The 121,896-nt window shown below is 57.7% G+C and overlaps 6 protein-coding genes across 6 annotated transcripts; 5 read left to right on the top strand and 1 right to left on the bottom strand.

Moving 5' to 3' along the window:
* The first annotated feature begins 2,013 nt into the window (after positions 1-2,013).
* Positions 2,014-12,647, top strand: IHH (Indian hedgehog signaling molecule). Its single transcript, XM_086465533.1, has 3 exons — positions 2,014-2,316; positions 8,563-8,824; positions 11,986-12,647. Exons 1-3 carry the CDS (start codon positions 2,014-2,016, stop codon positions 12,645-12,647), a joined length of 1,227 nt encoding a protein of 408 aa, XP_086321659.1.
* A 14,614-nt stretch (positions 12,648-27,261) lies between these two features.
* LOC104353986 (uncharacterized) lies at positions 27,262-36,312 on the top strand. The gene is made up of 3 exons (XM_086465920.1): positions 27,262-27,697; positions 35,308-35,468; positions 35,995-36,312. The coding sequence occupies exons 1-3, from the start codon at positions 27,262-27,264 to the stop codon at positions 36,310-36,312; spliced, it is 915 nt and encodes a 304-aa protein (XP_086322046.1).
* A 4,196-nt stretch (positions 36,313-40,508) lies between these two features.
* On the top strand, positions 40,509-72,832 carry CFAP65 (cilia and flagella associated protein 65). The gene is made up of 32 exons (XM_086465650.1): positions 40,509-40,583; positions 40,904-41,058; positions 41,749-41,851; positions 43,282-43,448; positions 44,904-45,103; positions 45,758-45,903; positions 46,999-47,221; positions 47,567-47,832; positions 49,005-49,205; positions 49,644-50,006; positions 51,015-51,152; positions 52,067-52,312; positions 52,735-52,959; positions 53,623-53,775; positions 54,689-54,854; positions 55,439-55,567; positions 56,453-56,678; positions 57,487-57,615; positions 57,901-58,077; positions 58,732-58,798; positions 62,702-62,812; positions 63,616-63,807; positions 64,561-64,719; positions 66,048-66,191; positions 66,646-66,762; positions 67,374-67,511; positions 68,021-68,086; positions 69,772-69,986; positions 70,346-70,495; positions 71,035-71,307; positions 71,983-72,120; positions 72,796-72,832. Exons 1-32 carry the CDS (start codon positions 40,509-40,511, stop codon positions 72,830-72,832), a joined length of 5,295 nt encoding a protein of 1,764 aa, XP_086321776.1.
* A 16,594-nt stretch (positions 72,833-89,426) lies between these two features.
* Positions 89,427-91,748, top strand: CRYBA2 (crystallin beta A2). The gene is made up of 4 exons (XM_009957824.2): positions 89,427-89,587; positions 90,012-90,153; positions 91,201-91,343; positions 91,601-91,748. Exons 1-4 carry the CDS (start codon positions 89,427-89,429, stop codon positions 91,746-91,748), a joined length of 594 nt encoding a protein of 197 aa, XP_009956126.1.
* Positions 91,749-96,080: 4,332 nt separating this feature from the next.
* FEV (FEV transcription factor, ETS family member) lies at positions 96,081-100,207 on the top strand. Its single transcript, XM_086465934.1, has 3 exons — positions 96,081-96,132; positions 97,149-97,223; positions 99,696-100,207. Exons 1-3 carry the CDS (start codon positions 96,081-96,083, stop codon positions 100,205-100,207), a joined length of 639 nt encoding a protein of 212 aa, XP_086322060.1.
* Positions 100,208-109,149: 8,942 nt separating this feature from the next.
* Positions 109,150-110,109, bottom strand: CDK5R2 (cyclin dependent kinase 5 regulatory subunit 2). Its single transcript, XM_086465796.1, has one exon. It carries the CDS (start codon positions 110,107-110,109, stop codon positions 109,150-109,152), a length of 960 nt encoding a protein of 319 aa, XP_086321922.1.
* Positions 110,110-121,896: the final 11,787 nt, after the last annotated feature.

Here is a 121,896-nt window from a genome sequence, read left to right as displayed (position 1 = left end):
ACTGCACGCTGGAAGGCTGCAGAGGTTATTTGGAGGTTTGGGTTTGGGTCATTGGCAGCCATAGGGCACTTCTCCCTGGGGGTGTGCTGCACCCCATGGACCCAGTGCCATCCCAGACGGTCCTGTTCCCCACTCCTTTGCAGTGATGAGCAAAGTGGGAAGCTGGGCGCGTTCCTTTGGTGGGAGCATGAACCAGCTTGGAGGATGCTGTGGACCTAGCCCAGGCTCTGATTTTCCTGTGCCAGTGATGCACAGAAATCTGTGCACCTTCTGCAGCCCTGAAAAGCCAGGGGCAAGGGTGGGGAGAGGTGCTCTGACACGTTCCCTCTGGTCTCTCTGCCGATGCCCTTAGGATGCTCCACTGGAAGGATCAGCTGAAGAGATGTAGAAGTGGGGTGGCCTGAGGCTGCTGGCCAGACTCTCTTGCTCCATCATGTGCAGGAGCAGTGGGACAGCCTCACCATCCTGCACAGTGGCAGGACTTCACAGAGGCTCTGCACTCTGGGTTTTGAGTACCCAAAATCAGTACAAAAACCTGATGGAGTGTGGCTACTGAGTACAAAAACCTGACAGAGAGACCTCTGGCCAGCGGCCCTTTGCCTGCAGCTCCTGCAAAGGAAATGGTCCACTGAGGCCACAGGATAGCAGCATCCCAAGCCTGTGGGTGCTGCTGGCTTCCCAGCCTGCATCCGTCTTGCCCAGGTTGCTTGGTCCTGCTGAGGCCAGCCCAGCCCTGCAGCCAGAGATGGACTTCTGGGCAGGCTATTCCAGTCTGGCCTCTCTGTGTATCCCTAGGAGTGACCCATGCCCTGCGCCCCCCGAAGAGCTGGCGAGGGGACATCCCTGAGAAACTTGTGTGCGCAGGGGCACCCCAAGGCACTGCCTCACCTGGGAAGGTCCTAGGCAGCCAGAGGGGGTGCAAGCAGAGCCGCACCAGAACCCTCCTGAGCACACAGCTGGGGGAGAACCAGGGGGGCCCTGCAAGCCCTCGCTCCTGAAATCAGGGTGTTGTATTTACTTTCCCCTTTTGGCAGCTAGAAGGGGAAGCCCATCCCAGCCCCTCATTGTTGTCTCAGCGAGTTAATCAGATGCCATAATCCTGTTGTGGAAATATCGGGCCTCCCTGGAAACAATGGGGAGCGAGAATATTGTGGTTAAATTTCAACCAGCTGCCTCCCTGCTCTGTTTGATCCCCGCCCGCAGTCCCGGGCCCCTGGCAAGCAGGCGGCGCGGCGGGGGCCGGAGCCCCGGGGGTGCCACCCCGCGCCCACGCCGCCGCGGGGGAGCCCCCGCGGGACTCCCCGGGGAAGCGGGAGAGCGGGGTACAGGGTGTGCGGCGGGCCGGGCGCGCCTCGGGGCGGTGGCTGGGCTGCCCCGGGGGGCAGGTGGCGGCGGGCACCCCCGGCGGGGTGGGCTGCGGGCCGCGGGGCTCAGCCGGGGGGAGGAGGCTGCGGGCGGCCCGGGGCAGGTTCCGCGGGGAGGAGGCGAGAGAGGGAGGGCGCTGGGAGGCTGGGACACGGGCAGGGTGCGGTCCTGGCGGTTCCCGGTCCCGGATCTCTTCAATTTCCCCTCTCACTCCTGCCCGGGGAGCGGAGGCAGCGGCGGCTCCGGCTCCGGCTCCAGCCCCGCCGCGCTGACCGCCGGGGCGCAAACCGCGGGGGGCTCCGGCAGCACCGAGCCCCTCGCCCCGCAAGCGGCCGCTCGCCTGCCAAAACAAACGGCCCTTCGCTATTTATTGCCGCCGCCGGGCCACGGCAGCTCAGAGCGGGCCGACGCCAGCCCGCCGCACCGGGCAGCCGGAGCGCACCCGCGCCGGGCAGCCGCCGCGCCCCGCCGCCACCGCCGCCGCCACCACCGCCGCCACCGCCGCCGCCACCGGCACCGGCACCTGCCCGCCGGCTGCGCGCCGCATGGGGAGCCCCGGGGCGGGCGGCGGCGGGAGCGGCGGCCGAGCCTAGCGGGGCCCCCGGAGCCGCCGGTCCCCCGGGCCGCCCCGGGGCCGCCGGGCGCGCCATGAAGCCGGCGCGGCTGCTGCTGCTGCTGAGCGGGTGCGCGCTGCTGCTGGCGCCGGCGGTGCGCGGCTGCGGGCCGGGCAGGGTGGTGGGCAGCCGCCGCCGCCCGCCCCGCAAGCTCATCCCGCTCGCCTACAAGCAGTTCAGTCCCAACGTCCCCGAGAAGACGCTGGGGGCCAGCGGCCGCTACGAGGGCAAGATCGCGCGTAACTCGGAGCGCTTCAAGGAGCTCACGCCCAACTACAACCCCGACATCATCTTCAAGGACGAGGAGAACACCGGCGCCGACAGGCTCATGACCCAGGTACGGCCCCGCCGCCGCCCGCTTCTACCCCCGCGCCGGGCACCTGCGGGCACCGGGGCTGCCCGGGAGCGCCCAGCGCCCCGCTCTGCGGGTCACCAGTAGAGCCCGTTGCTGCGGCTTCCCCGTCCTGCCCCGGGCATCCCGGTGCCCGGCCCGGGCTGCCGGCTGTGCAGCGCGGGCAGCTCCCTTCGCCGCCGGGCGCTGCGAAGCTCTGTTCCTTCGGCTGGGCTGGGCGCGTCGGACCCGGAGCCGGCAGCATGCTGCGCCTCGGCATGGCAGCACCCTGTCCCCAGAGATGGCAGCACCCTGCCCCGCTGCCTCTCGGAGCCTGTGGCACTCATGCCTGCTGCACCCCGAGGTGTGCCCTTGTGCCTCGGCATGGCAGCACCCTGCCCTGCTGTCCCCCAACCTATGTCCTGCTGTCCCCCGAGCTGGCAGCACCCGGCCCTGCTGTCCCCCAACCTATGTCCTGCTGCCCCGTGAGCTGGCAGCACCCTGCCCTCCAAGCTGGCAGCAGCCTGCCTTGGTGCCCTCGGAGCCGTGCCACACTGCCCCTGATCTGGCAGCATCCTGCCAAACCACCCCTGAGTTGGCAGTGCCGTGCTGCGCTGTTCCCCGATCGGGCAGCACCCCATCCCGCTGCACCCACCCTGCCCTTGCCCCTCTGCTCTGCCTACTAGCTGGCAGAGCAGGCAGCCTGCCTGTTGGAGCCGAGGGACAGAGCAGAGCCCGGTGTGCTGGCAGGGAGGGGAGTAGGCAGAGCTGCAAGCTGGGCTCCAGGAGTGCCCTTGCTGACCTTGTCCGCACTGTTGCCAAAACCCTGTGCCATGCCTCAGTGCCCCCTCTTCCTGCGTGTCTTGTGTGGGATGGTGAAGGGTGCCCAGTGGGGGCTGCCCTCAGCTTGCTGCACTCGGGGACGAGGACAACCTGTTATTGAAAATGCCCTGTTGCATTCAGCTTACAAGTGCCCTGGGCCAGCAGGAAGGAGGGGTAGAGGGGGACAGGGGACAGCAGCGGAGGAGGGGGTGATGCTGGACGAAGGTTACTCTGTGTTTTAATATTGCCAGGAGAATGCCTGAGGGTTTCAGGAATGCAGATAAGGAGCTGCACGGCCTTGCTAAGAAACCTGGCCACCAGCCTCAGCACTGAGTTACAGCCTGAGCGAGCTCCTGGGGGAGGCGAGGGGGAGCCAGGGCTGCCCCGTTGACCACTGCACCCCACAGTCCATGGCTGGTGGGTGGGTGTGCGTGGGTGGCCATGGTGGTAGGCACTGAGTGGGGCTCAGGCCATGGTACTGACCAAAGTGTTGGTAAGAGTGGGAGGAGAAGCTGCTCGGGTGCTGGATAGACAGCTCTGCAACCTCGTGTGCCCCTGGGGCAGGTCCCCGAGCGCAAGGGGCATGGCCCAGGGCAGTTCTCGGGCTACGTACTGCAGCAGAGGGACCGAGACCCCTTGTAAGGCAGCACCAAGCTTGGGGAGCTGCACGAGTCATGGTTGCTGGTAAAGAGCCCTGGGGCTGGGCTGGAGCCTGCATCCCCTGGGGAACAGCTTCAGGGATACTTGAGGAGGGGATGAGCTCTGCTGGTCCATGTGTCAGGGAAGTGGGGAAGTGGGTGACATCGTATTGCTTGAGTTGGAGGCAGGAGAGTGCTTCTGGCTGTGTTTGCTCTTGAGAGTGCTCCCACCACCTGCCGTAAACTAGCCAGTTCCCCTCGGCACCCCTGGGAGAGGGAGGGCTCTGTGTCCCACCCGCCAGCCCCAGGCTTTCCATGTCCCGCTGCCTCATTGGCAGGTACCTGGAAGTTCCCTGGTCTTCTTAAGGTGCCCAAATGAGGGCTCTTACCCCAGCAGGGTCCCTGGCCACCACATGTCCCTGCACAGATGGGTACCATGGTGCCTTGGGCAGCTCTGCAGGGAATTGTCCCCATTGCTATGGAGGTGACATGACTTCTGGTAGCTTGCTGCCACCCCACAGCTCTCTGTGCTTGTCCTGTGTTCCCTTGGCTGTGGGAGTTGCCCCCAGACATGGGAGCTCTGGCTCTGGCACCATACTCTGTGTTGCTGTGAGTTGGGAAAGGCCATTGACCCAACTCCTTGTCCCTTCCCCCAGTGCACTGGCTTTTACTGCTGTTGACTCACTTCAAACCTGTTTTCTTTCCCCAAGTCCAAGGGTCTGGGTGTCCCAGGCAGCCGGAAGATGCCGCCTGCTTGGGGGGGTGGGTAGTGCTGCTCTCTGCCTGCCTTTCCTTTATCGTTTCATCTTCCTCAAGAATTCCAGTGTGTTTGCTCTCGCTGGTCCCACTCGGAGGTGCTGAGATAAGGCTGGAGGCAGAGCCCGCCTCACCTCTCCCCGGCAGCCTGGCCCAGGAATGTCCTGGGCCCCCTGCCCTCATGGAGACCCAACCCCAAGCCTCTCCCTACCCCAGCCATCACCCCTTGCAGCCACTGTTGGCCCAACTGGCATGGAGACCATCCTTGCAATGGTGAGGAAATTCTCATGGAGACCTTGGGATAGGACTCTTGGCTTCCTTTGGGAGAAACCTCACCTCGGGGGGAGGTACTAGTGGAACCCCTCTTCTCCTGGCCAGGCTCTGGACATGGGGGTAGCTGTGGCCACACGTATTCCATCAACAACCCCTCTGCTGAGACTGTCATCACACCTGAGTGTCCTGCGTACCTCTCCTTAGATGGTCCTGGTGTCCCTGCTGACTGTGCCCTGTCTTGGAGCTGTGCCCTTCCTTCGAGACCTACTGCTTTCCCTAAAGGGGTTTGGCTTCCCCCACAGGACATGGTCCTGTTCTCAGTCTGGACACAAGAAGGGAGATGCTGATGTTGGTCAGTGAGGAGAACATCTCTGCTCAGCCTAGCCCAACACCCCCAGGGTCTCTATCATGATGTGCATGGACAGCACAGAGCCACTCAGCTCAGCGTGGTGGCATGGGGCCCCGTCCTGCATGTGGCCTGGGGGTGCCCAGTTACCTGTGCCACTACAGGGACAAACTGTGCCCCCTGTCACACAGTGTCACCACCTGCCTTCCTCCCAAACTCTGCTATATGCCTTTTGTATGCGTTTCAGCCCCCTGGCTGGGCACCAGAACAGCGCTGGGGCTGGTGAGCCATGACCAGGGCTCAGTGCCACATGGTTGAGCTTGGACATCCCACTCCAGCCTGGACCCCACAGGGCCCATGGGCCACGGTGGCATTTCCACATCTTTGCCATCGCCTTGTGAGACTCTGTATTCACCCCCAGGCAGGAGGGGGACCATGCCACACAGGTAGGCATGGTGACCCTGTTCCCTGAGGGTGCTGCAGCCCCTCTGGGCTGTGTGTGGGGAGGAGGTGGGCTCTCCCTGCAGCCCCTGGCAAGCACAGAGCTGACAGACAGCCGATGCCCATGGGTTTCTTGGTCCCTGCCTACCTGTCTTTGCACGCAGCAGAGCCCCTGGGCAGGCAGTGCCCATCCCTACCTGCTCCCTGCCCATCTGTGCCTGTTCCCTGCTGCCCATGCCTGCTCTCTGACCGTTGCTGCCTGCTCCTTGCCTATCCCTGGCCATCCCTACCCGTTGTTGTCTTCTCCCTGACTCCTGTGCCTGCTCCCTGCCCATCCCCACCTGCTTGCACTTGCCTATCACCGCCTGCTCCCTGCTTGTCATTGCCTATCCCTCCCTGCTCCCTCCTCATCGTTGCCTGTTCCCTGCCCATCCATGCCTGCTCCTTGCCTGCTGCCGTGCTGTCCTGCCCGCCGGTGCCTGCTCCCCACCCGTTAGTACCTGCTCCCTCCCCAACCCTCCCAGCCTGTCCCTGCCTGCTCCCTGTGCATTGGTACCCGCTCCCTGCCCATCGCTCCCGCTCCCTGCCTGTCCCTGCCTGCTCCCTGTGCATTGGTACCCGCTCCCTGCCCATCGCTCCCGCTCCCTGCCTGTCCCTGCCTGCTCCCTGTGCATTGGTACCCGCTCCCTGCCCATCGCTCCCGCTCCCTGCCTGTCCCTGCCTGCTCCCTGTGCATTGGTACCCGCTCCCTGCCCATCGCTCCCGCTCCCTGCCGGTCCCTGCCCGCTCCCTGCCCGTGCTCTGACACCTGCTGGCCACCAAAGGCACAGGCAGAGCCGCCCGTCTCGGCAGCCCGGGGGCAGGGTGCTCCGGGGCCCTGCCTGCTGCCCTGGGCCCAGCCGGGCAGGCAGGCAGGCAGCCGGGTGCTGCCCCGGGCAGGGTGGGGGACTTGGGACCCTTGGGCTGTGGCTGCGCTGGGAGAGGCATATGCAGGGGACAAGGAAGCCCAGATGGGTCCTGCTGGTGGCAGGTGGGGTCCCTGCCTGGGGGACAGGGGTTGGAGGGTCTCTGGTGTTTGTGCCCCTGGAGGGCAGAAAGGCTGGCAGTGAGAGCAGGAGGGGTGCCCAGAGCTGGGTGCTGGCATGGGAGCAGCAAGGGGACTCCTGGAGTGACGGCTGGGGGGGCATCAGGGATTCCCTGCCTGCCTCCAGCCCTGAACCCTCTTGCTGCCCTTCTCTGCAGGGTCCCCATGGGGCTGGGGACCTTGGGAGCTGCTTGTGCCATGTGCCAAGTGGCACCACGGTGGTGTTGGACTGGGACAAAAGTCGCTCCCCTCCCTCCTCCTCCCCTCACCTGGCAACTGTTTGTCCAACACCTTCCTGGCTTATCTCCCCACACCCAGGGAGCTGTGGGAGGAGGGCAGAGGTGCTCCCCCACCCCACGCGGGGCAAAGGCCTGCCTGGCACTGCCCTTCCCGGGGCCCAGACCCTGCCAAGTGCAAGTGGATTTTCCCGAGAGCAGCAGCACCCACCCCCTAAGGATGGGAGCAGGTGCTTGAGGATAAGGTGAAGGCCCATGTTTTGGGGGGGGGGGGGGGGGGGGGGGCAGCTCCTTGTGGAAGCAGTGCTGGAGCATTTCCGAGCCTGGGGGTGGGTGTAGCCAGCATTGGGTTTTATAGCCCTGGGTCGTGCTTGCCATGACTGTGTCTCACGACCCACGACAGCCCGCAGTGGTGAGTTCCAGCGCTGAGCTGGGCATCACACAAAAATGTCCCTTGCAGTGGCTGGTTTTTAGGCTGCTGCCCAGTCGTTTCGTTTAATGCTTCCCAGAACTGGCCTCATGCATGACCATGAATGCTCTGTCCTTCGCCCTGATTTTATAGCACTCTCTGGGACCCCCCAGCATCTCCTTTCCAAGCTGCACAGTCCTAGTCCGTTCACCTGGTTTTGTGTAGAAGCTCCCATGTTGCTTTTCCTACACCTTTTCTAGTTCTCCTCCATCCCTTTTGCAGTAAGGGAAGGGACCAGAAATGCGGACTGTACTTTTGGGAGACAAAAGCGCAGGGGCTTGGTCCCTCCCTGAGGTGTGGCTGGGGGTAGCGGGCAGCGCAGGGTGAGGCTGAGAGGGCTGCGGCATGGGCATTCGGGGCTGGCATCCCTCTGCTTGCTGGGGAGGGCTGCAGGAGGGAGGGATGAGGCAGGGCAGTTGCCTTGCTCGTGTGAACTCTGTGGCCACCAGGCCTGGGGCTTTTGGGATCTGCTGCTCTTCCTCAGCCCTGGCTTTTCAGCCCTTGTGGCTGGGAGAAGTGGAGGGGGCTTTACCCCATGTCTTTTCTGCTCCAGCACAACAGAGCTCTTGGGCAGGTTTGGCACTTTCCACATGAGTGGAGGCTGGATGAAGCTATGAGGCTGCCCAGCGCTGTGTCCTTGTGCCTCAGGACTTGAGGAGTGATACCAAGCAGAGCTGTGCTGAGGATGGGGCAGGTTGTTTCATTTATGCCTGGGGACAGTGCTGCGGACCCTGGGGGAATCCTCCCAGCCAGGAGGCAGCAGGGTCTCAGCTCCTGCATCCTCCTCCTGTCAGCTGCGAGCCCCTGAGGCAGTGCTAGCACAGGGCAGGTCTCCTGTGGGCAGAGAGGGTGTTTCAGCCCAGCCCAGGCTGTGCTGCCCAGCAGGCTCCCCAGTGAGCCAGGAATAGGGGGAGAGATGGAGGAGGAGACAGGTACCGTGTTGGGGTGCACACCCTTGTGAGTTGCTGTGTCAAACAGTGAGGTATCAGGCACTGTTGAGAGTCTGGAGGGCATGGGATGGACATGGCACCTCATGTTCTCAGATCTTCTTCTGCTGGACCAGTCCCAAAAGGGTCTGAGGACCTAGAGAGCCTGCGTGGAAGCATGGTGGGATACAACCTACCAAGCAGGCAGCTAACCGCCCCCCTCCAAAAAGCTTTTACTGACTCTTCCCCTCTGCCCTGCAGCGCTGTAAAGACCGTTTGAACTCCCTGGCCATCTCCGTCATGAATCAGTGGCCGGGGGTGAAGCTGCGGGTGACAGAGGGCTGGGATGAAGACGGGCACCACTCGGAGGAGTCGCTGCATTATGAGGGCCGAGCCGTCGACATCACAACCTCTGACCGGGACCGCAACAAGTACGGCATGCTGGCTCGCCTGGCCGTGGAGGCTGGCTTCGACTGGGTCTACTACGAGTCCAAGGCGCACATCCACTGCTCCGTCAAGTCAGGTAAGGCCGGCGGGGGGCAGTGAGCAGGGCCAGGGGCCGGCCCCCCTGTTGTGGTATGCCCGGGGAGCCTGGCTGGCTGGGTGGGCTGCTCCCGGGGGGGGGGGTGCTCGCTCTGGCAGCCTGATTTCCCTACCTGGGGCAGACGGTCAGGTGAGGAGTGAGTCAGACACCTGTGGCCAGCGGTGCTATGGGACAAATTCCCCATCTAGCTCCTGACCCCACTCTGCTCTACCCCGCTCCTTTTCCCACCCCATGTACCCTTCTTCACCAGTCTGCCCACCACATCTGTCTCCCCTGCTTCTGCCCTTGCAGTCCCTTGGTGCCCAGCTGCCCACGCTCAGCCCTGTCCACCACTGGCTGCTCTTGAGCTCCTGCTGTCACAGCAACATCTGTCCAGCCCGGACTGGCCAGGGCCGGGGACAGGGACACCCAGGCAGGGAAGGGCCCTGGGGTCAGATTTCTGCTGTGCAGGGTCTTCTGCAGAGGGGAGCAGAGCTGGGGGGTGCTGGGGACAGAGGCAGCTGGACTGGAGTGAGGGGTGCTGGTGGTGTTTGCTCCCCCCCCGTGCGGTGCAGTGATGGGTGGGGGACGACGGGACACCGCTGCTTTCAGGCCCTGTCCGTGGCCGGGACGGGATCGCGTGGGGTGCGAACCTCCCCCAACCCCCTCCCCATCCCGGGGAGAAGCTTCCCTGCCCGGGGGGCGGCAGCCCGGAGCGGCGGCGCTGGCTGCGGGCGGCAGAGGGCAGCAGCGGCTCACGCACGGCACCGGCCACCGGCTCAGCCCGCCTGCGTGCCCGTGTCGCGACAGGCTGGGGAAGGCTCTGCCCGTGGCGGGGGGGGGGGGGGGGGGGGGGCTTGCGTGGACACAGAGGCAGCCTCGGCGGCTGCACGGACACACGCACCGGCGCCGTGCCGGAGGACCGTGGAGCGCTCGCCCACGCACGCCCACGGAGCGCTCGCCCACGCACGCCCAGGGAGCGCTTGCACACGCACGCACAGGGAGAGGGCTGCGGCTGCACACACGTGCCCGCAGACATGCCCGCACGCCCGTGGGCCGCGGTGGTGCCGCGGACGGCGCTGTCCCGCACCTCTTGTGTCCCCCGTCCCCCCCCGCCCCCCGGGGCTTGGCTCCCACCGCACTCTGCCTGTCCTACCGCCCTAGCCCGTGGCCAACGGCCTGACACCCCCAGACGCCAGCCTGGCCCCCCGCGCTGACCCGCTCCCCCGTGCCGATGCCAGGACTGGCGCGACGGCGGCCGGCGATGGAGGTGGGGCGACCGCGCCGCAGAGAGGGAGCGACGCGCCCCCGAAGAAGAGGGACAAAGCGTGGGCGAAGGACCAGGGCTCCCATGCCCCGGGGCACCCTGTGGGGCTGGCCAGAGCAGTGAGGCCAAGCTCCGAAGCAAGGACCTTGACCCCAGAGCCTTGGGGCTGGCCAGAGGAGTGGGGCTGTGCCCCTGGAGAAGGATGGAGGCTCATGAATCCTGGGATGCTCCCCTGGACCAACTGAAGAGGGATGCTGTGACCTAGGCAGCAGACTGCCGCCCTCAGACCCTGGAGGGCTTCTGGAGGCTGGCCACAGCTGCCTCGCTCCACAACGGCTCCTCAGGGCTCTGGGTCTCTCGTACTTATCCCCGAGGCCACGGGGAGCCCAAGGGTGCATGGTGGAGGCTGTGGGGTGCCTATCTTGACCCCTACAGAGCTGTGTACAGAGGGCAGCCGGGCTGTCCCTGACTCTTAGTAAATGGCTTTTATTTTTGTACGGATGGCCACATGGCCTGTTGTATGTATTGCATCTCCTCGGGTCCCTCCCTGCATCCGCACACCCCTCCATGCCCAGCGCCTGTGTCCCCTGCTTCTGCCAGGTGTCCCTCTCTCCCTCCAGCCAGCCCTTCCCCACAGCTCTGCCACCTGCCCAGGGATGCGGGGTGCAGGATTTGGGACCTGGCCTCTGGGGCAGGCACGGGGCGGACACTGCACCTCATCTGAGCAATAAAAGGATTCTGTCCCAGAGATGGATGCCTCTCTTCATGGGCCTGGGGGCTGGGATTTGGCTCTACCCAAAGCTGGGGATTGATGGGGGGCAGTGCCATCAGGATGGGGACACTCAGCAATTAGAGATGAAGCTGGGAGAGGGCCCTGAGTGGGGCTGGGAGCTCAAGGCTGGGACCATGCAGGGCCAGTAGCAGGACCCTAGATGAGATGCCCCTGGCAGATGGTGGGAGGGCATCATATAAACACTAAGAGGGACTTTGGGGGACCAGGGCTGCTGTGGGAGCAGAGCACTGCTCCTTCAGAAGCCAGGGTTCCCCTGCTAAGTGCCAGGATGGGCCCCTGGAGACACTTGGTGACTTATTGCATCTTTTCATCTGGGGAGAGGTAGGACCACTGTGCCACCATCCCAGGGGACAAGCTCCAGAGAGTTTGAGTGCTTTACCCTGTGACAACTGCTAGCAAAGCCCTGCCCAGGAGTCTGGTGGCTTTTGCCTGGTGATGGCCGCAGGCTGTGACATCTATCTGCAGCTCAGTGAGAGGGTCGGCTGGCATCAGTGGTGCAGGGGTGAGCAGGTGGGAGAAGGGAACAGGGCTGCAGCGCAGGGTGAAGCGGTGCTGCAGTGCTGGGGCAGGGCACTGCACCCTGCACCATTCCTTGTGACATTCTCCCCAGTGGTACCCAGGCCCAGCACTGCAGGGGATGGGGATGCTGTGGGCATGCAGACTGTGACTGGGCATTCTGCTCCTCAGCCTGCCACTGGCTCAGGGCTCTGCCTCCCCTCTTGTGAGCTTTGGGTGCCCCCCAGCACTGCTTTGGGGCTGTGGTTGTGCCCTGCTCCCACTGCCAGACAGGTTTTGGGACCTGGCTCTGCAGAGCAGTCCCAGCACCCTGGCACCACAGTGAGGAGCAGGTGCTGCCATGTGTGGCTCGAGCCCCCAAGTGCCACCCCCAGTGACATGGTGGCTGGGGGAGCAGGCTCTCAGGGAGGGTGTATTGGTGGCTGGGGGTGTGCAGGCAACATGTGCACATTGGTGATGCCAGAGTAGGGTTATCCCTGGGTGGGCAAAGCTGGGCAGCCTGGGAGGGTCTCTGTGCATCACGTAAGGGTGATGCTGGGTGTCTGGCAGACAGGTAACCCTCCTGTCCTCTCTCTCCCCATGCAGAGCACTCAGCCGCTGCGAAGACGGGGGGCTGCTTCCCTGGGCGGGCGCTGGCGACGCTGGAGGATGGTGCCCGGATGCCGCTGTGGGCTCTGCGCCCAGGCCAGCGGGTGCTGGCGATGGACGGGGCAGGCAGACCCACTTACAGTGACTTCTTGGCTTTCCTGGACAAGGAGCCCCGTGCTCTCACCTCCTTCCACGTCATCGAGACACGGGAGCCGCCCCGGCGCCTGGCCCTGACGCCCACCCACCTGCTCTTCGTGGCTGAGAATGCCTCGGCACCCGCTGCCCGCTTCCGCCCCACCTTCGCCAGCCATGTGCGCCCCGGACATTTCGTGCTGGTGGCAGTGGCAGAGGGTGGCTGGCAGCCCGCTGAGGTGGTGGGGGTGCGGGACCGGAGGGACATGGGAGCCTATGCCCCGCTGACACGCCACGGGACACTGGTGGTGGACGGTGTGGTGGCCTCATGCTTCGCCCTGGTGCAGGAGCAACATCTGGCGCAGCTGGCCTTCTGGCCGCTCCGGCTCTACCACAGCCTGGTGGGGTGGCCAGGGGTGCAGGGGGATGGTGTGCACTGGTACTCGGGGCTGCTCTACCGCCTAGGCCAGCTGCTTCTGCCCCCTGACAGCTTCCACCCGCTGGGGGTACCCCGGGCAGAGAGCTGAGGGTGCGCCTCGGCCATGGCCGGCGCTGCTGGCAGAGGTGGTGGCTGCGGGGCAGCTCACCGGGGGCCAGCACCCCCTCCCAAAGCTGGATGCCCGTGGGGAGCTGCCTCCAGTCCTGCCTGCTTGGGGCACAGCCACCTCCTGTTTGGGGGGCACCGGGGCTCCTTGGTGTACCTCCTCCATGCCCACTGCCCCCTCCTCGCCCCCTGGGGGCAGGGGAGAGGCATGAAAGGTCCCCCCCGGACATGGGGGTGCCCCCGGCTGGATCCACATGCTGCTATTTGTGTGTGTGCGTGTGATGTGCGTGTGCGTGTGCAGAATTAGCTAATGACAGAGGTCTGATAGATGAGAGGGAGCGGGAAGAGGAGAGAGCCCGTGGCTACAGACTGCTCCATGGGGCTCCCAGCCTGCCTGCACCCACTGGGGGCCCTTTAGGAGAGGGGCCCCAGAGCCCTTTGCTGGGCAGGAGGGCAGGTAATGCCATTCCCACCCCTGGGACATGGCAGCTGGGAGGAGGGTGACCCAGGTACTGGGACAGTGCCTTGCCTTTAGCCCTGACTGCGGGTGCAGGGTGGCACCCAAAACCAGCCCCTGTATGCCTTGGATGCCCAAGCACGGGCAGGGCTGGAGGGGCTGGCGTGGCTCTGGCATGAGACCCCTGACTTGGTGACACGACTGCTGCTGGAGTGAGAGACTGGGGAGCAGGACCCCGAGCTCTTCCCAAAGCCAGCACTGTGGCCACCCAGCCGGTCATGCCTGTGGGGAGGCTGTGACATAAAGGGGGGGCTCTGGCTGGCAAGAGGGGGCTGTGGAGGCAGGTGTGCGGGCAGGAGGATGCAAATGCCAGCCAGGCATGGGCAGGCACTGGTGGGAGCAGGGGTGGGGAGAGCCAGGGCTGCAGCCGCAGCCTGCCGCAGCCAGGGGAAGGAAAGCGGCTGGGGAGAAAGCACTCCCTCCCTTGCCTTCCTGGCATCCCACCCAAAGCCATGCCTTTCCCATCCCAAAGCTTAAAAACTCCCCAAGCTCCAGACCCTGCCTGGCTTGACCTTCCTGACCCCCCAGCACCCCAAACCCTCAGGGTAACTCATTGCTGCTCACCCACTCCTGGACCTGGGGAGAGTCCCATCAGAGCTGCAGCCCTGGTCCCCTCCCCAAAATCCTAGCTAGAGCCTCAGCCTCCCCTGGCTCCACGTTAGTGGAGGTGAGGGGGCTGGGGGGAGGGCTGTGACCTGTGTCTCCCTGCAGCATCACGCGTCTTTATTTATTTATCTGCTCTTTGTATGTACCATAGTTGGGAGGCAGCATGGGCACGTGCAGGGTGAGACGGGACTGAGGGGGGGTGGAAAGCCGTTTGGTTGGGGGGGCAATTTTTTTTTTTAACAAAAAGCAGGAATTATTTAAAGATTATTTTAAAGCACAGTTTTTATGGTGATTGTTGTCCAGGGTGAAGTGAGAGAGCGTGAGCGCGGCCGATGGCAGGTGTATTTTTGTCTCTTCACTGGATGTACCTTTCCTGGTCGGGGACACAGCCCAATAAATCCATCATCTCCCAGGAGGGCGCTTCAAGCTCTGGTATGGGGAGGGTAGGCAGGGATCAGGGACACTTACTGCCCATCATAAACAGGGCAGGCAGGGCTAGACGGCATCTTGTGCTTCTGTAGGAGCAAGATTCGGCCACCTCAGTGCCCCCCACGGGTAAGGGCGAGCTCTCCCTCCCCACTCCCCTGTACCCGGGGGAGGTGGGCAGCTGGAGGCGGCAGGAGTGACCAAGCCTAAATGGGACCAAGCTGCCTTTGGGCCACCTGGAAACTAGGATAAGCGGGAGGCAGGAGGGACAGGCACTGTCAGACTGCCGGGGACACCTCTCCATCCCAGTCTGGGCCCATCACCCCAGTGCCTGGCTGTGCCAGGACACCCTTCCCCACCACCTCCATCACAACACCCACTAACCCAGTGCTCCTGGAGAAGACGGACCCCCTATCCTGTGCACTGGGTTTCCAATGTCACTAGCGCTAGTCACTGCTGGCTCTGTCCCCTCGCCCTTTGGTGGCCTTGCCCCCCCCTCCACTCCATCCTGTGCCAGCAGAAGGAAAGACCACCAGCCAGCACCCCACGCAGCCTCCCCATACCTGTCCCACCTGTGCACCCCTCTGTGCATCCCCTGCCCCATCTCCAAGCTGTCCTGCCCTGGTCTCCCCAGGGGGGGCTGTGAGTGAGATCCCCCCCAGGGCTTTCCCTGGACCCCACAGCATGGTGAGTGCGGAGCAATTCGGCAGCAGGCTGTCAGCGAGGGCCCTCATCACCACGGCTAATTTAAGGGCTCCGCGAGGCGGCTGAGCTAATTTAATTAGGTTCTTATTACAGAGAAGGACAAATTGGTCCCTGGGGTGGGCACGGGGTCAGGCTTTTGAGAGACGCATTATGGAGTGAAATTTCAATCAGGCTGCCGTTGCAGGCACAGTGGGGGGAGACGGAGGCAGGGGATGCATGGGGAGAGGATGTGCCCTTTGTGGTGTCCCGTGGCACGGTGGGCAGCCCGTCACCAGGCCCAAGTTCTTGGGGTACCAGTGAGTATGGGGGAACAGCTCCCTGACCCATTAGGACAAAGCTGCAGGGTATTCGGGGGCTGCTTCAGAGTGGAAGAAGGGAAAGTGGGGGTGGTCCTGGCTCTGGGCTTGCTCCAGGGCAGCAAGAGGAAGGAGAAACACTCACAAATAAGATTCTGGGGTCTTTCTGAAGCCCCATTAACTCCCCCCAAGCCCCATAAAGCCCCATATTGAGGATGGTGAGGACAAAATGATGTGCAGCTGACAGACAGGATTTAGGGGGAGGCTCTTCCTTCCCTGGATGTCCCCCCCTCTCTTGTCACTCAGCCCCAGGAGAGCCAGGGCAGCCTGCAGGCTGCCGGCTGCTCATAGGCACCTGAAGCAGCTTCATGCCCCAGGTTGCCAGTCCCGGGGAAGGGGGTCCCACCAGGGTCCCGGCTGGGTGGTGATGGATGGGGATGCTGGTGGGTGGCCGGCAGAAGGGCTGGGCTGGAGGGTACCACAATGGATGTCTCTCCATCAATTTGTCCTCATTACCATGTGAATGGTGGGCGGGAGGGAGAGGAAGGGCATGTGGCGGCAGGAGAAACCCCCCACATGCTCCCATCTGGGGCAGCGTGTCCCCTCCCCATCCCTCCAGCCCTGTCTGAGTGTGTTAAACCAGTGCCAACAACCCCCGGGCCCCAAATTCAGGGGAGGAGAGGTACCACCCCCTATTCAGAGCCTTGAAAAGGCTACAGGGTCCTGTGCTGTTAACAAGGGGGGACCCTGTCCCCGTCCCCGCCTCTCCCGTCTGTCCCTTGGCCCATGGCCTTCTGCTATGGCAGCACCAGCCAACCCTGCTCCCAGCACCAGGCTAGCACGCTGGGTGCTGGGGTCCCAGCAAGGGGTGCTGGAGGGCATTGGGGCTCAGGGAGTGGGAGTGAAGCACCCCAAAAGCATCTGTTTGTGGGGACCTGCGCCTTTGAGTGGCATGGACAGGAGACAAGAGCAGGTTGGGGATCCTGTGGGACTCCAAGACCAAGCCTTCCCTGCAGAGGCGGGAATATCTCCGGGCAAAGAGGTGGTTTGTCCCCATCATCCGGGAGCTCTGGGTCCAATCAGGCTCTGATGGTGATTGAGGGGGTCATCCCGAAACATCTGGGCCTGTGGGCACTGGTACAGCAGGTTGTGGGGATCCTCCTCCCAGTGAGGGCAGGCTGACCCATAGCTGCCTGCCCAAAAAAAGGCCCAGGAGAGGCTGCCCAGCCCTGCTCAGCCCCACACGCTGCCAGCCGGCAGGTGCCCGCAGAGGGAGCCCGTACCAGCCTCCCGCTCTCACTTGCATTAGCTTAATTTAGCTTAATGGCTTTTTGCAGTGCTGCTGCTCGGGGGCCAGGGGCAGGACCCTGCTCTCTTCAGTACTGTTAGGAGGGGGTCTCAGGACCCTGGCCCCCAGCCCACGGGAGCCCCAGTAGGGTGCATGATGTGGGCTACGGAGCCCATCCTGTGCCCCAAATGCCTCCAATGTCTCTTACTCTGCCCCGAGCCCCCCCATCTACTGCCCCTTTCTCAGCCGTGGCACCCGTCGAGGGACAGCATTGGGAGCCCCCCACTCCATTGCAGGCGCTGCCTGCCCCTGCCCAGAGCCCCCCTGCCTGCTCTTGGCAGCTTCCCCTGGGCAGGGATGGAGGTGTTTTAGCAGGCAGCAGCCTCTGGGAGTCACACCACAGCCCGCTGTGCCTGTGCAGACATGGACGGACAGACGCACACATCCACCCCCTACACGTACCGTTATCCCCTGGACAGACACATGCCGGCCACCTACCTCATCACCCGTTGGGCTTGGACACCCCCCCGGCTCTCAGCATCACCGCCCAATCCCACAAATTAGTCTCTTTCCAGCCCGGATACTTTACATCCCAGGCAGTGTCTGGAGCACCCAGGTGTCCCTGTGAACCTGGTCACTGTCCCCTCCCGGGACAGGCCAGGGGGCATGCACACAACCCATGGTGACACTATGGGTACTGTGAGGACCACAGGACAGAGACACCCTGGGGCAGTGCCCACCTCTGCAACCATGCCCACCCCCCCATCTCCCCAGTGCTGAGAGCACCCTGAACCCACCGAGGGGGCTGACACCCTCTCCCCCAATGCGGGGTGAGCCATACCAACCCTCCCACTGGAGGGACACCCTCTAGCTCCCTCTCACACAGCACAAGGTACAGAGTTAACACACCAAAGCCCACCTTTCCCTTCTCATATCCCCTCCCTAGTCAGCAGGACCCACCCAGCACCCACGGTGTGTCCCCATTGCAGGGCAGGCAGACCTGGGAGATGATGTTGGTGGACCCCCAACCTCCATACAAGGGAGGGGCAGGCAGAGGTGGCTGGGCACCATGCGGGGGGTCTGGCAGCAGGCATCGGCCATTACCTCATACACTGTCCCAGTACAAAGCAGAGGCTCCCAGCACTGGGGGAGCAGACAGCAGGATACAGCCCTGGGGAAAACCCCACAGCCATCTGGCACCGACCTTCCGTGAGTGACTCTGGGGTGCCCTGGGCGTCGGGACGGGGGTGTGTGAGTATGCACCCACGTGCAGGGGACGAGTAAGAATCTAATCAGGGTCCTTTTCCTTAATAAATCATTCGTCTTAATCCAACGCCCTCCTTCCTGCTCTAATAACTCCCGGTGCTGGGCCCCACAGCCACAACAATGCGGCTAATGGAACAATTTATTTTCATAATGGTGCTGGTGGGGAGAAGGGGCGGCTGGGGTGGGGGCAGCATGCTCTGGGGCAGGAGTTTCTAATTAGTGAATGAAATTTGATGTAAGGCTGGAGGAAGATGGATTCACTGCCTGACAAGGGGCCTTTCAGCTCATCAAAGCACCCGAACAGGGAGGTAAATTAAATTATTTCTAATTCTTCACTAACCTCCAGGGAGTCACCCTTCGACCAGCAAAAGGTGGGTCCGTTCCTGAAATGAAGAGGCACTTGAAGGACTGAGGTTGAGTGCAAGGGACTGGGCTACGTGAAGGGATGGGGATGACAAGATAGGATGGGGTGGGGTGGGACAGTGGAGCAGGACAGGCTGCCACTGACTTTGCTGGAAGAATAGGGAGGGAGAAGGTGGAGACGGAAGGAAGGGTTGCAAATTGTCAATAAATAAATGACTCCAGGGACTAATGTCTAATTTGCAGCAAGCTTTCCATCCATGCCTGTCACCTAACCAGACCCAGAGCAGGGCTGAAATGCAGCCAGTGCTGGTGTGGAGCAGAGCAGCCCATGAGCAAGGAAACGGCACCCCAGCCCTCAGGGGGTCTGAGCAGGGACAGCGCTCGGTTTTGAAGGGGTGACTGGTGATGAAGCAGGCAAAGGATCCGGTGCAAGGGAATGCTTCAGCAAAGACTCTTGTTCTCATGGCTCTGTACATTTTGAGGCAAACGCCAGTCACATTAATGTTCATGGTGTGAAAAACATTCTTGGGATATACAGAGTTTTTTCTAAATCCCCAGCTCCTGGAGTCCTGTGATGGAGACCCAACTTTTACAGCGAATGAGTACACTCCCTCCTAGCACTCCTGCTTGCAGAGGGACCTTGCAGTGCCAGCCTGCCACTAGCCCAGATGTCCCCAGTACCAGAGTGCAAAGAAAAAGGCTTAGTGCTATGGCTGAAACCAGCCCCTGGCTCTCCCTGGAGCAGGGGGCATTACAACCTGCCCCAAAAGCACCCAAGGCTGCCCCATAACTCCCCTCCCTGTGGGGCCGTGGAAGCCCATTCAGGGACAGCAGGCAGGTTCCTGAGAGACCTTCCATATGAAATCATGGTCTGCATTTCCCACAAGATCTCCCGCCACGCTCAGCACCTCTGAGCAGCCGCAGTTGCAGCACAGCCCAGGGAGGGAAATAAGGGGAAAAGGGGGGCTGTGTCTTATTGCAAAGGGCTGGGGAGGCACAGGGGGGCCCTGCAGCGGTGCTGGAGGCTTGCTGCAGGCTGGGGAGCACAGTCCCCTCCCCACAGCTGAGCTAGGTGGAGCTGGGACAGGCGCAGAGCTGGCTGTGCTGACCCAACACTCCAGGAATTTAATTTGTTTAATATATTCCCTGGGAAAGAAGAAAATAAATAAGTGGCACCTTGCGTGCCCCCATGTCTCATTCTCGCAACGGAGGTGTCAGCTTAACGAGCCGAAGCCCTCAGCCTGATTAACCAGACACTTCTCCCACTAATAGGGAGCCGCCGAGCAGCGTGATTGATGTACAGAGAGCATGAGCCCCCGCTGCCTGGCGCTGGACTGCGGGGCAGGGGCACCATGACCACCCCAGCTCCCTTGCTCCTGCCCTCTGTACCCGGGTCCAGGACAAGGGCAAGCCAAAGGCTCCCTCTTGCCCCAGGGCGGATCATCCTGCCCCACCGCTCTGTGGCACAGGCAGTGCTTGGGGAGATGGATCTGGGGCTGCTTTTGCTTCTAAAGGCAAGGACATGTTGGTGGCTTCCCACCAGCTGTGAGACTGGGTGGCAGCTCCTCAAACTGGGGGCTGAGGGTCAGAGTTGTACAGAGGTTTTGTGCTGAGCTCTAGGTCTTGGCCACACTCTCTCCCATGGGTTGGGGTAGGGACACTTGGGGATGCTGAGGCACAGCAATGTGCTGGAGGCCACGGTGACGATCTCGGGGGAGAGACCATGAGTTTGGCAACTCCTTCAAGGCTTTAATCCACCGAGACCTTACCATACTACTAGGAAGAAAACCCAAGTGACGTGACTCCCCCTTGTCCCATCCGTCCCTCACTAAGGCTCTTCTGCAGACCTCCTTGCCTGTTCCTCCATCTGTCCCCCCTTCACGGATGTGTCCCTGGGTCTCACTGCAGAGACATCACCTGCTCCCACCATCCCTGTCCCACAGCATCACCACCCCCTGCCCCCACCTTGGGAAAGAGTTAATCAGCAGCCAGGGAGACAGGGTAATAAATGGCCGTTATCTCGTTAATGAGCTGACATTAATTAGAGCCCAAGGTCCTGGGAGGAGCAGCTGATTTATCCGCTCACCCTGGGAGCAGGTTAGGAGCTGACTCCATGGAAAGGCCATTAACAGGGAAGAGGTGAGGCTGTGCTGCTGCAGGGGGCGGGGGTGTGTGTGTGTGTGTGTGCGTGCCACCCCACACTCATCCCTGTACTGCACCCCCCACCCTGGAGCCCAGTCCCCCTGGCTCCCCTCCCTCCCAGGGAGCAGCTCTGGCTTTGGGACAAGACCCCATGAAGCAAAACAAGAAAATCCTGGAGGTGATGGGGGAAAAAACAGGGCTGGGGCATCTCCCAGTGTGCCCAGCAGTGGGGATGCCGGGGGAGGAGAGCCTGGCTGTGCCAGGGACATGTGGCACTGGACACAATGTGCTGGGGCAGTGTGCTGGGCAAGGGCTGTGGGAGCAGGGGTATAGGGAAGCAGCAGGAGGGGTGCTGTGCATTTGGTCACTTCTCTGCTTTCCTGGATGATGGCTGGGCTATGGGACATGCTGGCTATTTAGCCTCTACCCCCAAAAGCCAAGGCTTAGGGTGAAGACAAACATTGAGGATGAGCCCAGGTGCTGCCAGAGCACGTTTTGGACAGCAGTTGGATGGAGGAGATCTCTGGGTGGGTGTTGTGGGCTCACGGTGTTCCAGGATCTAAGAGGAAAGGGGTCAGGAGATAATGGGACTGGAATTGTAGCAGTCAGACCCTGGGTTCCTGCAAGAAACAGATCTGAGCTGACCACGCATCCCTGTCTCTCCAAGCCATGCACTTGCAACGGGACAAGCCACCTGTCCTCAAGCCTGAGTGTCTCTGTAGTGCACCACTGCATTCCACGAAGCTGAGCCAACAGCTGATAGAGGTGAGCCCTAGGGCATCTCCTGCAGCTGTATGGCCTGATCCTGCAGGGTACTGGTGCCCCAGCCCTTGGCAGTGGCTGTGTCCTGCGATCAGGTGTGGTGCTTCAGAATTGCCCTGGTTGTTTCTGCTGGGGGCAGGCACCCTCCCTGCCCTGCAAGCCTTCCCGTGCTGGTTTGCCATCCCCCTGCTCCAGGATGGGAGCTGCTAACACGTTTTCCTGCTCAGCCTTGCCATGGCACATCAGAGATGAGGCTGCTTATTTGAGGAATTGCTTGGCTAAATAAACAGCTGCTCAGAAATCCCTGCAGGAGGCCTGTCTAGGAGGGACTGAGCTGTGTTTGCTTTGCCTGTTAACCCCTTCGCTCGGGGCAGATACCTGGGGCTAGATGTGGAGGGAGGTGTGAAGGCTAGGTAAGGTGGGCAGGGGGAGCTGTGTACCCCACCATGCCCGTGCCGTGGCAGGGGGGTGGAGGCATGGGGATTTCTGCCTTCCAGGACAGATCCCTGCCTCTCAGACCAAGCAGCTCGTGTGTGAGGATGAGAAGCCCTCGGGAGCCTGTGGCTGGCTTGGAAGTCCCTGGGGTGGGCAGGAGCAGGCAGACCTATGCAGGAGGGGATGCAGGCAGAGACAGGGCATGACAATGACTGAGCACAGCTCCCCTGGAAGTAGGCAGGGAGGTGGCTTCAGCGACTTGCCTGGCACTTCTCCTGCCATCACCAGAACAGGGGGAGACCCCTAAAGACAGATGAGGAGCCCTGTGAGGATTTCTGTGGGGCTCTGCAGATGGCCGCTCTGCTCCCACAACAGCGGTGTGGATGTCTCTGCCAGTGTTTCTGCAGAGGGGATGGCCACCAAGCAGCCTGGGACCCTGGGGCTGGCTGTGCCAGGTCTGACGCAGGCTGGGCTCAGCTCCCACCGCTGTGGCGCTGATTAAGACCCATTATCCGGTTGGTTAACGGGGCCACTTGCAGGTGACTTCAACTGTTCATTTAGCCACAAATCACCACAGGGCTGGCAGTTTATTTACCTTCCCCACCAGCCTCTTGTGGCTTCCCAGACTCCAGAGATAGTGGGTGGCCCTGCTGCAAGAGGCAGGTGAAGGGCAGCATCCCACTGCAGGCAGCAGTCAGGGCTCCCACAAAATTTGGGACAACCCAGACTGGAGCAGACTGGGGCTCTTACACCCAGCACTTCTCACCAGGGGCTCAGCCTGCTCTGGGATGGAGACTGCAGAGCATGGATGAGAGTGAGACACATCTACAGTCCCTCTCATGGGGGAATGGCTGGGAAAACACCTGCGAGCAGGCTTCCAGCATGTGTCTCCAGCATTGGCGATGCTTCTGGGCTGTATTTCTCCACTAGCTGGCTTGGGACTTCAGAGTGCTGCAAGATGACCTGAGGCACCGGGGCCAGAGCAGCAAGATCCACTGCTTCCTGAGAGCTGCTTTAAACAAGGTTGTTGCACTGTAGGTCTCTTACAGGGAACTAATTTCTAAAGATGGAAAGCTCTGGGGGCTGTGACCTGGGGAGTAGTTAATGCTTAGCAAGCAGGTAGAGCCATCCTGGGGACAGGGAGCTCTTTCAAGGCTTAAAAGCTATAGCCCAAGCAGAGATCAGGGTGCCTGCCACCTCTTTGGGGTGGGCTAAGCACACTGGTTCCTCCACTGGTCCCTGTCTCAAAGGTAAATTCTGTTGACTGAAGGCAGGAGGTGACCCAAACCCACCAGAAAGACCTGGTGCTAAACTGTGCATCTAGGAAGAGCCAAAATACAGGTTAGGTGGAAATCAAGACACAGCCCCAGCATGGGTCATGTCTTCATCTGATGTCTGGGTTAAGGACTCAAACCTGGGAAAATGAAAATCTGGTCCCAGTCAGTAATTATTTTATCAGGGTATGGATTTTCTTCGGCACCCTTGGCTTTGATCTTGGGGCAGTTGGGTTTCCTGAGGGACATTACGTTGCTTTCCAAGGTGACACTGAGGAAGTGGCGGGGCTGTAAAACTGAACTGTGCTCCCAAATACTACCTGTGACCCCCACGGCTTGCTTCTGAGAGCTCAGGCATTGCTGGCAACAGCCTGGGGAAGTATGTGAACTGCTGTAGGTAGCGTTGTGGGTCTCTACAGATGCCAAAAACTTGAGTGTACGAGAGCTGGGTGTCTTTGGTGGCCATGTGGTTGTTTGCTCTTCTAGTTTTATTCCTGCTGCTTGACCTTGCATGGATAGAAGTTACATGGAGACAATCCATTTGAGGCTATGGACACAGCAAAGAGTTCCATTTGTCTAGCTGGGCACCTTCAGGTTAGCAATAAAAGGCTTTGCAGGGCTTAGGTACACCCACATAGATGCTGCTGTGACTGGTTTCAGGTGGCTGAAGAAAGACTGGGCTCTGAACATCCGGCTGAGGCACATCCAGAAAAACCTCTGGAAAATGCCTGGGCAAATGAAAGAGTCCCAGGAAGCCCTGGGCTGTGTGAACACTCCTGGTGCTGCCTGTTGCCCAGCAAGTGATGTTGTGATCAGGGCCCTCACAGAGAGGTGAGGAAGCTGAGGAATCTAGCTGCTGCCTGGGCAGCGTGGACCTCCCACTGGTCTGCACCTGCTGGACTGGACTAGACTAAGTGGGTAAGTGTGGAGGCGCCTTTAGGGCACAGTCAACATGAGGTGCATCAGGCAGGGGACAAATGGAGATGCTGATAGGGCGGGCTTGAGCCAGCAAGGGATATGGAGATTGGAGAAGCACCCTGGCTGGTTCAGGGCTTTGAGCTGGTCCATCTAGCTCTGTATGGGCCTCAGGAGATCTGTCCCGGATACACCCAAGATCTTCCACAGCAGCAAGGTGGTGTTTGCTGGCCTGTTTCACAGAGCTCGTCACCTTGGGAGGGCTCTGCTACCACTGGGTGAGCAGAGGAGGCCTTGGGGTAAAGCACAAGGTGACCTGTGGGGGGACTGGAAGCAGTATGGTGCCATCTGGGAACATCACCCCTTAAACTCTACCTCTTCCTGAACTGGGGTGGCTTCCTGGGGCAGCTCCTGTTCCATAGTTCCCTGTACCCCCAGGCCATGGGAATAAGCTGTCACTCTGGCTGATATCCTGGGGTCTGCTACCCGTGGCTGATGTCCAGGGTTGCCTTAGATCCTTTGTGGAGATCTTTCTGTGGAGGGAGGATGCTGGGCAGAGGTGAGGGGCCAGGCCACAGTCACATTCACTTATTGCAGTCCTCAGATCTAGTTAGCAACCAGGTGAGTTGTCATCAGAGGACCTGATGGATGGGGAAGAGAGTTCCCTCCTTCCTGAGGTGGGAAATGAAGCTAATCAGACCTCGGACACCTTAATCCAGCTCTGATCTGATTAATGACCTTGAAGACTGTGAACTCATCAGCACCCTGGCATCTATCACTGCCTGCATCCCGCCCCTTCTACTGGTCACCACCCGGCACAGCTCTCCTGTGCACAGCCCTGGGCTCCAGCTCTCTGCCCTGCATGGTGTGGGCTGCGTGCTGTCTGCTCCAGCCTTGGACAACCCAGGGTCCCAGTGTCTGTGTTCGATGCACCTGGACTCCACGATTTTCCTAGATTTCTTTATTGGGATGTTTCCACACAGGTTTTATGGCTGGTGTCTGCAAATATTTCAGTTCAACCACTGTAGCTTGGCTGCTTGTACTCACGTCACCCTGGGGACAGTGAATTGGGCACCAGCCTGGGCTGCTGATCCTTGGAGGAGTTGCTTGTCTTTGAAGAGCCTCCTTGGGTAGTGCAGGGGACTTCCATGAGGACAGCAAGGTTGTGACTCGGTGCTCTGACCCCGGCCCCAAATGAGCCTCACTCAAGCCCTGCTCCCACTGTCTGATCTACAGCAGGTACAGCCACAAACGGTCTTGGGCTTGGCAGGGGTTACCCAGGCTCTCCTGGGCTGGACACCTGCCTGTCTGCCACCCTATGGTGGTCACTGTGGTGGTGACTTCTCTGTTGTGCCCTGGTGCAGCAGCCCCAACCTCTGCCCTGGGTCTCAAGGCACATTCCCTGTGCAAAGCTAACAAGCTCTGGAGCCAGTCCTGGGGACTCAGATAAGGAAGTGGTGGCTCCTCCCTTGCTGCTGTCACTGTTGCAGGCTGTTGACCTGCAGCAGAAGAGTTGTCCTACCTCTGCTGTGACCTCTATTCCCTGGATACTTGTTGTATATTTCCCCTGTGCTTGGGAGCCAGGCTGCTCCTTTCCTCCCCAAATCTTGTCCTGCCCATGCCGGCTGCTTGGCAGGACTGATCGCTCATATGGGAGGAGAAGGAAAGGGTTTTGGTGTCCTCTTGCTTGGCAGGGACATTGTCTTCTGTCCTGGGACAGCAGAGGTGGATGGATTGCAGGGGGTGGAGGGGGAGCCCTGCAGCCTCTCTGATGGTGGAAAGAGTGTGTAGCAGCAGGCACAGGAGTGTTGGGGGTGGGAAGGGACACTGTTCCACCTTCAGTACCCCCTGTCCAAGTAGCATTACTGTGGTGTGACATCCACCACGAATTCCCTTCTAAGCAAATCCAGCTTTGGGCTGCCCATGGGGCTGATTCCTGCTCTCCTCCCTCCCAGGGAGGCAGCTGGAAAAGGACTGTTGTGTGTCTGTTCCCACACAAGGATTTGGGGCCACCCAGTGAAGCTTGTGGGTGCTGGGCTTAGGCAATGGAAGGAGGAAGTTGTCCCACACGTGGGACCTTTGAAACTCCCTGCAGCGGGGTGACATGTGTGCAGGGAGCTCAGCAGGCTCCAGGCGAGAGTGGATGGGCACAGGGAAGGGAAGTCCCTGGGGTTACTGAGCAGAGAAAGCACAGGAGGCTGAGGAAGGCCCCATATGCCCTGCCTTTCTGTTCCCTGGACATCTGCTTGCAGCCTCTGCGGGACACAGGGTACAGGGGGGTGGACCCATCTCTTGCTCAGGGAATACGGCAGTGCTGGAAATGTGAAGAGGGAGGAAATACGGGGATGAGACCTCCCTTTAATTGTTATAATTATTTAGGCAGGGCAATAGCAGCTGCCTCACTTGCCTTCCAAAAAGAGGGACCCATCATTGGACACAAACAAGCAGAAGCTTGTCTTGCTGTGTTAGCATGACACAAAAAGGTGGGACCCAGAGACAGACAGACACAGACCCTCTATGGCAGAGACCGCAGGTGCACTCACACACGCTCTGCCTCTCCCTGAATGCCAGTGCCAGGGAGCCTGGGCCAGCTCTGCTCTTGCTCACCCACATCTCTCAGATCAGCCAAGGCTTTCCTCTCTGCCCTTCCCTGGTGCCTCTCTCCAAGCTGTGTCTTGTCTGGGGAACAGAAGACTGGGAAAATGACTAACACTCTTCCTGTAGGCAGCTGCTCTGTTGGCATCTTGGATAAAGACGGGTGATGGAGGATGGTGGCCCCTGGGTGTGTCCAGCTCAGCTCCACTGATCCCCCTGGCCCAGAGCAGTGCGATGGGAAATGGCACAGCCAGGCGTTGGTGGTGACCCCCAGTGCACGGGGTGCGGAGGAGCCTGCCGGTGAGTGAGCACCTCTCCTGCCCTCGCAGCCAGGCACTCAGCCCCCCGAGGGCCTGGGGGCTCTGCAGAACCAGGGCAGCACTGGAGCCCCGCAGGGCTTTGCCTACATGTGCCGAAGTCCATCCAGTCTCTCCAGATCTCCTCTAACTGCTGCGACTGCAGACCTGCTTCCCCACCCAGGGGCACTAGGAAAGCAGGATCGGCTCTGGATGAGGACGATGGGTGCAGCACCCTGGGCAGCGGGTCCTGCGGGCTGGGAGGGACCCCTTGGGTGCGGACCAGGGCTGGGCTGCGCGGCTGGGGAAGGAGCAGAGCGGTCCAGCTCGGGCCCCGGAGTGTCCCCGCCGCTGTGGCCGGGGAATGAGGAAGCCGGCGGAGGGAGGCCGGCGGGGAGCCCGGCCGGGGCCCGCGGGGAGGCAGGCCGGACCGGCGGGGCGGGGGGCCGGCGCGGAGCCAATGGGGAGCTGGGGCAGGTGGAGGGGGGGTTAAAACCCCCCCCGGTGCCGGCGGGCGAGCGAGTGCCCGGGAGGAGGAGCGGAGAGGAGGGCTGCCCCCGAGGGCAGCCCCGCGGAGCGCGGCGCGGCGGGGCCCCGCGGGTGGATGCCCGCCGGTGCCGGGGCTGGCCCGCGGCTGCCCGGCCGGGCTGTGCCCTGGCAGGGGAGCGGCGGAGTGCCGGGGGGCCCGGCGGCTCCACACGGGGCCGGACCATGCACAAGCCCATGGAGAAGTCCCAAAACTTCCGCATCGAGGCGCTCCTGGCTGAAGAGCCGGCGCGGAGCGCCTCCCCGCCGGGGCTGAGCCCCGGGAGCCCCGCGGCGAGTCCTGGCCTCGCCGGGCGCTCCGACACCCCCTCGCCACGGGCGCCCCCGGCCGCCGCACCCCTCGCCCCGACCGGCTTCGTCCCCAAGCCCGGCTTGCTGCACCTCCCCGGCCCCGGGCTCGGCGCCCTGCCAGCCCTCTACCCGCCCGCCGTGTACCCGCTCCCGGCCCTGGGGGGCCAGCACCCCGCTTTCGCCTACACCGGCATCCCCCACCTGCCGCCGCCCGGCGCGGAGCATCTGAAGGCGGCCGTGGCCGGCTCCTTCCCGCTGGAGCACTGGATCCGAGCTGGGATGCTGGTGCCGAGACTCTCCGACTTCCACGGTGAGTGACCCGGGGACCGACCCTGCCGTCGGGCGGGACGCGGCTCTCGCCCCCTTTCAGCCCCCAGGGGCTCCCACCGGCACAACGGGGTGCAGGTCCCCTCGGGAACAGGGGGTGAAGCTGAGGCCTCCTCTTCGCAGCTCCGCGACGGTTTGGGTTGGGAGCTCGGCGGGGACGGTGAGCCCTCGGGGCTGACCCCAATGCGGGGCTCTTGCTGCACCCAGACCCACTCCCCAGCCAGGGCAGGTTTGGGGGTCCCATTGGCGAGGGGGTGGGGGCCAAGACTCGGGCCCCGGGAACCCCATCCGAAGGGCGAGGTCTAGCCCTACGCCAGCCCGGTGCTGCGGGACGGCCCCCGAGGGACACCGCCCGCCCCGGTGCCGCCAGAGCAAAACCGCCCCCGGGCCGGAGCAGCCGAACCGGCCCCACCTGCCGGCTCCGCACGGCCCCCGCGGGCTCGTTGGGCTCCGCCGTGGAGGGAAGGAAACGAAAATAAAGAAGCGGCGGTCCGAACCGGCACCGGGAAACGAATAAATCCGTCCCAGTGAGGTTGGGAACGAAACCGCTCGGGTCCCTGCGGAGAGAGCACGGAGGGATGCGAGGAGCCGGCTCCGCGGGGCCGGTGAGCCCGGTGCCGGCGAGAGCTCGGGGAACGGGGCAGCCCGGCAGCGTGCTGGGCTCCAGGGCAGCCCCGATCCCTCCTGGCGTACAAGGAGGGTGCCGGCTCCGTGCGCAGCCCCTTACACGGTGGGCACGGCCAGGGCTGCGGGCAGGCACTGGATCGTGCACGGCAATGCTGGACCAAGGGTGGGGAGGGTCCTGCAGGGCATGGAGGGCACAAGGACCGGCTTCAGGCCCTCGTCCCACCGGGGACTGTCACTGGCAACCCTGGTAGTGTGACCCGGCCCCTGCCCTGTGCTTCGGCTGAGCGGAGGTCTGGTCACCACAAAGATGGGGCCAGTGGGCAAAACAAGAGTGGCTTGTTAATAAACCCCTGGCAGAGTATCTGGATTTATTAGCTGAGTTTAGTGTCTTAATAACCTGGGAGCCCATTTACAAAAAAAAAAAACCAATAAAAAAAAACCCAACCCAAAACTAAAAGGCTGGATGAGTCAGCTAGCAATAATAATGCAAAAATGGAGAAATAAGATGAAACATCTCATTCATTGCTCCCTCCTCAAATTATACCTGGGCAGGTTGAAGGGAAAGAGGCTGTTGCCTTCCCCGGGCTGTCTCCCTTTCCCTGGTTCATCTTGGACTGTAGGATGGGTCCAGCTGTGGTGGTGGCACCTAAGGGTGTACAATAAGCTTCCAGTGCTACAGGCTGTGTGCATTCTTAAGAACAGGAAAAAAAAAATATCTGTTTTTGGGATGGTGAAACACCTTCCTGATCCTCTGCAGAGGCCACATTGTCCTCACAGGCTCTGGGTCCGTCAGTGTATCTCAGCATCCCTGTAGCTTCAGACAGGGTTGTGTTTCATGTCTGCCCCTGTGGCCCTGAAGAGCAGCTTCTGGCTGGGATAATGTAGAGATATTTGTGCATCAAAGCTGCATTTGTGCATCAGCTTCATCCCTCTCAAGTGCAGGATCCGCTCCAGAGCTAGTTGTCTCCAAAACCCTGCTGAAAGGAGACAAATCCCAAATCATGGGCATGAGAACAGCTTGTGGAGGGAGCTTTTGGGCTGTGCTAGGATGCACAGGAACACTATGTCAATGGGTCTTGTAGGAAGTGCTGAGCTGGGCTCCTATGGTAGCTTGGGGTGGGGGAAAAGCAGTCTCTGACCCAAGTATTGGACCCTGCAAAGCCCAAAGCAGGGTAGGGCCAAGGGACACGAGTGGAGATGTAACAATGATGCAGCAAAAGCTGCCAAAGCTGTAGATTTTTAAAGCAGAGTGACCGCTGCCTCAGTCCATATCCTTTCCTTAAGGCATTTGTTCCCAGTTCTGGGGAGCCCTTTGCAGTGGGGATTCTTTCTCCCCAGACTGTCCTGTTTAATTCTTCAGCAATTCTCCTGCTGTGAAGCTTTTCTTGCTCCAGATTGCTTCCAAGATTTGTCATGCCAAACACAGCAAATCACTGTCCATTCTCTTTGCTTGCCTGGTCTGCACACGAGGAGGATCTGTTAGGTCCCTTTCAGCCTTCTCCTTCCCCCACTACACAGCCCAGCTGTTTCCATCTCCTCTGGGCCGGATTTCCATCCTCAGTGCTTTCAGGGTTTTCTTCCAAATGTCCCCTGTCTCAAAGCACAGGGACCAAGCTGGGTGCAGAGCTTGAGCTGATGCCTCCATGAAGGAGAAGAATGAAGCTTTGTGTGTTTGCAGCTGCTCTACCTGTCTGTACCTACCCATGAACATCACTTCGGACTTGGCGGACTTAAGCTTAGCTTGGGGTCTATTCTCTTCTCTACACTTTCTCTCCCAGGGATCCTGCTCCCCTGGTCTTTGTTTCATGTTATTCTCAGTGCCATGTAGACTGTGTCACCAGACCCTGCTCCTTGTCCATCTTCAGATCCATTTGGAACATTTGGTTCTCAAGTGTTTCCTCCACCTTTCCTTCCCGCAAGCTCCGAAAGCAGGTTCCTTTGCAGCCTGCTTTGCCCTTGTAGACACCCGGACTGGACCCAGCTGCATGTTATGACTGTGTCGGGGCTCACTTTGCCCCAGTGTGCTGGCCATGGTGTGGGGTCAGGGACAGTGGTGCGGGTATGCCTAGGATATGCTTCCTGCACAGCCCTTCCTCATTTCTCTGAGGGTGGTGGTGGGCTGGACAGGAGCCTCCCACCATGCACGGTGGTTTCTGAGCTGCCTGTGGTTCCTGGGTGCTCTGTCCTGACACCCAGCCCAGACAGATGGACAGACCTGCCTGGCTGAGCTCTCCAGCGTGACTGAGCACAAGTGTCCATGCTGCTGGTGCCGGTCATGTTTAGCTCTCCAGGTAGCAGTGGACAGATACCTGGAAGAGATGAATCTGAAAGCCTCCTAGGATGTGTTCTGGGCCATCCCAGAGGGAGGTCACCCTTGTGATTTATTTGTGGGGGATTCTGGGATTAAATCCTAGAATAATTCCTTCTTTAGCTGCATGTGTAGAGATGTTTTGCAGGTACGGTCTAGTTTGCTCTCCTGGGGACAGCCAGAGTGGGGGAAGGAGCGGGACAGCCCCTGAACTGAAGCCGCAAGCTCTGCAGGGATGCATTGCACACAGTCGCCCTGCTCTCACCTGCATGTGGGGGAGGTTGGATGCTGGGGAGGTGGTCTGAGACCGGGTACCATTAGGAACTTGACCGGGGCTTGGGTGCTGGAATTGCTCGAGGAAGTGCTCCTGCCACGGTGCAAGCAGGTGCCGTGCCTTCCTCACTAGCTGCCTCTGCGGAGCCGCAGGCAGTGCCTGGCTGCCTCTGCTGCAATGCGGAGCGCGAGGGCTGGGTGGGAAGGCCTGCGTGCAGGAGCGGGCATGCCCTTGCTGCAGCCGGCAGGGAAGCTGCCTGCCCAGGCTCCGCTGCTCCCAGCCGGGGTCCCTGTCCTAGGGCTTTGAGCACCTCCTGAACTGCACTCGGGGAGCATTTGGCACCAGGGCGCCGTGCCTATTAGTATTTCTGGGAGCTGTGATTTATTTGCCCTGGCTATCAGTGTGGAAATGCAGAACAGCAGTGGGAGCCAAGTGCAGAGACCCACCTTGGAGGAGAGCTGTGGGAGCGAGGAGCAGTGACACACAGCTGCAGATTCTCAGGAAGAGTGAAGGATTTCCCATGGGGGAACCTGGTGCTCAGACAGCTTTCCTGGGACACTACTTCTCTGCATCACCCTCTCACCAACTTGATGGCTTGGACTCCAGGCCTGATCCTGCCCACAGCAGCGGAGAGCTGGCTGATGGGCTGTGCTGGGCTATGGGAGCAGGCAAGACAATCATATCAACCTGCTTCAAAATGCAACGCCCTCCAAGGCTCACCAGCTGCACAGTGCTCTGGCATCAGCAGGAACCACGGGCTGGAAAGCAGCTGGCAAGCAGCAATCAGAGGTCAATGGCGCCACAAGCAAGAGGCTAGCAGAGGTAGCAAGTGCCCTTACACATGCTGCCCCACGGACAATAGTCAGGGCTGTCAGCAGGCCAAGAGAAGCCTCCGGTGATGGCCCTGATGTGGTGAGACCACCTCTCCTGCTCCCACCCCTGACATCTGGAGAAACACCTCCAAAGCAGACAGGGTGCTAATTTCCTCTCCTTTATCTGCCAGCCCACAAAGTGAAGTGAACTATAGCTAAACAAACCAAATTAAAACCAAGTGGGTTAATATCAACCTGGGATTACCTTGTTATCAAGTAGACGGAACTATATCAAATAAACCAACAATTCTTTATAAGCTTTATCTAATTATCCAGGAGGCAGCTGCCTTGCAGAGCTCCTGGCCTCAGACTCAGACTCAGAGGGCATTCCCGGCTCCAGGCCAAGCAATTTATTTACCACAGTCAAATGCCCGGCACCCATCAGGGGGTCCAAGACCAGCCAGGCTGAAGGGGTATTGAGAAAAGCTCTGATCCTCAATGTAGTACTGGAGGACATGGCTGGGCAGAGAGGAAATCCTTTGGCAAGCAAAAGTGTGATGCTGAGGCAGTCACTGGTCTTTTGGCAGGAGCTGGATAAGGGAGAGAACCTTCCCAAAGGGTTGCTCTTTCTATGGGATGCTGGTTGTGATGGGGATGGGTTCATAGCTCAACTGACATGGACTAGGGGAGGTGATCCCTGGGGGAATGCTTGCTCTGCATCCCTTGGGAGGATGCTGTCCATGTTCGTATGACAGCCTGCCACGGGACAGCAGGGGACAGGACTCTATGAAGCACACTGGTGGGACAGGCTGGAGCTACCGGCAGCCATAAGGCATCATTTCCTCTTTGCATGGGAAACTGGAACCTACTACATACCCTCAGATGCCACTTTCTCCTCCTCCCTTTGCTACTTCCCCACTGAGAAACTACAGATCCTCTTCCTCCATACTGTCTCCATGCAAAGGATCCAGGGCCCTTCAGGGAAGCTAACAACAGGTCTGTGGTCAGATGTTGGTCATTCAGGTCCCCATTGACCTGCTGCTGTGTGTGGCTGGAGGTCAGGTGGGCCTTAAAGCTGTGTTGGTTTGGGCTCACCCCATCTCACCTGAAGGCCAAATTGTGAACAAATCATGGTGGAGAGCAGTGGTGATAGACAATAGCAACTTCTGAAGGGTGTATTGTCAGAGGAGGACGTGTGTAGGCAGGGCTTTGGACTGGTGGCAGCTTGAACTGTATGACAGCACCACCGAGGGGGTTGAGGGCTGTTTTTTTTTGTCAGCAGTGGGGCAGGAAGCAGGGTGGGTTTCCAGAGAAGTCAGGTCTGTGCAGGGTTTGTAACGGACAGAACTACACTGATCCCAAATTTGAGACATTGGGATGGAGAAGCTGGGGCTGGCAGAGGGACTGTGCCCCAGTGGACGGTCCCCTGCATTGGTAGTCATTTGGGATATATCCCATTTGGATTTATTTGGCTTTGGGGCAAACTTTCTTCTTTTCACTGCTAGACCAAGCAGTCCTCAGCACCTTACCTGGGGAAGAGCGAGTCCCTTGTGGGGGTGTTGTTAAAGCAAGCTGCCTTCCAGCCTCCTCGGAAGCTGCACATACTGAACTCCGGCCACTTTTGGGGTCAAGATTCAGTTCTGTGCCTCCACTCTTCCCACATCTGTTTTTAGTCTGACCACATCTGACCCTACAGGAGGAGGTACAGAGGAGCCTTTTGGGGTGGTCTGAAGGATTTCTGTGCTCCCCAGAGCCAGGATGCAGCATCCTAGGAGCTGAGTCCTGAGATCTCTGCTTTGGGGTGGGAAATTCAGGCTGGGAATACGATATTTCTCCCTCCTGGCGAAACAGCCTGCAGCTCCAGAAAGCACAGAAGTCCCAGATTACTGGATGCTGGGGTGTGGGCACGCCCTCTTGCCTTCTCTTTCTCTGAAGCATCCTTTGCAGATCATGCCCAGAAAGAGAACCTGCTCAGAGGGACCCTTCCCTGAGCTGGTACAGCCAGCCTGTGCAGTGCAGCCGCTGCTTCAGGGAGGCACTGAGGCACCACGTGCCCCAGTGCACCCTTCCGTCCCTGGCAGCAAAGGGGGCTTGCTGGGTGCCAGAGCCCTCAGGCTGCTGGATGCTGCCTGGGGCTGCTTTGTGTTGTGCTCCCCACCAATGTTGACTGAATGCTTTTCCCCTGCGGTTCTTTCTGATACATCTCTGGCCTTCCCCCCTACGAGGAGCTGCAAGGGGTGTTAGCTTGGGCTGCCCCACCCCTGCAGATGCTGATCCCCATGGCACATCCTTTATTTAGGCAAGGGGAGCTTTCTCAGGTCTATTTGGTCCCACGTCTCCACCGACGATTTGTACAGTGAGAGCATCCGCTGCCAGCCAAAGCCCAGACGGCAGCTGAGCTCTGCAGAGCTGAGCCATCTTTCATCTGACATTTGTATTTGTCCCGGAAATCCTTTGAGCCTCTCATTTGATTTTTTCCTTGAATGTGTGTTGTGTGCAAAATAACACACGGTGTGTGTGTCAGAGCCATCGGCACAGCATGCCTTTATTCGGTCCCTAGTTTAACCGGCCAGTGGCTGCAGGGTGGGTCCCACGGGTTCTCTCTCCTGGCACTGTGGGGCTGCAGGTGCAGGAGGGGTCGTGTCCATCCCCACTCCCATGAGGAGTTTGTAAAGCCCTGGCCCAGCCTGGGCTCTGCCTGTTTGACCCGTCCCACCCAGCATCCCAGTACTTGGGATCAAAACCAGATCGTGATCGGTTAATGCACCCTTCATAAATTCCTGCCTCATGCGTCACCGCTGTGTTTGTGAAGGGCTTGGTGGACACCTCGGGAGATGGGCAGGTTGGGATCAAAGCTGGAATCTGGGGGAGATAATGTGGATGGTGGCCCATGCCCTGCAAAGTGAGCGAGCTGGAGCAACCCTTGCCAAGCAGGGCATGTCTCTCAGGCCACGATGCTCCGTCTCGGCCCCCGAGACACAGCAGCAGGGATGTGCCAAGGACCTTTCCCATTAATGCCCCCACCCCCCTCGCCCCCCGCCGCTCCTGCACTTTACTCCCAGCTGCAAACCTCTGGGTTTGATTGCCGCTGTGGTGCTGGGGGAAGCAGTAAAAGCTGAACCTGGGGGGGGGACACACACCAATAAAGCCAGCGGAGAGGAGATAAGCGAGGATCAAACACAGTGCGGCAGTCACCCCACGTTGGACTCTCAAAGGTTCTTTTGTTCGTGCTGTCTCCTGATTCAGTGCTGCGCTGCCTTCAAGGGCTGCGGGCAAGATAGCGGCGCTCACGGGCAGCCCTGCCGCCGCAGTCCCTGGCAGTTGGACAGCCACCTGCGCGGCCCGGCAATAAAAAAGGAGGATTAATTTCAGTCACAGGACTGATCCCAGTTGCACACCGAGGCCTGATAACATATCTCACTGGTTCCTATCAGCCAGGCAATAAAGCCATTATTGGGGCGGGAGATGATGGAAGAGACTCTCGCCTTCCTCCTCATCCTGGGCTTGTCAAGGGGATGTCCCTCCCCCAAGCCCCACCGTCCCCTGACCCCTGCCCACTGTCTGCTCCGCAGCCACCCCACAATCTGGCTTGATGGGGAAGTGTCGTCGGCCTCGTACAGCCTTCACCAGCCAGCAGCTCTTGGAGCTGGAGAACCAGTTCAAGCTCAACAAGTACCTGTCCAGACCCAAGCGGTTTGAGGTGGCCACGTCGCTGATGCTCACCGAGACACAGGTACCTTGGTCCTGGGGGGATGGAGCATAGCACCAGGCGGCTGCCAGGGAGGGAAGTCAAGGTCATGGGCAATGCTGATGTCTTTCACTTGGCTGCCATCAGCCCCACACTCCATTGCCCCCATCAGCACCCCTCTCCTGCAGAGACCTGCCTGGTGGGCTCCAGGCTCTTCTCTTGCGAAGGGCACCCCAGAAACACTGCTTCTCTTTTTACTCCCCAAGTTGAGTTTCAGAGCCTTCCCATCACTCACCACACTGTGGGAGGGGGCTTTTTGTGGGGCTAAAATGAAAACATTCCAGTGCACATCCTTGGGCATCCTGCGGATGCAGCCCCCCAGGTACTCCTCTCCCCATGACAACCTCAGCATCTTTGCACAGACCCCCAGCACCATCAGATGTCCCGCAACAAAGAGGCTTTGCGGGGGGGTGGGAGTGGGGGTGTCCTCCATATAGGGAAGGTGAGGGGGTGAGTGGGGACAGGATGGGGCAGGGGAACACACTCTCCCCTGGGGGCTCTCCCTCGGCAGGTGAAGATCTGGTTCCAGAACCGCCGCATGAAGTGGAAGCGGAGCCGCAAAGCCAAGGAGCAGGGGGCTCAGGTGGAGGCTCAGAAGCAACGAGGGCTCAGCAAAGCCTGCGAGAAGTTGCTGCCTGGCGAAACCCGGGGACAAGCTGCCGAAAGCCCTGAGTTCATGGGGTGCAGCCCCAGCTCAGGCTTCCTGCACCACAGCACCACCGAGCTGGGCTATGGCCCGGACTCCTCCTGCTCGGGTGGTGAGGAGGAAGAAGAAGAGGAGGATGACGAGATGGGTGCCACAGAGAGGAAGATCGGCTCTGTGTTGTGAAAGGCGGATGGAGCCAGCCTGGGAGAGGGGCCAGGCTGCAGTGTTGGGGGTCTCTTTGCTGGCAGACACAGACTGTGCCTGGGCAGAGCGGGGGGGGGGGGGGGGGGGGGCTGCAGGGCACCTGCCCCCCTTTAACTTATGTGTGTTTGGATCCTATTTAACTCGTAATTATTCCTCTGTGTGTATCTGGGAGAGTCCCCACATCCCTCCCCTATAAAGCTGTTATCTGGATGCCTGTGCTTTTCTTTAGGGGACAGGAGGCTCTGCCCTGCTCCTGCTACCATGCTGCCTTACCAGGATCCCTGGGGAACCGGGTGGGGACAGCTGACTTGCACAGCTGGCAGCTCGCCGGCACAGCTGGAGGGGAGAAACCCCCAGACCCTCCTTCGACTGTACACTGCCCTTTCTCTGCAGGTACAACAGTGCCTGGAGCAGCGCATCCCTGCGTGGTGCCAGCTGTCTTTCCCCTTGGCACCACGAAGGGCTGTGAAGGAGGATGCCCAGAGGGTGTGCCAACCTGCCCTGCCTCCTCCTGCACCCATAGTGTCCCTGCTGGGGTCTGTGCTTTGCAAGGCAAAACTAATCTGCCCTGCAAAGCAGAGCTGGTTAATTGGCTAATGCACCAGTGCTGTTTTCCATGCTGCAATTAGCTTGGTTGCATTGGTGTGGCATTGCCCCAAAGTAAGGTAAGGATGGGGCCCTCCTGGGTTTAGGGAGGTGCTCAGGCTGTTTGTGAGGGCTCAACACTGCAGTGAGTACCCCTTTTCCCATGGCAGTGTCTGAACCCCTCTCAGACCATTTCTGGGCTCATTTCATTATCCTTTTGCGACCTTGCTTGCTCTGGCTGGGCTCAAATCAACCCCTGGTAGCAGGATGACAACAGACACCCTCTGTCACCTCCCTAGAAGCAGTAGGGTTAAGTGCTAACTTAACCCCCCTGAGTGAGCAGGCTGCCTTTGTCCTCAGGATGCTGGAGGGTCCTGGCAAACCCTACAGACCTCCCATGCCTCCTGCACACTTTCTGGGCCTCCCCTTGGGCATGCTGAGATGGCCGTGGAGGGAGAGGGACCAGCCCCACAACGTCCAGCCTCCCCACCCCCCCAGCCCAAGGGGTCAGCCCTGCTTCACCACCCCAGTGCACGTAGGGCTGCAGGAGCGGGACAGATGTGATGTCTCACTCCTGCCTCGTGTCCTGCTGTCCCCTCCTCTCTTCTCCTTGCCCCTGCCTGGGGGTTGCAGGGAGGGCTGCCTGCCCCTGAGACCTGCTGTGGGGTGGGAGCTGCTGAGGGGCAGCAGCCCCCGGGGAGCCCTGGGTCACCTCCGGGGCAGCCGGTGAGCAAGGAATGGGACAGGTAAGTGTTGATGTGGGGCTGTCACACCTCACAGCTGGGTAATGCCTGGCAGTGGCTGATGTTGCCGTGGGGCTTGGGGGCAGCGCCATGGGGCTGGGGGGCAGATGCGATGCTTTTGGGACAGTGGGCTGGACCGGGGGAGCAGATGATGGGAGAGAGGAGCATAGGAACGGATGGATAGATGGATGGGTGGATGGATGGATGAACGGACGGACGAACAACGGTCCTGTGTGTGTGGTGATAGTGACCCGCAGTGGCTGGTGACAGGTCAGCAGCTTCCCCTTTGGGTGTGTGGCATCCTCAGCGCTCAGGTCCTCTGCGCCCAGGCAACCCAGCCCAGGGCACAGCAGTGCCCCACTGCCCGCGTAGGAGGTGTCCAGACCCCTGGCACTGCCCGGGGAGGAGGTCTGCTCCTGGGGACAGTGAAAGGGCAGCCCTTGCTCCAAGAGGGGAGATGTGAGTCAGGGCAGGGACCAGGTGTCAGGAGCCTGCAACGGTTGGTGTAACAGGGAGCAGGAGAGGAATAAATGTGGGGAAAGAGGTGGGGGGGAAGACAAGGAAGGAAAAGAGGAGTGGGAAAGTAAGAATGGACAGTACCCAGTTCCCTGCCATTGCCCTGAGGGGAGAGACCCATCGCCCCAGGGTAGCAGTGCCCCCCCCCCCCCCCCCCCAGCAGACACACAGGACTGGGCACTGATGTGCTGGAGCCTCGGGGCCAAAGACATCCACCACCCGATGTACAACCTGGTCCTTCAGCAGTGGGGGAGCACGGAGAGGATCACAGACTGGGGCTGGGCACACTGGGGTGGAGGTGAAGTGGGGGGGACAGGGATGACAGGGGCAGAGAGGAAAAGGAGAGAAGGAAAGCAACAAAAAAGAGGGTGCCAGGAAGGAGGGGGGAAGCTGAAGAGTTGTCACAGACTTAGAACATTCACCTTGATGGGCCGTGACAGGTTTAATTTCCAGAGTACAACCATTAAAGTGATGGATGTGAGGCGTTCATCTCGCGCCTGGCGCACACAGGCCCACCATGGCTGCAAGAGGGTTTGTTTTGTTGCTGTTATTTATGAGGTTGTTTCTGCAGGAGCCAGGCACTCATCCAGTGCTGGGGGGGCAGAGGAGGGGACACGATTGATGCCGGAGGAGTTGGGGTGCTGATTTACGGCTGCTTAGCCAGATGACTCATGTTGTAAACATCGACAAATGCCATTAAAGCTGCATCTCCTTCCTGCCTCTGCCCTGGCACCCTCCCTGTGCTGCGGGATGCGGCCAGCCCTGCTCTGCACCGTGCTGCTGCCTGCACACACCAGAGAGGCTGTCTGGCCCTCCACACCACGGACATGAGAGTCCCCCCACTCCCTGAGGGACATCCAAGGTACCGGGAAGATGTAGGAGTGACCCACGGTGGTGGTGGTGCCCCATGGGAATGATACCCGGGATACCCTGTGGGCTTGTGCAGCCAGGGCTCCTCAGCCTGTGTCCCTCTGTCCCTTTGTCTCTCTCGGCCCCATAACTTCTTTCGGCAACGATCACAACTTGTTGTTTGTGCCACCAGTGCTCCAAGGTTCTCGGGGTGACCCAGCCCCATGAAGTGCCACCCCACCCCTATGCCAGCGCTCTCCAGCCTGCTGCACCCCTCACCCCCGCAGCATCCCCACCTCTTTGCCCTGCAGAACTCCTGACCCACCCATCCCGCACACCCACGTACTTCATGGCACCCCCTTTGCCGACGCAGCTTGGCACCTGTCCCCCGGCACCCATCCTCATCACCCCTGAGCTCTCCCCTGGACACCTCCACCTGCACCCCTCGGGCTGCCACCCTCCTGAAGTCCCCCACCTCCACCTGCTCCCCATCTACCCCTGCACTGCTCTCTCTCCCGCCATCTGCCCGCTCCACACCTCCATCTTGCCACTGCCCCCACCGAGCCCCCCACCTGCCCCCCGCACCCCCGAAAACTCCCCGCTTGCCTCCCGCACCCCTCCACCTGCCCCTGCACCCCGTCACCTGCCCTCTGCACCCCGTCACCTGCCCCCTGCACCCCGTCACCTGCCCCCTCCCCTCTGCCCGCCCTCCCCCTGCCGCCTGCCCCGCTCCGCGCGTCCCGCTGCTGCCCCCTGGCGGCCATTGACGCGCGGATTGACCCGCGGCGGCCGCCGTCGTTGCTCCGGGAGATTCCGCCGCCGCCGCCGCGTCCGGTCTCCATAGCAACAGGGGCCGCGGCCTGGTGGCGCTAAGCGGCCGGGACCGGACCGGGCTGGAGCCGGCCGGGACCCGAGGTGGCCCCGGCTCTGGGGGGTCGGGCTGTGCTGTGCTAAGGAGTCAGGCTGGGCTTGAGGGAGCCGGGCCGGCCGTACGGGCCCGGGGGGCGGCGGTGGCATGGGGCCCAGGCCCTGCTCCGGGGCCAGGCAGGGTTATGAAGGACTGGGCCGTGCCCTGGGGAGCTGGGCAGGCTCTTGCTATGGGGAACAGCGCCGTGCCATAGCCTTCTATATAGGGGTTTAGGGCCCCAGGCAAGGCTATAGGGCTGGGCTTTGCTCTATGGGACTCTGCGGGGCTATAGCGGGCTGCGCAGGGCTGCGCTGTCAAGGCCCAAGGAGGGCTCTGCCACAGGGGTTTAGCTGTGAGTGAGGTGGGGGGTCACGGTCTGTGCCAAGGAGGCTGCTGAGCACACGGCTGTGGCAACCTGGTCTGTGGAGAGGGCGGGACTCAGCTGGCAAAATGGGGACACCTGCAGGGAGGTGTGCCACCCTGTTGGGTCTCTGGGAGCGCCCAGGTCTTGGCAGCAAGGACTGTCTGGTTGCAGGAGCAGGACGCGTGAGGACCTTTTCCTCTTCTTTTTGCAGATGCTTGCTCAGGTGCATGGCGAGCCCCAAAACTCTGACTCTTTTCGGAAGCTGTGCTGTGGCTGCGTCAGGAAGGTGACTGGAGGGGCAAAGGGTGCTGTTGTCGTGAGTGGATTTGCTGGCAGGGCAGGAAGAGGAGAAAAACAAGAAACCCTTTAGCCTTTGCTTCCCGTATTCATGACATCCTTTAGTATCTGTTGTTTGGGCTGTGGCCAGGAGGTGTCCCCTCTGGACTCCTGGAGCAGGGCTTTTGGTGACTCCGGGAGCTTGGCCGCGCGGTGGCTCCTCCCGTCCTTTGCCAGAGTCAGAGACTTTTAGCATAGAGGAACAGCTGTTTGAGTGATTTCTCCTCTCTCCCTCCCAAACTTCTAATGTCCCTGTTGCAACTCCCTAAGCTGTCCGCAAGAAAGGCAAAGAAGAAGAAAGGTGTATTCTGGGGCATTGAGGTGGCCGAAACACTCAGGTGGCGTGGCTGGGAACTTGGAAAAGAGATGATCAAACATCTGACCTTGAAAAATGTTCATGAGAAAACCCAGAAGCTGAGCTACAGGTGCGTGGGAAGTTTCTTTCTCCTTCATACTCCTCACGCTCTCACTGCATCTTCATCTTTCCTGCTGTGTCAGTCACATTAGTGCCTTTTCTGGGATTCAGTTGCCCCCTCACCCCTTGGGCTGTGCACTGGAGACAGCACATGCACACTTATGTAGCAGGACAGAAACCTGCTAATTCAGATGCACAGCCCTTTTTCCTGGCAGAAGTATTTTAAATGAAATGCCTTTTTTTAAATTCTGTTTTGCTGATACTTCTGTCTGTGAGGCATTTCCAGTCTAGTGAGATTTTAATTGTGGATGTATGCCAGCCAGTCGCTAGTGTGTCCTAAAACCATTGCTCCCGGGAGTCCCGCTGATGCTGAGCCACTCCAGCACTCCCTGTGACCCTCCCTGCTCTGAAATGCAAATGTTTCTGCCAAATGTGTTTTGCTCATGCTGCATGGCCTGGGAATGTAAAATATTGGTCAAGGAAGGGGTAGGTACTTAGAGCTGGGAATAGGTTTCCAGGACACCTGAGTTCTGCCCCTATTTCTGCTGATTTGCTACCAAGGTACCCTTGGGGTCGGGTGTGTAAAGTTCTTCAGATTGGGGGATCTGGAGGTTTTGATCCTTTATTCTCTTTTCTGCTGTCTAACCTAACAGCTGTGTGCTCTCAGACAAAAATCTCTTGTTTTGATTTCATTATCTAGGTGTCCTTCCACGCGATTCTTCTTCACTGTTTTTCCACAGCCAATCACTCTGAGCCCTGGTATGTCCTTAGCTCTGCCCATCGTTTTCCGGCCCACTGAAAAGGTAAAGTGGCAACACCAAAACTGCTCTCAGTGCTTAGGCTGGCTTCCAGGGAGGGGGCAGTGGACCTCTGCCTCTCTTATCCTTTCTGATTTGCTTTCACTTGGATGAATCTTTCCTTAGGAAAGGTTCTAGCATAGAAAGACTGGGCAGTGTGACCTTCCTGCTCTCCCCACATCTTCATCACCTGAGGGAGCCCTAACCCCTGATGTCTCTGCAGAGTTTGGCAGCGGTTGTGAGAGGAATCTTCACAAAAAGCATTCCCAGTTTTCCACGTGCTCCGTCTGACCATGAAATCAGTACGATAAAGCGCTTGAACTGTCCACACATGATCTCCGGAAACCTCAGCTGGGTGGTTTTAGTGCAGAACCTTGGGTTGAGGGACTCACTCTCTGCTTTCTTACAGGAGACCCCAAAGCCTGTACATTGAAGGGCTACCGATTTTCTATAAGGCATATGCCAAGGGCCTTCCTTCTTTTGGATGGGGTGGGTTTCTTTAAGCTTTATTTTTAGTAGTAATTATTCTTTTTACCCACCCTTTTTTCTTGATTTTCAGCTTCTTCCTGGTGTTGGTCTTGGCTCTGAATGTTGATCTCTGGCTCTTGTCCACAGTTGTACGTCTTTGATATGAATCTCAGTCCTATCCATAGAGCGTGATTATTGGGCAGATCCCCAGTACCCTGCTCTCTCATTATCACGATTTTCTGATGACTGTTCAGTGTTCCCTTTATGGAATAAGCTGCTGGCCTTGTTCCATTTTCAGCAAATAGTTTGTCTGCACCACATCAATCGCCAGAGCAGGAAGCTCCCTTTCTTAGAGAGAGCAAGGACTGTGTGTGCTGCAGTGCCCAAGGTCCCTCTTTACCTCTGTAAGTGGTGATCAGGAGAGGTGACAACTGGGGAGCATGGAAGACGCATATCTTGCAATTCCTTCTGTCCCAGCTGGTTAGCACATGTCTTGGGGCTGTTCGTACACACTGCTGTCAATGCTGCATCTCTGAAGTTGTGTGTTACCCACCGAGCTCTCTAGCTGACAAGGCACTTAATCAAAGACTAATATTTCTGTGCTCATGAAGCTCAAAGAAAGGTTGTACATGCTTCAGTTTAGCTGAATTGGGATCTTGAAAACACTGAAAGAAATCCAACTGCATTGAAACAAATCAGGTGAAATAAATGTGGTCTTCAACTGCGCTCTCTGAAGGTGTTTGTGTGTTCTCTGATAGAGTGAGGGTATGTCTGAGTACCTTACTCACTGCCTGCATTTACTGAGTGCCTCATATGCCTGCACTGAGGCCTCCCCGGTGCCTCTGTTGCCGATTTTTTTTTTGCAACACTCTCGCAGAGGTGAAAGTGATGGGTGTTCATGGGTGGAGCTGCAGTACCTGCAAGGTGGAGCCCATCTAAATGCTGTCTCCCTTTGCTTTGCTGCGCAGAGGGAGTATGAAGACAGCATCTGCTTTCAGAAGGCTGAGGGTGAGTTCTCCATCACCCTGCGTGCTACGCTCCCACGCCCCTGTCTGTCCTTCCCAGCTGCTGTCCAGTTGCCTATTTGTGCTGTCCACAATGTCACGGAGACCACGTTCCCTGTGCGCAACACTGGGTGAGTAGAGATGTGGCTGGGCAGACCCTCTTTCTGTTTTGTCAGGTATTTTGCCACCTTCTTGAACTCTCCAATGAATGCAGCTCATTCCAGTTGTTATTAGATCTGCTGGCTGCCTTAACAGGCAGCAGACCTCTGCCTCCTCTGAGGTCATCGCAGAAAAGGCGGAGGAAATGGTAGGACAGGTCAGGTGTCACTGTGGGCACATCTTGGCACCTCACATCTGTCTGTTACCGGCATACGCTGAGAACCATTCACGCACAGGAACGAGTTGGGGACCAACATGGTGTCCTACTGAGAACATCCCACATTCATAGGAGAGGCCTGGGCTCCTAGTTAGTCAAAGGCAGCCTGCCCAGTGTGAGTAGGGAGAGATGAGCTACCAGCTGGAGACATTTTAGTCTTTCTGTGACTTGACCTCTCTTCTCTCAGTACAGGAATGTTGTAGGGATGGCAATGGAGTTGCTGGTGCTTGAGACAACCTCTTTTGTTTGGAGGCAGGCAACACAGAAGTTGGAGAGTCTCTCCAGTGCCTGCTCTTAGGTTCATGGAGCTGCCCGAAGTAGTGACAGTATTCTGTGACTTGAAGTCATCACTTAGTAGGAAAGATACTCACAGTTGCCAAGGACTGTCTTATTTTAATGAAGGAAGGAGAGTAATTCAGGCAGTATTGTAGAAAGGAATGCAGTGAAGAAGTTCCCAGGCAAGTAGGAGGTGTACTTCCAACTGTTTACAATAAGAGCAAAATAACTTTTACTAGTTGGAAAATGGCCTGTGTTCCCGAGAGCAGTCAGCTGATGCAGAAAGAGGGTGGAAAGGACAGAGGGCACATGTACCTTCAGCAGAGCAAGGTATCAGCCAGAAACCATTTCAAGTGATTCATTCTCCCCTTAGAGAAATCATTTGTGCTGACTGAGAGGTCCAGAGTGGTGGAGGATATGGATGGTAAGTAACACACAGCTTGGAATCAATAAAATATAAAAAGCTGATGGTATGTCATGTTCTTTGCACAAATCAAACAAGCAAAGGGAGTTCTGGAGAGTTGAATGAAGTATTAGGAAAACAGCTCAGTCCTCTCTTCTCACCTGGGCATATAACAGAGGAACAAACGTTCATTTGGAATTAAATAGTAGTGAATTTAGATACAGGAAAAGCAAATACTTCATTCTGGAGCTGATTTGTTTGCTATCACATTACAAAGCTGAGAAATTTTATGGCCATTAATAAAGTTCTTAGATGTAATAGCTAAGATTCATTAAAGTGTGAACAGAGTGTTTGCAGAGACTAGAGACAAATTTCTTCCCAACATCACCTATTTGGCCAGATGCATTAGGGATTCTGCCATTCGACACTGGTTGCTTCACATTCTAACTGAATAACCCGTTGAGTTATTGCGTGCTTGCACAGGCAGCAAAGGATCTGCTCGTCTACTTAAAACCTATCTCCATTTCCTAGTGATCTCGCTACTGGGTTTGCCTGGGAGTCACCAAGCCCTTTCCACATGATTCCTGCCTGTGGCACGCTGAACCCGGGTGCTGAGTGCGTAGTCAAGGTGGTCTTCCAACCCAAGGTGGCTGTGATGTATGATGTGGCAGCAACATGCTGGTTTGGAGGTGAAGAGAAACAAAAGAGGACTATCCAGCTAAAAGCCCTGGGTAAGTCTTTCTTGCATTTAACACTCAAAGAAGTGTGTATCCTCTCTAACTGTGGAATAGCATTCCACAGGGATGCATGGAGGTGCTGTGCTCTGAGGCCGTGCTGCTGTTGGCTCAATCCAGATGAAAGTAAAGCCCATGGTTTGAAAGTGGCCTGTGAAATTCTCTAATGTTCTTTGCCAGTTTGGAAGTGTGATCTCAAAAGACACAGGGTCCAATATGCCCTGTGGCATCCTTTGGCTAAAACATCATTTCTGGAGCCTGCTTAAGTTGACAGCGAGGAAGAATTGAGAAGAGTTTGTTGGCTCAATGCAAAAACCTTCAGAAACTCCTGGTCTTGTCTGCATGCAGTCTCTCCTGTCTGTCCCTGCTAGACAGACAGCCAGAGGGAAATTTCTAAAGCTTTCTGGATGCAAGCTAGAATAAGCAATGGTTTCATTAGCAAGTCCTTGCCTGAAGTGCCTTGTATGGCCATTGACGACTCTGGGTTAGTAAATCAGAGCTGGAATGGAGCTTATTTGGTTCAAAGCAGGGCCAACTTTGAAGCTAGATCCAACTTCAGAGTCACCTGAGGTTGTCCAGTTGAGCGTTGAATATCCAAGGATGGAGATTCCACCTCCCCTTCTTAACCAAGTATATTATTCACTTTAACAGCCAAATACCCCTACCTACGGGTGAGCGTGACAGGGGAAGAGTACAAAGGTGTACAGCCTGGAAAGTTTCAGGATGTGCTGTGCTTTGGATCAGTGCCAGTGGGGACAACTGTGGAGAAGTGTGTACACATCTTCAACATGTCTGTGGTAGGTGGAGAGGGAGACTGCTTCTTGTGGAGAAGTTGGCATGCTGACATGTTTCCCTGGGATATGCGGTTTTGAGTATCTCTCTTAATGCTATGAAAATAACCCAAGTGGGAATGTGAATAAAACAGAGATGATGAGCCTTCCCCTGACAGCCAGACCATTCGCTCTTGCCTTCCAGCTGCAGTGCTAGGAACTTGTCCATTTGCAGCATGGTATGGCAGTTCCCGCCTGCTTCCCGCTGTGCTTGGTGCAGATCAGGCAGCCACTGCTGTCCTTCACATCCCGCAGCTCTCCTGCTCGCCCTGGACAAGCCCGTCAGTCCCGTGTGGAAGCTGTGGCAGTCTCAAATTGGCGAGCATGTGTCCCAGGCAACTGACAGATCTTCTGCTCTCCTCAGTGGACCTGCATTTGAACACCTCATTCTCTGTGCCAGCCCAACCCAGCCCAGCCTGTTAAAAGATGGGTGTACTCAGAGGCTGCTGACGTGGCTGGCAGCAGTGCTGACTCCTCCACAGGCTCTGCAACTTGGGAGTGGCAGAGAGATACTGATTTGTTGTACTTTTCTTATTCACCCTGCAATGGTGCTCAGCATCCCCGGGCAAGGATCAGGACCTTTTTTAAGAGGCTTGAGAAAGGTGTCAGAGTGCCAGTCTTTTTTTTTTTTTCTTTTTTCTTTTTTTTTGTGAAAAGAAGATCCCCGGACAAGATGGAGCTATGGATGGAGGGAAATAAGTTATATCCCTGCCTGTCCCCCTGGTCACAGCAGTCACTTAGGCTATTTGGCCCTTGGGGACACCGGAGCCATCCTCCCCCCTACCAGGAGGGGCACTCCAACCCCAGAGATCACCGGAACATTTTGCTGCAGCCCACTGACTTCCAAGTGTACCGTGGGAGCTTGCTGCTGGCAGTGCTCCAGCAGGACAGGGCTGTAGAGGTTCGCACAGCATTTCTGTGCTGGGCTGCAGTAGCCTTGGTGTTCTTGGCGGTGTTCAGCTCTGCTAAAGCCCACATTTCTTCACTGATTAGCGTCCTGCATTCAGAGCCATCCTGGCTCCTGTTGGCTCCTTTGTAAACCTATTTCTTTTCTGCATGCAGGTTGATGCACCATGTAGAATAGAAAGAGCAAAAGATCCTCTGCTTCGAGATCATGTTTTCTTCTGTGATGTGTCCCATGGTGTTGTCCCTGCCAAAGGGAAGCTGGTCTTGTGCATACGATTTCGGCCTCAGACAGTAGGAGAGCACAGTACCGACTATTTCACTATCATATCTGCTGGATGCCTCCTGCAGACTGTCCTGAAGGTGGTTGGCTCGTGTAAAGGTACCAGAGTGAAAGCTTTCCCTGTTTCTCCCTGTCTTCTTCTTAGGACTGCAGGGGAAGGGTTAGTGCTTGGAGAAGGACTAGGGACTGTCACAGCCCTCGGTCATAGTCTTACCTTCTGCTGGGATCCAGGCAGTCCCTGGTGCACTGCTTGGGGTTTAGACTTGCTTGAGACAGATGTGAGACTTTTAGAAGTGAACGTCCAGCTGTTTGCTAGGACTAGCGGGTTTGCTAACGAGGTGATTCTGGTTTGGGAAGATCTATTAAGTGCAGTGGTAGCATGTGACATGTTGAGAGAAACAACTATGACAGGTCCAGGATCTGTCTTGCATGTTGTTGTGCTAGGTCCTTCGGTGTCCCTGCACCAATGTTCTGTGGACTTCGACTGGATCAATCTTGGAGAAAAGTCAATACAGACGCTGGAAATCAGCAACATCTCAGATGTCCCAGCCTATTACCAGTTTGATATTGATGGCAGATGGAGCGTCTTCTCCTTGGATCGCCCCTGTGGAGTCTTGGAGGGCACCACAACACTAGCACTGAAGGTGACCTTTAGACCTACTCACCCCATCAGCTATCACCGCAGAGTCGTGTGCCTTGTCCACAATCAGGTATGAGAGGCAAAGGGTGGTTTCATCGCTGTGGTAGCTCAGAGGGATTTCCAGTGTAACCCACTAGGGCTGGCATCTCTCACTTAGTAGCCACCAGAAATATCTTCCCACTGCATGTCTGTTGATACCTGTCATAGAATCATTTAGGTTGGAAAGGACCTTTGAGATCATGGAGTCCAACTGTTAACCTAGCACTGCCAAGTCCACCACTAAACCGTTTCCCTGAGCGCCACATCTACACATCTTTTAAATACCTCCAGAGATGGTCACATAACTACTTCCCTGGGCAGCCTGTTCCAGTGCTCGGCAACTCTTTCAGTGAAGAAATTTTTCCTAATGTCCAGTTTAAACCTCCCCTGGTGCAACTTGAGGCTGTTTCCTCTTGTCCTATTGCTTTTTACCTGGGAGGAGAGACTGACACCCACCTCACTACAACCTCCTTTCAGGTAGTTGTAGAGAGTGATAAAGTCTCCCCTCACCCTCCTCTTCTCCAGATTAAACAATCCCAGTTCCCTCAGAACCACTCCTCGTACCACTTGTGCTCTAGACTCTTCACCAGCTTTGTTGCCCTTCTCTGGACACGCTCCAGCACCTCAGTGTCTTTCTTGTAGTGAGGGGCCCAAAACTGCACACAGTATTCGAGGTGCAGCCTCACCAGTGCCGAGTACATCACCTGGGCACACTGCTGGCTCATGTTCAGCTGGATGTCACCCAACACCCCCAGGGCCTTTTCCTCCAGGCAGCTTTCCAGCCGCTCTTCCCCAAGCCCGTAGCATGGCCTGGGGTTGTTGTGACTCAAGTGGAGGACCTGGGCTTTTGTTGAGCAGAATCCCCATGGTGCAGGTTCCTATCAGCAGTAGAGGGCTGATGTGGACAGACAGTCAGTAATGCCTATGTGTATGGTGAGGTGCATCCTCGGGGCGTCCTGTCCATTTAGGTCTCCGAGTTAAGTTGAGCTGCACAGCAGTGCACTGAGTGCTTTCAACTTTCACTCCAGTTTCAAGAAAGGTTTTGGGCCACATCAAGACATAAAGTAAATGGCAGTCTAACATTGCAGATGCTAAGCCTTTCCCAGGCATGTTTTTGGGAGTGAGGTACTAGGATGGTGTAACTCTCAAAGCAATCATAAAAGGGCAGTTTATTTCTTACTATACTTTCTGGTGTTGTCCCAGGAACCCATGTATGTGGACTTCTTTGGTACCTGCCATTCAAACACGGCTAAGCCAGCCATCCTTCAGGCAAGACATCTTTCCTGGTACAGAACCAACATGGTGAGGGGACTGACCTTCTACCCCCCTGATATCCTGAGTGTGATGCTGAAGGATGGGAAGTTGCAGATGGATGAGAAGGGAGCCCTCATGCTGCCTCCTGAGGTATGAGCTGCCCTTCCTGGAATCTAAGATACTTCCGTGCTGTTCTCTGCGGCTATTTGGCTTCTGTTGCACGTGCCAGCAAGATCTAACAGGACTTGCAGGTGCCAGTGTGATTTCTTTAGCATCTCTGCTGTTAGTGTCCCCAGCACACACCAACACTGTCTTTGTCAGTTGGGTCTTACCCAAGCTCAGCTGCTAAGCCACTTTCTGGCTTTAATTCGGTCATGGGGGTCATCTTTTGGTTCATTCAGTTTCAGACTGAGGACTGGCTTATGAACAGGAGCCTCTTTGAAGCCTGGACTTTGAGCTATGCTGGGAACTGTTACTGAAGTGCATCTTGCATTCCCTCTTGCTCGTGTAGGCAATCGGAACTATGGAGCCTGGTATCTCCCACAGGCACACTTACCCTGCTCACATTGAGATGTTTCCATCCTGTAGATCACTCAGGACAAGCCTCCCAAGGAATACTTTGAAGCCAACTCCATGACTGAATATTTCTACGATGGTGTAAGCAGCAACCTGGCCTTGTTTCCCCCTCATGTTAGTGCCAGCCCCAGGGAGTATGATTTTGGTTGCTGTGTGCCGCTTCACAAGGTAGAACCGCTTCCTCTCTGTGTGACCAACCACACCAAAGGAAAGATCACTGTTGCCTGGAATCCAAGCCATGGCACTGCCTTCCAAGTGAGCCCTGAAATCTGCGACATCCCACCTTTGAAATCTTCAGCCTTCCGTGTCCTTTTCCAGCCCACTCAGCTCAACAGTCTCTATGCAGCGGAGCTGGAAGGTTTTGCCTTCTACAAGGTTAGTAGGAATTACTAGGACCAGTTTCCAGAGAGGGCCTGGCATGAAGCTGCAGGCTAAAGGCTTTTGGGCGAGTTAAAATTCAAACAGAACGTTTTATTTTGAGTTTGGCAAACTGGTATCTTTACTAACTCCTTTGGCCACTGTTATGATATACTGGTGGGTCCAAATTTCTCCTTCACCTGAGTCCTGGCAAAGATAAATCAGCAAAGCAAGCCACAGCTCATGCATATGGACAGTTACACTTGCTCTTACCCCCAGTGAATGTGAAGTAATGTACACCTCACTGAAGGAGGAATTACTGTGAATTACTGCGCTATTAGTGTAGATGGGAACCTGCACCAGGATGGTTGTTGTGTCCTGGGTGATGGGCAGTAACATGTTTTTTGTGTCTGGCCTTCCAAAAGTAAAGCTGCTGAGGGCACTGTGCATCACTGCAGCCTCTCCTCCCATGTGATGTGGGATTCATGTCACACAAGGCTGCAATTACAGGAGTTGTAGCATCCAGGAACTTCCTGGTAAGAGAGATTTTCATTACATTGTTGATTGCTCTTCATGCATTTTTTCCCTTCTGAACCAGTGTGGAGGATATCTGGGAGTAGCCTTAGAGTTGGGAGTTTCTTAGGCTTAGGTAAAGGATAGAAGATTATTTTCAGTGACTCACTGTTAAGTGCTAACTTTAGCACCTGCAAGTGTCTCACCCACACTAGAGTGTCTGTAGACCCTCCTTCCCTAAGGCAACTCTTGGAGTACCACAGCATAGCTTGGGTAGGTCCTTCTGCTTGAAAGTCACTCGGTAGTCATTTGATTCTGAAATGCAGCTAGTTTGGAAAGCAGCACTCGTATTCCTCGTCCACCACTGGTCAGTCCTTCTCTGAAAAAGTCAATTCCTCAGCCTCAGGGATGCCATTGAAACAAACTTCTGCTTGTGATGGCACATGCACTTGAAAGCATCTTGCCACACTGCCTTCCTGCATGCACTCTGTTCTGTCCCTTGCGTGTCTGCAGGTGTTGAGGCACTACAGCAACATTGAGGAGGATGCCACCATCTGTCCATCCTGGTGCCTGACTGTCAGGCTGAGAGCGCACACGTATGAAGCAGAACGAGAGCACTTCATCCCACAGTACGTCCTGGATGTCCCAAAGGTGTGTAACCTTGGGATTGGTGTTTGGATCTTTGCAGAAATGCTCAGTGTCTACCTCTGAAGGCTTTACTTTGTCTCCCATTGCACCATCCTGAGACGTGGCTTAGGGGGTTTCTGATGGTGTGGAGACTCCTGCTTTGGTACATAAGTAGGGTGCTCTTTCTCCTGCATTGTCTTCCCAGCCTCCAGTGTGTCGGGTGGCTCTGAGCATCTCATTAGCTCTGAGAGAAAAGCTGTTGGGATCTCCTTCCTTTCTGTTTAAGTGGACATAGGCACTGACAAGGGTGCTTAGTCCACTGCCAGGACCCTCAAGCACTCTGCATGCACTTAAGCAAATGGAGGGCAGCACATAGAATCCACACTTATGGCAGAGAAGTGGTTGCAAGGTAGAGCAAAAGTTTCCCTGACTGTCTCTGCTATTTCTGTAGCACAAGGAAGTATCGTACCTATGAGGTAAAGTGAAATTTGACCCTAGGAAGTAAGAATAGTCTTGAGAACCTCTTAGAAAATCTCCTCAGCTGGTCCAGGACATGTAGCCTGTATCTGATACGCATGAGCGTGAGCAAATTCCAGCGTACTGGAATTCTTAATCCAGGAGGTCACTATCCATGCAGAGACCGCAGGCCCCAGCAAGCAGCTGGCTTATTCAACGAACAGAAAGCATTGCATAATGGAAAGTATCTTCATTGGTCCCATGAGCCTGTGAAAGATGAGGGCCACTGTGGGAAGGGAAAAGACTAATTTCTATACCCTTGGGTGATTTCCTTTCTTTCCTTGAAGAGAAGCAGTAAAGAAGATCTCCACAGACTCAGGATAGTGCTTGTTGGAACATGGAATTATGCATAATGAAAGCTTTTTCTTTAAGCTGGTTTTCTAAACCCAGTGCAAACAGCCCTTCTTGCTTGTCTCCACCAGATGTTTCCTCCTGTGGCTCCTAATGCTGATACCTACTGCAGTATGCTGCTCTTGAACACGGGCACCTCTTTGATAACTTTTGGTGTGAACCAAGCTGCCTGTCCCTCTGTTTTGGTCAAGCCCTGCTCAGGACACATCATTCCAGGAGGCCACCAGATTTTCTTTCTCTCCACTCGCCCAGTTAACACAGTCTTGGAGCACCATGTCCTGCCTTTGCAGCTGAACTCTTACCCTGGATACACCAAGGTAGGGAGAGGGAAATAGAAGGTGGTGAGCAAAGTTTTGTTCCCTTGTAGTCTTCCCCCTTCACAATGACTTGCTCTGTGTTCCTTGTTATATCTCTTAATGGTTAGTTTGGATTTTTCCCTTTGGAAATAGGAATGAAAGAATATTTTCAACATTTAAGGCAGGGTGAACACTGCAGACAGAAGGTGCTTGTGGTGCTAGATATCCTGTACCACTTGTTCCCTTGTGTTTCTATCTCCAGGAATGTACTATACTGTGCTCAGGGCCCTCCTTGACAGCACAACCTGGAGTCCTTTCCCTCCTCCTTCAGACCCAGTTTGCTCTTGCTTCTCTCTTGGAAGGAGCAATGGCTTTGCAAGGTCCCTCCAGAGGTAGCTGAGACTTCTAGCTAATGTCTGTTACTTTTTCCCTTAATTCCACAGGAGATTGCTCTCCAGAGTTGTGGAGAGTCCCTTCTTTTGCTCTTAGAAGGTGATGGAAATCTATACTTCAAGCCTGTCTGTGTAGGGAACTCCTCTACACGAATGTATACCATAAAAAACTGCACAAGGCTACCCATGGTTTTCACATGGAAGATCCGCCAGTCTGACAGCAAGATCCTGTCTGTCAGCCCCACTGCAGGGATCCTCCAGCCCTATGAAGCTATGGTAAGTTCGAGTTCTACCAAAGTTGTGTTTTTCTCTCTACAATACAGCTGTGGAGTGTTTAAAGCAGAGATGTGAAGGGTGCCAATAATTTGTTAATTAATGCCGAAGTTGGAGAATACCAGTCCATATCTTAGCTTGGGTTGCTAGCCAGCATCTGCAGTTGTGCTGGTTCCCACGATGTGGATTTGCCCAAATACAATGACATCCTCCTTGACTACAGGACCACATGGGTCTTGAACAGATACTAGATAATGATACCCTGGATGGGACTGGTCATTAACACAGCAGCAACTTTGTCGTGCATCAGGAGATGTGAACAGATGGAGGACATATGAGAACATGAGAGGGTTTATTATGTTGTTCTGTTCTCCCACCAGTAAATTGAGGTTCTAAACTTCTACTGAGTGCTTTTTGAGACTAGCGAGGACTAGCATGTCTCCATGGCCTGGCTTTGAATATCTGAATGTGCATTCCCAATATGAACCTTTGACACAGTCAGACGGTGGAGGATTGAAGTGAGACTGTCTCCAGAGTTGTCTGTAGAGGACTAGGTTAGCTATAATGGAGGAAAGGGCTGTGCATTGAATGTAACCATTGTGGTGTATAGACTTGGCTGTGGTCTGGAGGTCCTGTGAGTGCTCTCCTTCCCCCTTGTGATTTCAGGCTCAGGCGTGGACTTTTACTCCTGACAAGGAGACCAAGTATCTGCTGCGTGCTATGGTGTTCGTGAGGAGGAAGAGCCCAGACCCCGTGTCCCCCAAAAGTGTCCGTTATGCCTTACGGATTGTTGGACAGGGGGCACTGGGCACCATCAGGGTAAGGAACTGGGGCCCACTGGGTAGTAGGAGAGGTACTAGGGTGGGATGGGGGTCTTGGACTTTCCCTTTTTGCACAGTTTCTACTGGAGGCTACCAATAAACATTTACAGCGAAATTCCTAGATGTTGCTCTCAGTGGAGATGACAGACCCGATTCTGGCTGCCTAATGGCAGCAGCATGATGTAAATGTCCTGTCAGTTCAAATATGACTTGCCTAAAGCCTCTGGGATCACTCTCAAAAGCTCCTCTGTTCCAGACTGAACTGCACAAGCCATTTGCATTCTCGGGACACCCAGCTCACTCCTCTAATTTTGTCTTCTCCATTTGTTCTGCTGTTAGACCAATTTCTAAGTGTAGCGGACCTGGCTGTTAAAGTGGTGTGGCCAGCACACATCCACCTAGCTTTCCTCCCATTATATGCAGATCAGTGCAGCCACCCTCATTGTTAGGCAGGTTTCCTAAGGAACCAGAGCTAAATAAAATAAGTCATTGCCCAGTGTCAATCATGTTGGACAGACGAGTAGAAAGATCTTAGAGGTGTTTAGTCACTATAAATTGCATGCAAGCAGATGACTAGCCAAAAGAGAGGGGGCTTTTAATGTAGTCATGGAGGGACCAGCAACCTTGCCCCTGGTGCCAGCTAGCATCCTCATAGCCCCGAATATGTTGCATCCTACCCAGCCAGCAGCCCAAATAGCAGTAGGAGAGAGCCTTTGGAGGAGGGCTTAAGCCCCTTGCAGCCCTGTTCCGACATCTCCCAGGGCATGACAGGTCACACACAAAGTAGGGAGCCCTTTGCACTGCACTGTGTGTGCCAAGGGAACAGCATGTGGCGAGATAAGTGGTGGCTACACTTGACCGCTACGCTTGACGTGTAACAGTGGCCTTTGCACGGCGGGTTTCAATTCCAGGCACAAAAGGAGCACCTGGACCTTGGAAATGTTCTAGTTGGCGACCCGCAAAGCTTCAGCATTGTACTGCTAAATGATGGGATCTGTTCTCTGAAGTACATCCTCAGCGTGGAACAACAGATCACTGGGCCTTGTGACCCCAAGGAGGTCTGCAGCGATCCACTGGGTACTGTAAGAGAATTAGCATGGACTGGGGCCTGGGCCGTCCCCTCTTTTCTGCAAACCTTCTGGCATGAACTCAGAGGCTGGGCTGCTTGCTTGCTAGCTTGCATTGAATCTCTTAAGTGCCTTAAGGTGTCTGCTCAAAGGATTAGGGATTTGCTTAGGGATTTGCTACAGGTGACTCTTCTATCTTGCTGGAAAAAGCATAACCCAAAGCCTGCCAATTGAAGTTAGACCAGTTTGGACCTTGAAATAAGATGTGATTTCCCAGCAGAGAGGGGAGTTAAATAAAGGAGCTTTCCAAAAGAAATGGTGAAGTGCAACCCTTAGCTGCCTTTCCAGAGGACCTCCTCTGGGGAATCCCTTGTTCTTTGCTGGCCAAAGGCAGGCTGGGTACTCCCAATGAGCTGCCTACGGTTGTAGTCTCGGAATTTCTACTTCAACACCTGAAGCTGGTCCTAAAGGTTAGGCACAAAGTGGGCAGGGACTTGAGTGCAGGTAGGCTTAGGGAGCTGTGTGCTGAACACATGTGTGGTATAAGAGAGATCAGTGATGCCAAGAGCTCATACCATCTCTTTTCTTCTACAGCTCTAGAGCTGGAACACTCCAGAGGGACAATCACCGCAAGGTCAAAAGCTGTTGTCCGAATAACAGCCAGGCCAACCCGTCGGCTGCATTACACCTGGTCTATCAAATATGCTGTTTGCACCCCTAAAGGTGAGAGATGGATTTTTTGAGAAAATCATTCCCTCCCAACCAGATAGACTGTGCCATCACAGGCTGAGCTGCACAGTTCCCAGTGTATGAGTCCTACCTGAAGAAATCCCTGTGCTGAGCCATTCACCAGAGCCAGATCCTATCTGCTGTTTCCTTTTTGCTGCACCTTTTGGGGTTAGATATGATTGAGCCACGAGGCACAGACAGGGAGAGCTCCAAGTTTCCTGCTGCTGTAGTCACAAGATTCCCTGCTCTTCTGGGTGATCATGGCCTTTTACAATATGTCCTGAAACGTATTCTGAGAGTTTCATGCAACCAGTCCTATGCAGCTGGGATCTTTTTTGCAGATCTGTATTGGTCCCTGTATGAGAAAGAATGCAGTTGAACTAGAAAAGGCATGGAGAGGGGCAACAGGGATGGTCAGATCTGGGGAACTGTGTTTGTACAAGACAAGACTAGTTAGACAAGGAGTTTCCAGCTTGGAAGGTAGAGAATAACAATGCCGCATGAATGGTATGGAGAAGACAAGATATAAACAGCTGTTTATTTTTTTTCAGTGTGAAAACAGGGGGCACTGTAAAATGACTAGGCTGTAGGCTTAAACCAGAAAAGAGGGGTTTCACATAATGCAGAACTAAACAGTGTAAATACACTGCTTAAAAGCATGACATTGATAGTCTTTTGGTGACTTACAAATGCAGAAGTCAAGGTATAACTCGAAGTCAGTGGTTTAGAGGTTTTCAGAAGCTGCCAGTGAAAAGACTGTGTGCAAGTCCTGTTCTTTCTTTCTTTGGTCTGGGCAGGGCCTCTCTCCATTTTGCTGTCCCAGACAACTTCGCCGTTAATGGTGCCTGACTACTTTTTGGTATTTCTTTCTCTCCCAAGCTACAGATCTTGAGAGCACAAAAGAGGAGCAGCAGCCCCTCTGCTGCATCGTAGCAACAGGTGTCTACCCAACTTTCTGCGTCACAGATGCGTGTTCAGCAGGGAGCGCAAGCGGCATCAGCAAGCTGCACCTCTGGAGGCTCTTTTCCTTGGACAGACTGAATGAATACTTGGAGCGAGACCCGACTCCCAGCGAGCTCACCTACAGGCTTCCCACAAGGCACAGGTGAGACAAGGAGATGGCTTAGAGGATCTGTCAGTCCCTTGCGTGAGTCAGACAGAGATGCTGTGGCTGTTGGCTTGTGTTGTATCTCACTGCTGCGTGGCACCCTGTTATTCCATCCTAGCCCCTGCAGGCAGTTGCTCACTTCTCTGCTTACCCTCCCTAGAGAGGAGCCACAGAAACAAAGAATAATGTAATTGCAAGGGACCTCTAAAATCTCTGGTCCAACTCCTTGCTCAAAGCAGGGAAAACTAGATCAGGGTGCTCAGGACCTTGTCCAGTTCAATGCTGAATATTTCCAAGGATGGAGAAACCACACCTTGTCTGAGCACCTGATTCCAGTATTTGAACACTTTCATGGTAAAAACTTTTTTCCTAGTATCTGATCAGAATATCTTGTGTTGCAACTTGTGCAGTTGCCATCCCTGAGCCCGTGCTTCAGAAGGCTGAACAAACCCAGGTCTCTTAGTTGCTCCTTGTAAATAACATGCTCCAGACCTCATCCATCTTGGTGGCCTTGTGCTGGACCTGCTCTGGTATGTCAGTGACTTCCTTATACTGGGGAGCCAAAAAGAGGCCTCAGCTATGCAGGACTCTCTTATGCCACTCGCTCGCATTAGGCATATATAAAAGATTTTCTGGAGAAAATAAAAAAGCCTGCCTTATGCCCAGTATAATTTTTTTCAAAAGGGACAAGAATGTAAGGTCAGAGAAGAATTATAAGGAAGAGAGCCAGTGTAGAATGACTGTCATGCCCTGCCAGTGCTTCCTCCTGTCTCAATTCGATCTCTTCTTTCTCTCCTGTGACCAGCACGTGCTTGATCCCTCCAGTGTACACCCCTCTCCTGCTGGATTTCAACTTTGGGGCTGCCCCAATGGGCTCAGAGCCTACCCTTGTGATGCTCCTGTTGGAGAACAAGGGTGTGGTGCCTGTTGAGTGGTAAGTGGTGCTTGCTGGCACTCAGCCTTCTTTCTGGGGTCTGTTAGGGGATACAGAAATGCTCACAGGGGCCATGAGATAACTGCAAATTATTGGGGTGGATTTTGTAGGTGCAGCTTGAGATCTGTTGGTGGGCCTGGGTGGGCAAGCAAGTAAGGAATGGCAGAGAGCTGTGAAACGTGATGTGCCCACCAGCTGGGTTAAGCCTGGCTTGACTGAATATGCTGACCATGGCCCCAGGGAAGTTTTGTGTCCCTGTTGCTGACCAGCTGACTGGCTCCCCAGGTCCTTCCTGTTTCCTTCTGATCAGAAGATGGACATGGAACACTGGGCAGAGGAAGCCGAGTTTAGCCCCCGTGAGCTGCACCAGATGAGAATTCAGGATAACCAGCTCTTCAGTGTTTCTCCAAAGTCAGGGAAACTTCTTCCAGGACAGGCGGAATCTGTCCAGCTCTCACACAGGTGAGGTCAACTACATGTACTTCAGGGCCTCATGCTGCCTACCAGGACAGCACATGCCATCAGAGTCCTCTGTGCTTCCAGGCAGAATCCTTTCCCTTCACGTGCCCCTCGCCCAGCAGAGATTGGGCAAGTAAAACGACCCACAAACCTTGTCTTCCTCAGGGGAACATTGTTGATGTCTAACTGAAGCGCAAAAGGCATTTAGCAGGACATCCTGGGGATACTGGTCTGCCTTGACCTGACAGCTGAGGAAACGCACAAGATGCTGCACTTCCTGTGGTTTTGATGATACAGTGATATTCTTATTTTTGTTATCAACTAGAGCTGCTAGCCCTTGTGTGCCTGTGGAGGGTACAAAAAAAGCTGAACACCTCCCCTTTCACAGCAGACCTGATCTGTGAAGTGCTGGCATTTCAAATGGCATTGGCCTAGAAATTTGGGTCCCTAAATCGGTGTATGCCTAAAATCAACATTGCATCACTCGTTCCCACCCAAACACAACTGTCCCCCTCCCTCTCTCAGTGGCCCTTACGCAACAGTGACTCTTTAGCTGGGAAGTGAATTGTCTCTAATGTACTGTGTGACCCTGATTGTATCACCCTGGGCACAGGGTTGGTTTCTAATGTTTTCCTCTCTCTTCTCTTGCACTGCTAGACATGACTTCATTGGCACCGATAACCTCCCTGTCCTGCTGAAGGTTTCCTATGGCCATGAGATTCTGGTAAGGTAGCAGGTAGCTCTTGCTTCTGTTCCCAGAACAGCAGTAGGCAGGAACTGAATTGCAAGGTGTTTTCCCCAGAAGCTGCATGGCATGCAGGGCCTGTCACCTTCCTCTGGAATCTGCACTGGCCAGGCAGTAACACACGGACAAGCAGAGACTTAAAATCAACATCCTGACAAACTCGGGGTTCCAGCACAGTGTGATGTGACGGTGCACTGGCTAAGTGGCCCTTGGATGTAGCATCTGCTGGTTTCCCCAGCAAGATGATATATTTTTTTAATTGTTATTATTAACCTTTTTATTCTATTGGTGCTGTTAGTGCAGAATTGCTTCCTTCTCCAAGACAACACCAAGTCCAAAAGAGCCCTCTGGGGTTTTATAGTCCCCCATGCTTTCCATACTCAGGTATATCTCATGGACAGGATTTCTGTGCCTGCTTCCCTGCATCTCATCTGCCTCACCATGAGTTCTTCACACAGTGATCCTGGAGTTCAGCTCTGCAGCCCATCCAACTTCTCTCATATGCAGCTTTCCTGAATTTCTCCATCTCATCAGCTCTCTACACTCTTCAAAACGCCCTGGAATGTGCTTTTCTCCAAAACTACCACCTGCAAACTCCACTGGCTGCAGTTTGGGGACACACATGGCACAGGGTGGCAGAGTATCCTCCAGCTCTGGAGGTATGGAGGCAGCTGCTTCCCCAGGCCCAGAAAGTACTCGCTGCATTCCTGGTTGGCCGTTCCTGCTACAGACCTGATGCCTTTGCCCACCCACTTATTTCTCCTGCCAATGATGGAGGAGCTTCCTACTCATTCTTCCTGCTTCGCTGCCTGCTAAAGCATCCCACAGCTGATCTGTGGTGTGTTTTCCCTGAACGTTTCCTCAGGCTTGGAACTAATTTCTCTCTCTCCCTCTCTCTCAAACTGTCAGTTAGAGTCAAAGTCACCTTGTGCTCTGCCAGGCACAGCTCATGCCCGGCTGAGCCTTCCTGTCTGTCTCTGAAGTTTCCTATGAGACCATTGTGTTCACACATCTGTTTTATTTTTCTTTTCTTTCAGGACTGTTGTCAGCTGAAAATCCAACCCTTTGACCAAGCTGTTCAAACAGGGGCTTAACTGTGCCTCCCCTCAAAGCCCTTGGACAGGCTCCCTGTGCTCTGCCTGCCTGGCACAATCCTGAGAGTGGATGCGAGCATTTCACCAGCTGGCCAGTGAGGGAACAGGCTTTGGAGCACCAGAAGCCTATAGGGCACATATCATCTCTTGCCACATAGCCAGTGGCTTTGGTAGCTACCAGAAGCCACCACCCTACCTCATGCTGTCACTGCAGAAGGGGCTGAAAAAGCATAGGAGACCCTGGGGATGATAAAGGGTGCCTGGGGGCATTTGAGTTCTGGCAACAGAAGCTGCAGAGGCCAATCCAGAGACCTGGAGCAGCGCAGGTGGTTGCAACCTGCAGGGATTCACAGTGTCAGTACTGAACTGCTAATATCAGAAAGTAGGAGTGGAAGAGGCTCCTCCTTCTGCAGAGAGGGCAATTAAGGGGCTGAACACCGTGTGCCTTCTTTCCTTTCAGCCACGGCATGAAGAGCACAGAGCTGCCAGCCCCCGTGGCAGAGACTGCCCTAAACACACTCACATGCCAGGGTTGAGCAGATCCTCACCTGGGAATCTGATTAAATGTACAGGACATATGCTAACCTTAAGGGAAGAAAATGCCGTAATGTTACCCCAAAAGTTAAGCTTTGGAAATTTGAGAAGGCAACAACAAGCAGAAGTGGACACCATAGGCCTGGGCTATTTTTTTGGTCATTCTGTCAAATTCCAAACTGCCTGGCTTCAGGGTGGTGATGTTAGCCACAGGGGGTCCAAATTCACCTCTGTGGTGGTTCTACCCATGTAGACAGATTGTGGCCTCCCATTCCTCTGCTTCCTCAACAGAGCCTGTCTGCTTCATCTTCGGGATGAACTTCCTCTCCATTACTCCTTCCCCACTCAGTGGCTGACTTTCAGTCCTGCAATGAATGGATTTATAGGTGCTCTGAAGGACTCAAATGCTCTGAAGGACCCAAATACTCTGAAAGATCCAAACCGATTTCCCCTTGGCAATTTCTTCTGGCTGCAAGATGAAACTTCTGTGGGATTTGTGTGTTACCCAGTTCCTTGTGCAGCAGGAAAATAGGGCCTCCTGCTGCCTCATGTGCTCACAGGTTGTCCTTTGCCTCATCACTATAGCCTGCCTCTAAGAGTGCAGCTGTGACCTTGTTCTCAGAGCTCCAGGATCATTTGGCCAGGCGGAATCTTCAGCCCTCAGCAGTTTTCATAGGAAAAGCCCAGCTGGCTGCAGGTGTTGCAGGATGTGGTAGGCTAGTTCCCAGAACTTGCTGGAGAGAAGGGCTTGATCCCAGGGACAATCCCTGAGCACACACGATCCATAAACTGGAAGTGTTTGCACTTTGCTTCATATCTGCTAATTAGGTATTGTCACCTGCAGCACCTGTTCTCCAGGCATCTCTCCTCCCCGGGGAGTCTGGCGGCCCTGTCCTCTCATGCTCTAAGTCATGATGTGGGACAGTCTGTGCACTCTGGAAGGAGAACTGATTGCATCAGGCCTTCACTGTTCTGCATATGTCTCCCTCTAACTGATAGTTCTCTAACTGTCACATCCTGTGTCTATGGAAAGTGATGAAGTTTTTCCTTGGCAGTTCTGATCTGGTGGAATCCAAGCTGGCTTTTTGACTCAAGTAATATGAACAGGTTTTTCACTCCCAAAGTTCAGGAACACTCCTGTGCCTCTTTCCCTTGCAGTTTGAAAGTGTCAGCTTTTGTCCTTCTCCTATTGTACTTCATCTGGCTTGCTGAGGCCCTCAGGAGGGTGAATGTTCACGTAGTGCTTTGAAAAGATCCCATGTGGGACTTTGTTAGCATTGTTTTTCTAGTCCTCTCTCCCTCCTCCCTTTGCTTATGGAGCTGAACTGGAACGGGTTGTTCTGGAGGAATCTGCATTCTCTGCTGTCATTTAAGCAGCTGATACAGTACGTCCTGCAGGTGTCTGTCCAAGGCATCCACCTGCCATCACAAACATCATCTTCATCTTCTGCATATACACTTGGAAAATAGCCATGCTTTAGGCTTAGCTAATTGTGAATTGCAGCAACTTAGCTCCCTTTGGCCCATGCAGAGATATTGCTAACTCTGTGGCTGCTTCACAGGTAGCCAGCCCAGGGGTGCTTTGGGGTGATCCTGCAGGAAATTGTGCATCATGACTCATCTCTAGCCTGATTGCGGTTTTCTCAAAATGCAGAATCCTGTGTCTCTTCCCTTCCATGAAATATCTCTATAAATCTGATCTGCTCAAAGTGCCTGGCAGGTGCTTTGCTAGCAGACCGCTGTTGATCATTACTTGATCACTTAAAATTCAGCTGGGATCTTCTTGCAGCTTTTGGACTGTTAGACACGTTCTCGGAGTAGGTTGTCCTCCAGAGTGAGGACATCCAGATGGTCCTTTTCAACATGAAGCCATTGCTTACCCAAAATCCTGTCTTTCCAAAGGCTTTGGCTTTCACAGCTGTGCACTCTCCTATGTACAGTCCAGATACTTTGATTCACGGAGAATTTCTACTATATACTTGCAAAAAGAAGCACTAAGGCCTGTGCCTAGCGTAGCAGAGAGAAAAGTACCTTCTCCTTGAAAAAAGGTGCAAACATTTCAGAGAACAGCCAACAGCTGAGTAGGCTCTCCATCTCCTTGCTTTTTTCTTAGGACGTGCTGTCCTGGTATTACCAACTTAAATCAGTAACTGTGTTGCCCTCAGCTTGCAAAGCCCTTCAGAGTCCTTGTGCAGTCGTTATTGATGCGGCCAAGCTCTGTCAGAAAAGTGACTTGTGTTTCTTTCCTCTGTAGCTGAACTTCAGCGGGGTGACAGTGGAACAGGAGCAGCGGTATGTTCATTTTACATCCACTAGGCACCTCTTCACACCCATTGCCATTGGGACCTCCCACCCTCCCACACAGGTGAGCAACCTGGGGCCCAACCCAGCAGGAAGCAGAGGGAATGAGCTAGTGGTAGTTACTGTGTCCCAAAGACAGGCAGTGTCTGAGGCATTTCCCAGGAAACAGATTGGCCCCCACAGGAAAGCATCACAGCAGAACTTTGAGACTAATACTAGGCAGAGCCTGGAAATGGCTGTTGGGGTGGCAGCAGGGAAAGTACCTCTCATCATCTCCAGTTCGACGAGATTTGGCATTCACTCTAGCCAGAATACTTATGAGAATGAGATGTGTTGGGCTGTTCCCCTATTCTCTTGCATTGGATCTGAGTGCAAACTTGTCTAGCTGCTCCAGGCACACTGGAAATCAATCCTAATTAGTTTTTTAGTAAGTTAATTAAACTTTCTTTAGCACTTATTCAGGAAAAATAAAAGGCAGCTTTGATTCTGTTCTGCCTAATTTACTTGGGAAATGAACAAGTCTGAATTGAATTAAGATCACTTTAATATGAGTGTTTTTGCATTTCAAGTAATCTGCTTTACAGTGATCCTTTTAGCTAATTTGTATTAATTTTCTCCTAGATTAAGTTTTCAGGGCACCACTTGGAGAGGCAGAGTAGTTATCAATGTACATGTGTGGTGATAAACCTTCAGCACAGTCTCCTATCAGAGCCTCAGTGATAAATCCTGACACTATGAGGTCTCCTCATTCTTAGGAGACAAGCTGACTAATTAATTATTAATGCTTATCAGAGTCCTCTGGGGAAGTGTTAACTAGTTTAACTTGAGCATGGTATAATAAGCATTGCTCTCTCTGACTCACTTCAGATTTATGAACTCTACAATGGTGGCTCCATGCCTGTGATATTTGAAGTTCAGTTGGACAGCATTGTGAGGATCCAGAAGCAGAATTTTCAGCATCCTGTGTTTGTCTGCTTAACTCCCAGAGGAGAAATCCCCCCTGGCACAACAGGCCACATTGAGTGGATCTTCTCACCACTGGAAGCTAGAACATACTCGGTAAGACTCTCCTCATGACTGTCAGAAACAGTGTCTTTCTGTTGTTGTGTGCCTAAAATTCTTAGATATCTTACCAATGGTGGGTCCGTGTCATCATACAGCTGAATTGAGCTCCATTCCTCCAAGGAGCAGTGAGCCTTGAGAGCAAATGAGTGGCTGGTCAGGTCAGGAAGTGGAACAGATAAATTGTTATCTCATCAGTTTCTTCTTCCTGAAGAACAGGTTTCTTCCACAGAGTCATCCCAGAATCTATTTTTTCAAGGATGAGTGGATGGAGCTATCAACAGTATCTGATCAGATTTGTGGTTCATTGGAACCCAACAACTTCCACCAAAGAGACTGAAGTCGGTGTCTTTTGTTGTTGCTGTACACTGCAGCAGCCCTCTGGAAAGAGCCTTCCCAAAGACCTCTGTCCTAGGCTGCAGCAGGCAGGCAGGGCCAGAGCTGGAGCACTACTTATTGCCCCACTCCGTGGTGGATGCACAGAATTTTAAATTTAATTTTAAATTTAATTTTAAAACTCCAACTTTTGCTCCAAGAGGAATCTCATACAGTAACTGGCTAACTGACTACCCAACCAACTTTCCTGGCTTAGCAGGGAAGGGCAAGGCCTGAAAGATCAAAAGAGACCAGCTTTCTCTTCATCCATGCATGTGGTGTGTTAAGACCTGTCTGTTAGCAAATATACTAGCTTATTGCATATGTCTCCCAAATATGACTCTGAACTTAAAACTCTTCCCTTGTCCAAGGCAGGTTGATGTTCCTATCCACATCCTGGGGGGTGAATCGGCTCTGATCACTTTCCAGGGAGTAGGCTACAATACGAATACCATAGGAGAGACTGCCACATCCAGCAAAGCTTTGTCTCCTTCAGTCTTTCCAAGTTCTCCCAAGCTAACTGTGCCTGGGCAGGTAAGTCCAGGTATGCTGGTATGAGCAATATGATCACTCCAGAAATGTGTGAGAGACTGAAATGTGCAAGTGGCTCCATCTAGTAGTAGGCTGTGTTGCAGGAGAGCTCATTTGCCATGAGATAGAGCAAGATATTTCCCTTCCAGCAGGTCATCTAGAGCGTAACTCACAAAAGCAGTTGTTCCTTCCAGCTTGCTGCTTCTGCTGCCATTAGAACCAAAAAGTCTTTAGGGTTTTTTCTAGTTCTGAATTTTCTATTAAATGTTAAGCCCCGTCACATCTACCTCTCTCGTTTGCAGCTGCAACACCTTTTTCTTTGGTAATTCATTCACCAAAAGAGCATTATAGTCTTAACATACCCTGTCGGGGCTTGGCTGCCCCCATTTCACAGCCAAACTCAGGCGATTCATAACTTGAGCGCAGACGGCAGGATGGTCACTAATTCAGGCGCATCCCGAGGAATGCACTTGTTTAACCTGTCGCTGGCTCAGCAGGAGCTTGTTTGGCCTGGCTAGAGCTGGCCTGCCAGCCTGGACAATCTGTTGTTAAACTCAGCCACAGATCCCAGCGCTGGTGAATCAGCATCAAACAGCATCAGAAGGGGCATACTCCAGTCAGGTATAGGTTTCATCCTGTGTGACATCAGCAAGCCTACCTTGGAGCCCAGCTGCAGCTACATATGCTCTTTGGCTTCCAGCAGAGTGATTGCATTCCTGGGTACCGCAAAGAGAAGGTGATTAAAAGCCTGTCTCAGGCTGCCAGTGAAGATGCCATTCTACAAGGCTCTGTTGTCTGTAATCAAGCATCATTAGCTTCTCTAATAATCAGTGTAAATAATTAGTGTTTCACTGTGCCTGGAGAATGGGACAGACTAGTATCATACTAGTAGCAAGGTACGGTAGGGAGCAGTTGTCCAAAACTCGCGTTCAGGTTGATGAGGATTCTGCACAAGCACACACCTCACGTGTTTGCCAGCTGAAGCAGGAAAAGGCCTGGTCTTCAAGGGCTGCAGAGAGAATCTGGGTGCTGCTGGTCCTCTGTGCTCCTGAGATCCTCTCCTGCCCCAGCACCAGCGTTATGTTCTATTCATTGCTCGCTCAATCCCACTGCAACAGGGATATCCTCTTGCTGTATAATGGTTACAATGACCAGAGCAAACATGAGAGGAGTGCAACAATCCCTCAAGTTGTTATGGTAAAGGAAATTGTCAAATATTATCTATGAATTGCTGGATAACTTAGAGATGACTGTGTGACTGCCCTTCCCCAATGGCCACATCCCATCTTCCTTACCTGCTGTTCCTCCTGCTTTCACCTTGCTTCCTGCAGGCAGCTGCCTTGTCACACCACAGGATTTGCCTTGGAAATATTCCAGACTGCACCAAAGCCAGTCGACTCGTCTTTCTCAACAATATCTTGGACAGCAAGGCTGTTGTGTTTGCCTGGAGGATAAGCACCTGTAAAGACAAGAGGGTGAGTCCTCTTCCCTCTGCAGCCTTCTTGCCCATCTCTGTTGTGCCACGAAAAGACCTTACGACTCCATTTTCAACCAGACACTCAGAAATTATTCTAGGGAATTGGCTTGTGTACTAGCTGATGAAAGGAAAGGGCAGAGGAAAGTGAAGGCAAAGATTAGGATGGGGGAAAATACAGGAAATCAGAAGGGGAATCTGAAGACTTCAGTGAGGTACATGAACCTGAAACAACAGGATGCAATAATGAACGTTAGGACTCTGTCTACCAGCAAAGTCCATCATTGTTCTTTCAATGTATCAGCTGCATCTCTCTCATGCCACATACCTCTGAGAAGGGGAGGGGAGAGAATTCCCACAATCCTGTGTTTCCTGCAAAGAGAAAGTACATAGGAAGGTCCCAGGACAGGAAAACAGCTCCTCCGTGGCTTGTTTGTGGGTTTTTTTTCCCCTAGGTGTTGCAGATTGCTCCAGAGTCGGGGACTGTGCAGCCTGGAGAGAGCATCCCCTGCTTCATCACACTGTGGCCTTCAGGGAGTGCTTCCTTCTGCAGCATAGATCTGGTGTGTGAGGTGAGACCCAAGAGGTACCTGTGTATTACCATGGCCTGGGCATGTCACTGCAGTTCCCAAATGGCTGGCCCCAGCAGTCAGCTGCCTGCTGCTTCCAGCTGAAGGAATCCTTCTTTGCTCCATAAAGCTGGCCAGCACTTCTCATTCCTGAAGATAGTGAGCTTCAACTCTCCTGATGCTTTAACAATCCTTCTGTCTGTGTGGCTCACTAGGTGAGGTGTAATTGTGCAACATGTGGCTTTGTGAGTTGAACCCAGCTACTAGAAGTCACAGTTTGAATGGGACTGGCTTTCAGTGGATGTCAGGGACTTAAATATCTATAAAAAGCAAGTCTTGCTTCTTTAATATTAGTGGGGGCACAGCCTTGCAGTAGTGTCGCTCTGGATGCTTTCCATGTGTCCTTTGGCAAGAGATTCTGTCTTCCTTATGTAAGTCTTATAACAGCACTGTTCTCTCCCCTTCCTGCCACTGGAAGACATGGAAATGGCGTGGGCTTCTGGCTGGGACCTCCTAGAAGGGAGGAATTGGCGATAGGCAGGGACCTGAGCCAGAAACTGTTATTTGCAGCTCCTTTCTAGCCCTGCTCCCTCCAATCGTGGTTTGCTTCATAGGTATACATCCAGGAGTCCCTGACTCAGTACCAGAGGGACCTGCAGGAGTGGGAAAAGGAGAAGGAACGGCAGGCTGTGGAATTCACCATCACAGAGGAGGACCTTGGAATTAAGAAGAAGCCAAAGTCACCTACAGGGGTAAGCGCTTCCAGAACTTTACATCAGCTTAGCTCAGCTCAGAAATAGCAGCCAGTGTCAAGAAGAAACATTCTTTAAGAAAATCTAGGCAAGCTGATAAGAGGACATGAGGCTCTGATCTACTCACTATCTCATAGCTGTTCTGTGGATAGTGGAAAATGAGATCTTGGTTTCTAGACAAGAATCACCTTACAAATTCTGAAATTGCTAATGATCATCTGAAATTTGGAAGTGCATGAGAAGCCTCAGGAAAAACAAAACCAGTGGCTCTGGAAACCAATGGTTAGATTTTTAACCATGAATAAACACTGGAGAGAAGTGTGTAACTACCAGTAAGAACATGGCCCGGGTGAAGAATGGGAGGATGACATCACTGACTCTCAGCTGGGACAAAGTTAAACAAAATCCTGGAGTCTTATTCTGCTCCATATCTTTCCTACATGGCAATTTCTCTTCCTTTTTTTTGTGTGCGTTGTTTGTTTGTTTGTTTGTTCGTTTGTTTGTTTCAGAGGTCATCGGGTTCTGCTGAGACAGAAAATCTTCCTAAATCCTCAGCTGTGATCAGGAAATACAAGGTAAGTCAGGCCTGTCTCACCCATAGTAGAATCAAACTGACTACTTTAGAAAAAGAGACAGATGCTGGATATCACAGCGTGGGAGCCTGGACAGAGAGCGCAGCAGGATTTGTAGCTTCAAGGCTTTGGGAGACAGACTGTTTGGAGGAGCCAGAAGAATCAGACTGTCTGGCTGTGTCCCGTGGGCAGTAACTTTCCAGCTGAGGTGAACGGGAAGTGAAATTGGAACCAAATGTATACCCATGACTGGAGAAAGGGGGAAAGATTTTGAATAAGCAGAAAAGATGCACGTGGGCAGAGCAGTCAATACCTGGACTGGTTTCATGCTGGGGCCACAATGGAATATGGGCCACAATGGAAAGCAGCAGGACCCTGACGAGATGTGGTGCAGATTTTGTTCTCATTGCTAAGAGCTGTGCTCTGTGCCTGGGAAGAAGCTGCAGGCACAGAGAATCTGCCTTGATTTAAGTGCACAGAAAGCTTTAAAGCTCAGTTTGCCTGCTTCATCTCTGTTTCCCCTCAAGTTTGCATAGCTGTGTGCACTGCTGGAAAAGAGCTTCTCCAGCAGTGGTGGCAAAGTGTGAGGCAAGGTCCCAGTGAATGCTCTGCAGAACTGCCTGGGCCCAAAGGCAGAGCCACGCTACGTCTACAGCTGTCAGCAGGACGTGCTGTGGGAATGACAGGGCTTGTGAAGAACCAGCTAACCCAAGACATGGAAAGGTTAAGGAGAGCTGATGTGAGGCTGGGCCTGAGCAGATTGACTCAGATAGGAGACACAGCTTGTTATCTCAGACTGCCAGGCTGTAGCAATGCTCCTGGGACCCTGCAGAGTGCCTCTGCATGCCCTGCACTGTCCTGTGGGAAGGTGTCGGCTCAGGGTAGCTCTACCTGGGACGGCCTGCCGTGTGCTGTTGGATGTGGTCAGTGATGCAGGTCAAGGCTTTCACTGGGATGAACATGAGGGTGGTTGGGGAAAAGTAAAAACAGTTTCACTTAGTCCTCTAGGGTTTTAGCTCCTGGTGACAATTTAGAGCCTGTAGTCACCTGCTGTGTCCATGTCAGGAGCGGTGAAGGCCTCTGGCCTCATTCCCAGAGGCTGGACAGCTATGTCTCAAAGGTCACTGAAGTTCTGTGACGCCTGAGAGCTTCTCCAGAGCTGGGTGGTGTCCTTCTGGCCCAGGCTTCTGGACTACTCCTGCTCTAAGAAACTTCCTCCAAACCGACTGCTGGTAATGCAGCCCCAAACTGCCCCATGGAGTGTGGCTGGAGTCAGTTCCTGGTTTCCTTCCAGGCTTGGGGGACAGTTTCCAGATGCATTCCTGCACAGAGCTTCTCCCACAACACTCCCAGTGTGCTCGGAAGAGCAGAGATGATCTCCTGGATTTCCATAGGGATGGATTGGAGTACAACAGCCCTGAGTGCCCTGGGGAGACCCTGAAGCCCTGCTGATGGTTGAGGCTGGCAGACTAGGCAGTGAGGAGGGAGCGGACCTGATTTCCAGCATGGCCGCTCGTGCCTGATAGTGGTACTGCAGTGCCAAGGTCATTTTGACGCTGTCTCCTGTCCAGGATCTGGTGGCTCTGGCTGCTGGGTTTTCCAGTTCTCATGCCTGTGTTCACATATACACCAGCCTGCCTGTGGCCAAAGGAGCAACTAAGTACCTGCCATCCCTTTCTCTCCAACAGACATTACCCCCTATTAAAAACCACCCTATGCCAAATCTGCCAGCTGGACACTTTCAGAGAAGGTTGCTGTTGAACAAGGAAGCCAACCGGGTGTGGGTCAAACCAGAGCCTCCCAAGCCCATCCTCTTACATCTTGGTGTGACAGCCAGGTCCTACTCTATTGAGGAATTCTTCAGCAACTTCACCTCGGAGTTCCCCAAATACTTCTTGTCCCGGTAAGAGATCCAGCTGTTTGGATCGGCATCTTCATCTGAACCAGAGCTGCCCATGCTGTGATATGCACTGAACTTGGAGTGCTGCTCTGCTCCTCTCCAGTGCTTCAGTATTAGGCAAGAGGTGCCTTGCTTTCCCCAGCACTAGGTGATGTGACCTGTTTCTTTCCCTAGCTCAAAAGTGAGATACTCCAAGAGCTCAGTGCTCCTCTCCTATGACAGTGTCACAAATGCAGCAGCTCCCACTCCTCCCCTGGTTCCCTGCACCTCTCCCCGATCGCCTGGTCAGCCAAAGGGATGCAGGTCTTTGGTAGTTCGGTTCAGTAGTGCTGCTGCTACTGGAACAACTTGTTCTTTCCCAGCCCCTTCAGCGACCAGCCCTTGGAGAGCAAGCTTGTGGACTGGAGTATGGACAGAGATAGGATGGAGATGGACCTCAAATGGCTGTCTCTGGCTGCTGCTTCCAAACAAGAGTTGCAGATAGTAACTGATGTACTCACCGGTGTCATCAGGTGCGTGTCCCTTCACTCTCACCTGCTTTGGAGTCCCTGTCCTCCAAAGGAATGCATGCAGCACAGCCAGCCCCCTGCTAATCCCAGAGGAGTCTGTGCACTCACGTTGCACCAGAACAGGGGATCCAGCCTGCCAAAGGCTGCCCTGGGGAACTACAAGTTCAGGAGTCCTGGTGTGACAGCCAAGGCAGGGTCTTGCTCCCCAGCTAAGGGCTGGGCCCATCTCTGCACAGTGGAATGGCGTCATTGCCCAGGAACCAGAGCACTCTGCCTGCCGTGATCTTGGGAACAGGTTGCACTGGGATTCGCCTATTTTGTCTGTCAGCTGCAGAAATGTGAAAGAAGAGTGCTGTGGAGGCAAAGGTAGTTTCCTTAGCTCAAGCCATCTTACTGCCTCCCTTAGGCCTAGAAAGCAAGAAGGGACAGACTGAACATTGATGTCAAGGTTTTCCTCTGGTTTATACTGTCTTGTAAAGATCCTTGTGGGTTATACATATATCTGATTTGCTGGGACTCATCCCTTATTTCCTTCCTCCCAGAGGGCTCTTGGAGAACAGCCAGTTCCACGATGCAGCGAGAAGAAGCCTGAATGAGCCCATTCCATATTTCTCCCAGTTCCGGTGTACAGAATCAGCAGAGCTCCAGGACAAGAGACAGAGCTCCAGGGTCTTTGCTCCCCCAGATCTTTACCCTGAGAAGGATGGAGAGAGGAGACAAATTATGCAGGAGACCTCTCCCAACTATGATTTGCTGGAGTCTTGGGAGCTTTTGCACCACAAGGAGTTGAGGGAGCAGAAGGAGATGATAAGCAGGTGAGGAATAGCTCACACATAAAAGACAAGAGCTGCACAGGCAGGGCACCGGTGGCAGCACACTGCCTGGCCAGAAACCCATTTCTCCCTCAGCCCTCTGGCATTTCTGCTGGGGTGTTCTGTGTGCCCCAGGTGGAAATCGATGCTAGCCCACCAAGCTACCCTCTCCCAAGTGTGGTTTGTGAACAGTGCAGGTTTGCTGTGCCTTGGGGTTGAGCCCTGGGCAGTGCCAGGATGCTGGTGGCATGTCAATTCTGTTTTATACTCAGAGAGTCCTGGCCATATTAGACATTAGAGTGCAGTGGGTGCTTACCTTACCTTTTATTTTCACTGCAGTATTTCATCACCTTGCATTTGCTGTGGCTACTCCCTTGCACGCTGCTACAGGCCACAAGCATACACACAAATACTAACTACGGTACAGCTTGGAGGGAGAAACCACTAAAACCAGTCACCCAGCTCTGTCCTAGGTCAGGGTCTGATGCCAGCTGGTGGCAGTTCTGGGGGAAGGGTCAGCACCCAGTTGCTCAAGTCTTTGGTTCATTGGCCTCAGTGTGTAGGAAACAGCGTGTGCTCCACTGCTGTGCCTGATGTGTCCTGGGGGGAGTCACAGCAAGCAGCCTGCCTTATCTACCTTCTGATAGCTGTCCTCTGCCTGTACTTTTGTCCCTCCAGGCAGCCAGCCTTTGGGAACCTGGTGGAGCTGGTGCTGGAAAACACACTGCAGAACATCCTGATCGAAGCCAGCCGTGGAGAGGTCGTGCTGACAGCCCGGCCCAGGGTCATTGCTCTGCCCCCCAGCCCTTCCCAAAGGTAGCAGTTATCTGTGCTGTAGTGGGGGACAGGACCTGCCCTTAATATGTCAGGCTGAAGCACAGCCCATTTTCTAGACCACGTGGATTAGCTGGATCACTGGCTATCAATGCCAAGGCTGCCTGTGCAAAAGGGGGGATCCACTCCCAAAGCCTCTGCCCTTTTTTGGCTTGTGCTGCACCACAGACCAGAGGTGGTAATGCTACAGCCCTTCTGTGGGCCTAAGACCATCTTGTAGCTCTGGGGCAGGGCCCCGTGAGTGAAGGCTGGCAGAAGGGGCTGGCCTGAGGCACTGGAGAGCCCAGCAAAAGGAGAGTCTCTTGGGAAACACAGGCAGCACAGCCTTTGACAGCAGAAAGCAGGCAAAGCTATTCTAGTCCCAGATGCTGTGGGATCCAGTTATGCTGAGAGAATGGCTGCTAGTGGGGAGGCAGATTTGGGGCTGAGAGCAAAGCACGAGGATTTGCCCCGGTTTAGGGAGAAGTGCAAGGGGATGGGATTGAGGGAGGATGGGAGAGGGTTGTTGGATGAACACATCATCTCCAGAGCTGCAGGAGTCTTGTCTAGATAGACAATGGGTGTTCCCTGTGATCCCTCAGGGAGGGATGATTGCCTGGGGAAAGGCAGCAGCAGGCTGCACTCTCCCCATCCCAAGAGCAATTTCTTCTTTTTCAGAATCGCCAATCCAGCACCCCCACCCTCAAGAGCATAGCTGCTGAGCACCGTGCTGCTCCATCTCTTCAAGCACATCAACTGTCGCCACTGTTCATCCCATCCCTGTGATGCCCAGAGCAACTCTGATCCTCCCACACCTTCACCTGAGCTCAGCATGCTGGCTGCCTCTGAGGAGGTATGTCCTATTTATGTTCTCAGCTCCAATTTGAATCCTCTGGAAACTCCACAGCAGAGTTCATGAGACCTCTCCTCTCTGTGGCTGGCCACATCATCAGAGAAGAATCTCCATGTGCTGCAGGGAGCACATGGACAACCTTCGTGACTGTTGCCACTGCCCCCAGCCTGTACCAGCTGGGAGAGGGGTGGAATCAGCTTTGAAATGGAGCTGAGGAAGGACTGACAGCTGAGCAGTAAGGTGCTGAGCCCCTGCAGACATCAGTAGGATGCAGGTACTGACTCCTCTTCCCCTCTTTGCTCCACTGGCTGCTGCAGGCACGTACAGTGGCACAGTCCAAGAGATCAGCTGCAGCACTGTCTAGCACACTCGGCAGCCCAATAAAACGAGCTTGGCCTCCCGGCACACGGACACCAGCGTGTAACATATGCAATCAATGCTTCTGGGTTTGGGAGTACCCTGGAGGAGCCCTCCCCTTTTCAAACTGCAAGGCGAAGGGGAGGGATGCTTTGAGCCTTGACCTGTCATAGGAGTCCGGCAGGCCGCGGGAGGGTGTCGCCGCGAAGGAGCGGGCTTTGTCACAGCCGGGAGGTGGCAGTGTTAGTTGTGAGAAACCCCAGGTGCCAGCGCGGAGCTGAGGCTGGTGCTGGGTGCCGGCTGCCTGCTCCCTGGCAGAGGCTGCGGGCCGGCTGCGCCAGGCAGCGGGGCTGGATTTGCGGCATCCCCCCTCTCCTACAGCCCTGCTCCAGGCTCTGCTGCGCAGGGCTTATCCATCCACCCTGCTCTGGTGGGGATGCAGCTGCTGACCTCCTCCAAACCCTCCTGCCCTCTGTGCCCAGGGCCAATGCCCAGTCAAGACCGGAGCTTGCGCCTTCTCCCCTTGCAGCTCAAGAGAAGACCATGCACAAGGAGCTTCGGAGGGCTTTCACCCCGCTTGGCAGAGGGCAGGTACCTGCTGTGCCCGGGGGTGCTGCAGCTCACCCAGCGCCATCCCAGTGCTCTGCTCCATGCAGGAGCCCTGTCTGCGTAACGGTTACTGAGCCCCAGGGCCGAGCTGTTCCTGTTGTCAGAGATACAGCAAAGGCACTGCCAGCTCCTGCACTCATCCTGGGTGCCTGGGGCCTTCACGTGAGTCCTGGATCCCTCTGATGAGAAGTGCAGCCCCTCTCCTCCCTCCCCAACACTCCTGGTGCCAGGTCTCCTACGTCAGCGGCATTTCTGCCTTCCTCTGGCCTTCAGCTGGTGCTGAACAGGCGATGGGGTGCCACTGCTTTCCTTCCCAGCTCAAGGCAGCAGCAGGGCCTGGCTGTCCAGTCCAGTTGGGGTGACTCTGTCTGGTCCAGGCTCCTCACTAGGATTTGCTCACTACAGATGCTCTGTAGTCCTGTGGTGGGCTTCCCAAACAGGTAACCTGGGCAGGGGCAGGAGCCTCGCCGTTGTCTTAAAGCAAGTTGAATCCAGCTACCTACAGGAGCCCAGGGGCAGCCTGGAGCAGTGGAGACAGGGTAAGTGAGTTTGTCCATCCTCAGACCTGCTGCATGATCTGATGCTCTCTGGACTGTACCGTTAACTCCCCTGCCTCGTGGGACAAATGGGTCAACATGGGAAATGCTGTATGTTAGTCTGGTGGTAACACCCAAGAGCGAATGGATGGAGCCTGGGTGCAGACACGTACAGGGAATAACGTTCTTGTCCCTAAAGCTCCTATCCTCCCCACTCTCCTGTGCTGAACGCAGCCTGGACCTGGAGGATACAGAACTCACACTGTGCTTGCCTGTGGGAGCACTATCAGAGGTAAAGTCACTTCACTGAATAGTGTCTCTCTAGTAGGAGAGAGCCCTGAAACAGTGCCATCAGCAACAGATGAGTCAGGCAACAAGAGTTTTGAGAGCTACCTACACATCTGAGAGAGAAATCTTTCTGCCCTCTGCTCTTTGCAGGGGGTGTGAGATGGTGGTGTGTCACCTCTATTCCAGATCTTCTCTGGTGCCTGTCAACCAGAACCACTCAGCGTGTGCTAAGCAAAGCCATTAGCAGCTGTCACACACTTTGCGTCTTTCATCCTCAGCCCCTTAAATTTAAAATATACCAGGCACAGCCCCTTTCCCAGGTTGGGGAAATTCCTGCTTCCTCTTCTCAAGCTGGGAAGTAGACCCCAGCCCCGGTTTCAGAAAACACTTGCGTGTGTGACTGAGGTATACACAAATGGAGTGGGAGACAGCAGCACGCCCAGGCACTGCTCGGGGTGAGCTCTGCAGAGTGGGGAGCCTACTGCAATGCACTCACCTGGGGGCTTCAGTGCTTCCCTGCTGCTCCTCCCTATGCTTGGATCTTGGGGCAGTGGTGAGGCGAAGGGTGGGCAGAGATGTGAAGTGCTGGCAGGGGGGATTTGTCCCTTAGCAAGAGGCTTTGTTGGTACCCCCTGCCAAGGGTGAAGGCAATGAACCGTGGGACTGTAGTAGAGCCAGACCCACAGTACAGCTCCCAGAAGTGGAAAGAATCCCCATCTCTGCTAACCACATTCGGGTCTCAGGCAGGAGGAAGTCTGAGCTGCTTGTACTGGCTTCCAGGGCTGGATTTGGCCCCTGCTCCAACACCAGGCACGTTTCTCATGCACATCTCTCTAATGGAAATGTTGTAGATACGGGTCCTGTTCCTTCCCGCTGGTGTTCAGCTAGTGAAGTGGGGTGATGTTCCCACGGGGCTGGGGTTGGTGGCCAGGCCAGCCAGGACCAGGTGTAAGGCCAGGGTGAGGATGTCCGAGTGTGAGCTTGGCAAGCTCCCCTCCTCTTTGTGCTAGTGATCAGGAGTGCTCAGTCATCAGGTGGTTAATGCAACACACAACAGGCCTTTCTTCTTGGGGCTGTTAGTCCTGACTTCTAGGGAGGGGTGAAATGGCCTTGGGGCAGGTGGGCAACAGAAGCTATCCTGAATCCCATTAAAACATTTAACACCTGCTGAATCGTGCCATTGTCTGGGAGATAAAGGGAACAAAGCTGCTCTTGGTCTTCCCTGCTGGGGTGTCTGCAAGGCTCTGCTGTCCCATTGCAGCTGGGGAGCCCGGATCCCCTGCGAAGATCCACTTGATGTGGCTCTGTGTCCATGTGGGGAAGCTGGCAGTGTAGGTGACAGTCCCCTGGGCTCCCTGCTCCAGGTGTGCACAGCTCCTGGTTGCAATCGGCCCCTTCTCCCCCCCTGCCCCGTACTGAGTATTAGGTAGGAATCTGGAAAGGGCCTGCCCCAGCTAGCCTGCAGTGTCTGCACAGGCAGGGCAAAGTCTGGAGAGCAAAAACATGAAGGTGATCCTCCCAAAACCCTTGGCAGAGCTGGGCAGAGACCCTTCACCCCTGGCCTCCTGTGTCTGAGATAGCGGGCTTTGCTGGCTCAGCTGTGTTGCTTTGGTGTTTGGGAATGGGGACATTTTAGTCCATGCTCTGGTCAGGCCAGGGCACACTGGTGGCTCCTGATGGACCTGAGAGGCTCTCTGATGCGAGCTAGTCAGTCCTTACGGGCCGGTGAGGCAGCACAAACCCTTGGCTGCTGCGAGAGGAGGCTGAGCCTGCCTGTGCTGGGGCCAGCCCTGCTGAGTGCATGAGCAGGGGCTTGGTCCCAGCGCTGCCCGCCTGCCGGGGATGCACATGCCAGTAGATGCTGCTCTGGAGAAGCCAGGGCCAGGGCAGGTGGAAGATGTTCCCCGGGATAGCTGTCCGGTGCAAGGCACTCTGCAAGCTCAAGGGACCTGCTTTTCTCCCATTTTCCACAGGGCAGACCTGCAAGGGCAGTCTTTGCTGTTATTTGGTGCCTGATGGGGCCCTGCACTTGCAGAAGAGAGGTTGGGATGAGAGAGCGTTTCTGACACAGCCCATAGGCTTGGAGATGTTTGCTGGAACTAGAGCAGCACTGGTGTGGGGTTTGGGGTTTTTCTGGCTTCTCCGGAAAGGTGAGGGGGCAGCCAGGCAGCCTACACCAGGAGCTGCTGCTCTGCTCTGCTGGTGCATGGCCTGGCAGGGAGAGGCGAGAGTCCTGCCCAGCACGTTTCCCACACTGGAAAAGGAGAAGTGGACAAGCCCAAGTGTCAGGGCCTTTCAAAAGGAGAGAGAACATCACATTTCCTCATAGCACCGCAACCTAGGGCAGCAGCAGTTCTGCATTTCCTTTGCTGGCAAAACTACTGGAAAAGAGGATCGGGGTGACCAAGGCCAGCAGGTTGGCATCACTCCAGCTCATTCCCCTGCCAGGCTCTGCTGGGCTGGGAGCCTGTAAGACCACTATCCGCTTACATTTGGGAATCCACTGCAAGCGCACTCCAGCTCTGGGAAGGACAACATTGGCAGTTTCTAAAGCGCACCCCAGATCAGGATACCTGCAGGTGTCTGCCATGGGGGTTAAAGTAGCGTTACCCCCTTCCCTACCCGAAAACACACCCATCTACACAAACAAACACGCCAGTGCACTTGCACAAAGGAGCTTCTCCTGCCATTGCAGCTGCACTTCATGCTCTGTTATCCAGGGAGCTGCGGGTGCCAGTAACCCAGAGAGATAGCCCAGCTCCTGCTGGCTCCGGCTGAGATCAGCTGAGGACTGTCAGGGCTGAGTACTGTGGCTGGGTGCTACGGGAGCATGTCTAAACTTCTCCTGGCCCTCATGGGCTCTGCAAGCTTCTCCCAGAGCCAGCATGGGGGTATCTGCACTGGTTACCCCCCTGGGTAGTGACACAGCCATGATGCGGGAGAGTGGTGTGACTCTGGGATGCAGTGACCCCGTGGGGAGGCATGTGCACATGGAGTGAAACACATCCTGTTCCTGCGGCTGCGTTAGGAGAGCTGGCTCCTGGCCCATGCGGCCGCACTGGAAACACTCCCAAAGAGAGTGAGCAGAGGTGGTTTTGTCAAGCTCTGCTTTGCTGCCCGGCTCAGAGGTCTGTGGGCTCTTGTCAGTGAAGCGTGCATCACCCTGGTGTGCTTCAGCATGAGCGGGGGGGCGTTGGGATGAGGGCAAGGGGGTCCTTGCCATCACCGGCACTCAGTGTCAGGCTCCTTGGGGTAGGCACTAACTTTGCTTTCCTGCCCTGGCACCTTACTACTCCCTCAGCTTTCAGCAGCCCAAAGCGCTGCAAACAAGCAGCCCGCACCCCAGAGCTGCCCGGGCAGGGTACCCCCACACCTGCCTCTGCTGGCCCCCTGCTCTCCCCTCACCCCCGGCTGCAAACTGAGCCGGGCAGGTGGGTGGAAAAGTGACAGCTGGTGTTGTTCCAGTACAGGTTAATGAATGTCTCCTCCTCTCCCCCCCTCTCACCTCCTCCTCCCCACCGCCCACCCCAGCACCCAGGCTCCTGGCTCCTATCAGCCCATCAGGCTCCCATTAACAAAGGCAGCCCTGGAGAGTTTGCATAGAGACCTGCTCTGCCTCTAATCTAGGTGGGCTAATCGCCTCCCTTGCCCAGCCTGCCTTCCCTGGGTCAATATTTGCTCTGAGCAAACACAGAGCTGTGACAGGTGTGCTGGGGAGAAGGCTCGCCGCCGCCAGCCCAGCCCTCTCGCCTGTCTCTGCTCAGTCACATCTCTCCGGCCCCCCGATCACCGGCCAGCCAGCGCTATTTTTATCAGGGCTATAAAAGCCCCATCCAGCCAGCGTCACCCTCATTTTCTGCTCGTGAGGCGGCGGGGGAAGGCAAAGCTGCTCACCTGCCAGCTGCCAGCGTGTCACCGGAGCCAGGTGAGCTGCTGCCGCCCGGCACACCTCGGCCGGGGTCCTGCCTGCCCGGCTGGGAGCAGGATGCTGGGCATGGAGGACACTCTGGGGGCTCCCCCTGGACAAGCACTGGGAGCCCAGTGGCACCCCCGAACCCCCTGGAGGGAAGGGGATGGGCTCAGGGTATACTGTCCCTGCTGTCCCCTTCACTTAACTCTTCCCTTCTCTCTCACCTGTATTTACTGATCCTTTCTGTTCCGTTCCCCTCCCCTCCTTCATTTACTTTCTTAATTTCTTCCTTCCTTCCTTCCCTGTTTTCCCACCCTTCCTCCCCACCCTGCCGTGCCAGTTTAACCCGCCCCTGCTCTGTTTGGCTTTCCCAGGCAGCAGGTGTCAAGCATCCACCTGCCGGACTTTACCCCTGGAGGAACTGGTTCGGAGCAGCGGGTGCAGCAAGGACATCAGCTCCCAGCCTGGAGTCACCCAGCTTGGGAGGAAGGATGGGGAAGGGGCTGCCGGCAGCCCATGGCAGAGCACCCCTTCAGCCCACGCCGTCCGAGCCCGGAGCAACTCTGCACTTGCCTGGCGTCGAGCCCCACGTGCAAGACCTGACCTGAACGTTTTGTTCGTTCGGCTCGCGTTAGGCAGGTCCAGCCCGTCTGCAAGCGTGCGGCTGGCGTGCACACGCGCCACACCACCCGCACACCGCTGCAGCCTGTCCCCTGCGCCCACGACCTGCAGCCCACGTAGGGAGCCCGTGCTTGCTTGCCACTCGCGCAGGACATGCAAGCTCATTTGCAGCATGCGTGCCAGGACGGACATACAGCCCGTGTGCGGAGCGCACAAGGGACATGCACAGCACGCACACACGTGTGCAGCGTGTGACCTGTGCGTGGCACGTGCACGAAGAGATGGACAGGCAGCGCGCGCAGGCAATGCAACCCACACGCAGCATGCACGAACACCACGGGACCTGCGCATGCGTGGGGCTTGAGACCCACGTGGCATTGGTACGCGTGGCATTTCTGACGCTCAGCCGTGCAGGCTGTGACATACAGGACCCATTCCGTGTGCCCATGGCATGATGGGCACGTGTAACACGCTAGGCACACGCATCCCACCTATGTGGCTGACCCCTACCTGCAGCAGCCTGCTGGGGAAGGGCAGCCTGGCCCTTGCACCCCGGCAGTGCTGCAGAGCCGTGGCAGGCGCAGGGGAGCCCTGGCAGCACTGCCCTGCCCTGGCACAGCGCTGGCGCAGGGTGGAGCTCACCGGGCTCTGCCAAACGCCCAGGTAGGTCTCTACGGTCTGCTGGCACCGAGGGAGCTTCAGCTGCTGACACAGTGCAAGCGGTGGGGAGGGAGGGCAGGAGCAGGCAGGGGGGAGCAGAGCAGAGGATGGGGGGGCTGTCGCATCCTTTCCCGCACACCTCTGCCTTGGCTCTCTCCCAGGAGCAGGACTTCCCAGTCCTTCCAGAGTCCATCCACCTGTCCGCTGGGCTGCCCAGGGCATGTGTTGCCTGCTTCTCGCCCTTACCTTATGGGCAAAGTACCAGCTCCTGCTGGTGGCAATCCCTCTGCCTATGCTTTCTGTGGAAGGGTATGGGGGAGCGGATCTGGCAAGCCGGGAGGTCTCTTCCAGGACAGCGCTGCCTGCTGCCTGCCCCTCTCTCAAAGCGCAGTGCAGTGCTTGACCTGTCCCATCCCCACCCCCCAATGCAGAGACATTCAGAGCCTGGGACTTCTCCTAGCTCCATGGAGACAGCAGGGAGTCCCGGAGATCTGGGAGATGGCACAGCAAAGGACCTGCTTTCCTCCCACCCCAGGATGTTGGCTGGGGCGGGGAGGGCACAAAGTGCCCCACACCTCCCTGCCTGGCCACGTTTGCAGTTTCCCTGCCAGCCCCAAGAGTGCTCCTGCCCTGCCCTAGGGATGCTGCTCCCGGGCGCTCCCCGGGAGGCACAGGCACTTCTCTTGTAGCACAGGATCCAGCCCCCACCCCGCTATGCTCAGGCATGCTCTGAGTTTACATGTGGATCCTGAGCCCTTCCTGCAGCCTCTCCACAAACACCGTGAAGGCTGAGCCCAGGCCCACAGTGTGGAGCGAGAAGAGGCTGTAGGTGAAGGACCCCAGGAGTCTGCCAAGGGATAGGATGATTCCTGCTGCTTTCCCTTACCCCCATCCGATCCATGTCCAGGACAAGGCTGAGCAGCCCCTGCCCTGGAGCCTGAGAGCTCTGTTCCCTCCCTGGGGTGCCCCTGCAAGGGATGGAGATAAGGCACGTCCTGGACTCCCTGCGTGGGCAGATGTTCAAGTTTCCAACAGGCAGTGTGGGAAAGCACCAAAACCAAAGGGCATCTCCAGGGATGCTGAGATCCCCGTGTCTCTCCAGTGCCCATCCTAGCCTGGGAACAGCCACCACGTGCTGCGGTGACTGGCCATCACAGTGGCCACAGGCCCTTTTGGGCCATGTCTCTGGGCTCTGTCTTCTGCCATCAAGGCCGGTAAAGTCGAAAAGCCAAGAAAGCACAACACATCCCCCGATACACATAGCCCCCTGCAGCTGCCCTGCTCAGGCTGGGATCAAACAGAGCATGATTAATAACGCTGAGCAAAGCCAGACCCTGCTGCCCGTGCTGCTCCGGCTGCCGCACGTGCGTCCCCGCGGGGGCAGAGCCCGGCGGAGATGGTATCTGGCAGAGCAGGGCTGTGGAGATGCTGCCTGGCCGCCTCGCTCTCCCTTGGTGGCTCCACGCACCGCTGGGTTGCCTTGCGCCCCACCATGACCTAGCACCCCGTGGGACACATGTTGCACACTATAGGTAGCCCGAATGCTCCAGAAAAGCATCTTTTTAGCTTTTCGGGCTATCCAGGCAGCAGCTGGGGAGCCAGACCCTGCGCTGGCACCAGCAGCAAGTCTGTGCGCAGGGCAGCATCTGGGTCCCAGCAGGAGAAGGGGACAGCCACAAGAGGCAGCACTAGAAATTGCCCCCCCACACACACACAACCCCACCATCTTCCCAGCATGATCTCCCTGTTCCAGCTCTGCCAGCCCAGTGGCACTGGGAAGCTGTGGCACCCATCAAAACTGGGGGAGGCCCTGGGAAGTCACATTGCCCCGTGTAGGCTGGGGAATGGCCCTCTGACAGGGTTTAGCACCCAAGGGTGAGCTGATTCCCAAGCCAGGGAGGGCCAGGGGCTTTAAACACCCATGTCTCCCACATCAGAGCCAGCACTGGTGCCAAGGGCTGTGCCAGGCACAGCAGGGTGCTGCTGCCCGTGCTGTGCATTGCTGTCCCCCCACCCCCCGGGCCCTGCACGGCCATTTGCATGGCTTTGAGGACCTGGGGACCTGGGCTGGGGATTTGCATGGTGCAGGTCTGGATGGGGAGGATTTGCAGGAGGAGGGCTGGGTGCAGGAGGAGGCAGGAGTGCCCGGGTCTGCATTTGCATATAGGTGTAGCTGCATCCAGGTGTGTATGAGCACACACGTACGCGTGTGTATATGCATATATTTGTTTATGTGTGTGCGTGGCTGTGAGTGCCCGTGTGTGTGCCCTCCCTGGGTCGGGCAGGCAGTGCCCTATGTGTGCATGTGTCTGTGTGTGTGCTCCTGCTAAACCAAACGTGCGGCACTGGCCGTGCCCCTGCCACGCTCGCTGCTCTGTGTCCTGGTGTGCGTGCATCATGTGAAGGCGTGGGTGTGAGGAGAGGTGTGCACTGTTGCTGGCGGCCTGCAGGGTGCTGCCTGCGGGCTGTGTGGCCTGCCCAGCCCCGATGGGGTGCCCCATCCCAAGGCAGGCACTGCTCTGCTGCAGGATGTGGCAGAGGAAGCTGATGCCCTCTGCACCCCGGCACCCTGAGGGGATCAGACCAGGGAGCTGCCACTGGACACGGGGCTATGTAGGCACCCCAGGGGCTGAGCACCAGGGTTGTGTGAGCCCCCCTAAACCCCAGCTGTCCCCCACCCAGTCTATTCACCATGGCTCTGTTGTGCCTGGAGGAGATGCCCAGGCTGAGCAGGGGCTCCCTGCCCCTGAAGGTCGCACTGTCCCAGCACGGCTGCGGGTACCCAGCCAGCTTGCACAAGGAGACTGAGGCTGGGCTAATGTTGGAGGTCAAGGTATTTCTGAGCACCCTCTGGTTTTCAACAGCCCTTTGGCCTGCTCCTGGCCGAGGCAAGAACTGGGCCAGGGAGCATAAGGGACTGTCCCATCTCTGTGCTGGGGTCCTGCACTCCCCATGCCAGCCTGTTGCTTCAGCTTCACCCCAGCTGATGAGTCCATCCCACACATTCCCTCCCAACTCAAGGCCATGGGGAGAGGCAGCCTTCAGCCCAGCTGGCTCTAGGACAAACTTACTGCTGTTTGACAGGCAAGGTGGAGGGGACAGGTGGGTCCCAGGCATGGAGCTGCATCCTGCTCTGCAGCTTTGCCTGCCCCCAGCCCGTTCCTGGCCACAGGGTAGATTCCATCCTGGCATCGTCCTCTCTGCACCCACAGGCCACTGGGGTGAGGGGTTTTTCCACTGCCCCAGGAAAGGGCACTGAACCCCCATGAGTAAAGGAAGGATAAGGGGGGGGGTCCCTGCTGAAGGATTCAAGATGCTGGGGGGAAAACCCCAGAGCTTGCACTAGTCCTGTATCTTGGGGTGCATCAGCCTCATCCTCCCACAGGGCCTCTGGAGAAGGGGTGAGCGATGGACCTCCCCTCTCCTGGGCCAGCTGGTGGCCCTGGGAAGCACGTGGGCAGCCTGCCCAGGGGATGGATGTTGAGCAGGGTGCCAGGGCCGCTGCTCCTCACCCAGCTGTTGCTGGTTTCAGGAGCCCTGAGGCAGGATGTTCTGTTCTTGCCACAGCTCCTGGCTCAGCCCCCGCCTTTGCAGCCTCCTCATTGCTGCTGGAGGAGGGGAGCCACTGCCAGGCTTTTCATCTGCCTCCTAGACGAACGTCACCTTGGCTCGGGGCACCTGGCACTACAGATGTTGCCAACAGGGGAGTGGGGGAGCACCAGGGTGGAGAGGGACCTTGGCCAGGTGCTGGCTGAGCTGGCATCCCCTGGCTGTGGGGCTGAGGGAGCTGGGGAAGGGAGGTCCAAGGACCACCCCACCACCCCCTCCAGCCCTGTCCTTACACCTTGCACTGCCATTGCTATAGGTAAAGCTGGGATCATGGAAGCTGAGCTCACCCTGTGGTGCTCCTCCAAATATGATATAATGTACCAAAGGAGATGCACCTGCAACCGCACCCGGGGCAGGCTGGGTGCAGGGTTGAACATGCTCCCTGTCTTCATCACCTGGGACTGGTCTGTGCTGGGCACTGTGTGGGGAGCAGCATATTTCTCCAGGACACTGGAGCTATGGGGTTCCCTGGGGATGCCAGGCTGGGGTCATCTGGGGTAACAGGCAGGAGGTCACAGTGGCTGGCACCAGTGGGCTCCATTTCAGGTCAGGATCTGGACCCGAGGACCAGATACCAACTCCTCTGCCCGGGTGCCTGGCATCCCCATCTGGGTAGGGTACGACAGATGTCAGGGGGGTACATCTGAGGCTGCAAGGGACCTGCCACCCTGGGGTCCCTTTTGGAGCAGCCTGGCTGGGTTTTGTCCTGCTGTCAGTCCTGTACCGGGCTGGGCCAGCCCAGGGAGGCGGCAGTTGCCACCTGCTCACACCCAGGCTGTAATCCACAAGCAGGAGGTGAGCAGCTGGCGGAGCCTGCCTGACCTTCAGGTGGGATTAGTCCCCATGGGAACAGTGGGGAGCAGGCAGGTGAGGCCACGGCTCCCCCAGCAGCTCCTGGGGACTGAGCAAGGCTGGCAGAGCTGGGGGACTGAGCACACCCCCACACCGGGGGCAGCATGCAGGCAGGGACAGGCAGGGACCATGCAGGGCAGGTCCTGGATGGGTGGCAGGGGGTAAGCATGTGTCCCCTGGGAGTATCCTTGTCTTGATGGGTCTTTGTGGGTGCATCTCTGAAGCTGGGGGGGGCAGGGGGGCACAGGACAGAGTGGGCACCCACGGTCCCACGGAGAGAGAGGGAGCAGCGTACCCAGGGGTGGCCAGGGTGCCAGTGGGGGCAGCGGGTGGGCAGGTCTGGAGAGCTGGTCCTAGAGGGGGTACTGGTGGCTGGCTGAGGGTCACAGGTGCATGAGGAGAGCAGGGAGTGGGGTGAGGGGTGCTGGATGGAAGACCACTCAGCAGGCTGTTTGTAAGACCCATCTATGTTCAGGAATGTGTGGGTACCCCTTGCACTGCAAGTGGCTGTGCCCTCCACCACACCCCTGCCCTTCTCCGGCCGTTGGTGACGGTACCCAGAGACCAGTCAGCATCTTGGTCCCCACAGGGGTTCCTCTCCCACCGCATGCTCACCTTGAGGACTCATCCTGCTCTGGGTGCAGCAGGAGCTGGGGCATGTACCTGTCGAGCTCTGCCCAGGGGGCAGCCTGAGTGCCAGGGACCTCTCCGGGCACAGAAGGGCTGGCAGCCTGCAGTGTGCGTGTGTGCCTGTGTGGGAGCTAATCCCGGCAACATCTGCCGGGCTGTTTGCGATCCCGGGAGGTTCCGGCTGCTGGGAGGGGATGGCTGGGTGCGCGGGGGACACGTGCATGCGGGGCGGCTGGCGTGTGCCGGGGCTCCCTGGGAAAGGAGGCTTCTGCAGGGGGTGTGTGCCTTGCACAAGTGTGTCCCCTGTGGTCAGCAAGGCCCCAGGAGGGGTCGAGTAGCATTGGGGACCCCAGCGAGTCCCTCAGCTCTGGGATTTGGGGACCCAGCAGGTGGAAGTGAGGGTTTTGGCTGGGATTTACCAATCCTGGTGTGGCTGTATTTAGAGCAGTCCCGAAGAGGAGATGCTCGGGGAAGGAGGGGTGGTGTTTGCATCCTTGCCAAGGAGGATGATTCCCCAGGGAAACGAGGCTGGAGGAGAAAAGGGAGGAAAAAGGAGCAGAGGGGCTGGGTGGGGGGAACGACACGCTGCCCCGATCTAATCAGCCAGACCCTGCAAATAAAAGCCACCTGTTTTGGCCCTAGCAGCAGGAAACCATCCCCAGAACAAACAGAGCACCAGGCAACTGGGAGAAAGACAAACAGGGGCCGGCACCAGCTCCATCTGCTCCTGCTTGGCCCAGCCCCTGGACCTCCAGCCCCTTGGCATGATGGTGTAGCCCCCAGTAGTGTTGCAGGAGAGGAGAGAGGAGCTAGCGGGGCTCGGGGGGGGGGGGATGTGGAGGGGGGTGGTGTCCAGGGCTCAGCCCGCAGTGTCGGCCAGATGCTGGAGTGTGCACAGCTGGGCTGGCCTGGTCAGCTAGCCCGGATACTCATAACGGCGATGGGAAAGACAGCGTGCTGCCACGAGTCTCAGATGTGTCCCAGATGTGGAATCAGCATCAGGATGACCAGGCAGCACCTGCCTCACCTCCCTCGGGGCTGTCTTTACACCTGCTCAGCTCCCCAAGCCATGCACCATCCTGGGACCAGAGCCTGCAGAAGGCACAAGGTATCACCCTGTGGCTGGGGACCACGGATGTCATGGTTCGGGCTTCGCATGGAGCACTTCGGCAACCCTGTCCTGCTACTGTCCCCTGGGGCTGCCGGCCACCCGCGCTGTGCCCGGTGGCACCAAGAAACCCGATCTGTTTTGCTAGTGCAGGGAACAGGCTGAGCCGGGAGCGACACAGAGCCCTTATTAAATTAGCTTATGCAGGAGGCCCTGGGCGAGCTCTAACCAGCTCCCAGAGCCAATATTAGCAGCTGCCCTTGAGCAGGGTTGCTGCCTGCCCCCACATCAGCTTCCCCCTGCCCCTGTCCCCGCTCGGGCAGGTGTGGCTGGGGGCTGACAAGTGACAGGGACTGCCCAGAGGTGCTGGGAGATGCCCCAGGGAGGCCAGACTGCGTCAACATCCTGGGGTGCAGTGGGGAAGGGCCCTCGGCACTGCCCCTTGTGGGTGACACCCCCCCCCCCATTCCACTGTCCCTGGACACAGCTGTAGCTCCCATGTGGCTGCCCCAAATGTGCCGAGCAGGGGGTGAGGCACATCCTAGAGTGTGGGACACGCTGAGAAGCGAGGAAGGGGCACAGCCTGCATCCGGGGGTCTGTTTCTTCCCTGTGCCCCCCGCCCCATGCTTTTATCCAAAGAGTTGTATGGGGGTGACATGCGTGTCCCTCATGGCACAACAGCCGTGCCCCACAGATGCTGTTACACACTGCACAGTGCCCCACACACCCCGTAACAGCCCACAGCATCCCATATATCCTGTGGTGCCCCATGCTCTGGAGCTCTGTAATACACCCCACAGTGCCATGCACCCCATAACCCCAGACTGCCCTCACACCCCATAGCACCCCAAACTAACCAGAGCCCCACACCTCTGCTCACACAGCCCAAGAGAGGGGGGGGACCCCTGCTGTGCGTTAGCTCTGCATCTTGCCCCACCTTCCCCAAGGTGTTGGCTTCCCTAAGGGCTGCCCAAACCTGCCCCCCCAGCACTTCGAAGGATATCCCCAGGTCACCGGGTTGAATCCCAGGGGTCTGCTTACCTACATTCATCCCCTTCCCTCCCCCGGGATCATCCCCATCATTTCCTCCATCCTCTGCTCCCTCAGGCAGCTCCCAGGGGGACTCCTCCTCGCTGCTACGAGCACCCAGAGTGTCGCAAGCTGAGGGTCGCCTCCCCAGAGCCTGTCCCCGGCCAAGGGCCACCGACGTCCCTTGGCTGGAGCCAGCTCCAACCGCTGCCAGGCTGCACCCTCTGCTGGGACCTACCGGCATCGGCGCAGCCCCGCACCGACCCTCAGAGCAGGGAGGGAAGCGCTGCCCGGCGTCGAGCAGTGTGGGGGGACACGAAGAGGACCCACAAGTCCTACCCCCTCACCCCGTCCCTGCTGTCACCCCTCAGTCCCCCAGTTCTTGCTGAGAACCGGGCAGAGATGCCAGGCGTCCTAACACCACACCCAGCTGCCGATGCCACACCCTCTGTCACCGGCACTGCCGGGCTCTTTTGGGATGCTGACCCCCTGCTCAGGACCGCCAGAAGGTCCAGGGTTTTCCTGGGAGGGTTTGGGGTGCTCTGGGACAGCCCTTGCCTGGATGCCGGTGGGGCTTCTGCTCAGCTAAAGGTGAGGAGTGCCCGGCCTCACCGCAGGGACGCAAGAAATGCTGCTGTCAAGATACCTGGGGTTTCATGGCTGAGCTGGGCACATGTCTTCCTTTCCAGCCTGTGCTGGCCTCATCCAGCCCAGGTCCTTGAGAGAGGCACTGGAGATGTCTGCACGGTGCGGTGCAGTCCCAGGCAGGGCCGGGGTCCTGCTACCCGGGTGAAGGACACAGTTCTGTCCCAAAGTCCCCTCCCACTGTGCACGGTGTCCCCTGCCTGGGCGGGAGGTATGCAGGGAGCACAGGGAGCCCTTCGCAGGGCATTGCAAGCAAGGAGTGTGTCACTGGGGTCCATCAATGCCCGGTCCAGAGCCAAGACAGGAACCTCTCCAGTGTGTTGCACATCTCCCGGAGCACAGATGGACCAAGCAGTGGCTGTGCCAACACCTCCTCCACCCCTCTCGCTCACCCTAACCTTCTCCCACCCTCCACGGAGCCGTGCCTGTGCAGACTGAGCCCCTGCCCTGCCAGCTCAGGACATGCACGGCAGAACCTGGCCAGAGGAGGGACCCATGGTGGCAGAGCCCCAGGCGGAGGGGCAGATGCAGTCCCAGGAGAGCCCTGCATCCCAGTGTGAGGACATCAGTGCCCCTCAGCTCCCAGCTGGCAAATCCCCACTTCACCCTGGCACCTCCTTCTCGTCAGCCTCAACCCCTGGCAAAGGCTGCGGGTGCCCTGGGAAAGGCTGGCTCCCTAATCCCCGGGCCAAGCAGGGACATTGTCCAGTGGCAGAAAGGAAAGCGGCGCGTCAGGCCCTTTGCCCATTGTGCCCTGAGCCCCTGCGCAAACACAGCCCAGCACTTTCATTGTCAGCCCAGCGGGGCACGGGGGGGCCGCTCTCGCCACACTGCCTAACTGGAATGGACAGCCGGAGTCTGGGGTGGGTGCGCACCCCGTCCCCCACCCCATCCCCTGCCTGCTGACACAGCGCCCTGCCCGCCTGCACCATCGGCACTTCGGCGCCCGCCTATAAAGGGCGAGGGGAAAAGCCGGCGCCTGCACCGCCACCTTCGCCACTGTGCCCTGCCGACCAAGTAAGTACCAGGCTGTGAGCCCCCAAGCCCCCCCACTGCACAGGCGCTGCCACGCTGCCTTCGCCCCCCACCCCACACCAAGCCCCCCCACCCAAGGCACACTCTGGGGAAAGGCAAGCCGCGGGGTGCTGCGTGGCACAGCAGGGGTACCCTGTGCGGGCAGCAGGGATGCTGGCACCCATCTTTGCTGCACCCCGTACCCATGTCTGATTTGGGGTCACTGCCACCACCCTGCACCGGGTAAAGTGCCACCGCACTCAGCCGACCCCAGGAGTCATCGCAGGTATCTTGGGAGAAGAGAAACTGAGGCAACCCCCGGTACGTCATGTGGAGAGGTGGGGCGTCGCAAGTGCCCCCTGCGACTTGGGGGGCACCTGTTGGAGATCCCCCAGCACCAAGGAAAGGGGAATGGGAAGCATGCCCTGTGCCAGCCCGGGAGGGCGAGGGGCTGGTGTTATGGGATGTGTGAGGGCAGCATCGCCGGCACCCCAGGCTCGGTGGCAGACAGGGGGGTGGCTGGGGGCTGATGGTGGGCACCTGCCCGGGGTGATGCGTGGGGCTCTGCCAGCAGCCGAGCGACCCGCATGACCAGCAGCGAAGCCATGGACACCCTGGGGCAGTACAAGATCACAGTGTGGGAGGAGGAGAGCTTCCAGGGCAAGCGCTGCGAGTTCCTCATGGAGTGCCCCAGCATCATGGAGCGTGGCTTCCGCAAGATCCGCTCCATCAAGGTGGAGTCTGGCCCGTAAGTGCCCCGCCAGCCCCGCGGCCCCTTGGCGCACCCTGCTCCAGCAAACCCACTGCTCCCAGGGGACTGTCGGGAGCTGCCAGGGAGCCAGGACACCCAGGTCCTTCCTTGGTTCCAACACAGCCTCATTGCGTGACCTCCCTCCCCGCATTCCTTGCACGGTGCCTCAGTTTCCCCATCTGCAAAGCAGGGAGACCCTGCCAAGCCGAGGCACGGGAGTGGAGGCAACGGTGTAGCCCTGGGGAGAGGGGTCCCACTCTCAAAAGGGACGTTTGCTGCTAGCAAGGACCCCAATCTCCGTGACAGCCCCACACCCTGCCAGGACATCTCCTTCCCCTGAGCGGGAGGGAGAAGCCGGCCCTGGGCTGAGCCTGGGGGCTGCGCTGCACGTCCCTGAGGGGTTTCATCCTGTCCCCTCCAGCTGGGTGGGCTTCGAGTACCCTGAGTACCAGGGGCAGCAGTTTATCCTGGAGAAGGGTGACTATCCCCGGTGGGAGGCCTGGAGCGGGAACAGCGGCTACCGGACCGATCACCTCCTCTCCTTCCGGCCCGTCAAGTGCGCGGTGAGTTACGGGGACACCGGGGCAGGCAGAGCCTCCCCGCGGCAGCCCAGCATGGAGGGAGATGAGGGACAGACAGGAGGAAGGGTTGCGTGGGATGTGTGATGGAGGGCTGAGGCGCACATTGTGTGCCGTGGGGCGGAGGGGTGGCTACACCCACGGGCTCGCGCCTCCCTGCAAGGATCCCGGGATGCTCTTTAGGGATAAAATTTAGCCTGAAACACTGTCCCAGCTCTTTCTGCTTTGCGCATTGGAGAGCCACCTCCCAGGCTGGGGTCCCCAGGCTTGATACCCCCCGCCCCGGATACGCGGGGACGGGGTGAGTGGAAAGGAGCCGGCAGGACTGCAGGGATTCTTGGGGTGCAGGGTCCGTCCCCCTCCCGCCTGGGGTACCCGAGCCGTGCCCAGGCAGACGCAGCCTCTATCGCTCCATCTGCAGAGACACTGGTGCTCGCAATAGCGGCACGTCTGCGCCTCCGAGCGGGGGGTCCCCCCCCCCAGCTTTTAATAATCACCAGGCAGATACGCTTGGGCTTTAATAAAGGGTTTGCGATAAGATCACTCCTTACTGGCAGGACTGCTCCTCGGTGCAGATAGATGCGTGTGGGGGCTGGGCACGGGGGACAGTGCCGCATCGCTTAGTGTCCCAGCAATTAACCCCTCGGTGCCCAGCACCCAGCAAAGCCCCACAGAGCCGAGGGGACCACTCTCAGCAGCCTGCCTTGCCCTGCAACCCTCCTGCAGCCTCAGGGAGTGTGAGAACGCTGAGGGCAGGAGCCCGTGCGGGTGCAGAGAATGTGGCCATTGTCACTCTCACCAGTAGCTATGCATTGGGACCACAGGGATATGAGAGCAGCATCCTCTGGGCAGCCCTGGGGTGTCCTGGTGAGGGGGTTCCAGACTGAAGGACATCCTCATGCCTTGCACTGAAGCTGGGCATGGTCACAGGCCTCCCACAGTGCCTTGGTGCATGTCCTCCTGACACCACATCCCCTACCCCCGTACAAGTCACCCTGTGCCCGCTTGACCCCCTGCTCTCTCCCTCCGCAGAACCACAATGACAGCAAAGTCATCCTCTACGAGGCAGAGAACTTCCAGGGGCACAAGTTTGAGCTGAGCGACGACTACCCTTCGCTGCAGGCCATGGGCTGGGGCAACAAGGAGGTGGCATCCATCAAAGTGAACGCCGGAGCGTGAGTCCCGCCGGCAGGGAGGGGGGCAGTGGGGACCAAGAGCAGGGGTTCAGCAAGCACTTCCCTCCTGCACAGCACCAGGAATGGGAAAGTTGGACCCCAAAAAGGAGGAGTGACTGCCTGATTCCCTTCCCTTGAAAATGCAAGCTGTGAGGTGTTTTCTGTCACTCTCCTCCCAGGGCAAGAAGAGGGATGGGTGGGATGGGGTGGGAAGGGGGCATTTGGCTTGGGGCTCTGAGCCAGGGGTCTGCCTGCAGGTGGGTGGCATACCAGTACCCAGGATACAGGGGCTACCAGTACGTGCTGGAGCGGGACAGACAGAACGGCGAGTTCAAGAAGTACAACGAATACAGCAGCCAGGCCCACACCAACCAGATCCAATCCATCCGCCGTGTCCAGCACTGAGCAGGGGCAGGGCCGTGCGCCCCGCAGCCTCCAGGCTGCTGTGCAATAGACCTCTATCCGGTAGCAAATAAAGGCATTTGTCAAAAAAAAAAAGGGGTGCTCCTGCCTCTGCTCTGCTCCTCGGGATGCTGCCAGGCCCAGGGGAGCCCCCTGTGGGGTGGGAGGCAGGGTGCCTGCCCCAGCCCTGCTGCCCCCCAGCTCTCAGCAGCTGGAAGGTGTTCCCCCTTCACCAGGTGGTTTTGGACCCGTGGCCACCTCCATCCTGAGCTGAGCTCTCTGCACCCCACCTCTGGTCCACACGCAGAGAGTTGGGGAGATGCAGAATGGCTCCCAGCCCTTGATGCTCTGTCTGGGGAAATGGGTACTTACTGAGAACTTACTGGGCAAAGAAGGGGCTGAAGACAGCAGGTGGCATCTGGGGGTGTGTGCCCTAGGTCCTCCTTCCAGGCTCAGTGCCAGGGAAGGTGATTGCTATAAAGCCTGTGAACACGAGGTCCCCTCTCCCTTCACCCTGGGTTGGAAAAGAGAGGTGGGGTCCCTGCCTGCTGTGGTTCTGGGGAGGAGAAGGAGCATCGGGGTCGTCTGAGGGGGGGCGAGGGGGGCCGGCCACGAATGGGATGGCCACAGCCGGGGCAGGGTTGGGGGCATTTGCTTATAGAAGTGTAGTGTTGGGGACAGGGGCAGGAGGTCCTGGGGGTAGTGTCCCGCAGCTGGCAGGGGGCTCAACTCACTGCTCCCAGCACCCTTAGGGTCCGCCCGCCCCCGCTCCCCCCACCCCGCGGCCCCAGCCTGGCCACGCCAGCACATCCGTGCCAGCATCCGGCTCCGGCTCTACCCGGGCACCCCGGAAGCCCCACCCAGCCTCCTCCTCCTCCTCCAGCACCCTTTCCAGCCCTCCTCCTCCCCTTCCATCCTGCTCTGGCTCCCCGAGCCCTCCTGGGGTGCTAGCCTCCAGTTCCGAGGTGCTCCCGGCACCCAGGGCATCCCCTCTAACGCTGCAGAACGGTGGAGCAGTGCCAGGTGGCACTGGCGCCCCAGGCGCCCACCCTGCTACGATCCTACCTGCCCTTGGGGCTGCGGGTGCCCCAGGAGGGTGCTGAGAGCCTGGGAAGGACTGGGCTGGGGATCGGTGTATGCACGCCTTGCACCCAGGGCTGCACAGAGACCCCAGCCCTGGCGCGCGTGTGAGCGTGTACATACGTGTGAGCACGTGCGCCGCACATACGGGCTTGCACACGAGCGTGCACACGCACATCCCCGATCCCTCTCCCCTCGCAACCCTGCAAACGCCCCAGCACCTTGCGCATCCCCCATCCCGCAGGGCGTCCCCGCGGCGGGGTGCCCCTCCACCCCCACCCCAGCCCTCCCCTGTCCCCTCCGTGTCCCAGCTGGCCCCACCCCGCCTCGGCCCCGCGGCCTCTCCCCCTGCACAAACACATTCCTGCACACCCGGCCGGGCCGCAGCCCGCCCCGGGCCACGTCAGCTCGGCTCCGCTCCGCGCCGCCGGCACGCAGGTGAAAGGGTCCCCGGTACCTGGGCACGGGGCTGCGGGGGTGGGGAGGGGGCAGCTGTGGGGGTCATGGCAAAATGTAGGGTCCTTCATTGCTCCACCCTGGGGTGGGGGGAGAGCGCTGAGGGGGGAGCGGGGGGGGAGGGGGAAGGGGGGTGGGGCAGTAAACTGCCTGCTTGCAGCCAGGGGGACCTGCTGCTGCTGCCGGCCGGGTGCTCCACGGGGCCGGGACCCGTCCCCTGGAACCCCACAGACCTGAACCTTCACCTCCCAGATCTCCCACGGACCCGAAGTCCCATTCCCTGAACCTGGGCCACCGTTCCCTGGGTTCCTTATGCACCCTGTGTCTCTCCCTGCCCCATTCTCTGGGTCTGCCCCAGCTCCCCCATGTCCCAGCTCTCCCATGTCCCAGCTCCCCCATGAACCTGTTGCCACATCTCTCCGGTCCCCAAAGTTCCCCAAGGGCACAGGGCTCCTCAGCCCCTTTCAGCCCCCAGGTCATCCAAAGGCCCCAGTCCTCTCACGCCCCGCTGTAAGCCCCCCACCCCACACGAGCTTTCCTAGCACCCCAAAAGTCTCCATCCCCTGTACCCCTCACAGCCCCCCATCTCCAGCTCCCTCAGCCTTAACCCTGCTTCTCAGGCTGATCCCAAACTGCTCCCCGCCACTCTGGGCTGAGGCAGGGGCTCTCAGCCCAGACACCACCCCACACACACACCCACTCTGTCCCCTCTGCCATGCAGGTTTGCTGGGGCAGGATCCTGGTCACCGGGGCTGCCGGGGGAGAGGGGCTCGGCAGGTCTGGCCCCCTCCCCACCTCACCCCGCTGTCTCCAGGGCTTGTTTTCCGTTGCCTGCGGTTTGTTTCAGCGACTCAGGCAGCGAAAGCAAGTCTGGGAGGCTGCGGAGCTGCTGCCAGGAGAGCTGCACGGTGGGTGGTGGGGCTCTGGGGAATGCTGGGGAGGAGAGGGATGGGGGAAGCACCCAGAGCTGTTGGGCTGTATGGAGCTGGGACCTCTCTTGTTGGGGTTCAGGGTAGCTCAGGGGACAAGCTGGGGGAAGAGAAACTCTTTTAAGGGCTGTTACATCCAAGCAAGATTGGTAGGGAATTGGTGGGGGAGTACAGTGGGCTCTGCTCATGTCTATCCCCACCAGCATCTGCTCTCTGTCCCTGATGGAGACGGGCAGCAGGCGTGGAGCACCCGCAGTCCAGCTCAGCACCCATGGGACCTCCTGTTTCCTAAACCCTTTGGACAACCCCACCCAGGAGGAGCCACCAGTTCTGTTGGGCTGTGGCACCCCGAAGCACCCCGGCTGAGCGTTTCTCTCTATGTGCTGTGGCTTTTTCTTATGCAGGGCACATTTCAGCTGCAGTATAAATAATATCCACGGGTCTGGCACGAATGTATCTTGGTTTCCGTTGGACTGACGTCTTGCGATGACCACTTTCAAGAAATTTGGCTGTCTGGCACAAGAGCTCATCCTTTTCCCAGACATCAATGAAACAACGCAGGAGAGGTCATGGGCTGATGGGCAGCCTGGCTATACAGCATTGGACTTGTGGAGCAGAGCTGGTGCCCACTGCTGGCATGCTGCCTAGATGCCTCAAGGTCTGGGGTGCCATTGGAGGGCCGGCTCTTGTCTGGGGGAGCCAACCAAGAGCCAAGCCCAGCCAAGAGCCGACCCTCTGCCGGCACCCTCCAGCTGCATGTAGCAGCTGGAGGCATGGGTGATGGGGAAAAACATGGCCAGATGTGCCTTTTGGGAGCCTAGATCACCCCAGACCCTTTCCCTGTTGCAAGTTTCTCCCCAAATGACCCTTCTGTCTTCACAACACCCAGGGCTGCCCAGGACAAGCTGGTGGAGATGGGGTCACGCAGGTTTGGGTGGGTGTTGGAAGTCACCCAGCTTCTACAGGTCCTAATAAAGATGGGCAAGAGATTGGAACAGGGCTGGGACCCCAGGATGGTCACAGGCTTAACCCTCGCTGAGGCAGGGACTATCCAGAAGGGCACAGAGGTGTCAGAGCTGTGATACATCCTGTGATACAGCCACTGCTGAAGATGCACTTACCCACCCTGGAGTTCTAGGCACTGCAAAGGGATCCCATCACCAGTGTCCCAGAGCTGGAGGGACATGGTGGGCACCCAACTGACCCACCCTCGGGCTCTGGGAGCTGCAAGGGGACCCCAGGACCGTGCTGAGGACCCCGCAGCTGGGGAAGGGCCAGCAGCATGGGCGGCTCGAAGGGATGGAGGCAGGCGGGACAGTGCTGGTGCCATGCAGTGACAAGCAGAGGGCCCAGGCGATGCCGGCAACGTGGGGACCACCTTGCCCGCCGGTCAGGGAGAGGGATGCTGGTGGCGGCGGTGGGAGGCCGGGTCCGGGCGGTCTCCAGGCAGTGTCCGAGCCCAGCTCCCAGCTGGGATGGCAGCGCCGTGTTTGCGAAGAGTTAAGGAGGCGGAAGAGGCAGGAAGCGGCCCGAGCCGCTCTCCATAGAAACCCGCGGCCGTGATTAAAGTCTGATGTGGGCCCGATAGCGGGCGGGGTGGGGGGGGTGGGGGGGGGTGGAGGGGGGGGGGGGGCAGCGCCCGCTTTAATTACAGCAGAGGAAATTGCTGGAGCCGGGGCCCGAGCCCCTGCGAGTTGCCTGGAAACTCCCCCCCCCACACCCCCGCCTCCCCCGGCCCCTGCCCGGCCCCTGCCCGTCCCGCTGCCATTTATTCGCCATCAGCTGCTCTCTGATAAAGTGGAATAATAATAATAATAATAGGGGCAGGAATATTAAAACATGCAGCCCGCGGGCCGCCCCCACAGCTGCCATGAGACACGGCGCCGGAGCGGTGCCACTGCTGCTCAACATGTACCTGCCAGGTACGGGCGGACCCCCCCCCCGGCCACTGCCCCGCCGCAGCGCCGTGCACCGCACAGCACCCGGCCCCCGCCCGCCCAGCCCCACCGCTGCCCTGGGGCCCTTCTCTGCCCCGTCTGTTCCAGCGCCCACCCTGCCTTCCCCTCTCCTTCTGTCCATCCCCCTTTCCTGCCTTCCAGCCCCCCAACCATCCCTTCTTCCTGCCTTCCAGCCGCCCTCGCAGCCTTCCATGCCCGCACACCCTCCCTCCCTTCCATCCTTCAGCTGCTCGTCATCCCCCTGTCCTTCCATCCCTCCATCCACCCTTCTGTCCTTCCAACCCATCCTTCCACCCAACCACCCTTCCTCTGTGCTTCCATCCGTCCTTCCACCCCACCCACTTGTCCCTCCATCCCTCTTTCTGTCCCCGCTGCCAGCCATCCCCTCCATCTACCCTCCGGCCCTTCCATCAGCCTGTTCTTCCACTGCCTTACCCGTTACCTGCCCTTCCTTCCATCTATCCACCTCTCGCTCTTCCTTCCCTCCTTCTTCTTAGCCTTCCCTCCACCTACCCACCCATCCATCCTCCCTTCTGTCCTTCCATCCGTCCATCCATCCATCCACCTCTCCTTCCTTCCTTCCGTCCACGTCTCCATCTATCTCTCCTTTCCCCAGCCATCCGCTCCCCAAACACCGACGTTCGTTCTTCCTTCCACCTGCTGCTCCTGCCACCCATCCTTCCACCCTACCCGCCTCCTCTCCCTCTCCCCCTGCCCCGCAGCTTTCTCCCTCTCTTCTCCCTACCACAACCCGCAGGATTTTCTATTCCTATTTAAAAGCTTCCCCGGCTCGGTCGGAAATCGGATTTCCTTTTTCCTGGACGCGTTTCCTGGCTTCGCCGCGGCGGCGGGGCAGGCGAGGGGGAGCGGCCGGGGGCTGCGGGGAGGCTGCCCGCGGGTGAGCGCCGGGGGGTCGCGGTCCCGCCTGGCTCCAGCCCCCCCCTCTCCACCCCTACCCGCGCCCCTTTTTCCCCCCCCAGATCCAGTTGGGGAAACTTTGTTCAAAGACGGGAAGAGCCAGGCGTGGGGGTCTCTCAGCCCCGGCGTGCAGAAAGGTAAGAGCACCGCTGACCCTTCCCTGGGACCGGCCCCGCTCCCCCCGGGGCACACGCATCCTCCCCCGCCCCGCAGCCATCGGGGACCCCTTCCCGTCCGTGTCCCGAGCACTGTCCAGCCGGGACACGCCTGTCGCGGAGCTCCGCTCCGTGATGCCGCGGGCGGCTGGGGCTGGGAGCATCCCGCCACCAAAACCCAGGGAAAGAGCTGCCGAGCCCCGACGACCGGGAGCCGCCGTCCCTTTGCAGCGGAGGGGAGTGGGGTGCCCATCGCCTCCGGGCCCCCCCCCCCGAGCTCCTCAGCGGGGCGGGACGTGTTCGGGGTCCCAGCTCGGGTCCCTCCAGTGCTTTGGGGATATCCGACGGGGAGGGAGCTGCCAGCCAGCCCAGGAGCTGCGGGGGGTTAATCCGGATTTGGGGAACCTGTGCCTGGGAGAGGGGGAATGTGAGATACCACCCGGGAGGGAGCTGAAGGTGCAAGGCTGGGGCTCGGGCAGGGCGCGGGTCGGCTGGGAGATGGCGGATCCCCGGGAGCCGGAGCCACCCGTCCATGGAAAGCCGTCCAGCCAAGAGCTGGCCAGGGAGCAGCCTGGAGCCTGCTGGGCAGCACAGCAGGGCTGGTCAACGGGCAGACACGGGGCCAGCACTGTGGCGTTTGGGCCATGTAGCTTGCCTGCCTGGCAAGGAGACAGGGGCCAGGGTGCGCGCTGAGCAGGAAAAGGGGACCCCTGGTTTAAAGGTGCGAGCAGGGGACAAAGCTGGGACCAGGGAGCCCTTTAGCCTCTGCGGACTCTGCCCCAGCTGTACCCTGCACACTGTGCTGCAGTGAGAAGGACGTTTTTGGATTTCTGGAGGTTTCCTCGGGGAGCTGCCGAGTGCTGCAGCACAGCACCCTGCGGCAGGCAGGATTAAGCCTCGCCACCCCACCCAGCTGCACCCCCCAACACCACTCTGCTCTCCTTGCATGGGGTGGGGAACCCCATGGGTGGGGGATAGCAGGAGCCCAGGGTAGGGGTTTGTGGGGATGGAGAAGAGGTGAGGACTGCAGATGGACTCTAGGGAGGAGAGATCCCCCACCTCAGTCCAAGGATGGGGGATTCGGAAATACAATACCTTGGAAAGACCTGGGCTTGTCGGCCTGGATCGGGATGTCTGAGTGGGGTTTGGTGGAATGGGAATAGATGGGAAAAGGCTGTTTCCTGCTTCTTCCAGAGCAAGAATTAAGGGGGCACCAGATGAAATAAGTGGGTGCAAAACTTATTTTGCAAAAAAAGGACAAAGTTGTTCTTTGTGGGAAACGTAGCTGAGTCGTGGGACTGCCTGCTGCAGGGGTCATGGATGCCAAACCTCTATATAGGATCCAAGCACCATTAGACCCAGCAGTGGCAGAAAAGCACAAGGAGGAGGATGAAATGCAAAGACACTTGTCTGCCGCGGGAAGAGCCTGTGCTGCAAGGGCCGGGGTCAGGAGCAGGGATGTGCAGGGCGTGCTGCTTGGGTGGGAAGATCGGGGGGGGCAGGTCTGTGTAAGTGCAGGGCTGCTCTGCAGGATGTCTGGGTCCCAGAGGTGGGACTACTCGTCACCCTAAAGTTCAGGCACCCTCTCCTCTTGTGACCTCTGGCCAGACTCACTGAAGCCTGTCCTTGTGCCTCACCACGGGCCTGTCCAGGTGTGACAGGCTCCTGTGTATCACAGTCTGGCACAGGGGCTTCTCAGGCACCCACCAAGGGTGGTCCTCAGTGCAAGTTGTGGATGCAATGGCCATGGCTCAGAGAGTTTTCCTCTGGAAATAAGGATCACTGGTGCCTGATTCAAAGCCACTGCAAATCCTGCCCTGTCCTAGTCTCTCCTTCCCCTATACCTGCCCGCATTTACCAGGGGTGCAGGTCAGAACAGTGCTGCACCCTGACTTCAGCTCACCATGGAGATAGACTTTCAGGGCACAGTGCCCCTAGAGATGGGCAGGAGCTCTGCTGTGACACCAGCCCAGTTTCAAGCAGAGGTGGCATTGGGGAATATTGGTGCTGGGGCAGATCTGGGTACTGCCAAGATACCTCCTTCTTGGGGCCGCACATGAAAGAACCAGGTCAGATCCTCACACCAAAGCAAGTGAACAGGTATTCATCTTCAGTGGGGTGTGAACAAGGGCAGGAGGGATGTGGGCATCCTGGATCCAGACTCACTGCAGCCTGCATTGTCCTCTGAGCACTCCTACCCCTGTCCAGAGGTGCAGAAGTGTCCTCTCCTCTTGTTGCTCGGGGGGCAGGATGGGGTAGGGATGCTACAAAGGAGACAAGACCTCATTACCATCTTCTGTGTCTCTAGAGCAGGCAAGAAACAATGAAGTGCATCTGAAACCTGGGTTTGGGAGGGGGCTACATAGCAGGGGCTTGAGGAGACCAGGGCACATCTTGCCCTGCTCCTTATGCCCTGAGAGGGAGCTTTAACCTCTCCGGGGCCTGGCCTTGCAGGCAGCGGGCAGATCCAGCTGTGGCAGTTCCTGCTGGAGCTGCTTTCGGACCGGGCCAACCTGAACTGCATCGCCTGGGAAGGCACAAACGGGGAGTTCAAGCTGATCGACCCTGATGAGGTGGCGCGGCGCTGGGGCGAGCGGAAGAGCAAACCCAACATGAATTACGACAAGCTGAGCCGGGCGCTGCGCTACTACTACGACAAGAACATCATGACCAAGGTCCACGGCAAGCGCTACGCCTACAAGTTCGACTTCCACGGGCTGGCGCAGGTGTGCCAGCCGGCTGCCCCCGATCACACCCTCTACAAATTTCAGGGCAACCTGGCCCCACTGCCCTTCTCGGGCATCTCCAAACTCAACCTCGTGACCTCGGGGGTGACGCCAGCCGGTTTCTCCTACTGGCCTGGCTCCAGCCCATCCCTCTACCCTGGGCATGGGCTCCAGCCCTCTGCCCCATTCAGCGCCATGGCAGCCTCCCACCTCAACAACATGAACAACCATTACCATTAGAGGCTCGGCCACACCAGGCGGACCTCCCCGTCCCCGGCAGCATGGGGCTGTGGAGCTGGGGAGCTCGGCAGGGAGGGATGGGGGGGTGGGATCGTGCCCTGCTCTCGGTTGCCCCCTGTTAGATTTGGAGAACAGTGTAGGGGGTAAGGGTTGCTTGCAGGGTAGCTGGGTTGGTTCCCTGACATGGGTGGTGGAAGGAGGTGGAAGCCATCTAAATTTAGGGTAAAAAGGGATCCATGGTGCTGGGAATGGACACGGATACCTAAAGCAGGGTGCGAATGGAAAGAAAAAACATGGGCACTCCTCCTGGCAGGGACCATGCCCCCCCTTTCCTTTGCAACATGCTGCCCACTGCATGAATGTCCTTAGCTCTGCCCCCAGCCTGTGCCTGCCCTCCCCTCTCCCTGTCAGGAGCTGGGGCCCCAGAGCAGCTGTGCCCTTGGGTGAGGCTCCCACTAGGCAGTGGCAGGGAAAGGGGAGCCTTGTTGCTGCTCCTTGGTCCCCCACCTTTGTCTCCAAAGCCTTCCTTTCCTCCTACACCTCCTGCTGATGGTGGCTTCCTCCAGATCTCAGGAGAAGCCTTGGTCTGGAGAGCAGGTGCCCTTCATGGGTTAACTCCTGTCCATGGCAGGGCTCTGGGGTTGAAGGTGCCAGGGGCAGGTGTCAGTGAGCACTGCCACCCCTCAGGGCAAGGCCAGAGCCCGGAGGCAGCAGAGCCTGGCCCCTGCAACTCTGCCCTTTCCCCAGTGCCTGAGGACCATGCCACAGAGCAGGAAGGTCCCTGACTGCACACGAGCCAGTGTCCTGCTGGTCACTTCCAAGTTTAATGCTCCAGTTTCACTGTGGCTTTAGCCCCTCACGTGCAGGGCTTGGTAGGACAACCTCCATGGGTGGGGACATCCCCAGGGACAAGGCTGGGTGCGAGATGGAACAGGAGAAGGGATAACAGCAGGGCTGGGAGACCCGGACACTGAGGGGGCAGCCCTGGGTCTCTCCCACCTAGGTCCAAGGAGGTGCCCCCATCCTCCAGAGCAGGACTTTGGCCCAGTTGATGCAGAAGAGCTGGGAGTGCTGGGCTCTGCACTGGCTGGGGGGAGGGATTGGTCTTCAATAAAACAGAGAGGTGCTGTGACCTGTGTCCTCTTGTGTCTGCAGGGGGCTGGCGAGAGGGGAAACCACCCAGCAAATCCCCTCCCATCCAAGCAAGAGCCCCTGCAGAGCTGGGGTGGGGAGGATGCAACCCTCCCTGCTGTATCACCTTTTTTCCAGGCATCACCTCCAGCTCTTACAGCGTCTAAAAGATAGGGAGGGCAGAGCTGGAAACCTCTGGGCTTCTTGAGACACCCCTCCAGTGCATACCCTGTTCCCAGGCTGGCAAGGGAATGTGGCAGCTGGAGGCAAAGAGGAGTTGTAGTTGAGCTGGTGTGATGTCTGCCACCCTGCTATCACTCAGGGGAATTTGGGATGGCAGGAGCCAGATCTCTTATGACCCACAGAGCCCTGTGCAACCAGCTCAGCCTGATCCTGCAGTGGGTGTCCCTGCTGGGCTGTGCTGTGCCAGCAAGGATGTCCCGAGCCATGGGGCAAGGCTCACATGTGACATTGACGCAGGGGTGAGTAGGGAAGCACTGCTTGTCCAACTTCAGGAACATGTCCACAGATCCACTGGTGCCTGCGGTGGCTGGTGTGGGCTCAAGGGCTTCCCTCTGCCTGCCCCCCACCTTGGGGCTGTGCTCCCCATCCCATCCCCATCAGAGATGCAGGACTAGGGGCCAGGCTTACAGCAGGGATCAGGCTGGCTGTGTAGGGGGGGTTGCTGTGCAATTATCCAGCCCATGGAGGGGATGGTCAGCCCTCAGCCCCTCTCCCTGTACCCTCCAGATCAGAGCAGCCCCCAGATCTGGGGGCTCCATGCTCCCACTCCCTGTCCCTCTAGGTCTGGTCTGTCTCATGGCTTTGGTGGCATCTGCTCAGACACGTCCTCACTGCCCTAATCAGCTTAAGGGAGGGGGATCTGATGTCAGTGTCTCCTCTGGGAAGGGCTCAGGCTGCCGGGTGGGGGGGCCTGGTGCTGCCAGCAAGCAGCCTATGTATGGGAAAGGAGCTGAAGGGACTGGGGGGGGGGGGGGTGTCCCTCGGGGTACGGGGGGGTCCCTTCCTCCAGGGTCCCTCAGCATTGCACAGGATGGTCCCCAAGGATGGCAGCAGCTGAAGTGGTGGGGAAAGGAGTAGTTATCCCCATGCAACCAGCACTCAAGCTGAAGACACCTCCCCTCCAAGCTTGGCCTTGCAAATACAAAATGGGGTGCTGGCCACAGCTGGCTCCCTCAGAGCCGGGGCAGGGGCTGTGTCCCTGCCAGGGGAACCTGCTTCAGGGCTTAGGTAACTGCATGACGCAGTGCAGGACACAGATTAAGGGATGTGGGTCACTAGTAGCTCCCTGCTGCTGCCATCCCGCTCCTATCCCTCCTGTCCCTCTGCCAGTGCCTGCTCCAGGGAAGCCCAGGTGAGCCCAGTTCTCTTCTCATTCCCAGCCCTGCAATCCAGGTCCCTGCTGGATTGGAGGCTGGAGATGCTGGGGAAAGGGGGGAGTTACCTTTTTGGGTGAGGGAGGACCACCACACATTCCCAATGCAACAGGCTGCAGCTGAGGACTTGCTTCACTCTGCTCTGAGCTCATCTGGCACGATCGCCCTGCTCTGTCCCCAGAGTGCCACTCCGAAAGCCGGGAACCAGCCCTGCACTCCCCAGGGATGGCAGCCAGGAGGAAAGGTGGGGGACACCCATGCAGGACTGCACCAGCGATGCTCTTGCCTGCCTGAGGATACAGCCGGTGTCACCATGGCAACCCGGGATGCCCTCATCCCCAGGCCCCATGGGGAGCAGCCCCCCAACCCATGTTGTGCCTACCGGAATGGGGGACAGACTATCACCTCCCACCCGACCCAGCCTCCCCCCTCCCCAGAGCCCTGTCTGACCCAGCCTGCCAGCAGCACAGCTTTCTTCAGTCACCAAAACTGCCGGCTCAGAGCAGACTGCAGCAAAATCCTGCCAATGGGCAAGCAGGGCCAAGCCCAGTGTGACTCCCAGTGGAGCATTGTCTCTAGCCCCAACCAGGGGTGCCCAGCTGATGGGGGAGCACCGTCCCTGGCAGCTGGGTGCACCAGCTGGGTGGGGACCCTGTCCTAGGTGGCTGGCAGCAGGGTGCATGGGACCAGCGCACCCATGGGCTTCAGACCTACCTGTGGGGAGTCCTCCGGTGCTCTGCCCAGGGTGAGATGGGGGAATGTGGTCCCAAAGGGCCTTAGCCTGTGCTGGGGAGAGCAAGGGAGCAGAGCATGTGGCCTGCCAGCTTCTTCTGCCGCCTTGTGATTAAAGGCAGAAGGGTTTTTTCCTTACTTAAAAATATATCTTTGTCTCTGGCTTAGCCGACAAGAGGGGGCAGGATTTAGCCCCGCCCTGGCCTCAGCCTCTTGCCAAGACAGTGGTGGGACCCCTCCAACTCCCCCAAAGCCTCCCAGCCCCACAGGAAGGGGTCAGAGGGGGGATGGAGTAGCCCCTCTCCTATTTTAACAGAGCCATGTAACCACTTGCTTCATTTCTCATGCTGGGAAGAGCCTTCACAGCACAGCCAGGTCACGTCTGCCCCGGGGGGATGCGGGCTGCCTCCCTGCCCACCCCTGCTCCCTCTCCAGCTCTCCTAGTTCCCACCTATTTCCTCCTCTCTGCATCCCCAAAGCGCTGGCTCCTCGGCTCAGCACCCCCACCCGCAAGCTGCTGACTCACATCCTCTCTCCAGACGCCACCTTCCCTTGGCCTGGCTCCCTGCGAAGTGCTTCGTGACTTAGTGTGGCTCAGACGGAGCCCGTAGGTGCAGGCAGTTGGGCTCTGAATCCCCTCGTGAAGCCCCTTCGAGGAACCAACTGAGATGCTTCCAAAAGACGCTGCTTTCTTCCTTGCCAGCGTGCTTGAGGCTGGGGCCATACTGCCACTGTTAACCCCCCTGGCCTGGACTTCTCTTCCCCAAGGTCCTGGATGTAGCTGGGGGGAGCTTTGTGCACTTTGGGTTTCTTCCTTGCTCCCTGCCCTCCCCAGACACAGGGATGCTCTGGATGGAGCCCCAAACCTTTCCCCTGATGCTGCCTGCTCTCTGGTGCCTAGGCACGGGCTGTCAGCGTCCTGGTGCTGCTCCTGCCCAGCTGTACACTGAGACCTTGGGCTGGACTCTGCTGAGGGCAGGGGCTGGGCAGGGGGGAGGACTGGATTAATGCGCTAATGCCAGATTACGCTCTAATGCAGGACCTCTGGTGAGGGAAGTCCTGTATTAGAGTACAGCCCGGGGGGCACTCGCTCCCAGGGGCAGGCTCCCCACAGCTGTCCCAGGCCACAGCTTGGGGCTGCCTGACTGTTCTCCAGGGAGCTCGGTCCTCAGGGGTGACACAGGACTGTGACACAGACAGGAGACACAGCACAGGACAACCTCCATGCTCAGCTCTCAGCAGGCTGGAGGTAATGCCCCAGCCTAGGAAGCCCCGGTCTTCCACTCTGCTGGGCTCCATGGGTCTGTGAGACCATCACAGTAGGGCTCCAAGGCATCTGGTTCCCCTTCTCCACCTGTCCGAGCTTCTTGGTGCAGAGCTGTACCCAGTCTGTGATTCTCAGTCCCATACCCACCAGACAAGCAGTGTCACAAGCCATATTTTGGCTACAGCAGGGACCAAACTGTCTACTGTTCTAGACTTCCTTGGTCTCATGCCTGCCGCTGCACTACTCTGGGCACAGGCAGAGCTTAAAGCCTCTTGCAGGTTCCCACCCCAGCCTGGATTCATCCCCCATCAGCTGACACCCTGTGGAATCTGCCCTGCCCCTCCCTGGGTACAAATACCTCATCAGCCAGTTTAGTCTCAGACCTCTCATGCTGTCTCTGCCATTCGATGTCATCTCCCTGGGTCGCTTTGCCCATAACTTCCCCCCCTAGACATCCCACCAACAGCTGTGACTATGGAGCATGGAGGGGACCAGAAACCTGCACCCACAAGTCATCCCCAATTCAGCAGAGCAGCAACAGCCCAAAGCTGCGATAGAATCAGTGTCCGAGTAGCTCCTGCAGAGGCAGAAGAGACACCTCCCACTTCCATTGGCCTTGAGGAATACGTTATCCATTATCCTCACAGCCAAACAGAGAAGAAGGGCTTGTGCAGAAAGCTGGGCTGAGGCAGGTCCTTTGCCAGCCACGTGGACACCACTTCTGCATCGCCTGGAGCAGTTTCTTCCCCACAGAGCAGCTCCGAGTCACTCTGGGGGATGCTGCCAACTCTTAATAGCAAGAGCACAGCTTCCCCACTGTTTGTCCAGCAGGAGAAGGCACAGCTTGCCAGGCTGGCTGCTCCAGCCACCCATCGCTCCTTCATGACCCAGTGCCATGGCCAGCACATCCAGTGCATGGCGTTTGCTCCGCAGACAGAGCAGCAGGGCAAAGGGAGTCCTATAGGGCTGTTACTCCATGAGGACCAGCAGAACCCCACCCTTTCACAGGTGACTATGCATCCTGGGGACCCACTGCCACTCAGGGTGCCTCCAGCAGCCCCATGCACCCTTGGGGAGCAAGAGAAGTATGCTGTGGCCTGAGAAGAGATCTCCCTGGGGTAGGAAGGGCTGAACCTACTGCAGGCTGCACCATGGAACTTGTGCTCACCTCCCCTGCTGCAACATGGGGTGGAGAAGACAGGGCATCTGCTATGAAGCATAGAGAGATGTGTTGCTGCTGGAGGAATTTCAAACTAGGAAGAAGCTAGGATCCTTCACCAAGGCCCTGTGGTGATGGGACCCTGACTTGGCCCAGTTGCTCTAACTTTGAGCCCCAAACCCAGTGTGAGTCCCCCATCCCTGTAACCCCAGACACTGCTGGGACCTCTGGCTGGCAGCGAGGGAGGCTTCCCAGCCACTCCTGAGAGGGTCTCAGCTCTCACCGTTCCTCAGGGAGCACAGGCCGGCTGCAGGATCACAAGTCTGGGGACAAGCTCTATCCATTACTGCCTCATAGCTGGGTCCTGAGTCCAGACAGTCATGGCACCGTGCAGTGGCACAGGAGTCTGGCAGGTTAAAGCACATAGCTTTTGCAAGAGGAAAATGCCAAGCTCCCAAGCCTGGCTAAAGATTCTTCCACTCTCAGTACCACCCCGCCCCCACCCCCCCCCCATTTGTGTCCCTGCCCCTACGTCCCCTTTGCCTTGGGGGGAGCAGGAGGCTCCCAGGCAAGGTAAAGTTAGTGTTCCACCTGCCCCGCTCACCCCAGCAGCTGTACAAGGTCCTCTGGGGGAGGGAAAACCAGACATCTCTCCTCTCAGTAAGGCTCTGGCCAAGCCAACGATGCATATTTAAATGCACAGGAGCATCTAAGCTCATCTCTCATTCCTTGACATTTCTAGAGACTCCAAGCTGTCTTCAATTACCAGTCTGCAATTAGCTCTTCCTAAATCCCCCAATGAGGCCTAGCACTCTTAATCAATGAAACACAAGGGAGGAGGGGAAGGACATGGCCTCACTGCAGCTGGAAACATTTTAAAAGGCAGGGGCTTGAGGCTGGAAGGACCCTGAGAGTGTGTCTAAGGGATCTGTAGAGTGGGAAACCTCCACCAGTGCTGTCAAGTTGTTTAGTTCTGGAGACAAGACTCTATAAAGCCTCGCAGCTGGGGCTAGGGGGTCACTGAACAAACACCCCTGGCTCAGGGTGGAGACAGACAGCACCAATGGCCTGGGTGTTACCCTGCGATGCTGCAGACCCTTCTTGCTGGATTGTGCCGTGCTGCTTCATCTCACTGTGCCTCAGTTTCCCTCTTTGCAAAATGCTCATAGTGGAGAGTCAGGGCTCCCCCAGCAGCCCTATAGGAGCTCTAAGGGCCCAATTCTACCCCTATTTAAGCCAGAGTAAGTCAGAGGTACTACCTTGCCCAGCACAAGACGTGGATATGGCCAAATTTGGGGTGGGTCATGAGTCCATTTTGGCCCAGACAGCTCACCACAAGGTCACACGAATGTCAATCTAAAGGCAAGGACAAGAACACCCATTAGGGACAGGGAAGAGGGGAGCAGCACAGGTCTCAGTGGGTTTACACAGCCACAGAAAAGCCTTGCACAGCACCCTGCCAGGTCATCCCCCGTCACGGGGACATCTGTGCTGTCTTCCTGGCAGCACAGCTTTGCCTGAATGAGCCAGATTGGGCCTAATTAGCAGCTCTGCTGATGCACACAAAGGTAGAGAGAATCCAGCTTACCCTCCATGACCTGCAGAGCCAGCACAGCTCTTCCCAGCTGAGGGCAGCCCGAGCGCCTGGCTCAGAGGTGCTGGGAAGCACTGGATGCAGACCCCAATTGGAGAGTGTGTGCTGTGGTTCCTGCTAAAGAAGCCCTGGCAAATTCAGCAGCCTGAAGCACAGCAACGAGCTATGAGAAAGGCAAAGCCTTCCCCTTCTCCACCCCTCTCCCTGGGGGTCTGCAGAAGCACAGGGCTGGTAACTGGTAACAGGGCTAGCAACAGAGCTCCCACAGCCTGCTGCTGCCAGGGAAGGGACCCTGGCCCTGCAGAGCAGAGATAGGGAGGAAGGAGGTGAGGGGGGTAGCTTTAGGGGAGAAAGAAAAAAAAAAAAAAAAAAAAAGTAGGTGACATGAGCTGTAGGATCCTGGATTCAGTGCAGCAGGCAGGCATCAGGCATTTCCATCTGGAATGGAGGAGGCCAGGAGAGCTCACAGGGAGCCAAGGGGCACTCAGGTGGACCAGGACTGGCCTTGGGTACAACACACAGGGGTGAAATTCTGTCCCCGAACTCACACTGGGGAGCAAAACCCCCTCTGACAACCAGCACCCACCCATCCCTCTTGGGGAGGAGAAGGAGCATGACTGGGAGCTTGGGGTGCCCCCCCAATCCCCCTTGCACCCCACAGCCCAGCAAGTCCAGGGAGCCACCACCAGGCCCATCCAGGCCGCCTCTTTATTCTCCAGTGAAGCAAAGCAAGAGGAGAGGGGACATCCCCCCCTCCTCCCATAGCAGCCACCCCCCACTCCAGGCTCCCTAGGCCTCCCCTGGCAGAGACCCCTTTCCCCACAGCAAGCCAAGGTGGGGGGTGAGCCATCACCCCACCGTGACCCTGTTTCGGGGGGCGTACCGGGGAAGGGGGGTAGGTTACCCGTGGGGAGGGGAGGGTGGGCGCCAAACCCCCCCCAGCGCCTCGAACAAAGGGGCAAGCGGGCGGCTCCCGCGGGGTAAGAGGCAGCGTCTCCCATGCCCGGGGGGGCCCGTATCCCCCACGCCGGGGGGGGTGTGGGTGGGACGGGGGGAGGCAGCGCCCACGCCACGAAAGCCCGAGGCCCCCACCGGCCTTGCCCGCCCCCCCCCCCCCCCCGCCTTTGTCTCCTCCGCCGCGGCGGCTCCAGCACCACGGACAGCTCCGGGGCCGCCGCCGGCGGGGTGGGGGGGGCTCCTTCACATGCACCCGCTGCCCGCCGCCCCCGCAGCGCCCAGAGACCCCCACCCCGGACCCTCCTGCCCTGGACCCCCAGCTCCATTTTTACCCCCCCCTCCTTTTTTTTTTTTTTTTTTTCTGGTTAAAACGCATCCAGGAGCCTCCGCTCCTCGGTAGCCTCCCGCCCCCCCCCCCCCCATCGTGCAGGCTGGAGGGATACCCCGCATATCCCCCGCCCCGCGTCTTCTCCGCCATCTCGGTGTCCCGGAGCGCAGCCCCCAGCTGGGGTCGGATTTGGGGCGGGGAACGGCCGGATCCGGAGCAGGGAGGGTCCAGGCAGCGTCTCCGTGGAGCTGGCGGCCAGGGAGGGGGGAGAAGGCGAGGAGGATGCGGTGGGTGGGGGGAATCCGGCAGTCCTTCGCCTCCCCCGCCCCTCGGTGCGCGGCCCCTTCCGCCCCCGGTGCCGGAGGCCCGGTACCTCCCTAACGGTCCAGGCTGATCGTCCAGTGCTTGGACCCGTCTCCGCCCTCGCTCTTGAGGTCCTGGAAGAGTTGCGTGAAGTAGTGCGGGTCCGCGTTGATTCGCAGCATCTTGGCGCTGAGGCGCTGGATGATGCCCAGGCAGCGCTCCCAGAAGCGCCCCTTGTCGCCCTCCACCAGGAAGGGCTTGAGCGGGTAGGAGATCTCGTTGCCCATGTAGGAGTAGGCGAGATAGAGGCAGGTGAGGAAGGCGGCCTGCAGCTCGGCCTGGCTCCCGATATCTTCCCCCCGCAGCGCTTCCCGGCACAGCAGGTAGACGAACACCAGGTTGGCCGGGGTGATGAAGCCCTGGTCCTGCCAGCCCTGCAGCAGCAGCGAGCGGTCCACGCTACGGAACCAGGAGATGAGCTCGCCGGGGCTCAGCTCCTTCAGCCGGTAGCAGCGGCGGCACACGAAGTCCCCCAAGCAGCGCAGCAGCTCGCCGGTGGACGCCTGCACCACCACTCGCCGCGGCGACCCCGGGGGGCGGCTGCCGGCCGGCGGTGGTGGCGGCGGCGGTTTGCCCCCGCCGGAGCCCGGGTGCAGCTCCTGCGGCGCCGAGGGCACGGTGGGTACAGGCACGGCCAGCGGGCCCTGCTTGGCACCGTCGGCCGGCCCCACCACTGACTTGCGCAAGTTCTCGCGGTTGCGCTGCACCACCAGCGGGTCGGGTTGGCCCGGGGGTCCCCCTGGGGCCCCGCCGCCGGGCTTCGGAGTCACCTTCTTGGTGCTCTTCTTCTTCTTGGCCGAGGCGGCCACCAGCCGCTTCCAGGTGAGCGCTGAGATGAGCACGCCGGGGCGCTTCAGCCGGCTCTCGCCCTTGCCCGGCACCCTTCCCGGTGCCTTGTCGGCCAGCAGCCCCCCGCCGCCGCCGCCGCCCTTGCCCGAGGAGGCGGCGGGGGAGAGGGAGAGCACCGTGCCCATGCTAACGCCGAGCGGGACGGGCGTGCGGGGGCCCGGGCGCCGGCACCGCCCATAGGAGGCCGGGGGCTGCGGGGGAGGCGGCCCGCACCGGGGCCGCGGTGCCCGAGGATGCTCCGCCGCGCCCGCTCTGGGCTCCGCGCCCGCCGCTGCAGCCAGCCGCGGCCCCGCCGCTCCCCGCCCCCCCGCCGCCAGCCAATCGCCGCCGCACGGGCCCCCGGTTCGGCCCGCCCCCTCGCCGGTGGGCGGAGGGGGGGGGAAGCCTGTCGCGGCGCGGCTCGGCTCTGCCGGGCGGCCGCCGCCCCGACGTGACCTTCATCGATGGGAGGCTCGCCCGGTGCTCCCGCCGGGGTGGCGGGGGGGCTGGGGTCTGCGATGCTGTCCCAGCCCCTCAGCCCTCTATGTTAGAGACGGTGGGAGCCCAGAGGACAGGGGGCACAGGAAGGATCTGGGGAGGGTCTTCTGAACTTGTCGGCTTTCACCCTGCTCGGTATTCTTACCCAGAAGGCGAGGGATGAACCTTCCCAGACCAGCAGAGCACACCGCCCTGCTAAATGGTGCTCGGGGGACACAGTAGGAAAGAAAAGTCCTGGGGGAAGGATGAGAAGGGGTGAAGAACAAGAAGCGTGTACTGGGGGAGTAGCAGTAAAAGGCTTGGGGCTGGGGAAAGGCTGGCTGTGACTAGACAGCCACCATGAAGGGGCTAGGCTTGGTGGAAGAGCCCCAGCTCTCCTGAGAACCAGCCTGACCCTGGGCACAGCTCTGCAGGGAGCCACGCTGCACCTGGCCTGGGCTCCCACCCCACCTGGCTCCAGGCTGGTGGGAGCACCCCAGCACCTGCTGTGCGAGCAAGGCATTGGGTCCCCCACCCAACCTGGGTCTCCCCACTCAGACCTGGAAGCAAGATTTAGCCCCACACTGACCATCACCAGCATCAGGCCAAAGTCAGGCATCTTGGAGAGAGGGGAAGGGGCCTCTGCGGCTCCCCAGGGTGGAGCCCTTGGGGGAGGAGAGAAGAGATGCTGCACTTCTGCATCACTACAAAACAGTATGTGATAAACCAGCCATGTACACACAGGCTGCTTCTCCTTCTGGGGATCCAAGCACGCCATGGATGAAACCTGCACTCTCTGCTTGCTGCCTCTCTGCCCCTCACAGGAAGATCCCCCTTGTATTTCTCAGGAGCTGAAGGATGGATCCTGCAGCTCTGACTGCTATGGCAGGTGCCAGGCATCCATTAGGAAAAAAACGCCCCAATTGCCAGAACTGCTCCTACATGTAAAGTGCCGGGAGAGGCAGCTGGGAAAGGTTTCAGGGAGAACATCTCAATGATGCATTTTGATACAGCACTTTATGTGTGAAACGAACACATGTCGGTGCCAGGATGTAGCTGCTGCCGAATGGATCCGGGCTAACAAGCGGTAATGAATTATCAACCGGGAGGAGCTAAGCCAGCCCCCCGCCCCCCACTTCCTCCTGCACTGCTGATGCTGGAGGTGTTTGCAATGAAAGCACAGGCTCAGAGCTGGATTTCAGACTTCCAGCCAGGCCTCCCGATGCCTGGGGCTGATATGCCACATCTAGGGGCAGGGCAGAGGCTGTGCCCTCTGTGCCATTGCAGGGAAGAGGGGCAAAGTCCCATTCCCACATATCCTGTGCTGTGGCCAGCCACATCCTGCTGTTGCCTTGCAGGAGGCCGCAGTGGGACTGCAAAGAACACGCACATGTGCACACAGACCCCCAGATGCAGAGGTTTGCTTTGGGAGTGGCCAGAATCAAAGTGGATCTGGGCCATCATCACCTACACAAGGCCAGCTTAGGCTGGGCTGAAGTAACCAGGAGGATTCGGTAGAGGGGCACAAATACAGAGGAAGAAAATCAGGACAAGGTTCCTGATGAAGATTAAGTCAGAACCTTTAGATATACAGAGCTGGCTTCAACCTAGCTGAGAAGGTGGAGGAGCCCTAGGGAGGGGATGGGAAGGAGGTTGTGGTCTTTGCTCTCTTCGCATGTTTGAGAACAGACTGATTTTCTGATGTGCAAACATGGTCTCATCAGAAACCCACAGCTGAATTTTGCAGGTGAGGAAGCAGAGATCTTCCTGCATACTGCTTGCTCCTGCTGGAGTAAAATCTCTCTCAGATTGCTTCATCTGAAACAGATGAAGCCACCCCCGCCCTGTATGAGCTCTCCTGAATTGGCTTCCCCAAACTCATTAAGAAGGGCTATTTGTATTTGGCAGTGATGGGCTGAGCTTTGCAGCCTTTTACACAGAGGACTGGGCCAGAGAGCTCCCCTGCCTCCCCCAGCTGGGCTTGCGGTTACCGGCACTGAGCAGCTCAGTGTGTGTGCACATCCCACCACTCCCAGAAGGAGACATTTGGCTGAAGCTTGTTTAAAAATCCAGCCCGGGGCTGTTCAGTGATGTAGCTTGAGGCCTCAGCTATGAGCAGCAGCAGAGCTCCAGGGCCAGTTCTCCCTTCTTGCCTGCAGCTGCCTGTGCCCCACTCCGGGAGCAGCTCTGGTGTAGAGGAGGTCAGCGAGCCCATAGTCCTTCCCCAAGCCAGTACTGCTGGCAGCAGCAAGGGCTTCCTGCAAGCGCTAGGGAATTACCCAAGCCCTACAAGAACAGCAGGATGTTTCTTATGCAGGTAACAAAGCAGCTTTGCAGCTTACTTGGGAGGCAGCCACTCTTCCACGTGAAGGAGGAGGATCTTCCCCCCCCCCCGCTTCAGTTTTACTCTTCAGGCTCCAGCCCTGAAGCTGGCAAGCAATGATATAGCACAAGCTACATCCTTGGGGCCATCTCTGCTTGGCTTTTCCTTTAGGTCTCTGTTGTAAATGGTCAGTTGGCAGGGAAAGGCACAAAGCGGGGGAGGAGGGCAGCATTTCCCTTCCCCAAGGAACTGGGGCTCCCACCCCAGGCGACTGGAGTGACATGCCCTTGGATGCAAGTGAGGAATGCAGTAGGGCTCCAGGCATGGTCAGTCTCAAAGCTGCTTCCAGGCCCCAGCCCTTTGCCAAACCTTCAGCTGCTGGTGGTGTGGCTTTGCTGGGACACTGCTGGCGTACACAGATCTCTTGCTGCTAAGGGTCACTCTAGCCAGGACAACACATACCTCAGCTACGTGCTAGCAACAACAAAGGGATGGTTTCTTGTTCAGGCCACTAATTTGGGCTGTGTAAAGAGGTATTCCTGTCCTGAATCAGGGGTCTTCCATATGGGGAATTGGAGCACTCTGGTACCCAGCACAGCTGGCTGGGCACCAGGGATGGAGACAGACAGAGACAGCAGCACCAGGGGAGAGAAGCAGGGATAAAACTAGGCAGTACTGTGCTCTAAAAAGCTAGTGTTGACCTGCAGGAATCACATGATTCCCTGTGGGTGCCTGGCAGCCAGTCTCCCATTCTGCTCCACCTGAGTAGAGCCTCCTGCTGCATAGACCTGTGCTGCTCTGCCTGCCCAGTGCAGGTGGGAATGTGGGGGCAGGTCAGGCCTTAGTGAAACCAATGCCAACCCTCGTGTCCTCCCCAAGCTGTTTCTGCACGCTGCTACCACGATGGGGCTGTGGCTCAGAAATGCACAAGCTCCCAGTCTGGGGCAGAGCAGCTCTCCCAGCATCCCCAGGACGTGAAAAAAGCATTTTGGAGGGCCCTGTGCCCCCTAGTCCGATCCCAGCTCCCCTCCAGGCTGCCAAGCTACTGGACACGACCACTGTGAGGGGTCCTGTCTGAAAGCAGCTGGCACATCCCCCTGCCTCATCCAGAACGATGAATGAGCACGTGTTTGCTGGCTGGCTGGAGCTGTTCTTTAATAGCTCGCTTGCTGTGCCGTGGTCTGTCTGCGCTGGCAAAGACAGGCAGGGAAAAGGACCGTCTCCCTGGCAGCGACTGGCCAGCCAGATCTTGCACTGTGGTGCTTTACCCATGGAGACAGAGCTCACAGTCTTGGTACATCTCTCAGTGAGGAGGTCTGACAGCACTGATGCTTCTCCTCCCAAGCCTGTACAGCAGGCAGGCAACCTCCGGCAGAGCTCCTGCCCAAGCTGGGAGCCCTAGGGCTGGAAAGCCACAGAGGACCTGGCTGGCAGGTCGTCTGCAGCACCGAGGGAGAAGAAACCTGCTTGCAGTTCCAAGTGCCCCAGCCCAGGCACCTTTCCTTTCTCCACCCCAGTCCTCCTCCATCTTTCCCCTTCCCGGTTCTCAAGGGAGAGAGCCTAGAAATGTGGCTCCACAGACACCAAAGCTGATCCAGGCTTACCCTGTGATACCCCCTTAGTATGTCTCAGGATTGGGGGCCAGTGCCTACCTAAGGAACGAGGAACGTGTGTGGTCCCCGCTCTGAGGCCAGCCCTGGGTTCACACAGCAGAGTGGAGCGGAGCACAGACGAGTCGAGCAGCCCTGTTGCAGCCCCTAAAGAGAAGCTATTTTTGTCCTGCTGTTTGCTAAATGGCAATGCTGGAAACGGCTCAGAGGGCCGGAGAAACACAGCTCCTCTGGGTGGAAACGGTGCAAGGCAGAGCCAGGCCTTGAATCAACGTGGAAACACATCTCAGCTGCCTGACCCCTGAGTACTGGCACTGGGCAGCCCCCAGACTCTCATGGGAAGGCGAGTACCCCATGTGGGGCACAGCTGGTGATTGCTGCTTAGGCTGGGGCCATGTTCACAGTCCCCACCCCTCCCAGGACTGCTGCTGTTAAAGCTCTTGAGGGGAAAAAGGTCTCAGCTCTGCATAGGGTAAGAAATATAGCCAGGAAGGCCCAAGTGTAGCCCTGGGCTGTTTAAATGCCTGCCAGCCCATCCATACGGTCTTGTGGCAGGAGAAAACCCACGCAGCAGCCACAGGTTGGTAGAAGTTAATGAAGGGGCTAATTATCCCCCCCCTGCAGGCAATTAGGGCTTCATTAGGAGAGCCCCTGTCAGCCCAGCATGAGGAGGTGGCTGGTGGTCTCTGAGCTGGAGTCCCTGAAGGGGTGAAGTGGGGTTGTGCGAGCCCCTGCACTGCCTGGGCGGGCAGGGGGCTGCTCCGGGGGAGCTCCGAGGTGCCCCGGGCCGGGGCTGTGCTGCCGTCTCGCTGCAGCCGCCCCCAGGGGGAGCCCAGCGCTGCTCTGGGTCCCCACCCCATCTCTAGGTTGGCTGTAACTGGGCGCGGGCTTGCTCCAGCGGCTGCATGCCCAGCTCATCACGGCATCGATTTGCCCACCGCTTTGGGGAGACTCCCTGGCTCTCAGGGGCACTGGGACAGCTGAGGGACAGTGTCTCGTTGTGTCCTGGTGGTGATGGTTCCTCTCTGCTACCCGTCACCCATCTCTGAAGACGCAGCAACTCCCAACCTGTAGCCTGCACAGAAGCGGGTGGCATCTCTGGGGCCTCCTGGCAGTGAAAGGGCTGTGGGTGAAGGGGCTGAGGTCTCCATTCTGGGCTGTAATGGGATGGAAGGGATGCCATGTGTGTGAGGAGCATCCCAGAGCTGGGGGAAGAGGGCAGAAGGAAGCACAGGGCAAGGAAAGCATCTGCTCCTCTGCAGCAGGGATTTGTCCAGGATCAGGTAAAACACTGCATGCTGAGCCTAGGTCTCCTGGTTTCCAGGTCAGACTTGTTCCCGCTCCATGGCTGGCAGGAGCTGAGCAGTCCAGCCCCTCAGGATTGTTTCCATCTGGTAGGGAGGCAGCTCCCTTCATTTAACCTCCTCCTGCAGGCACATGGGAGCCTCAGTATGCAAAAGCCGGGTCACCGGGGCACGGCTGGCTCTGCACCAGCTGTCCCGGTGCTCGCTGCACTGGCTGTGTTTGTGTGCAGGTGTATTGGTGCGCATGCAGCGGCTTTTTGCATGTGTAGCCACAAGCTGATGCTGCCTCAGCATCCCTAAGGGCTGGTGCAGCCCAAACCCCGGGGTGAGGCTGCCGTCCCCTGGCTCTGTTTCCGAGTCGTGACAGGGAAGGCAGGGCCGTAGGCTTCAGCTCTTGGGGCACCTTGGCCCCTTGTGATGGCCAAAGGGTAACACTTGAGGGGGGGGGAGGGGGGGGCTCTCACTGCCCACCAGGTGGAGCTGCACCCCACGTTTTGCTGCTGCTGCTGGGGTGGCCGTGGGCCAGCCCTGGTCTCCTGCTGCTTTTCCCTGCCCGAGCTAGGAGGGATCCTGGCCTTCCCCAGCCCTCCAGGTAGTGCGTGCATGAAGGACAAGCTTGCACAGCCTGTACACCTGCTCTGGCGACAAGTGCTGGCCCCCACTAGCCCCACAGCACGGGGAAGTTGCCTGCTTGCAGGTAGACAGTGGATATTGACTTGGTATTTTGGAAGCTTTCTCCCCAACAGCCACACAAAGGGAGACTCAGGAGATGGCCCCCAGTGGTGTTCTGGCCTCATGTTTTTCTGGTGCTTGGGCCTGGCTTCATTCACTGCCCAGAGGAGGATGGAGTCTGTCCCAGCCCCTGCCGAGCTCTCCATGTAAAGTAGATCTTGCCTGTTCTAGCTGCATGTGGGTCCCCAAGGACCCCTGACCCTCTGGGGCTGCTGCAGGCCATGCCACCAGCTCTGATGTGGCCGTTGATGGGATCCTAGGCTGTGTGCTCTGTGGTCCTGAGCCTGCTCAACACTGCAACCCTGAGAGATGCAAACAGCCATGAGAGTAAATCCTTCACCTGCCTTCTCACTGTGTCTGTAGGCCTTAGCTCAGGGCTGCTAAGGACTGATCACCTGAGATCCAGTTGCCCTGTACATTAGCTTGGAGGGGTCCGGGGGCAGGTGTCTCTGTGCTGATATCGTGCTAACTCCAGGGAGTTAGTCTGAGACCCAGCAGCCTCCTCTCACAGCCCTAAACCAGCCCCATGAAGCTGGGACCTGGAAGAACCCCTGGTCAAGCAATCCACCACCTTTCCTAGCCCCTTTTGCTTGCCAGTCCCATGCAGGGGTACCATCACAGAGTGTCCTTCCTCTCCCCATGGCAGGGGCAAGGGGACTGGGCAGGCAGGGGGCAGGAGAGGGTCTTTCTGCCCTCAATCGTGGCCAGGCTGGGGCTCTGCAGGAAGGTCTGCTCCTTGCCTAGTGGGATGCTGTCAAGCCTGGTCTGCGGTGGAAGTAAGGGAGGCAGCTGTACAGGAAATAATCACGGTTTGTTCCAAGATTAAATCACTGGCGAAAGCGTGAGAGAGGATAAAAGGAGTCGTCTGTCATTAGAGGGAATATTAACCCAGCAGCAGGCTGGGACGGGGGGAGAATTTTATTCCCTGCACTTGCTGGCTGCCAGGCCCACTGTGCACACAGGGCTCAGCAGTGACAGCATCTCTCAGCGGGACATGTGCCCTCCCTCCCCGCCTCAGTCCTCAGCACAGGCCCTTCTCCCTCCCCTGCTCAAGGGAGGGATGCTGCTGCAAGCAGGGCCAGAGGAAGGGTTTTTAAAGAAGTGGGGAAACTGAGGCAGGATTGTGCTGTGTGTTTGGCACTGCATGGAGGCACTGAACTGCTCGGTCCCTCCATGTATCACTCTCGCTCTGCCCAGGCCAAGTCTTTGCCCAGTTCCTCCGGATGAGCTCAGCATGGGACAAAAGCTTCTTGTTTGGTCTGGCCCTTATCAGGGGCCTGCCTTGAGGTCCTTCAGCACAGGAGCTGGGCTGGAGCTGTAGCAGGTGGGGCCAAGGAGCGAGGGAGATGGCAGAGGGAAAACAAGAGACCAGCTGCAAAGGGGCGAGTCGGCAGAGAGATAAGATAGAGTGAGAAATGCAAAATATGATGGGTGGCAGGCGGGATGGAACGTGGGAAACTCCTGGGCACCTTGGGTCAGCCCAGTTCCCAGCTGGGAAAGACACTTAACGGGGCAGACCCTTTGGGGTTCCAGCTGGCTGTGGTGACAAGCTCCCAGCACCACTCATGGCCTCTTGCCCTTGGGCTGGGACCTGCTTTCAGGCCTGGGAGTAGCTGACACGAGACTACAAGACGCCTGTGCCCCGGTGGCCCTCAGATACTCCAGGGATGCTGCATGGGGACCGAGCATGTCCCTGGAGAGCTGATGGGAGCAGATAGGCTCACTGCTGGCTGCAGGGATGCAAGGGTGGGGATGGGGACACCTTCCCCACAGCTCAGCTGGGCAGTGGCCACACACTGGCTGGGCTTGGCAGCTGTGCCCAGGCAGTGGTGTCCCCCCCTGCCCCTGGCAGGCTGTGCCAGCACTGCCATGGGGGCTACAGCAGGGAGGAAAGCCGTGCTCCGTGGGCTGGCTCAGGGCTGTGGTTTATGGGCTCTCCTGTGCCAGGATAAACAGACCCATGGGGGCCAGGGTTTGCAGCGAGCAGCTCATGAAAGCCTGCGGCCCTGCGCCTAGGGCTTCCTTCCCTTTGATGGAAGAGTCCCGGCGGTTTCCCAAGCAAGAAAATCCCTCCTCCTTCCCCCTCGCCCCCTTTCTTTTCCCTCCCAGCCCATTCCTCCTCCAGCTGAGGCCTGGGCTGAGATAGGAGGATGAGCTATCCTTGGCTGCCTCTTCCAGCCTGGTGGTACTCCACAGAGCCAAGCCCTCCCCTCCACACAGGATGAGGCCCCAGTGCACCGCCTTCCCACGTGGGGATGCCTGGCTGCATGCAAACTGCCTGAGCCTGGCCTGATTTTGCCCAAGCAACATTCTCTATCAGCCTGCTCCCTCTCTGGGTAAGTCATCTGAGGAAGGCCAGTGCTGCTGGGAGCAGCCAAGGCAGCGATTTCTCCCACTGACACAGTGGAGTGTGCGGGGAGACCAGACCTGTCACAGGAAAATCTTGTTGCATCCTCGCTACACACAGCTGGTGCTGTCAGTGCCAATGGGTGCCACCAGTCACTGCCCATCCCCTGTGCCCTGGAGTTTGCCATACCTGCGGTTCCTCACTAAGAAAAGGCTCCCATAGCACCAGGTGTAGGCTGAGATCTGTGGGTGGTTTGCACACATGTCCCCCAGCACACCCCAGCAGCTCCCACACACTCCACTCTGGACAGAGATCCTGGAGCAGATAGAAATCCTCAAAGCTCGACTGGAGCCTGGTGAATCTCTGCAGGCTCACACCCCAGGAAGACCTGGCCTGGCTGCACACAAACCCCAGCGAGCAGCCATTGCCAGGATGCTGCAATTTCCAAGCCAACATCAAAAAAGCAGCTGGGGATTGGCTTGCGAACGCTCCCCCACAGCACATCCTCTGTGTTTTATGAGTGATGTTTTACAATGTAAGTGCTGCTATATTAAGCCACGCATCTAACTGGAAAAACAGGAGACGGTGAGGCAAGCGCAGCTACCTCAGTGCTGGCTGCTTTAATGCTGCGTAAGCGAGTCTTTCTGCTCAGGCTCTCTCCTACCTCTCTCCTACCTCTCTCCCCCTGCCCAGCCCCACTCCATGCAGGCAGGAGGCAGGCACAGGCACCCTGTGGTGCACAGCTGGCCCTTGGATTTTGAGACAGGGTGCTACAGTAGGGTGTTTTTCCACCTCCTGCAGCCTCCATCCCCCAGCCCTGCTCCTGGGGGTAGGCAGGAACAGCAAAATGAGGCCAGTCCCCACCTTTTAGGGAAAAATCCTTGCTGGCAGCAGGATATCAGGGACTTTGTGGGGGGGTGTTTGGCTTCAGATGGCATCTTTCGGTTCCTGAGCAAAGAGTGAGTGTTTGGGGAAGGCCAGCCCTCCTCACCGCCGTGCAGGCAGAGGGAGAAGGGGGTCTCCTTCCCCGAGGCCCCAGGAGAGGGTGCTCTCCGCCCGCGGCTGCGCCAGGCCCGCACCGGCACCTCCGCGGCATCCCCGCACTCGGCTGGCCGGGGCGCTGCCCCGCTCCCCCCACAGCCCTGGGGTGCGGGGGAAAGGGGAGGACTTCGGCGAAAAAAAGTCCGCGCCCGCTGGAGATGGGCCCTGCCTTTATTCCTTACAGCTCCCCCCCTCCGCCCCCGCCCACCGGGGTAAGGATTTGCATTTTCGAGAGCTTCCATCACCGGACCTTGACCTGTGTCCCTGTCCTTCGTCCGTGGGGATCGACCAAAGAGCGTGGCCGTGCCGTGCCCTACCTGAGGACGGCGGAGGGAGCAGCCCTTGGCAAGCCAGGACCCTTGCAAGAGAGAGGTGGAGTTGATTTATGCTCCTGACATTTCTCTCCCGGTCGGGCAGAGCTTTTAATAAAGAGTGAGTGATTTATGGTTCCTTTTAAGTGGGAAGGAATGTTACCTAAGGCAGTCTGCTCCCGACACCCCCGCCTCGCTGTCTCGCTGAACCCCCAGCATCTGGGCTAGCAGGAGGGGAGCAGAGACCGTCTCTGCACCCATCTTCCCCTGAAACCCTCCCCACAGCCGAGGTAGCCCCAGCATCCTGCCCCATTCTCGGCAGCAGCAGCCCCGGCCCTGCCCAGGGATGCCCTGGCACCCTGGGGGGAACGGGGCTATATCCCCCTCAAACCACCCCAGGCCTTGGCAGCGTGGCAATGCACAGCCCATGTGCAGTGATTCAGGGAAAGCTTCTACCCCGAGACCCCTCTGCTCCCCTCTGTGAGGACCCCTGTGGTGGCTGGCCTGGGGACAGGATGACAGCTCCACCGCAGTTGTCATGGTTACTGGGTGTTAATGGATGCGGGCACCAGCGCTTCCCGGTGATGAGTAGCAGCTCCGGAAGGGAAGGGTTGCCCCCAGCCCATCCAGCTCCAGCCCTCCCGGGGGGGTTGGTCATGGAGCCACCTCCATCCCCCTCCCCTCCAGACCCTGAACCAGCGCTGGCCAAAGCCAGCTCCAAACCCAAAGGTGGCAGCTGCTTGCAACTAAAGGGGCTTCTTGGGTCAGCCCAGAGCAGACAAGGAAGGGGACCTGTCCCCTCCCTGCTGCCTGGAGGGGGCTGGAGAAGGCCATGGGTCTGGGGGACACGATAGCCAGCAGGAATGGGGATGCAGCAGAGCCACAGGATCCTGTCAACCAGCCTCTTTCCCCGCTGGAAAGGGCTAATGAGTGAGGACAGGGGATAAGAGCAGGGGCGGAGGGAGCATCGCCCAGACAAAAGCCGCCCCAAGAGGCTCCCAGCTGCTAATGAAGATAAAGTGCCCGGTTCCTTTTCTTCTCCCAGTGAAATCTAGTGGCTAAGGAGGAAAAAATGCTTTCAAGTGTATTCATCTATAACATGGCCTGGGAGGCAGGGATTCCAGGAGCCAGCTGAGACACTGATCTCACACTTCACACACGTGCATGCACACACGCATGTACAAACACACACACACACATCCATGCAGGCTGCACACAGCGTGTGTGAAATACCCACAGAGCGCACGCACAGAGACATCAAAAGCCCGGTCTTTCTCTGCATCAAAACCGCAACCATAGATGAAGGCATGTGTTGAGCAAAACACCCCCTGCCCACGCAGAGCACCCGTGCTGGGCTGCCAGATCCCACACGTGCCCTGAAATGCACATGGCAAGTGCAGCACAAACACAGGCGCACGGCACGCCAAGGGCGCCTGCCCGGCACCGGCGCGTGCGCACACGCACGCACACGCACGCACACACGTGTGCATGCATCCTTCCCCCATCCTCAGGCCTGGCCATTGTGTGAACACAGCCTATATCGTGTGGCTGTGGTGGGTGAGGCCAAGGGATGCCCAGCAGGGTCCTGGGGTGGAAGCCCTTTGGGGTTACTGCAGTGTTTCTGTAAATATGTGAATAAACCTCATTGCTACTCATGTAGGAGGGAGACAGGTTGGAGTCAGATGAGCTGGGGCTCTCCTGTGCTGTGGGCGAATGGACTCCCACCCACGAGGTCTGTCCCAAGCCCTTCCCCTGCCTACTGTCCCACAGCCCAGCCCTTGAAACTCT

The sequence above is a fragment of the Leptosomus discolor genome, chromosome 5, assembly GCF_034619465.1.
Source record: "Leptosomus discolor isolate bLepDis1 chromosome 5, bLepDis1.hap2, whole genome shotgun sequence".
Classification (NCBI taxonomy): Eukaryota; Metazoa; Chordata; class Aves; order Leptosomiformes; family Leptosomidae; genus Leptosomus; species Leptosomus discolor.
Note: the sequence above shows the minus strand (reverse complement) of the source record. Positions and strands in the feature narration are given on the sequence as shown.

Bases quoted from the DNA above. Each gene is read 5' to 3' on its own strand.
- LOC104353986 (XM_086465920.1), top strand. From the start codon at position 27,262: ATGCACAAGCCCATGGAGAAGTCCCAAAACTTCCGCATCGAGGCGCTC. The intron at 27,698-35,307 runs GTGAGTGACCCG...TCTGCTCCGCAG, and splicing joins GAGACTCTCCGACTTCCACG to CCACCCCACAATCTGGCTTG. The intron at 35,469-35,994 runs GTACCTTGGTCC...CTCCCTCGGCAG, and splicing joins TGATGCTCACCGAGACACAG to GTGAAGATCTGGTTCCAGAA.
- FEV (XM_086465934.1), top strand. From the start codon at position 96,081: ATGAGACACGGCGCCGGAGCGGTGCCACTGCTGCTCAACATGTACCTG. The intron at 96,133-97,148 runs GTACGGGCGGAC...TTCCCCCCCCAG, and splicing joins GCTCAACATGTACCTGCCAG to ATCCAGTTGGGGAAACTTTG. The intron at 97,224-99,695 runs GTAAGAGCACCG...CTGGCCTTGCAG, and splicing joins CAGCCCCGGCGTGCAGAAAG to GCAGCGGGCAGATCCAGCTG.
- IHH (XM_086465533.1), top strand. From the start codon at position 2,014: ATGAAGCCGGCGCGGCTGCTGCTGCTGCTGAGCGGGTGCGCGCTGCTG. The intron at 2,317-8,562 runs GTACGGCCCCGC...TCTGCCCTGCAG, and splicing joins CCGACAGGCTCATGACCCAG to CGCTGTAAAGACCGTTTGAA. The intron at 8,825-11,985 runs GTAAGGCCGGCG...CTCCCCATGCAG, and splicing joins CCACTGCTCCGTCAAGTCAG to AGCACTCAGCCGCTGCGAAG.
- CFAP65 (XM_086465650.1), top strand. From the start codon at position 40,509: ATGCTTGCTCAGGTGCATGGCGAGCCCCAAAACTCTGACTCTTTTCGG. The intron at 41,852-43,281 runs GTAAAGTGGCAA...TTTGCTGCGCAG, and splicing joins TTTTCCGGCCCACTGAAAAG to AGGGAGTATGAAGACAGCAT. The intron at 54,855-55,438 runs GTACTGTAAGAG...TTTCTTCTACAG, and splicing joins GGTCTGCAGCGATCCACTGG to CTCTAGAGCTGGAACACTCC.
- CDK5R2 (XM_086465796.1), bottom strand. From the start codon at position 110,109: ATGGGCACGGTGCTCTCCCTCTCCCCCGCCGCCTCCTCGGGCAAGGGC.
- CRYBA2 (XM_009957824.2), top strand. From the start codon at position 89,427: ATGACCAGCAGCGAAGCCATGGACACCCTGGGGCAGTACAAGATCACA. The intron at 89,588-90,011 runs GTAAGTGCCCCG...TGTCCCCTCCAG, and splicing joins ATCAAGGTGGAGTCTGGCCC to CTGGGTGGGCTTCGAGTACC. The intron at 91,344-91,600 runs GTGAGTCCCGCC...GTCTGCCTGCAG, and splicing joins ATCAAAGTGAACGCCGGAGC to GTGGGTGGCATACCAGTACC.